This window comes from Coregonus lavaretus, assembly GCF_964263955.1.
Source record: "Coregonus lavaretus genome assembly, chromosome: 19".
Taxonomy (NCBI): Eukaryota; Metazoa; Chordata; class Actinopteri; order Salmoniformes; family Salmonidae; genus Coregonus; species Coregonus lavaretus.
Window position 1 is genome coordinate 13,467,254 of NC_140006.1, and position 108,386 is coordinate 13,575,639.

General features: G+C 43.1%; 8 protein-coding genes and 2 pseudogenes across 10 annotated transcripts; 5 read left to right on the plus strand and 5 right to left on the minus strand.

The window, feature by feature from the left end:
- Positions 1-4,256: 4,256 nt before the first annotated feature.
- Positions 4,257-25,578, plus strand: LOC311146954 (dynein axonemal heavy chain 11-like; annotated as a pseudogene). Its single transcript has 9 exons — positions 4,257-4,280; positions 23,494-23,685; positions 23,826-23,945; positions 24,021-24,262; positions 24,378-24,560; positions 24,671-24,786; positions 24,867-24,979; positions 25,112-25,252; positions 25,329-25,578. The product of its transcript is annotated as a dynein axonemal heavy chain 11-like (transcript).
- Positions 25,579-35,265: 9,687 nt separating this feature from the next.
- LOC311146955 (dynein axonemal heavy chain 11-like) lies at positions 35,266-45,984 on the plus strand (the record flags this gene model as incomplete). The annotated part of the gene is made up of 12 exons (XM_084183568.1): positions 35,266-35,497; positions 35,599-35,726; positions 35,947-36,084; positions 36,179-36,268; positions 43,895-44,086; positions 44,227-44,346; positions 44,422-44,664; positions 44,782-44,964; positions 45,075-45,190; positions 45,273-45,385; positions 45,518-45,658; positions 45,735-45,984. The coding sequence occupies 12 exons, from the start codon at positions 35,266-35,268 to the stop codon at positions 45,980-45,982; spliced, it is 1,944 nt and encodes a 647-aa protein (XP_084039694.1). The 3' UTR covers positions 45,983-45,984.
- LOC311146738 (cyclin-dependent kinase 5 activator 1-like) lies at positions 37,717-38,670 on the minus strand (the record flags this gene model as incomplete). Its single annotated transcript, XM_084183301.1, has 1 exon — positions 37,717-38,670. The coding sequence occupies one exon, from the start codon at positions 38,668-38,670 to the stop codon at positions 37,723-37,725; it is 948 nt and encodes a 315-aa protein (XP_084039427.1). The 3' UTR covers positions 37,717-37,722.
- A 2,003-nt stretch (positions 45,985-47,987) lies between the features above and the next one.
- LOC311146956 (dynein axonemal heavy chain 11-like) lies at positions 47,988-58,741 on the plus strand (the record flags this gene model as incomplete). The annotated part of the gene is made up of 12 exons (XM_084183569.1): positions 47,988-48,219; positions 48,321-48,448; positions 48,661-48,798; positions 48,893-48,982; positions 56,607-56,798; positions 56,939-57,058; positions 57,134-57,376; positions 57,494-57,676; positions 57,787-57,899; positions 57,983-58,095; positions 58,228-58,368; positions 58,445-58,741. The coding sequence occupies 12 exons, from the start codon at positions 47,988-47,990 to the stop codon at positions 58,690-58,692; spliced, it is 1,941 nt and encodes a 646-aa protein (XP_084039695.1). The 3' UTR covers positions 58,693-58,741.
- On the minus strand, positions 50,429-51,384 carry LOC311146462 (cyclin-dependent kinase 5 activator 1-like; the record flags this gene model as incomplete). The annotated part of the gene is made up of 1 exon (XM_084182968.1): positions 50,429-51,384. One exon carries the CDS (start codon positions 51,382-51,384, stop codon positions 50,437-50,439), a length of 948 nt encoding a protein of 315 aa, XP_084039094.1. The 3' UTR covers positions 50,429-50,436.
- A 2,013-nt stretch (positions 58,742-60,754) lies between the features above and the next one.
- Positions 60,755-93,018, plus strand: LOC311146957 (dynein axonemal heavy chain 11-like; the record flags this gene model as incomplete). Its single annotated transcript, XM_084183570.1, has 13 exons — positions 60,755-60,986; positions 81,962-82,089; positions 82,330-82,467; positions 82,562-82,651; positions 90,579-90,770; positions 90,911-91,030; positions 91,106-91,175; positions 91,544-91,653; positions 91,771-91,953; positions 92,064-92,179; positions 92,260-92,372; positions 92,505-92,645; positions 92,722-93,018. 13 exons carry the CDS (start codon positions 60,755-60,757, stop codon positions 92,967-92,969), a joined length of 1,881 nt encoding a protein of 626 aa, XP_084039696.1. The 3' UTR covers positions 92,970-93,018.
- LOC311146739 (cyclin-dependent kinase 5 activator 1-like) lies at positions 63,197-64,148 on the minus strand (the record flags this gene model as incomplete). The annotated part of the gene is made up of 1 exon (XM_084183302.1): positions 63,197-64,148. One exon carries the CDS (start codon positions 64,146-64,148, stop codon positions 63,201-63,203), a length of 948 nt encoding a protein of 315 aa, XP_084039428.1. The 3' UTR covers positions 63,197-63,200.
- On the minus strand, positions 84,102-85,065 carry LOC311146572 (cyclin-dependent kinase 5 activator 1-like; the record flags this gene model as incomplete). The annotated part of the gene is made up of 1 exon (XM_084183090.1): positions 84,102-85,065. One exon carries the CDS (start codon positions 85,063-85,065, stop codon positions 84,106-84,108), a length of 960 nt encoding a protein of 319 aa, XP_084039216.1. The 3' UTR covers positions 84,102-84,105.
- A 2,159-nt stretch (positions 93,019-95,177) lies between the features above and the next one.
- LOC311146958 (dynein axonemal heavy chain 11-like) lies at positions 95,178-106,642 on the plus strand (annotated as a pseudogene). The gene is made up of 13 exons: positions 95,178-95,407; positions 95,486-95,615; positions 95,852-95,989; positions 96,084-96,173; positions 104,206-104,397; positions 104,530-104,649; positions 104,725-104,785; positions 105,170-105,279; positions 105,395-105,577; positions 105,688-105,803; positions 105,884-105,996; positions 106,129-106,269; positions 106,346-106,642. The product of its transcript is annotated as a dynein axonemal heavy chain 11-like (transcript).
- LOC311146463 (cyclin-dependent kinase 5 activator 1-like) lies at positions 97,628-98,587 on the minus strand (the record flags this gene model as incomplete). The annotated part of the gene is made up of 1 exon (XM_084182969.1): positions 97,628-98,587. One exon carries the CDS (start codon positions 98,585-98,587, stop codon positions 97,628-97,630), a length of 960 nt encoding a protein of 319 aa, XP_084039095.1.
- Positions 106,643-108,386: the final 1,744 nt, after the last annotated feature.

Here is a 108,386-nt window from a genome sequence, read left to right on the forward strand (position 1 = left end):
AAAAAAATTATACAGATGAGTGACCAAATCAGCTAAATCCATTTGACTGTGATCCTGGCTCAGTTGACATGCCGGTAAGTGAAATCTAATAGCTGATCGAGCTGTCATGTGACCGAATGCTGCAGACAACGCATTCGCGGGTCACTATGGTGGAATATTGGTTCCTGACTCAAAGGGAATACTGTGCCGTCTCCCTCCGAGCATTAAAACTCATGGTCCTGTTTCAGTGCCCTCGTCTGCATTAAAAACCAATATCGATCCAGGTTGGTGGGGGGGGGGGGGTCATGCCATGGATCATTTAGTTATTCGATTTTGAATTTTAGGACCCCTTTTTGGTTATAACAAATATATATATAAAAATATTGTATAAAATATTGAATTTGGCCTTTACTACTATAGCCCATAGAAACACATTGAATAAGACATTCATAAATGGCAAAAAATACAGTCAAAAAAGAAATAATAAGGAAGTCCTATATCTAGGAGATATAAGGAAACTCAGGAAATATATATATTGTATATATCTATTTGTACACATATTTAACCCCTTTTTTTGGGTAGGCACAAAACTACCTCCATACTTCCGTTCATGTTTTTAAACCGGTACCAGTTACCTTCAGACGAGTCCCGTGACACTTGTGGGGGTCTTAGAGCAAAACGAGGGGTCCTATTAGTTCATAGGCCAAACCGTTCAGACGCTACAGACGTTTTCGTGAGAAGACCGATTCCAAAACCCTTCTATGGATTATATGTCTATGGCCACAACACAACAAACTGTATATTAGGCAACCGGTAACTGCCAAAATAAAGGAAACACTTGAGTAAACGAGGGATACAAAGTTGATGTTATGGTGTGTGGGGTGCATTTTCCTGGCATGGTTTAGGTCCACTTGTAGAATCTATGCCAAGGCGCATTGAAGCTGTTCTATCAGCTCGTGGTGGCCCAACACCTTTTTAAGACACTTTATGTTGGCGTTTTCTTTATTTGGGCAGTTACCTGTATGTACTTGTGATAAATGTCATCCACAAGTATTTATTATTTTAGAAACTATTGATCCTCTGTGGCTAAATTATGCTTTCTGGTGTATTTATTTTTTTACCTATTGGGCCCAGCCCGACTCACACAATTACCCAGTCACATTGATTTATTATGCAGTTTATTTTTTATATTTTTTATGAATCAGCCGGTAAACCCCTGCATTAATCCGGCCCTGCCCATAATGTGAACGGGCAAAAATGGCAAGATCCTTCTCAAATTGAACAGTAATCTGTGCCGCTCGGTCATGTTGTCAACAAGGCAGCACGGTGAACCTTCCGGAAAATCACATGGCTACGTTTATTTCATTGGAACGACAGGTGTGTGCGCAGTGGTGTAGGCTGATTGGTGGTGGTGCATCCTATCATGCAGAAGTTATGTAGCCACCAAGCAATGGTGACAACAATGCCTGCCATGGTGGTTTCCCAGTTGCTTTGAGTGATCAAAATCATAGTTTAAGAACACTTTTAAAGCCTCAAAGGATATGATGATCCAACTCTCAAAACAAGTCCTTTTTGGCTAGCCATAGCAGTCAACTACACTGAACAAAAATATAAAAGCAACATGTAAAGTGTTGGTCCCATGTTTCATGAGCTAAAATAAAAAATCCCAGACATTTTCCATTGCACAAAAGCTTATTTCTCTCAAATTTTGTGCACAAGTTTGTTTACATCCCGGTTAGTGAGCATTTCTCCATCCACCTGACAGGTGTGGCATATCAAGAAGCTGATTAAACAGCATGATCATTACACAGGTGCACCTTGTGCTGGGGACAATAAAAGGCCACTCTAAAATGTGCAGTTTTGTCACACAACACAATGCCACAGAGGTCTGAAGTTTTCAGGGAGTGTGCAATTGGCATACTGACTGCAGGAATGTCCACCAGAACTGTTGCCAGAGAATTGAATGTTCATTGCGCTACCATAAGCCGCCTACAACGTCGTTTTGGAGAATTTTGCAGTACGTCTAACCGGCCTCACAATCGCAGACCATGTGTAACCACGGCAGGGCAGGACCTCCACATCCGGCTTCTTCACCTGAGGGATCGTCTGAAACCAGCCACCCGGACAGCTGATGAAACTGAGGAGTATTTCTATCTGTAATAAAGCCCTTTAGTGGGGAACAACTCATTCTGATTGGCTGGGCCTGGCTACCCAAGGCCCACCCATGGCTGCACCTCTGCCCAGTCATGTGAAATCCACAGAATAGGGCCTAATGAGTATATTTCAATTGACTGATTTCCTTACATTAACTGTAATTCAGTAAAATCTTTGAAATTGTTGCATGTTGCATTTATATTTTTGTTCAGTATAGCTAGCTAGATAGCTGATTAGCTTTCTAGCACATTCACACTAATTTGCTTGTAAACAATTAACAAGCTAGTTAGCTACCACATATAACAGACTAAAAACCACTTGAGGGCAAATAAATCAGATTTGACCGTTAAGACACAAGTCGCATACTAGTAGCCAGGAATCAGATTTGTATCTGATTTCAAACCAAAGGTGGTTTGAAATGTGGCTTGAAGTATCCGATTCCATGTGCTTTTTGGGTGTTCAGACTGCAGGAAGAAAAACAGATTTGAATCAGATATGCAAAAACATTGGATATGGTCACTTCAAACTGCCAATGAGAACAAGGTGGTGGTCAACAGGTTTTTTATGACTACAGATGGATGAGTAGTAGCTATAGTGCCACGTTCAGATGCTAGTCGGAACTAGGAAACTCGGAATGTCCGACATGCTAATTGGTTGAACGCGTTACCTGTATAACTACAACCAGTTAGCAAGTTGGACATTTCTGAGTTTCCTAGTTCCGACTAGCACGTGAAAGCGCCATTCACAGAACCCCGAAGAAAGCAGATAATCATGAACAAGCAGATATAATGGCAGCTAGCTGGACGAATCATAACGTCTGTGGGATGAATCCCCACCCACTTGTTCGTGTTACAAAACATTGAACATGGATGTTTGTCACACGTACTCGAGACACAACCTCAAGGCAGAGGGATCCCGTTCAATAATCACTTTTGATGTATGTTAGGCTGCTATTACAGTTTGTTTATCGTTAGCAGTATGTGCTATGGATCCCACAGTAGCTCCAATGCAAAACGAAACTGAGACAGAGTAAATTGCCTAACTCAGGTGGTTATGTCACTATCCTTCCAGACTGTCTGTAGCCTACTGCTTTCATAGTATTTTAAATATTAGTATTACATCACTTTTAAAATGGTCTGTATCTAATGTGCATGTTAAAACAACTTTTGTTATAATGGTGGCTGGCAAAGTATGACATTGAGACTAGGTTACAAAACAAAATGTAGGCATTTATCTGTCTGTGTTAATTGAAACACAGTACAGCAGTGACGCTGTGTGGGGGAGCCAGTAACCGTGAGTACAGCACTTTTGCATCATGTGTCCCTGCGACCCTTGCTCTCGAGGACCCAAGGCATTCTTGTGGTCCTCTGTAGCTCAGCTGGTAGAGCACGGCGCTTGTAACGCCAAGGTAGTGGGTTCGATCCCCGGGACCACCCATACACAAAAATGTATGCACGCATGACTGTAAGTCGCTTTGGATAAAAGCGTCTGCGAAATGGCATATTATTATTCTGCCTTACAAGGGATCTCAGCTGCACCGTTTACCGGTGGGACCACGTGAAATACAATCCTGACGCTCTGTATTAACATTTACCAGTGGCGACCCATCATCCATCATTTTTCTGGGGGTGTTGCCTTTTTTGCATGTTATTTTGGCATTAATACGTGTCACATATCAGTTTGCAAACAATGTAAAAAAAATATCATTGAGTTAATAAAGCCACATACAAACATGTCCTCTTTTTTGCTTTCTTGAGCAAGGCAGCTCCAAAATGCAGGCATTTCAGCCTAGCTCAGTGCTTTCTGTGGTGGTGGGGCAGCCAACGGAAAATACAGAGCGTAGGAGTTAGTAATGTTTTCTAGTTGCGCCGTGATTGGCTCAGTGTTCTGTCACTCATATGGAAACTACGTCACCGCAAAATCTACGGATAGAGCTCAAAAATTCAAGCCCCTTGGGTGCTGCCATAGATTTACATTAGAAGTGCCCATCCAAGAAGGCTCAAGGTCATTGGCCACAGATAAAATGACGTCAAATCACGTTATGTCTACCGTAGCTTTGATTGGACTGATCATGTCAACATCATACTTTCAAAATCTTAGCTAGCAAGCTAGAAGTCATCATCATGACTCACATCGACCATCTACTGGTAAATCCTTTTCAATCCATGTCATATGAAGAGAAATTACAATGAGTGGTTTGGAAGGAATCAGTGGCTAACTGCAAGTGTTGCAAAGCAATCACTAGCCTGTTATTCACTGGAGTGGGTGTGTGGTCCAAATCTGGGTTTAAGGGTCTCTTTTCCAATCTTAAAAGGATAAACATTCACATGCAACACCATGGGCCAGAAAATGTTGAATACAGCACGAGTGAATGAGTTGTTTACATCTTTCTTTATTTAACCTCTTAAGGATCGGACCCTTTCTTTCAATTTTCGCCTAAAATGACATACCCAAATCTAACTGCCTGAAGCAAGGATATGCATATTCTTGATACCATTTGAAAGGAAACCCTTTGAAGTTTGTGGAAATGCGAAATTAATGTAGGAGAATATAACACATTAGATCTGGTAAAAGATAATACAAACCAAAAAACATAATAATATTTTTTCATAATCTTTAAAATGCAAGAGAAAGGCCACAATATAATATTGCAGTTCAGGCGCAATTTAGATTTAGGCCACTAGATGGCAGCAGTGTGTGTACAAAGTTTAAGATTGATTCAGTGAAGCATTGCAGTACTGGACTAAAGTCTGCCCAAATGTCCCGAATTGGTCAATTGATACATTTTCAAGTACATAACTGTAGAGAACATACAAAAATGATATGGTAATACAAAATGTAAATTTACACACTCCCAGGAATGTCATACATGATGGATCATTAGCTTATACACCAACTTTCACACATCTAGATGGCCGGGCGGGGTGGGTGTGGAGCCAGAGACAGCAGGAGTTCAAACTGTAGAACCCAGTTCCTACATTTGAATATAAAAAATGATTTTATCAAACAAAACTGTGCTACATTTTATCTCTGGAACTCTTAGGATGACAAATCAGAGCAAGATTACTGAATGTAAGTACATTATTTACCTTCAGAGGTGAATGTATCAAACCAGTTGCCGTGATACGTTTTTTGTTGTTGTGCTGTAAATTGGACAGTGCACCCGTACAGAACGTACAAAAACGTACAGGCGGGAAAGTAGCATCCATTTGCTATTGGAGCGCATATTGATGACATGTCTTTTTCTCTTGCCCCTGATCCTGTCCAATTCTAAATTGAAACTAATTTGAAACTAGTTTTGATTTCTAAGACATTCTAAGGTTTGTATCATTCACAACTAAAGTTGTCAAATAACTCAAAATCTAGTTTATAGGACCTGTTTCAAATGATCACTTTTACGCTCAACATAGCCACTTCATATGCACACTCTTGCTCCGGAATGAGAAAAATATCCTTTCTATTTTATTCAGCTAACTTCCATTACATTGAACAAAAATATAAACGCAACATGTAAAGTGTTAGTCCCATGTTTCATGAAAGGAAATAAAAGATCCCAGAAATGTTACATATGCACAAAAAGCATATTTCTCTCAAAAGTATTGCACACATTTGTTTACATCCCTGTTAGTGAGCATTTCTCCTTTGCCAAGATAACCTGACAGGTGTGGCATATCAAGAAGCTGATTAAACAGCATGATCATTACACAGGTGCACCTTGTGCTGGGGACAATAAAAGGCCTCTCTAAAATGTGCAGTTTTGTCACACAACATAATGCCACAGTTTTAAGGGAGCGAGAAATATGCATGTTGACTGCAGGAACATCCACCAGAGCTGTTGCCAGATAATTTAATGTTCATTTCTCCACGATAAGACGCCTTCAAAATCGTTTTAGAGAATTTGTCAGTACATCCAACCAACCTCACAACCGCAGACCACGTGTAACCACGCCAGCCCAGGACCTTCACATCCGGCTTCTTCACCTGCAGGATCATCTGAGACCAGCCACCCGGACCACTGTTTAAACTGTGGGTTTGCACAACCAAATATTTCTGCACAAACTGCCAGAAACTGTCTCAGGGAAGCTCATCTGTGTGCTTATCGTCCTCACCATGTCACGACTTCCTCCGAAGCTGCCACCTCTCCTTGTTCGGGCAGGCTTCGGCGTCCGTCTTCACCGGCCTTCTAGCCACTGCCGCTCCTCATCTCATCATTCCATTTGTTTTGTCTTGTTTATTACACACACCTGGTTCATATCCCCTCATCAGTACCTGTATAAGTGTTCCCTCTGCCCCTTGTCTTTGTGTGTGATTGTTTATTGTGGAGTATAGTGAAGCTCGGTGGAGCTCCGTGTATTTTGTATTTCCGGGATATTTCCCCGTGTGCCTTGCATTTTCCAGTGTGCCTGTTTTGCGCACTAGAGTGTTTTTGACGCATTTCTGCGTTACTCTGTATTTGCGGAATAAAGCCTGTTATTCTGTGATTTACCCTCCTGCGCCTGACTCCTTCGACATTACCTCATCACAGAATCACACGCCAGACATGGAGTCAGCAGGAGAGGAGCACATGCCTGGAGTCGTGGCACGGGTCCGGGAGCATTCGACGATGGAAGCTCTATGGACAATTCATTCGACCTCATGGCTTTTGCTCTGACATGCACTGTCAATTGTGGAATCTTACATAGACGGGTGTGTGCCTTTCCAAATCATGTCCAATCAATTGAATTTACCACAGGTGGACTCCAATCAAGTTGTAGAAACATCTCAAGGATAATCAATGGAAACAGGATTTCGAGGCTCATAGCAAAGGGTCTGAATACTTATGTCAATAAGGTATTTCTGTTATTTTGTTAAACTAAATTTGCAAATATTTCTATAAACCTGTATTCGCTTTGTCATTATGGGTTATTGTGTGTAGATTGCTGAGGATATTTTATTTATTTAATCATTTTAGAATAAGGTTGTAACGTAACAAAATGTGGAAAAAGTCAAGGGATCTGAATACTTTCCGAAGGCACTGTATATATATATTTTTTGTTGCATGTTATTTTGGCATTAAAACGTGTCATATATCAGTTTGCAAACAATGTAATTTTTTTTATCTTTGAGTTAATAAAGCCACATACAAACATGGTCTCTTTAAGACAGTTCCAAAATGCAGGTGTTTCAGCCTAGCTCAGTGCTTTCTGTGGTGGTGGGGCAGCCAGCGGAAAATACGGAGCGTAGGGGTTGGTAATGTTCTCTAGTTGTGCCGTGATTGGCTCAGTGTCCTGTCACTCATGGGGACACTACGCTCGAAGATTCAAGGCCCTTGGGTGTTGCCATAAAGTTACATTAGAAGTGCCCATCCAAGAAGTCTCAAGGTCATTGGCCACAGATACAATTATGTCAAATCATGTTATATCTACCATAGCTTTGATTGGACTGATCATGTCAACGTCATACCTTCAAAATCTTAGCTAGCAAGCCAGACAAGCAGTCATCATCATGAATGAAGTTGACAATCTACTGGCAAATCCTTTGCAATCCTTGTCATATGAAGAGAAATTATAGATAAAATGTATCGGTGCTCATCGGCCATTGGACATAAACATTGGAAGTTGGAAATCGCAAATTCAACAATGAGTGGTTTGCAAAGGAATCAGTGGCTAACTGCAATCTTTGCAAAGCAATCACCAACCGGCTATTCAGTGGAGTGGGTGTGTGGTCCAAGTCTGGGTTTAAGGGTCTCTTTTCCAAGCTTAAAAGGATCAACATTCACATGCAGCATCATGGTTCCGAAAAGGTTGAATACAGCACGAGTGAATTAGTTGTTTACATATTTGTTAATTTACCGTAAAACTGTTTTTATTCAGTGTGGACTGGCTCCCTGTTTGAAAGGGGAAACTGTTTTGACGCACCGCCGGTGAGCACCGGAGTTATTATGTCTGCTCGAGGACAGGGAATAAGACAGCTGGCCATTTCAACACAGGGCAAAACGCAGGACAGAGGAGGGGGTTGATTTGGATCAAATTAGTTAGGTAAAAGAGGTGTGTTATGCATTGTAGTGAGTTTTCTATAGTGTCAAATGCTCAACAACAAAGGCTAAGATAATGTTGGCACAAGCATGTAAAGACAATAACGGAGCTATAATGGTTTGTTTAGGCTATTATTAGCCTGAAAGGTTGAATACATTGGCCATGCTGTCAATCCAGCATGACTTCTGCCGCGTTAAAAACAACTGGAAACTTGGAATCGGGAAATCTCAGACTTCAATGAGTTCAAGACAACTGGGAACTCGGAAAAGAACGAGCTCCGACTGGGAAAATAAGTTTTGAACGGCCATCCAACTCGGAATTCCAAGTCAGGAACTAGGGCCTCTTTCTAGAGCTCCAACCCTAAAACCACTGACGTCATGATACAACCTTGTTCTTTTCAGAGTACCCAGTTGTCGTGAAAGCACCATAAATCCAGAGAATGCCAGACTTTGATGACAAAGTTTGATGTCAAAATTTGCCCACAAGAAGGACCGCTGTACCATCTTCCTATTCAAGTGAGCACAGCACAACAAGGTGAGTCCAAATATGTATTGTATGCTGCTGCATATAGGATGTAATATGCCAGGGAGATATGTATGCTGTAGCTAAGAAAGTAATACTAAGTGTATGTTGTGTAGTAAGCTGTTAGTAGCCCATATGCCTCACCCTAATAATTTGGTCCCTTTCCGCCTCATAACATAGCCTACTGTTCTGACTTGGTGGTGCACATGTAGCCAATAGCCTGTTTTAGAGAAAAATTATCATTGAATATTGTAAGAGCTTTCATTGTCTGCTTATATGCCCCCTTTATTTATCCTACGGTTCTGACTTGGTGTACAGGGAGAATACTGTAAGAAAGGCCAATGTTCTGAATTCTGTCGCTGTACATTCCAAAAGTGCTGAACAAAAAGTTATGTTGGCTACGTCCGTCCTACCTCGCTCATGAATGTCTTAATCGAAATTACGGATTGCCTCTTATCTGCTCGTCGTCCCCTTATGCCATAGTTTGTACATCTCAATTGTCAGTAGAAACCAAATTTGTTTAAGCAAGTCAGCCATATCAGCTACAGTACCAGTCAAAAGTTTGGACACACCTACTCATTCCAGGGTTTTTCTATATTATTTTTTACTATTTTCTACATTGCAGAATAATAGTGAAGACATCAAAACTATGAAATAACACATATGGAATCATGTAGTAACCAAAAAAGTTTTCAACAAATGAAAATATATTTGAGATTTGAGATTCTTCAAATAGCCACCCTTTGCACTGATGACAGCTTTGCACACTCTAGGCATTCTCTCAACCAGCTTCATGAGGTAGTCACCTGGAATGCATTTCAATTAACAGGTGTGCCTTCATAAAAGTTAATTTGTGGAATGTATTATCTTAATGCATTTGAGCCAATCAGTTGTGTTGTGACAAGATGGGGGGGGGGGGGGGGGGGGTATACAGAAGATAGCCCTATTTGGTAAAAGACCAAGTCCATATTATGGCAAGAACAACTCAAATAAGCAAAGAGAGACGACAGTCCATCATTACTTTAAGACATGAAGGTCAGTCAATACAGAACATTTCAAGAACTTTGAACGTTTCTTCAAGTGCTATGAGCTATGATGAAACTGGCTCTCATGAGGACCGCCACAGGAATGGAAGACCCAGAGTTACCTCTGCTGCAGAGGATAAGTTCATTAGAGTTACCAGCCTCAGAAATTGCAGCCCAAATAAATGCTTCACAGAGTTCAAGGAACAGACACATCTCAACATCAACTGTTCAGAGGGGACTGTGTGAATCAGGCCTTCATGGTCGAATTGCTGCAAAGAAACCATTAATAAAGGACACCAATAATAATAAGAGACCTGCTTTGGCCAAGAAACATGAGCAATGGACATTAGACCGGTGGAAATTTGTCCTTTGGTCTGGAGTCCAAATTGGAGATTTTTGGTTCCAACAGCAGTGGCTTTGTGAGACGCGGTGTGGCTGAACGGATGATTTCACACCGTAAAGCATGGAGGTGCAGGTGTTATGGTGTGGGGGTGCTTTGCTGGTGACACTGTCTGTGATTTATTTAGAATTCAAGGCATACTTAACCAGCATGGCTACCACAGCATTCTAAAGCGATACGCCATCCCATCTGGTTTGGGCTTATTGGGACTATCATTTGTTTTTCAACAGGACAATGAGCCAACACACCTACAGGCTGTTTAAGGGCTATTTTACCAAGAAGGAGAGTGATGGAGTGCTGCATCAGATGACCTGGCCTCCACAATCCCATGACCTCAACCCAATTGAGATGGTTTGGGATGAGTCGGACCCCAGAGTGAAGGAAAAGCAGCTAACAAGTGCTCAGCATATGTGGGAACTCCTTCAAGACTGTTGGAAAAGCATTACAGGTGAAGCTGGTTGAGAGAATGTCAAGAGTGTGCAAAGCTGTCATCAAGGCATCATAATTGTCCAAGATGGCGTAGTAGTGCGGTCGTGTTGTTTGTTGTGTGTCCGTGTAAATAGCCAGTTTTTTGTATTTTTTTGTATTTTTCGTACATATTTCCCTATCACACTTTTCATCCTTCTACTAAATATACTTTCCTGCAACCCGCCTCACTCAATGTGGAACGGATTATATTATTTACTCACCTTTATCTAGAATCTCCAGTTGAAACTAGCTAGACAGCTAACTAGCTACTTGCTATTAGCCACCGTTAGTGGTTTTCACCCAGAACATCGGATTTTCTGCCGGAATAACTGAATCACTGGACCCTAACACCGGATCGCAACTATCTAGCCGCAACCGAATGGATGTTGCTGTAGGCTAATTACCACTGCCCCCGAAGTAAGCACCAGCTAGCCTCGAGCCAGGCCCATATCCTGGCTATCTCCCTCTCTGTCTACCGGACGGGAGTAGCCAGCTAACTAGCTACTTGCTATTAGCCACCGTTAGCGGTTTTTCACCATTGTCCGTGGCCTGCACTACCTACCAGCCAGCTCTAGCCTGGACTATTATCGGCCAGTCTGCACTGTCTGCACAGCGCGTTATCGACCCAAAACATATCGGATTTTCTGCCGGAATCATTAAATCACTGGATCTTTAACACCGGATCATTGCATCTAGCTAGCTGCAACCAAATGGATGTTGTTGTTGGCTAATCAGCCTTGAGCTAGTCTCGAGTCAGGCACATCTCCTAGCTATCTACCTCTCTGTCAACCGGATGGGACCTCCTAGAGTCAACACGGAGCCCCGCCGATCCATCATGACTGGTCTGCCGACGTAATCGTCTGTGGTTTCAACAGGCTTCCCGTTGCGGCGACCACGAAGATCCATCTGCTAGCCCCGGCCCGCTAGCACACGCAAACAACAGCCGTGCTTCCTGTTCGCTGTGCTGTAGCACCAATTCAAACTGCTCTCGGACTCACATATTGCTGTTCACTGGACCTTATGATCACTCAGCTGCACAGCTGATGCCTGCTGGACTGTTACTTTACACGGTACCCTGTCCTGTTTATCTGTTTAGCCTCAGCCCAAACTTTCATCACCATTACCAGTTGTTGTCTTAGCTGTCTCTAATAACACCTGTGATTGCTTTATGCCTCTCTCCCATGTCAATATGCCTTGCCTATTGCTGTTCCAGTTAGTTCTTATTATACAATTTCAATATAAAACCCCAAGTCATTCTCAAACTGCATCAAATAGCTCCTTTGTTCCACCCCACAGACACGCCGAGACCGGCTCAATCGGTGCCTCCAGTGATGCTATCTCTTTCATTGTTACCCAACGCTTAGGTTTACCTCCACTGTACTCATATCCTTCCATATCCTTGTCTGTACATAATGGCCTGAATCTATTCTACAATGCCCGGAAATCTGTCCCCTTTATTCTCTGTACCCAACGCACTAGAAGACCAGTTCTTAAAGCCTTTAGCCGTATCCTTATTCTAGTCCTCCTCTGTTCCTCTGGTGATGTAGAGGCTAACCCAGGCCCTGCAGCCCCCAGTATCACTCCTACTCCCAAGGAGCTATCATTTGTTGACTTCTGTAACCATAAAAGCCTTGGTTACCTGCAATGTTAACATCAGAAGCCTCCTTCCTAAGTTTTAGTTATTCACTTTTTTAAATTATTATTATTATTTTTTCACCTTTATTTAACCAGGTAAACCAGTTGAGAACAAGTTCTCATTTACAACTGCGACCTGGCCAAGATAAAGCAAAGCAGTGCGATAAAAACAACAACACAGAGTTACATATGGGGTAAAACAAAACAAAGTCAAAAATACAACAGAAATACATATAATATACAGTGTGCAAATTTAGCAAGTTATGGAGGTAAGGCAATAAAATAGGCTATAGTGCAAAATAATTACAATTAGTATTAACACTGGAATGATAGATGTGCAAGAGATGATGTGCAAATAGAGATACTGGGGTACAAATGAGCAAAATAAATAACAATATAGGGATGAGGTATTTGGGTGGGCTAATTTCAGATGGGCTGTGTACAGGTGCAGTGATCGGTAAGGTGCTCTGACAACTGATGCTTAAAGTTAGTGAGGGAGATAAGTGTCTCCAGCTTCAGAGATTTTTGCAATTTGTTCCAGTCATTGGCAGCAGAGAACTGGAAGGAATTGCGGCCAAAGGAGGTGTTGGCTTTGGGGATGGCTTTGGTGTTGGCTTTGGGGATGGCTTTGGGCACACTCCGCCAACCCTGATGTTCTAGCAGTGTCTGAATCCTGGCTTAGGAAGGCCACCAAAAATTCAGAAATGTCCATCCCCAACTACAACAATTTCCATCTAGATAGAACTGCCAAAGGGGGTGGAGTTGCAATCTACTGTAGAGAGAGCCTGCAGAGCTCTATCATACTATCCAGGTCTGTGCCCAAACAGTTTGAGCTCCTACTTCTAAAAATCTACCTTTCCAGAAATAAGTCTCTCACTGTTGCCACTTGCTACAGACCCCCCTCAGCCCCCAGCTGTGACCTGGACACCATATGTGAATTGATTGCCCCCCATCTATCCTCAGAGTTCGTACTGCTTGGTGACCTAAACTGGGATATGCTTAACACCCCGGCCATCCTACAATCCAAACTAGATGCCCTCAATCTCACACAAATTATCAAGGAACCTACCAGGTACAACCCTAAATCTGTAAACATGGGCACCCTCATTGATATCATCCTGACTAACTTACCCTCTAAATACACCTCTGCTGTCTTCAACCAGAATCTCAGCGATCACTGCCTTATTGCCTGCGTCCGTAACGGGTCCGTGGTCAAACGACCACCCCTCATCACTGTCAAACGCACCCTAAAACACTTTAGCGAGCAGGCCTTCCTAATTGACCTAACCCAGGTATCCTGGATGGATATCGATCTCATTCCGTCAGTAGAGGATGCCTGGTTGTTCTTTAAAAGTGCTTTCCTCTCAATCTTAAATAAGCATGCCCCATTCAAAAAATTCAGAACTAAGAACAGATATAGCCCCTGGTTCCCCTCAGACTTGCCTGCCCTTGACCAGCACAAAAACATCCTGTGGTGAAATGCATTAGCATCGAATAGCCCCAGCGATATGCAACTTTTCAGGGAAGTTAGGAACCAATATACACAAGCAGTTAGGAAAGCAAAGGCTAGCTTTTTCAAACAGAAATTTGCATCCTGTAGCACTAACTCCAAAAAGTTTTGGGACACTGTAAAGTCCATGGAGAATAACAGCACCTCCTCCCAGCTGCCCACTGCACTGGGGCTAGGAAACACTATCACCACCGATAAATCTACAATAATCGAGAATTTCAACAAGCATTTTGCTACGGCTGGCCATGCTTTCCACCTGGCTACCACTATCCCGGCCACCAGCTCTACACCCCCCCCCCCCCCGCTTCTCCTTCACACAAATTCAGACAGCTGATGTTCTGAAAGAGCTGCAAAATCTGGACCCCTACAAATCATCTGGGCTAGACAATCTGGACCCTTTCTTTCTAAAAATAGCAGCCGAAATTGTTGCAACCCCTATCTATTACTAGCCTGTTCAACCTCTCTTTCGTAACGTCTGAGATCCCCAGAGATTGGAAAGCTGCCGCAGTCATCCCCCTCTTCAAAGGGGGTGACACTCTAGATCCAAAATGTTACAGACCTATATCCATCCTGCCCTGCCTTTCGAAAGTTTTTGAAAGCCAAGTTAACAAACAGATCACCGACCATTTCGAATTCCACCCTACCTTCTCCGCTATGCAATCCAGTTTCCGAGCTGGTCATGGGTGCACCTCAGCCACGCTCAAGGTCCTAAACAATATTATAACCGCGATCCATAACAGACAGTACTGTGCAGCCGTCTTCATCGACCTGGCCAAGGCTTTCGGCTCTGTCAACCACCGCATTCTTATTGGCAGACTAAATAGCCCTGGTTTGACTGCCTCGCCTGGTTCACCAACTACTTCTCAGATAGAGTTCAATGTGTCAAATCGGAGGGCCTGTTGTCTGGACCTATGGCAGTCTCTATGGGAGTGCCACAGGGTTCAATTCTTGGGCAGACTCTTTTCTCTGTGTATATCAATGATGTCGCTCTTGCTGCTGGTGACTCTCAGATCCACCTCTACGCAGACGACACCATTTTGTATACATCTGGCCTTTCATTGGACACTGTGTTAACAAACCTCCAAACGAGCATCAATGCCATACAATACTCCTTCCGTAGCCTCCAACTGCTCTTAAACACTAGTAAAAACACCTCTGTAGCTCAGCTGGTAGAGCACGGCGCTTGTAACGCCAAGGTAGTGGGTTCGATCCCCGGGACCACCCATACACAAAAAAAAATGTATGCACGCATGACTGTAAGTCGCTTTGGATAAAAGCGTCTGCTAAATGGCATATTATTATATATTATTTATTATTAAAACTAAATGTATGCTCTTCAATCGAACGCTGCTGGCACCCGCCCACCCGACTAGAATCACTACTCTCGACGGGTCTGACCTAGAGTATGTGGACAACTACAAATACCTAGGTGTCTGGTTAGACTGTAAACTCTCCTTCCAGACTCACATTAAGCATCTCCAATCCAAAGTTAAATCTAGAATCGGCTTCCTATTTCGCAACAAAGCCTCCTTCACTCATGCTGCCAAACATGCCCTCGTAAAACTGACTATCCTACCGATCCTTGACTTTGGCGATGTCATTTACAAAATAGCCTCCAACACTCTACTCAGCAAATTGGATGTAGTCTATCACAGTGCCATCCGTTTTATACTACCCACCACTGTGACCTGTACGCTCTTGTTGGCTGGTCCTCACTACATATTGGCTCCAGGCCATCTATAAATCACTGCTAGGCAAATCTCCATTTTATCTTAGCTCATTGGTCACCATAGCAACACCCACCCGTAGTATGTGCTCCAGCAGGTATATCTCACATCCCCAAAGCCAACACCTCCTTTGGCCGCCATTCCTTCCAGTTCTCTACTGCCAATGACTGAACAGCAAAAATCTCTGAAGCTGGAGACTCTTATCTCCCTCACTAACTGTAAGCATCAGTTGTCAAAGCACCTTACCTATCGCTGCACCTGTACACAGCCCTTCTGAAATTAGCCCACTCAACTACCTCATCCCCATATTGTTATTTATTTTTCTAATTTGCACCCCAGTATCTCTATTTGCACATAATCTCTTGCACATCTATCATTCCAGTGTTAATACCAATTGTAATTATTTTGCACTATGGCCTATTTATTGCCTTACCTCCATAACCTGCTACATTTGCACACACTGTATATATATTTTCTGGCTATTTTTTAAGGCTATTTTCTTGTAATTGTGTCATTATTATGTACCAGAGGTTAAGACTACAAACCATTGTAGTTGGGCTATTTGTGGGACTTATTGTCTTTTCAAAAGGCATCGGTTCCATGGTACTGACTAAAATCTGTATTTATGAGTGTAATTCAACTGATGCTTGAGCGGATAATACAAAGTATTTGGTTTGGTGTTACTTGTAGCCTACGTAGAAAGGATAGCTACATCTGCTATATTCTGATAATGGAGGAGTGTTGTTTTAAGATGAGCTGTGACTATAATCTTAGTTGATGGCAGGGGAAATAGGATATAGTTTACGACGCATGGAGAAGTGAATGTCTTATGTTCATGAAAAGTGAAGCAAGAGAACTTAGAGAATAATAGGAATATTAAACAAACGCTAGGGATAACGTAGCTTTGTTAGAAGTATTATGGTCATACTATCGTAATAGATAAACTGAACCAAACATGAAGTTACTACGGCAATTTAGGATGGTTAATGTTGTTACGTTCGTTTTTAAACCCTATGATAGAGGTAAATGCAGAACGCTGTTTGAAAATGTGTTATTTGGTCTGCTAGTAATTTTTTTTAGAATTTCCATGTTTTGTCTGCGGGTGTTAGCAACTGGATCTCGCTGAAACGTGAGAAAGCTGTAAGGGACATTATGGGTTAAATTAGGAGTACAGGGATCTGTGGTTGCTGTGGAGAAGGAAGTCATTGGGGGTTGAATGTTATTGGTGTGAAATGGCTAGCTAGTTAGCGGTGAGAGCTAGTGGGGTTTCATTTGATGACGTCACTTGCTCTATGAACTGGAAGTAGTTGCTTTGCAAGGATCGCGGATTTTGTGGAGAGACTGGTAATGGTGTTTCGATGGTAAATGTTGTCGATATGTGTAGAGGGTTCCTGGTTCGAGCCCAGGAAGGGACAGAAAGCAAATCTTTTACATTGATGCTAGTGACCTAGATTACTAGATTAATTGATAAGACTACGTGAAAGGAATTGTTTTACCAGCACATAGCGAATAGTATAACATAGTAATTAAAGTTGCATATCGGTGAATAGTTTTATTTGTTTTGACTATAACTTTACAATAATTTGTAATCTGTTGAGGTAACGTTATATGGAAAGTTAGCGATAGAGAATAATAGATATTGTAGAGGGTTTACAAAGTAAGTAAGTTCATTGGGTGATGAGACATGTTGAATTAATGTTGAATTGAATTGTTTGAAGAAGGTTAAGTAGGTTCATTGGGATGATAGGAAGAACATGTCTAGAAAGTTGAATATGGAACATTATTTGATCATTGGTAATCATTATTATTACATTATACTGTATAGTTTGTTTAAACAACATTGAGTTATGCAGACCGTTCATTAATTCTAAAACAAAAACGATAATCTGTTTATGGTATGTTGAATAATGGGATATCGTTTTTAATATTAGGATGATGGATTAAGTATAATTTTTTTTGCAGGTTCTGGATTTATTAAACAATAGGTTTATATTTTATAACATCAATACAACAGGTTGCGTGGATTAAATTAATAGAAAGGGGTTATAGGTTTATATTAGAAGGTGTGGTGTACTTAATGAAACGTGGTATTATCTAGTGTCTTCTAAGTGGGATTTTTTTTTTCTTCCTAGGATTGATGGAAGTCTCCTATAGTATTATGTTAGGGGTGAACTAGGAGACAAGGTATCAAACAATTTTTAAATCGATGCCGGATAAGATATCTAGTCTTACTTAAGAGGAGTACTGTCACACCCTGGCTCTGGGACTCTATTTGTTGAGCCAGGGTGTGTTCATTCTATGTGTTTATTTTCTATGTTGGGGGTTCTAGTTCTTCATTTTCTATATTTGCCTGAGTGACTCCCAATCAGAGGCAACGAGTTCAGCTGTTGGCTGGTTGTCTCTGATTGGGAGCCATATTTAAACTGTCTGTTTTTCACTTTGTGTTTGTGGGTTTTTGTTCCGTGTTGGTCATTGTTACCAAGGACGTTACGAGTCGTTTGTTGTTTTGTTTCGTGCTTTATTAAATAAAGTAACATGTTCGTTCATCACGCTGCGCATTGGTCTACTTCTCTCCCTGACGATACTGACTTAAAAACCCACCAAAACTGGATCAAGCAGCGTGATGAGGAGAGAGGATGGACTTGGGAGGAGATGAGTGCGAGTCTGGCAAGAGGGATGGAGGCCTTGGCCACGGGTAGGAGTGAAGCCCATACATTTTTTAGGGGGGGGGGCTAACGCCGTGGACGACGGGGCAGCAGGAGGCCGCCAGGTTACGGAAGTCACTGGTCACCAGGGGGAAGGAGGTTGTAGAGGCACGGCGAGAGGTACTGGCGTGTGTTGCCAGTCCGGTCCGGCCTGTTCCTGATCCCCACGTAGGGCCAGTGGTGTGTGCTCCCAGTACGGTCCGGCCTGTTCCTGCCACTCGCACCAAGTCTACGGTGTGCGTCGCCAGCCCAGCCCGGCCTGTCCCTGCTCCACGCACCAAGCCTACGGTGTGCGTCGCCAGCCCAGTCCGGCCTGTCCCTGCTCCACGCACCAAGCCTACGGTGTGCGTCGCCAGCCCAGTCCGGCCTGTCCCTGCTCCACGCACCAAGTCTACGGTGCGCGTCGCCAGCCCGGCCCGGCCTGTTCCTGCCACTCGCACCAAGTATACGGTGCGCGTCGCCAGCCCGGCCCGGCCTGTTCCTGCCACTCGCACCAAGTATACGGTGCGCGTCGCCAGCCTGGTCCAGCCCATTCCTGCCACTCGCACCAAGCCAGGGGTGCGAGTCGTCAGCCTGGTCCAGCCCGTTCCTGCTACTCGCACCAAGCCAGGGGTGCGAGTCGTCAGTCCGGTGAGGCCCGTTCCGGCTCCACGCACCAAGCCAGGGGTGCGCATCGTCAGCCCGGTCCGGCCCGTTGCTGATCCACGCACCAAGCCAGGGGTGCGAGTCGTCAGTCCGGTGAGGCCCGTTGCTGCTCCACGCACCAAGCCAGGGGTGCGCATCGTCAGCCAGGTCCGGTCCTTTCCTGCCTCACGCACCAAGCCAGGGGTGCGAGTCGTCAGTCCGGTGAGGCCCGTTGCTGCTCCACGCACCAAGCCAGGGGTGCGCATCGTCAGCCAGGTCCGGTCCTTTCCTGCCTCACGCACCAAGCCAGGGGTGCGCGTCGTCTGTCCGGCACAACCCGTGCCTGGGTCACCGGTGCCTAACCAGGTACCGGTCAACGGCTCCACTACGGAGTTGAAGCTAACCGCTCCTGCTACGTCCAGTCCAGCTCCAGCCAGCGGGGCCAGACCGGACCAGGGGCGCTATGGGGGGTTTGTTGGAGGGTGGTGGGCAAGCCCGGAGCCAGAACCGCCGCCGAGGAGGAATGCCCACCCAGCCCTCCCCTGTTTTGCTCGTATTGAGGCGCGGTCGCAGTCCGCGCCTTTAGGGGGGGGGTACTGTCACACCCTGGCTCTGGGACTCTATTTGTTGAGCCAGGGTGTGTTCATTCTATGTGTTTATTTTCTATGTTGGGGGTTCTAGTTCTTCATTTTCTATGTTTGCCTGAGTGACTCCCAATCAGAGGCAACGAGTTCAGCTGTTGGCTGGTTGTCTCTGATTGGGAGCCATATTTAAACTGTCTGTTTTTCACTTTGTGTTTGTGGGTTTTTGTTCCGTGTTGGTCATTGTTACCAAGGACGTTACGAGTCGTTTGTTGTTTTGTTTCGTGCTTTATTAAATAAAGTAACATGTTCGTTCATCACGCTGCGCATTGGTCTACTTCTCTCCCTGACGATCGTGACAAGTACATGATTGTATTAGATAATGTATGAAATTTGACATTTAGAGGAAAGTTAGAAACAATAAAAGGGGAAACTGATATTTCCTAGGTTGTTGATACATTAAACGATAATGGATTATTTGATATGGGATCACAAGGAGCAGATTTAGGGGTTCAATAATCATTGTGAGATTTAAAGAGGATATGATCTGAAGGGAACCTTACTGATCACTGCACCTGTACACAGCCCATCTGAAATTAGCCCACCCAACTACCTCATCCCCATATTGTTATTTATTTTGCTAATTTACACCCCAGTATCTCTATTTGCACATTATCTCTTGTACATCTATCATTCCAGTGTTAATACTAATTGTAATTATTTTGCACTATGGCCTATTTATTGCCTTACCTCCATAACTTTCTACATTTGCACACACTGTATATATTTTCTGTAGTATTTTTGACTTTATGTTTTGTTTTACCCCATATGTAACTCTGTGTTGTTGTTTTTATTGCACTGCTTTGTTTTATCTTGGCCAGGTGGCAGTTGTAAATGAGAACTTGTTCTCAACTGGCTTACCTGGTTAAATAAAGGTGAAATTAAAACATTAAAAAATCAGTTGCCTTGATGACAGCTTTGCACACTACTGGCTTCACCTAGAATGCTTTTCCAACAGTCTTGAAGGAGTTCCCACATATGCTGAGCACCTGTTGGCTGCTTTTCCTTCACTCTGTGGTCCGACTCATCCCAAACCATCTCAATTGGGTTGAGGTCGGGGGATTGTGGAGGCAAGGTCATCTGATGCAGCACTCTCATTCGTGGTAAAATAGTCCTTCCACAGGCTGGAGGTGTGTTGGTTCATTGTCCTGTTGAAAAACAAATTATAGTTCCACTAAGCCCAAACCAGATGGGATGGTGTATCGCTGCAGAATGTTGCGGTAGCCATGCTGGTTAAGTGTGCCTTGAATTCTAAATAAATCACAGACAGTGTCACCAGCAAAGCACCCCCACACCATAACACCTCCTCCTACATGCTTTACGGTGGGAAATACACATGCGGAGATCATCCGTTCACCCACACCACGTCTCACAAAGACACGGCAGTTGGAACCATACATCTCCAATTTGGACTCCAGACCAAAGGACACATTTCCATCGGTCTAATGTCCACTGCTCGTGTTTCTTTGCCCAAGCAAGTCTCTTCTAATTATTGGTGTCCTTTAGTAGTGCTTTCTTTGCAGCAAATCGACCACGAAGGCCTGATTCACACAGTCTCCTCTGAACAGTTGATGTTGAGATGTGTCTGTTACTTGAACTCTGTGAAGCATTTATTTGGTCTGCAATTTCTGAGGCTGGTAACTCTATTTAACTTATCCTCTGCAGCAGAGGTAACTCTGGGTCTTCCATTCCTGTGGCAGTCCTCATGAGAGCCAGTTTCATCATAGCACTTGATGGTTTTTGCGACTGCACTTGAAGAAACTTTCAAAGTTGTTGAAGTTTTCCGTATTGACTGACCTTCATGTCTTAAAGTAATGATGGACTGTCATTTCTCTTTGATTATTTGAGCTGTTCTTGCCATAATATGGACTTGGTCTTTTATCAAATAGGGCTATCTTCTGTTTACCACCCCTACCTTGTCACAACACAACTGATTGGCTCAAACACATTAAGAAGGGAAGAAATTCCACAAATTAACTTTTAAGAAGGCACAGCTGTTAATTGAAATGCATTCCAGATGACTACCCCATGAAGCTGATTGAGAGAATGCCAAGAGTGTGCAAAGCTGTCAAGGCAAAGGGTGGTTTCTTTGAAGAATCTCAAAAAAAACAAATCAAAATATATTATATAACACTTTTTTGGTTACTACATGATTCCATATGTGTTATTTCATAGTTTTGATGTCTTCACTATTATTCTACAATGTAGAAAATAGTAAAAATAAAGAAAAACCCTGGAATGAGTAGGTGTGTCCAAACTTTTGACTGGAACTGTGTATATATATATCATGGTATATCCTTGTGTGCAAGAATGTCTTAAGAATCGAAATACTTACAACAGTTGATCCAATTCTAGCCTAAACTCGGTTTGAATATTCAAGTACCTCCCCATCCCTAACTGCTGTCCTAATACAGTTGAAGTCGGAAGTTTACATACACCTTGGCCAAATACATTTAAACTAAGTTTTTCACAATTCCTGACATTTAATCCTAGTAAAAATTCCCTGTTTTAGGTCAGTTAGGATCACCACTTTATTTTAAGAATGTCAGAATAATTGTAGAGAGAATGATTTATTTCAGCTTTTATTTCTTTCATCACATTCCCAGTGGGTCAGAAGTTTACATACACTCAATTAGTATTTGGTAGCATTGCCTTTAAATTGTTTAATTTGGGTCAAACATTTCGGGTAGCCTTCCACATGCTTCCCACAATAAGTTGGGTGAATTTTGGCCCATTCCTCCTGACAGAGCTGGTGTAACTGAGTCAGATTTGTAGGCCTCCTTGCTCGCACACGCTTTTTCAGTTCTGCCCACACATTTTCTATAGGATTGATGTCAGGACTTTGTGATGGCCACTCCAATACCTTGACTTTGTTGTCCTTAAGCCATTTTGCCACAACTTTGTAAGTACGCTTGGGGTCATTGTCCATTTGGAAGACTCATTTGTGACCAAGCTTTAACTTCCTGACTGATGTCTTGAGATGTTGCTTCAATATATCCACATAATTTTCCTTCCTCATGATGCCATCTATTTTGTGAAGTGCACCAGTCCCTCCTGCAGCAAAGCACCCCCACAGCATGATGCTGCCACCTCCGTGCTTCACGGTTGGGATGGTGTTCTTCGGCTTGCAAGGTCCCCCTTTTTCCTCCAAACATAACGATGGTCATTATGGCCAAACAGTTCTATTTTTGTTTCATCAGACCAGAGGACATTTCTCAAAAAGTACAATCTTTGTCCCCATGTGCATTTGCAAACCATAGTCTGGGTTTTTTATGGCGGTTTTGGAGCAGTGGCTTCTTCCTTGCTGCGCGGCCTTTAAGGTTATGTCGATATAGGACTCGTTTTACTGTGGATATAGATACTTTTGTACCTGTTTCCTCCAGCATCTTCACAAGGTCCTTTGCTGTTGTTCTGGGATTGATTTGCACTTTTTGCACCAAAGTACATTCATCTCTAGGAGACAAAACGCGTCTTCTTCCTAAGCGGTATGACAGCTGCGTGGTCCCATGGTGTTTATACTTGCGTACTATTGTTTGTACAGATGAACGTGGCACCTTTAGGCATTTGGAAATTGCTCCCAAGGATGAACCAGACTTGTGGAGGTCTATAATTTTTATTCTGAGGTCTTGGCTGATTTCCTTTGATTTTCCCACGATGTCAAGCAAAGAGGCACTGAGTTTGAAGGTAGGCCTTGAAATACATCAACAGGTACACCTCCAATTGACTCAAATGATGTCAATTAGCCTATCAGAAGCTTCTAAAGCCATGACATCATTTTCTGGAATTTTCCAAGCTGTTTAAAGGCACAGTCAACTTAGTATATGTAAACTTCTGACCCACTGGAATTGTGATACAGTGAATTATAAGTGAAATAATCTGTCTGTAAACAATTGTTGGAAAAATTACTTGTGTCATGCACATTGTTAAAAGGAAATGGGAGTGGTTGAAAAACTAGTTTTAATGTCTCCAACCTAAGTGTATGTAAACTTCCGACTTCAACTGTATATTGTCAATATCTCACAAACTCCTTCCACAACCACCCTCGCTCTCTCTCTCTCGCTCTCTCTCTCTCTGTCTATCTCTCTGTAGGACATATTGGATCAGTGCAGTAGAGAGCAGGAGTTTAAGACCATCCTGTTCTCTCTGTGTTATTTTCATGCCTGTGTGGCTGAGAGGCGTAAGTTCGGTCCTCAGGGTTGGAACAGGAAATACCCCTTTAACACTGGAGACCTCACCATCTCTGTCAACGTGCTCTGCAACTACCTGGAGGCCAACTCACAGGTCACTGTTTACCGTGTTATAGTGATCAGGATGGTGATGATCATGACTGTATTGATGATTGATGATGTTTATATTGATGATGATGATGAGTCATTGTTCATGTATTTTGTGTGTGCGTGTGTGTGCTTGCGCATGTTTAGGTGCCGTGGGAGGACTTGCGCTATCTGTTTGGAGAGATCATGTATGGAGGTCACATCACAGACGACTGGGACAGAAGACTCTGTAGAACCTACCTGGAGGAATATATGCAGCCCAACCAGGTGTGTGTGTGTGTTACGATTGTGATGATAGTGTTAAAAATAAACCTACACCCTTTCCATCCTGTTTCCCACCAGTTTGACAGGAAGTTGGCTCTGGCTCCGGGCTTGTGGTTCCCTCCAACCTGGACTACCAGGGTTACCATGATTACGTAGATTAGATGCTGCCCCACGAGAGCCCGGTGCATTATGGACTACACCCCAACGCAGAGATAGAGTTTCTGACGGTGACCTCTGATAACCTCTTCCACACACTGCTGGAGCTGCAGTCACCTGATTCTGTGATGGGAGAGGAGGCTTCACAGACCGTAGAGGAGAAGGTGTGTGTGAGAGACACACACACACACACACCAGGCATATTCATAACAGACACACTCATAGCAGACACACACATACAGCGGACCCACACACACTCATCCCTCATCCTCCCTGCAGGTGAAGACCATCCTAGATGAGGTGTTGGAGAAGCTTCCAGAAGAGTACAACATGTCAGACATCACGTCTAAGACTACTGAGAGATCACCATACATCCTGGTCTGCTTCCAGGAGTGTGAACGTATGAACACGCTCATCGACGAGATACGACGCTCACTCAAGGAGCTGGACCTGGGGCTGAAGGTGGGTTAGGGGCTAGGGGTCAGCTGGGAAATTAGACTAGGACTGATAGATGACATAAGGGTGAATTGGTAGTTGTCTCTCATAACAGTGATGTTTTTTTCTCCTTCCAGGGTGAGCTGGCTATCTCCTCAGAGATGGAGCAGATCCAGTCAGCTCTGTTCTTTGATAACGTCCCAGACACCTGGACCAAACTGGCCTACCCCTCCACTTACAGCCTGGCCCAGTGGTGAGTCACTGTGTGTACTCTCCCACTGTCCCGACGTGTACTTAAGATGATGTGTTGCTATGTGTGTGTGTGTTTATCAGGTATAATGACGTGTTGCTGCGCTGTAGAGAGCTGGACAGCTGGACACAGGACCTGGCTCTGCCCACCGTCGTCTGGCTGTCTGGACTCTTTAACCCACAGTCCTTCTTAACAGGTAACATACACGCACATCCCCCTACACACTTACAAACAACATACCCAACCGACTTATGTTGTAACTGTCAGTTGCCTCTTGGTATTCTCTGTTCAGTGGAATGATTTGCTCAACTACCCTCTCTCCCTCCAGCGGTGATGCAGTCTCTGGCTCGTAAGAATGAGTGGCCGTTAGATAAGATGAACCTGACTGTGGATGTGACTAAGAAATTTAAGGAAGAGTTCAACCAGCCTGCCAGAGAGGGAGCATACGTATACGGACTATACATGGAAGGTATACACTCCTCTCCTTCTCATGAACACATACATCCTAGTTCATTTATCTTCATTTTTCCCTCTTTGTCCCATAGGTGCAAGATGGGACACTCAGGGTGGGGTGATCACTGAGGCTCGTCTGAAGGAGTTAACCCCCTCCATGCCAGTCATCTCAGTCCGAGCCGTACCTAACGACAGACAGGAGACGCGTAACATCTATGAGTGTCCCCTGTACAAGACCAAGCTGAGAGGAACCACTTATGTCTGGACCTTCAGCCTCAAGACCAGAGAGAGACCAGCCAAGTGGGTACTGGCTGGGGTGGCACTGCTGCTCAGTGTGTGAGCTGTCAGGGTAGGAACTCTGCTTGTGAGATAAATGAGGTGAAGGTGGAGAAGGATGAGGGGCCTGATGCTCTACAATACTGTTGGTTAAAAATTGCTTTTTTGAGGTTGGAAAGAGGCAAGGTAGTTTTTTCTTTAGTTATTCGTAGGGTGTGTACTTTCTGCATTATGTTGCTAAGTGTGAGAAAAGTTATTTTATGTAAAATACGCATGTTTTACTACATATCCCTCAAACCAGGTTTCATGCTGCTATTGAAATGTAAAAGGAATTTGTATAGTACTGTTTTAGCACCTGAAAGCTATATGAAAATGTATAAAGCTATATTAAGTTTTTTCATATGAATTAGTATGAATATATCTGTATTTTTCTGAATGTATTGAAAAACAATACAGTACAAGCTGCAAAATAGTTTCACACATTTGATCACAGTAAGAACCCATTACTTCAAAGCTTATTATTTTTAACAAATCAACTGTATCGTCTAACAAGTGTACAAATCTAAAAGCAGAAAACATTGGATGGTACTATAGTATCTGAAGATTATGCCTTTGTTAAATGTTTTTCATGAAGAAATGGAATGTTGGTTGTGTTAGTAGCAAGAGGGAATGTTTTGGGTGTAACGCCACATCCAGCAGACCGGAAGTGTCTTGGAGACTGGGGATTGGCCAGAAGAGGTCAGTTTCATTGTTTATAAATAAGGGGGTTAGGCGAGGAAGACGTCAGAACGGCCATAGCAATCTGGGGAGCCGTTCTCCGGACATCGCGGGTCTGTACCTATGCTGTAAACTCGTGATTTTAATAAAAGCCTCTCACACGATGCAGCATAACGGACTCTGTGTTGACAGCAATAATTGCCACCATTCATCATATACGACATAATGGCGCCCAACGTGGGGCTGGGTTTGCGTCTCTTCTGTGTTTCAGTCAACCGACAGGCTAACTCTCTCTGAAGCATGGCCGAAAAAAGGGTGAGTGTTCTTACCGCTTCGGAGTTGGTTAGATTGGATATGACTTGTGTACACTGAAGAGATGTTCCATTATGACCTGGCCTCGGTGGCGTTGTTGCTGGTCGACTGGAGTCTGCTAAAATGTTATTTCATTGGTAACTATAGACAATGATAATTTAGAGTGATAAGGTTATATTTCATTGGTAACTATGGGCAATGATGAGGTTATTTCATTGGTAACGTTGGGCAATGATGAGGTTATTTCATTGGTAACTATGGGCAATGATGAGGTTATTTCATTGGTAACGTTGGGCAATGATGAGGTTATTTCATTGGTAACTATGGGCAATGATGAGGTTAGTTCATTGGTAACGTTGGGCAATGATGAGGTTATTTCATTGGTAACTATGGGCAATGATAAGGTTATATTTCATTGGTAACTATGGGCAATGACAAATTTAGAGCAAAAGGCACGGTATAAGTGTATATTTCATTGGTAACGGGTGACAATGGTTGGTAAATTCAGATATGCGCATTCTTTAGGGCATTGCAGGTTTAGATAAGCCCTCGTGACGAACGGGGCGACCACCAGGGTGGGCCAAAATCCTGGAAATGCATTAGGAGTTTCCAGGTCAGTCTGGGACTGGGGTTGGTGGGACATTTCTTGGGGATGGCTTACTCAACTTCTGTTCGACGGGATAGTTGCATTGGGGGGGATCGCTCACTGAAATAGCCATACCCACGGCAGAATAAATTTAGGACAAACGAAACAGTACTCAATTAAAGACGCAATGCGGGTTTGTTACATGTTGTAGGCCGCAGTTGGCTAAAGGCTAATGTCGGCTAAATGGGAGTGTGTTCCATGCTACATGGTACATCGTGGCTAAGGCTAAGGCTAATTGTGTTGTGTGCTACATGCTAACGTATCCTTAGAGATTCCATTGCGATGGATTAAAGTCTCTTAAATTTGTCTCTGTGTTTAAGTCAGGTTATATGTTTTGTGAGCGCTGTTAAATGTTGTTTGACTATAAGGGGAAAAGGGAAGTTACAGCTGGGCTGTTATTCTGTCTGTTTGGGGAGAGAGAATAGAAAATCTTCCTTCCACGGTGAGAAGGGATTTTTGAATGGTTGTGCGCATGCGTTTAATTTTGCGATACTACCCTACAGAAAGGGGGAGTTTATGACACGAGATTAGGACACGTGTTGATTTTACGGGGCTAAAAACTACGAAATGAGGTTGGGCTAAGCCTACAAAACAAAATGGTGGGGTACAGGTCATAGGTCCCATTTGGCGTTACCCTGCAAGGGAAAATAGACAGAGGAGAAATTCTAACACGATGATTCTAGTTTAAACTGCGGCTGGTTAAAGATGAAACTTGTTTTGTGACCTATTGAATTTATAAATTAGATATATGGTAGCGGATTATAATAAATTGAATTAAATAATTAAATAACGGATTAAAATAAAATAAATGTTTTTGAGCGATCTATTTAGTTCTGAGTTTAGTCTTGGAGTGAATAATGTAGAACGAACAAATATTGAATGGTTGGAAATACTCAGTGATTGCATTAACTGCTGAAATCTTGTCTGTTTCTATGTTTTTTGAAATATGAGAGGAACATGGAACGAGAGGAGAGAGAGAGAAGGGGCTAACGTGTGCGTCACGTGACAAGGTGTGACGAGGCAGACGAGAGGATCAGATCAGGCTAGTACACAAAATCATCCTAACAAAATATGTGATGTTATGACGGTTTCACATAGGCTTGGCAAATACTATTTCATTAAAAATTGCATTTTGGATGCTCTGTGTATCACTGGGGTTTGATGGGAGTTGTAGTATTGAAGGGTTAGAGGCTTTGTTAAAATAAAATAAAAAATCTCTTTGTTTTTGGGATTGCTTTGAAGTTGACTAATTTACTTGCATTTGATGGGTTGTGGTAATGTAGTCAACACTAATTGATAAATTAGTGACATAGGATATAGGAATAAAAATTGGTTTTAATTATTCATGATTTTTAATTGGTTTATTTGGAGTTTATTTGGATTTATTTGGAGTTGTTTAGGTTATATTAATAATTAGAGGGGGGGAAGCCTTAGGCTATACAGTCTAAAATAAGCTAATTTAGAAAAACTAATGGCAGATGTTAGTACACCTTTCTCACATACGGATTCAGCAGAAAGACACCCACCTTATGAGAAGGAAGCTTTCAGTGATCATCCAGCAGGGTGATTATGGCATCAGAGATGAAGACGAATACAAGCAGAAACGACGATGAAGATGGATCAAAACTCCAGAAGGAAGAAAAACCGAGATGTCTGGGAACTTAAAGAAGATGAGGATGATGAAGATGAGAGTGATTGAGAGAGGTCATTCATGGGTGGATATGACTCTGTGATCAGAAGGAAGTTGGCAAGAGAGAAACGAAGAAGGATATGCGAGATTTGATCTCTGATGGAAGTTGAAGATGAAGAAAGCGATGAAGATTTGGAGATTAAAGGTGCTTTATTTTCAAGAGGAGTTTGTCCTACAAGGACTGGCACAGAAGAACAGTAAGAAGATGATGGAAGATGATATTTCGAGGACAGAACTTAGAACTAAGGTTGAAGAATACTGATATGTCAACGACGAGAAGGAACAGGACCAAGAAAACATGCTGAGAAAATAATCCCAAGAGTTGGAGAAGGAGAAAATAAGTTTTGGTTATGAAGAATCAGAATGAACCAAATCAACAATCACGGTTACAGCTTCAACTGAACAATATCAAATGCAATTGTACCAGCCAAGGGGGGGTACCAGATGTTCCATATCCACAATCAGTTTCTGGACAGACACAGAATGAGAGGAAGAGGATGAGAAGACTTAGGAGGAGGAAGATTTCGGCTACACTTCCAGCAACTCTCAGACTTTACCTGGGATGGAAATGCGCCAGGAGAAAACAACAGAGAAAGATGAAGGAGCAAGTGAAGATCACCTGTTCTAGAAGAGATGAAGGGGGGTGTCAGCTGAGAGCACCGATTAGAGAAGAAGAGAAAATAGCTAACTATTGAAGTAAAAACAACCGACCAGAGGACTATGAGAAATAATGGTGAATAGTGTAAAAACGTATCTGTGTTCAGCCTAAAGAGGTTAAACATCTCACTAATTGATAACGAATTAGGATAGGGATTTGAGGTAGTAAAACAGTTAATTACTCTTAAAGTACTAATATTAGAAGATACTGTTATTGCAGTGTTGGGAAGAGAATTGAATTGTACAATAAGATGTACACTAGACGACTGTCAGACAGTCTGTCTGAAAAGTTAAAAGGGGTGACTGTTTATTCTGGGTTACATTCTTACACTAAGAGATTTCAGGCTAGGCTAAAAGGTGTTTAGTCGTTTTGCCAAGTCTGTGTGTAATGAGTCAGAAGCAGGTGGGGAACTTTCCCAATCACATAGTCTAAACATTTGGTGGTAAGGGATTTTGTGAAAATCAGGGGAAAAGGTTTTAAATGTTATGAGAGAAAAGATTAGATTAAAATAAGTTAGGGGTAGGCTAGGTTGAAGGGAATCTAAGACAGTAAGCTAAGTTTCAAAGTTAGTAGTGAGAGAGAGAGAACAGTAGTGAAGGACATTTTAAAGTTTAGTGGGAAGATATGGTAGGAGTTTAGATCTGTTAGGAGCCGATGCATTGATAAGAGAAGCTTGAGGGTGATTGAGTATCTATAGTTACAGTTCCCAGCAGGAAGATCAAGGTAATTATAGGTGTATTTGGTGTAATCAAAAGTTTGAAAGTCAGGGATTTAGAGAAAGGACTGAGATTTGGGGAAAAAGTGACACTAGTGGTGATAGAGGGAAGTACAAGTAAAGAGTTCAAAGTCTTAGGGGAAAACTGGGGGAAAATTAGGAGTAACTAAGGACATCAACACGTGAGTCTAGTAAAACAACAGTGAGAAGCAATTTAACTCTTTCAACATTGATAGTTATTAAAGTCATAAAAATATCGCATTTGATTATAAGGGAACCAATACAGCACCAATGTTAGGGAAAAATACTTATTAGGGTTTAGGATGGGGACGTTTCTCCCATATGGAGAGATAATTATGGAGAATAAGTATTGTTATCAGGACCAGGAGTAGAAGCTGTTGCACCTAGTCAAAGGAGGGATAGTTTGTACAACGATATGAAGTGGAAGAGGTTAGGAGTGACTGTTCACTTATTTGGCGTAAGGTTACAGAGAAAGGTCAGGGAGAATATATGTGTACTTATTTAGGGCAAGCATTAGAATTTGTTCCGGTTCAGAATTATTGGTTAAAGGGCTATGTAATTCATAAAGGAACGCTTATAATGGAAGAGTTGAGGTCTGTTGTAGCCTCCACAGTCATTGAGGGAGTTCAGGAGGAGTAGAACTGAATGGACAGTAGTCACTCCAACAGTAGATAATACACCGAGGATAATGGGAACCTTTGCACTAGAAGTAATTAGGGTTGATACAGCAACTAAGTCAACTACTTTAATGGTAACTTTGGAAGGGATTAATGATACGATGTAGGGAGTATGGCATCGACAACAACTGTTCTGAAATTAAAGGGGGTTAGCAAGAAGGACTCAGGGGTTTATGTTACGGATGGAGAGTGCTGTCAATGATAGTACGAATAGGGTTAAAATAGGAGAACAGAGATAGTAGAGAGAATATAGATTCATCATGGAGATACAGGATGAGGTCTTTGATTTTGATGACAGACAGGGAGAGGTATCTGATCAGTACCGCTCGTTCTTCTGTTGTGGAAATTAGAGATATATTAACTCATTCTGTAAGATCAGTGAGGAATCTTGAAGGTCCATGTCTGTTGAGGATTCCAGCACCGGACATGTTAGACGGTCGCGCGGCCTCTATCAGGTGTGGTTCAGTCTTATGATTTGTCATAACTGTGGTATCAGCAACAGTCATTGACAGATAGAATAATGTCGTTGTCAGAACAGTGGTTTAAGCCTAGGGTTAGGTGGAATTGGGTTAAGTGAATTAATATGGGAATTGTTAAATGGGAAAGGAAAAGCAGGTAACAACAGAATCCTGAAGTATTCAGGTGAAACATTGAGGGCTAAAAGTTGTTTTATTCTAATAAAACATATGAGGTAAGGGGTGTGTTTATGGGAAGATCAGATTGGGATGTTATATGATAACTTTGGATAAGCATGACCTTAAGGGTAGTAATGAGAAATATGTTACTTTTTAGGTAGCAGGTAGTAAGAAAAGCAGGACTTTGATGGTTAAACGATTAGCTTTTGACTGACAATGTGACTATGGAGAATTTTAGAGATATTTGGTGGGTTTGTGATGATAAAATATATATTCTTACATTATGAATGGACAGGATTTGGTTACATGTCAACGTTGAAGCTTCCATATGAGGCTTTTACTATTAAAAGAGGAGTAGCACCGAACACAGATCAATTTGAAACTAGAGTTCAAAATAGGATGAAAAGCGACATGTCATAGGCTTCAAGCCTATCATTGAAGAATAAGTCTAAGGGAGAAGGGGGGACTTTATTCATGGTATGGTGTAACATTTGGGAAGATCATATTGATAAATATTAGTTATACTTTGAGTCCAGATAGTTCAGATAATATTGGGGTTATAGAGGCATTGAAGGAAATAAGGGATGCATTTGGAAGACTTGGTTGCAAGATCAATTAGGCCAGTAGGGGCAGTGATGGGTCAGATTTTAGTTTCAGCTTTGATAACACTGTGTGATGTTTGTAATTGGTTACTGATCTTTGAGAAAGCTATGATATTGAGATAGGTTGGAGAATGATGCCTGGAGACAACACTCAGATGCCGGTGTTGACTGTTCCTGATCTGGAGGAAGATGGATGGACTACTGATGGATAAATATCATTTTTTATGAGTTGATTATTTAAAAAAAAAAAAAAAATCAATATTGTGGTGATGTTGGTATGATTTATGAATCAAAGGGGGGAATAGGTTTATGTGATTCATACATCATTTATATATCATTTTTTTAAAATTCTTAGGTGAAATTGAGGTTTAATTTGAAAGTGGTTGTTTTGCAAAAGATACTGTTTGGTCTTTTCTTTTCATTCCAGAGGCATTTGGGAGAACATGTGGAGATTGGAATATTCAAACAAAGACAATATGAAGGGACAATATGACTGGAGGAGATGAAACAAGGAGGGTGTGGCTGATTCCATCATCAACAATCCATTGGAAGTCAAGACTACGGGGAGATGAAGTGTAGTGGACTACATTCCAGTGTTTGCAATGAAATATAGACATGTGTAATACATAATTGTGTAATAGTCTCAGGGATTAATTTTTGTAGAATGATGTTTGATGTTATTGAATACATGGGAGGATCCTAGATGTTTTTGTTTATTTCGTGAATGTTTAGGGACAGAGAGGCTAGGAAGGGAGAGTTCCACTTGTACGGTCCTATGGGTTGACCAGCCGTACAATGGATGTTATTGGATAGGATTTTGTTTGCAGGGGCTTACATGTGTATTTAATTGCATCATAGTTTCAAATGTATGTACATGGTTTATGAGGTTATCTGGAGTACCGACGGTGGTTGCCTGGGGCAGAGGGACCGTGAGAGAATTTTACTGTCTTGATTGATATGGATGGATGGCTGCCAGACAGTTTTTCGCTCTTACACTCCATAGAGATTTCTTCATATTTCATAGTAATGTATTCACACTTCATAAAGATAGTAATGTATTCACACTTCATATGTCATAGTAATGTATTCCCACTTCATAAACAGGTATTTCATAGAAAGGTATTTACACTCTAGAGGAGAATGGTTTTGGTTTAATGTTAAAGATACTCAATAAGATAAATTGTTACTAGTCATAATCCTATTCTGTTTGTTTTCGAGACGTTTAGTTTGTCTCGAAAGGGGGGAATATAGTATCTGAAGATTATGCCTTTGTTAAATGTTTTTCATGAAGAAATGGAATGTTGGTTGTGTTAGTAGCAAGAGGGAATGTTTTGGGTGTAACGCCACATCCAGCAGACCGGAAGTGTCTTGGAGACTGGGGATTGGTCAGAAGAGGTCAGTTTCATTGTTTATAAATAAGGGGGTTAGGCGAGGAAGACGTCAGAACGGCCATAGCAATCTGGGGAGCCGTTCTCCGGACATCGCGGGTCTGTACCTATGCTGTAAACTCGTGATTTTAATAAAAGCCTCTCACACGATGCAGCATAACGGACTCTGTGTTGACAGCAATAATTGCCACCATTCATCATATACGACAGTACCCTTTACCTAGTCCTAGCATCTAAAAAGGAGTGGTGTTCAAGTGCTCTATGGTCTATGTAACACTTGTTAATATGGCACATCAGTTACATGTCACTTTAAAAGCTTCAATAGACTAGGGCCCGGTTTCCCAAAAGCATCCTAAGGCTAAGTTCATTGTTAGAACTTTATGGATGAACTTAGCCTTAGGATGCTTTTGGGAAACCGGGCCCAGAACAACATGACAGTTAGCAGGAGGAAATCCACACTGCTCATAATTCTTCACTATTATCCCCTACAGTCCTCACACACAGGGGCGTGTATACGTTTGGCTTCAATTAAAAAAGAAAATGACATAACAGAAACAAAATAGTGTTTGTGTGTTCTCCTAGTCACTGTCGTCGTCAGACCAGCCCTCGTCCATCATGTTCATGTCCAGCGTCGCGGCGGTGGCGGCCATATTGATTTTGGTTCCCTGTCGTACGCTGCTGGTCTTAGAAGAGTTCTGATTGGATGTTGTCCGCATGCTCACCTGTACCCCCGACCTCACCCCCTGACCTCTGACCCCTAACTCACTCCCATGTTCATATTCATATCCATGTCCCCTATCCTCTCTATCCCCCCAATATCATCCAGAGAGAGCATATCCCCAAACCCAACCATACTCCCCCCACTCAGCTCCCTAAACATTGACTGCATCCTCCCTCCCTCCACACTCCCCCCCTCCACCACCCTCTCCTCCTTCGTTACCTCCCTCCATCCCTCTTGTCTCCCAGTCTCCCCCCATCCCCTCTCCTCCCTCTCTGTCTCCCCATCTACCTCTCCAATCCCACCCTGGAACCCCTTTAGCATGATTTGTAGCCTCCCCCCTTCCCCTAGCTCCAGCCGACCCCCTTCTATCCCTCCCTCCGTCCCCCTCTCCTTCTCTCTCTCCCCCCAGGTTACCTCTATCCCTCCATCCCCATCCGCCTCCCCAAGACTGCTAGAGAAGCCCCTAATCATGGACTGGAACCCACCTATCCCCCTGTCTATCCCTCCCTCCATCCCCCTCTCCCTCTCTCCGTTGCTGAGGGTTCTGATAAGGCAGGATATCTTGGCGCTGTTGGACTCCTGAGACTGAGAACGGAAGAACGACTCCGAGCTGATGCCTGATGCTATGGGGGAGAAGAACTGAAAGAGAGAAAGAGATGGGGGGGGCAGTTGAACACAACCCAGATGTCATCATTAACCACACTATAAATGTGTTGTTACTCTAGGGATGCTGGGCTTTGACACCATACAACATGACTGTTTCTAATATCTAAATCTCAAATAAGGTTGTAAAACAAATAGAAAATGTTTATGAATGAAGCATCATGGTCTTTGAAACCCGGCAAATATGTAGGCTACTCACAGGGGTGACATTGGACCTCTCCATCAATCTCTCCTCCCACAGTCTCAGTCTTCTCTCCCTCTCCTCTTCTCTCCCTCTCCTCTTCTCTCCCTCCATCCCCATCTTTTATATGTCTCTGGCAAATTATAATGACGATCAATCTCCCTCCACATACCCTCCCCTCGCTCTCGCGCACTCTCTTTCTGTCTGTAGGAACTTTGTGAAGGAGAAGTTGGGGGTGAAGTATACAGAGGGGAGGAAGACAGAGTTTGCTAAGTCCTTCAGAGAGAGTGGACCTGCCTCGCCTGTATTCTTCATCCTGTCTCCTGGAGTAGACCCTCTCAAAGACGTGGAGTCACTGGGTAACACTAAGACAACTAATTTTGTAATGTAAAGATCACTGTAAATCTGCATGAATATGACACACACACACACTGATAATATATTGTTTCCATGGTAACAGGCAGGAAGTTGGGGTTCACCATAGACCTGGGGAAACTCCACAATGTGTCTTTGGGTCAGGGTCAGGAGGCTGTGGCTGAGGTCGCCATGGAGATGGCTGCTAAGCAGGGACACTGGGTCATTTTACAGGTATGGCTATCCTGCTATATACTGTACATAAAACATAATTCATTCATTCATCATTGCATCCATCCATCCTTCCATCCATTCATTGTTTCATTAATCAATTTATTAGTTTGTTCGCGCTTACATTTGTTCATCCATCCATCCATTCATCCATTCATCCATTCATCCATTCATCCATTCATCCATTCATCCATTCATTCATTCATTCATTCATCTCTGTCAGAATATCCACCTGGTGGCTCGCTGGCTGGGGTCGTTGGAGAAGCTTCTGGAACGCTGCTGTGAGGGCAGTCACCAGGACTACAGAGTGTTTATGAGTGCTGAGCCTGCCCCCACACCACAGGAGCACATCATCCCTCAGGTACACACACACACACATACACACACATGCATTTATAATAACACGGTGTGTTTTCCTAATTTAAAAGTGTGTTTGTTCTCCTCTCCTCACTCAGGGCATCCTGGAGAATGCCATCAAGATCACCAACGAGCCTCCCACTGGCATGCATGCCAACCTTCATGCTGCTCTGGACAACTTCGACCAGGTACAGGAATGTGTGTATTAATGTCTGTCTGTCCACTGGTGTTAGGGATGGGCAATTGAAATTATTGTTCAAAATAATCTCATCAAATGTTTGATTCACACTTTATAATAATGTCCAGTAATAGATCATTTATAAGGCTATTATAAACAGTTCTCACTATTTACTAATTGCTGTTTCTACATTTGCAAATGTTAGTAAGCTATACATAGTTATTTATAAACTTTCAAATGAATTATTGGATAATTTATTAGATGTTTAATATAGACCCTTATAAAACATTTACTAATCATTAGTAAAGTACAGTGGTGTAAAGTAACTAAGTAAAAATACTTTGAAGTACTACTTTGAGGTATCTGTACTTTACTTGAGTTTTTATATTTTTTACAACTTTTACTTCTACTTGACTACATTCTGAAATAAAATATGTGCTCGTTACATTTCTAATGCTCAGGCAGGACAGCAAAACGGTCAAATTCATGTACTTATTAAGAAAAATGCATCCCTACTGCCTCTGATCTGGTTTGTAAAAGATTGTTGAACTGTGTCCCTGGATTCCCATAAATAAATAAAAATAAAGGCAATTAGCATAATATAAGGAATTTGATATATAGCCTTTGCTTTCACTTTTGATACTTAAGTACATTTAAAACCAGATACTTTTAGACTTTTACTGAAGTAGTATTTTACTGGGTGACTTTCACTTTTACTTGAGTCATTTTCTTTACTTTTACTCAAGTTTTACTGAATTGGGTACTTTTTCCACCACTGGTAAAGTATTATCTCCACCAAGATCTCAAAATGACATGGAAAATATCAATTGTAAAATAATAAGGACACAACACTGGATGTTTAAGAGAATATATATAGCATTTTATTCCAAAACAGTCACACTGTTCGTTCAAGTTCATCAGAACCAATGGTCCTCAAACGAACCCCTGTCCCCCAGAACTGTCCAGTCCTGTGCTTGCTGTGGGGGAACATGGGTGTTCACTTCACAGTCTAAAGCGGCAGGGTTGCAGCTTGTCTGTTCAACCATGATCTGAGCACTAGCCCACTCACACAAGGGTGCCTCCTTCCCTCCCGTGGTAGAAAGTGCACATCTCACACAGTCAGAACAGTAGGCTGGTAGGCTGCAGCCTGTGTGATGTGAGCACTAGCACAGTCACTCGTGTGCCTCCAATCCTCCCGTGGTAGGCAGTGCACACGTCAGACAGTCAGATGGTACAGTAGATAGTAAGCTACAGCCTCAGTCCTCTACACATTCATACCTACCGATTTGTGTTCTCTTTCAAGCCAAATTAACCCTCATATTAACCCTTAAAATCTATAAATCATATTTTCCCATCAAAGCTCACCCTCTACCCATTCCCTGAACCAATCCTCCTCCTTCCCATTTTGAAATGTCAGGCTATAGTAGGCCCCTCCCCTCCCCTGGCCCCTCTACCCTAGGTCCCTCACTGAGTGCTGTACACACCGCTGAGCAGGCGGCTCTTCTTCTCCTCCTTCTGGCTCTCGTTCTTCAGGTCAGCAAACATCTGGGAGAAGAAGTTAGGGTCTGTGTTCATCTGGAGCATCTTACCACTCATCAGCTTGGTGATGGACATGCAGCGGATCCAGAAGGTCTGCCTGCAGGTCTCCACCAGGAAGGGTCTCAGGGGGTAGGAGATCTCGTTGCCCATGTAGGAGCAGGTCATGTAGAGGCAAGTAAGCAGCACGGCATGCAGCTCATGCAAGGTGGCCACCTCGGAGGAGACCGCCTCGCGGCACAGCATGTAGAGGAAGACCACCATGGCCGGGTTGATGCAGCTCTGGTCCTGATAGCGGTTGTCCAGCAGATAACGGTCAACCACCCGCAGCCACAGCTCCGGGTCCATGGAAGACATGTCCTGGATCAGGTAGCAGCGCCGGCACAGGAACTCACCCAGGCAACGCAGCAGCTCGCCGGTTGTAGCGTGGACCATCACCGGCCTCTTGGGCGTGTCGAGGTCCTGGACGATCACCGTCTGGAGCGTGTCGGGGGCCGTGTTGGAGTTGGTCAAGGGGGCCTTCTCGACCGACGAGGCGACGTTGTTGGAGCTGTTGGCGATGGCTGGAGTGCTCTGGTACTGGGTGGACAGCTTGTCACAGGATTGAGACTTCTCCAGGGTGAGGGTGGACAAGTTGGAGGAGGACTGAGACTTCTCCAGGTTCTCGTTACTCAGATGGGCGATGATGTTTTGGTTGGTGTTCTCGTGGGCCTGCATCTTCTTGGAGCCCTTCTTCTTCACAATCCGCCTCCATGGCGAGTAGCGCTTCAGGGTCTTGTCTTTGCCGCTCTTACGGGTCTGGACTTCAAAGAAGTGGCCCACCGTGTCCGGCCCATCTTTGAAGTGGACTGCCTTCTCGCGGAGTGAGATAGACATTGGTCTATAGTGCCTGTGGAAAACAAAATGCTTCAATATTAGCAAAATGAAATGCATGGCATCAGTTCAGTAGGCCTATCTAGCTCAGCTATGGGTGTCTCCCAGATGGCAACCTATTCCCTATATAGTGCACTGCTTTTTACCAAGGCCTATAGGAGTCTGGTCAAAGTAGTGCAATATATAGGAAATAGGGTTCCATGTGGGACATAATCTAAATCAAAGAGTATTAAGCATAGACATTAGGGTTATGTGTTCATAAACATGAGCAATATAACATTTCAAAGCAAAACAAAAATATTACTCACTGATTTCAAGTTGATATGTGAAAAATTGTAAAGATAATTCAATATTTTCTTCGTTAATTGAAAGGTAAAGACGGGTTGTCCAGGTGCTTTGAGTTCAAGGCTGTTATGGTTGTGAACATCGGAATTGTCCAAGGTTCTGAAATCGAGCGTTCTGAAATTGTGTGTCCCTGTCGTAATAAAGAGGCATGTCATAGAGGCGATTTTGTGAAAGATTAAGTTTGATGTTGGCAAAAATAAATAAATAACACAAATAAATAAAGTCAGATTTTCGCCATGATAGAATTTGCCTCATATTTGCTATAGCCTAGCTCAATACGTTGAAAACGAAATAATCTTTGAGTGACTGCTACGCTACAGCGTTATATTTCTGGCCTCAATGGATGAATAACATGTATCTGCGAGTGTTTTGCATGGATCTCAATGGTCTGTCAAATTAAATTGGCACCTCTGTCAGGTGCGCGCTTATCTCGTTCACCACCAGACTCTTCTTCCCCCTAAAGGGTGCGTTAGTCATTTCACTTTAGCAATCTACTCCGATAATGAGCATTTAGCCTAGGGACAAATAGGTGCTCGCCTATAATCGCTATTTGAAGTGGAGAGCATACAGGCCTACTTCTATGTCAGGACTGACTGAAGGACTAGCTTAAAATGCGTTATAGAAGTAGGCTAAATAGCCTTTTCGTGTAAAACGCAACATAAGAACCAGCAGTAGCTCAAATAAAAACGTCTAAAACTACACTCCAAAGTTATAAAAAAAGATATACCGTTCCAGTTAAAGGTTTGGACACACCTACTCATTCAAGGGTTTTTCTACATTGTAGAATAATAGTGAAGACATCAAAACTATGAAATAACACATATGGAATCATGTAGTAACCAAAAAAGTATTAAACACATAAAAATATATTTTATATTTGAGATTCTTCAAACACCGCTCTTGCTGCTGGTGATTCTCAGATCCACCTCTAGGCAGAGGACACCATTTTGTATACATCTGGCCCTTCATTGGACACTGTGTTAACAAACCTCCAAACAAGCTTCAATGCCATACAACACAACTTCCGTAGCCTCCAACTGCTCTTAAACAAAAGTAAAATGAAATGCATGCTCTTCACCCGCCCAAAGTCCCATATACTACCCACCACTGCGACCTGTATGCTCTTGTTGGCTGGTCCACACTACATATTCGTTGGCAAACCCACTGGCTCCAGGCCATCTATAAATCACTTCTAGGCAAATCCCCTCCTTATCTTAGCTTATCCTAATCCCTGAAGCTGGAGACTTATCTACCTTATCTAACTTTAAGCATCAGTTGTCAGACCACCTTACTGATCACTGCACCTGTACACAGCCCTTCTGAAATTAGCCCACCCAACTACCTCATCCCCATATTGTTATTTATTTTGCTAATTTACACCCCAGTATCTCTATTTGCACATTATCTCTTGTACATCTATCATTCCAGTGTTAATACTAATTGTAATTATTTTGCACTATGGCCTATTTATTGCCTTACCTCCATAACTTTCTACATTTGCACACACTGTATATATTTTCTGTAGTATTTTTGACTTTATGTTTTGTTTTACCCCATATGTAACTCTGTGTTGTTGTTTTTATTGCACTGCTTTGCTTTATCTTGGCCAGGTGGCAGTTGTAAATGAGAACTTGTTCTCAACTGGCTTACCTGGTTAAATAAAGGTGAAATTAAAACATTAAAAAATCAGTTGCCTTGATGACAGCTTTGCACACTACTGGCTTCACCTAGAATGCTTTTCCAACAGTCTTGAAGGAGTTCCCACATATGCTGAGCACCTGTTGGCTGCTTTTCCTTCACTCTGTGGTCCGACTCATCCCAAACCATCTCAATTGGGTTGAGGTCGGGGGATTGTGGAGGCAAGGTCATCTGATGCAGCACTCTCATTCGTGGTAAAATAGTCCTTCCACAGGCTGGAGGTGTGTTGGTTCATTGTCCTGTTGAAAAACAAATTATAGTTCCACTAAGCCCAAACCAGATGGGATGGTGTATCGCTGCAGAATGTTGCGGTAGCCATGCTGGTTAAGTGTGCCTTGAATTCTAAATAAATCACAGACAGTGTCACCAGCAAAGCACCCCCACACCATAACACCTCCTCCTACATGCTTTACGGTGGGAAATACACATGCGGAGATCATCCGTTCACCCACACCACGTCTCACAAAGACACGGCAGTTGGAACCATACATCTCCAATTTGGACTCCAGACCAAAGGACACATTTCCATCGGTCTAATGTCCACTGCTCGTGTTTCTTTGCCCAAGCAAGTCTCTTCTAATTATTGGTGTCCTTTAGTAGTGCTTTCTTTGCAGCAAATCGACCACGAAGGCCTGATTCACACAGTCTCCTCTGAACAGTTGATGTTGAGATGTGTCTGTTACTTGAACTCTGTGAAGCATTTATTTGGTCTGCAATTTCTGAGGCTGGTAACTCTATTTAACTTATCCTCTGCAGCAGAGGTAACTCTGGGTCTTCCATTCCTGTGGCAGTCCTCAAGAGAGCCAGTTTCATCATAGCACTTGATGGTTTTTGCGACTGCACTTGAAGAAACTTTCAAAGTTGTTGAAGTTTTCCGTATTGACTGACCTTCATGTCTTAAAGTAATGATGGACTGTCATTTCTCTTTGATTATTTGAGCTGTTCTTGCCATAATATGGACTTGGTCTTTTATCAAATAGGGCTATCTTCTGTATACCACCCCTACCTTGTCACAACACAACTGATTGGCTCAAACACATTAAGAAGGGAAGAAATTCCACAAATTAACTTTTAAGAAGGCACAGCTGTTAATTGAAATGCATTCCAGATGACTACCCCATGAAGCTGATTGAGAGAATGCCAAGAGTGTGCAAAGCTGTCAAGGCAAAGGGTGGTTTCTTTGAAGAATCTCAAATAAACAAATCAAAATATATTTTATAACACTTTTTTGGTTACTACATGATTCCATATGTGTTATTTCATAGTTTTGATGTCTTCACTATTATTCTACAATGTAGAAAATAGTAAAAATAAAGAAAAACCCTGGAATGAGTAGGTGTGTCCAAACCTTTGACTGGAACTGTGTATATATATGGTATATCCTTGTGTGCAAGAATGTGTTAAGAATCGAAATACTTACAACAGTTGATCCAATTCTAGCCTAAGCTCGGTTTGAATATTCAAGTACCTCCCCATCCCTAACTGCTGTCCTAATACAGTTGAAGTCGGAAGTTTACATACACCTTAGCCAAATACATTTAAACTAAGTTTTTCACAATTCCTGACATTTAATCCTAGTAAAAATTCCCTGTTTTAGGTCAGTTAGGATCACCACTTTATTTTAAGAATGTCAGAATAATTGTAGAGAGAATGATTTATTTCAGCTTTTATTTCTTTCATCACATTCCCAGTGGGTCAGAAGTTTACATACACTCAATTAGTATTTGGTAGCATTGCCTTTAAATTGTTTAATTTGGGTCAAACATTTCGGGTAGCCTTCCACATGCTTCCCACAATAAGTTGGGTGAATTTTGGCCCATTCCTCCTGACAGAGCTGGTGTAACTGAGTCAGGTTTGTAGGCCTCCTTGCTCGCACACGCTTTTTCAGTTGTGCCCACACATTTTCTATAGGATTGATGTCAGGGCTTTGTGATGGCCACTCCAATACCTTGACTTTGTTGTCCTTAAGCCATTTTGCCACAACTTTGTAAGTACGCTTGGGGTCATTGTCCATTTGGAAGACTCATTTGTGACCAAACTTTAACTTCCTGACTGATGTCTTGAGATGTTGCTTCAATATATCCACATAATTTTCCTTCCTCATGCATGATGCCATCTATTTTGTGAAGTGCACCAGTCCCTCCTGCAGCAAAGCACCCCCACAGCATGATGCTGCCACCTCCGTGCTTCACGGTTGGGATGGTGTTCTTCGGCTTGCAAGGTCCCCCTTTTTCCTCCAAACATAACGATGGTCATTATGGCCAAACAGTTCTATTTTTGTTTCATCAGACCAGAGGACATTTCTCAAAAAGTACAATCTTTGTCCCCATGTGCAGTTGCAAACCATAGTCTGGGTTTTTTATGGCGGTTTTGGAGCAGTGGCTTCTTCCTTGCTGCGCGGCCTTTAAGGTTATGTCGATATAGGACTCGTTTTACTGTGGATATAGATACTTTTGTACCTGTTTCCTCCAGCATCTTCACAAGGTCCTTTGCTGTTGTTCTGGGATTGATTTGCACTTTTCGCACCAAAGTACATTCATCTCTAGGAGACATAACGCGTCTTCTTCCTGAGCGGTATGACAGCTGCGTGGTCCCATGGTGTTTATACTTGCGTACTATTGTTTGTACAGATGAACGTGGCACCTTTAGGCATTTGGAAATTGCTCCCAAGGATGAACCAGACTTGTGGAGGTCTATAATTTTTATTCTGAGGTCTTGGCTGATTTCCTTTGATTTTCCCACGATGTCAAGCAAATAGGCACTGAGTTTGAAGGTAGGCCTTGAAATACATCAACAGGTACACCTCCAATTGACTCAAATGATGTCAATTAGCCTATCAGAAGCTTCTAAAGCCATGACATCATTTTCTGGAATTTTCCAAGCTGTTTAAAGGCACAGTCAACTTAGTATATGTAAACTTCTGACCCACTGGAATTGTGATACAGTGAATTATAAGTGAAATAATCTGTCTGTAAACAATTGTTGGAAAAATTACTTGTGTCATGCACATTGTTAAAAGGAAATGGGAGTGGTTGAAAAACTAGTTTTAATGTCTCCAACCTAAGTGTATGTAAACTTCCGACTTCAACTGTATATTATCAATATCTCACAAACTCCTTCCACAACCACCCTCGCTCTCTCTCTCTCGCTCTCTCTCTCTATCTCTCTGTCTATCTCTCTGTAGGACATATTGGATCAGTGCAGTAGAGAGCAGGAGTTTAAGACCATCCTGTTCTCTCTGTGTTATTTTCATGCCTGTGTGGCTGAGAGGCGTAAGTTCGGTCCTCAGGGTTGGAACAGGAAATACCCCTTTAACACTGGAGACCTCACCATCTCTGTCAACGTGCTCTGCAACTACCTGGAGGCCAACTCACAGGTCACTGTTTACCGTGTTATAGTGATCAGGATGGTGATGATCATGACTGTATTGATGATTGATGATGTTTATATTGATGATGATGATGAGTCATTGTTCATGTATTTTGTGTGTGCGTGTGTGTGCTTGCGCATGTTTAGGTGCCGTGGGAGGACTTGCGCTATCTGTTTGGAGAGATCATGTATGGAGGTCACATCACAGACGACTGGGACAGAAGATTCTGTAGAACCTACCTGGAGGAATATATGCAGCCCAACCAGGTGTGTGTGTGTGTTACGATTGTGATGAAAGTGTTAACAATAAACCTACACCCTTTCCATCCTGTTTCCCACCAGTTTGACAGGAAGTTGGCTCTGGCTCCGGGCTTTGTGGTTCCCTCCAACCTGGACTACCAGGGTTACCATGGTTATGTAGATGAGATGCTGCCCCACGAGAGCCCGGTGCATTATGGACTACACCCCAACGCAGAGATAGAGTTTCTGACGGTGACCTCTGATAACCTTTTCCACACACTGCTGGAGCTGCAGTCACCTGATTCTGTGATGGGAGAGGGGGCTTCACAGACCGTAGAGGAGAAGGTGTGTGTGAGAGACACACACACACACACACACCAGGCATATTCATAACAGACACACTCATAGCAGACACACACATACAGCGGACCCACACACACTCATCCCTCATCCTCCCTGCAGGTGAAGACCATCCTAGATGAGGTGTTGGAGAAGCTTCCAGAAGAGTACAACATGTCAGACATCACGTCTAAGACTACTGAGAGATCACCATACATCCTGGTCTGCTTCCAGGAGTGTGAACGTATGAACACGCTCATCGACGAGATACGACGCTCACTCAAGGAGCTGGACCTGGGGCTGAAGGTGGGTTAGGGGCTAGGGGTCAGCTGGGAAATTAGACTAGGACTGATAGATGACATAAGGGTGAATTGGTAGTTGTCTCTCATAACAGTGATGTTTTTTTCTCCTTCCAGGGTGAGCTGGCTATCTCCTCAGAGATGGAGCAGATCCAGTCAGCTCTGTTCTTTGATAACGTCCCAGACACCTGGACCAAACTGGCCTACCCCTCCACTTACAGCCTGGCCCAGTGGTGAGTCACTGTGTGTACTCTCCCACTGTCCCAACGTGTACTTAAGATGATTAGTTGCTATGTGTGTGTGTGTGTTTACCAGGTATAATGACGTGTTGCTGCGCTGTAGAGAGCTGGACAGCTGGACACAGGACCTGGCTCTGCCCACCGTCGTCTGGCTGTCTGGACTCTTTAACCCACAGTCCTTCTTAACAGGTAACATACACGAACATCCCCCTACACACTTACAAACAACATACCCAACCGACTTATGTTGTAACTGTCAGTTGCCTCTTGGTATTCTCTATTCAGTGGAATTATTTGCTCAACTACCCTCTCTCCCTCCAGCGGTGATGCAGTCTCTGGCTCGTAAGAATGAGTGGCCGTTAGATAAGATGAACCTGACTGTGGATGTGACTAAGAAATTTAAGGAAGAGTTCAACCAGCCTGCCAGAGAGGGAGCATACGTATACGGACTATACATGGAAGGTATACACTCCTCTCCTTCTCATGAACACATACATCCTAGTTCATTTATCTTCATTTTTCCCTCTTTGTCCCATAGGTGCAAGATGGGACACTCAGGGTGGGGTGATCACTGAGGCTCGTCTGAAGGAGTTAACCCCCTCCATGCCAGTCATCTCAGTCCGAGCCGTACCTAACGACAGACAGGAGACGCGTAACATCTATGAGTGTCCCCTGTACAAGACCAAGCTGAGAGGAACCACTTATGTCTGGACCTTCAGCCTCAAGACCAGAGAGAGACCAGCCAAGTGGGTACTGGCTGGGGTGGCACTGCTGCTCAGTGTGTGAGCTGTCAGGGTAGGAACTCTGCTTGTGAGATAAATGAGGTGAAGGTGGAGAAGGATGAGGGGCCTGATGCTCTACAAGACTGTTGGTTAAAAATGGCTTTTTTGAGGTTGGAAAGAGGCAAGGTAGTTTTTTCTTTAGTTATTCGTAGGGTGTGTATTTTCTGCATTATGTTGCTAAGTGTGAGAAAAGTTATTTTATGTAAAATACGCATGTTTTACTACATATCCCTCAAACCAGGTTTCATGCTGCTATTGAAATGTAAAAGGAATTTGTATAGTACTGTTTTAGCACCTGAAAGCTATATGAAAATGTATAAAGCTATATTAAGTTTTTTCATATGAATTAGTATGAATATATCTGTATTTTTCTGAATGTATTGAAAAACAATACAGTACAAGCTGCAAAATAGTTTCACACATTTGATCACAGTAAGAACCCATTACTTCAAAGCTTATTATTTTTAACAAATCAACTGTATCGTCTAACAAATGTACAAATCTAAAAGCAGAAAACATTGGATGGTACCCTTTACCTAGTCCTAGCATCTAAAAAGGAGTGGTGTTCAAGTGCTCTATGGTCTATGTAACACTTGTTAATATGGCACATCAGTTACATGTCACTTTAAAAGCTTCAATAGACTAGGGCCCGGTTTCCCAAAAGCATCCTAAGGCTAAGTTCATTGTTAGAACTTTATGGATGAACTTAGCCTTAGGATGCTTTTGGGAAACCGGGCCCAGAACAACATGACAGTTAGCAGGAGGAAATCCACACTGCTCATAATTCTTCACTATTATCCCCTACAGTCCTCACACACAGGGGCGTGTATACGTTTGGCTTCAATTAAAAAAGAAAATGACATAACAGAAACAAAATAGTGTTTGTGTGTTCTCCTAGTCACTGTCGTCGTCAGACCAGCCCTCGTCCATCATGTTCATGTCCAGCGTCGCGGCGGTGGCGGCCATATTGATTTTGGTTCCCTGTCGTACGCTGCTGGTCTTAGAAGAGTTCTGATTGGATGTTGTCCGCATGCTCACCTGTACCCCCGACCTCACCCCCTGACCTCTGACCCCTAACTCACTCCCATGTTCATATTCATATCCATGTCCCCTATCCTCTCTATCCCCCCAATATCATCCAGAGAGAGCATATCCCCAAACCCAACCATACTCCCCCCACTCAGCTCCCTAAACATTGACTGCATCCTCCCTCCCTCCACACTCCCCCCCTCCACCACCCTCTCCTCCTTCGTTACCTCCCTCCATCCCTCTTGTCTCCCAGTCTCCCCCCATCCCCTCTCCTCCCTCTCTGTCTCCCCATCTACCTCTCCAATCCCACCCTGGAACCCCTTTAGCATGATTTGTAGCCTCCCCCCTTCCCCTAGCTCCAGCCGACCCCCTTCTATCCCTCCCTCCGTCCCCCTCTCCTTCTCTCTCTCCCCCCAGGTTACCTCTATCCCTCCATCCCCATCCGCCTCCCCAAGACTGCTTGAGAAGCCCCTAATCATGGACTGGAACCCACCTATCCCCCTGTCTATCCCTCCCTCCATCCCCCTCTCCCTCTCTCCGTTGCTGAGGGTTCTGATAAGGCAGGATATCTTGGCGCTGTTGGACTCCTGAGACTGAGAACGGAAGAACGACTCCGAGCTGATGCCTGATGCTATGGGGGAGAAGAACTGAAAGAGAGAAAGAGATGGGGGGGGGCAGTTGAACACAACCCAGATGTCATCATTAACCACACTATAAATGTGTTGTTACTCTAGGGATGCTGGGCTTTGACACCATACAACATGACTGTTTCTAATATCTAAATCTCAAATAAGGTTGTAAAACAAATAGAAAATGTTTATGAATGAAGCATCATGGTCTTTGAAACCCGGCAAATATGTAGGCTACTCACAGGGGTGACATTGGACCTCTCCATCAATCTCTCCTCCCACAGTCTCAGTCTTCTCTCCCTCTCCTCTTCTCTCCCTCTCCTCTTCTCTCCCTCCATCCCCATCTTTTATATGTCTCTGGCAAATTATAATGACGATCAATCTCCCTCCACATACCCTCCCCTCGATCTCGCGCACTCTCTTTCTGTCTGTAGGAACTTTGTGAAGGAGAAGTTGGGGGTGAAGTATACAGAGGGGAGGAAGACAGAGTTTGCTAAGTCCTTCAGAGAGAGTGGACCTGCCTCGCCTGTATTCTTCATCCTGTCTCCTGGAGTAGACCCTCTTAAAGACGTGGAGTCACTGGGTAACACTAAGACAACTAATTTTGTAATGTAAAGATCACTGTAAATCTGCATGAATATGACACACACACACACTGATAATATATTGTTTCCATGGTAACAGGCAGGAAGTTGGGGTTCACCATAGACCTGGGGAAACTCCACAATGTGTCTTTGGGTCAGGGTCAGGAGGCTGTGGCTGAGGTCGCCATGGAGATGGCTGCTAAGCAGGGACACTGGGTCATTTTACAGGTATGGCTATCCTGCTATATACTGTACATAAAACATAATTCATTCATTCATCATTGCATCCATCCATCCTTCCATCCATTCATTGTTTCATTAATCAATTTATTAGTTTGTTCGCGCTTACATTTGTTCATCCATCCATCCATTCATCCATTCATCCATTCATCCATTCATCCATTCATCCATTCATTCATTCATTCATTCATCTCTGTCAGAATATCCACCTGGTGGCTCGCTGGCTGGGGTCGTTGGAGAAGCTTCTGGAACGCTGCTGTGAGGGCAGTCACCAGGACTACAGAGTGTTTATGAGTGCTGAGCCTGCCCCCACACCACAGGAGCACATCATCCCTCAGGTACACACACACACACATACACACACATGCATTTATAATAACACGGTGTGTTTTCCTAATTTAAAAGTGTGTTTGTTCTCCTCTCCTCACTCAGGGCATCCTGGAGAATGCCATCAAGATCACCAACGAGCCTCCCACTGGCATGCATGCCAACCTTCATGCTGCTCTGGACAACTTCGACCAGGTACAGGAATGTGTGTATTAATGTCTGTCTGTCCACTGGTGTTAGGGATGGGCAATTGAAATTATTGTTCAAAATAATCTCATCAAATGTTTGATTCACACTTTATAATAATGTCCAGTAATAGATCATTTATAAGGCTATTATAAACAGTTCTCACTATTTACTAATTGCTGTTTCTACATTTGCAAATGTTAGTAAGCTATACATAGTTATTTATAAACTTTCAAATGAATTATTGGATAATTTATTAGATGTTTAATATAGACCCTTATAAAACATTTACTAATCATTAGTAAAGTACAGTGGTGTAAAGTAACTAAGTAAAAATACTTTGAAGTACTACTTTGAGGTATCTGTACTTTACTTGAGTTTTTATATTTTTTACAACTTTTACTTCTACTTGACTACATTCTGAAATAAAATATGTGCTCGTTACATTTCTAATGCTCAGGCAGGACAGCAAAACGGTCAAATTCATGTACTTATTAAGAAAAATGCATCCCTACTGCCTCTGATCTGGTTTGTAAAAGATTGTTGAACTGTGTCCCTGGATTCCCATAAATAAATAAAAATAAAGGCAATTAGCATAATATAAGGAATTTGATATATAGCCTTTGCTTTCACTTTTGATACTTAAGTACATTTAAAACCAGATACTTTTAGACTTTTACTGAAGTAGTATTTTACTGGGTGACTTTCACTTTTACTTGAGTCATTTTCTTTACTTTTACTCAAGTTTTACTGAATTGGGTACTTTTTCCACCACTGGTAAAGTATTATCTCCACCAAGATCTCAAAATGACATGGAAAATATCAATTGTAAAATAATAAGGACACAACACTGGATGTTTAAGAGAATATATATAGCATTTTATTCCAAAACAGTCACACTGTTCGTTCAAGTTCATCAGAACCAATGGTCCTCAAACGAACCCCTGTCCCCCAGAACTGTCCAGTCCTGTGCTTGCTGTGGGGGAACATGGGTGTTCACTTCACAGTCTAAAGCGGCAGGGTTGCAGCTTGTCTGTTCAACCATGATCTGAGCACTAGCCCACTCACACAAGGGTGCCTCCTTCCCTCCCGTGGTAGAAAGTGCACATCTCACACAGTCAGAACAGTAGGCTGGTAGGCTGCAGCCTGTGTGATGTGAGCACTAGCACAGTCACTCGTGTGCCTCCAATCCTCCCGTGGTAGGCAGTGCACACGTCAGACAGTCAGATGGTACAGTAGATAGTAAGCTACAGCCTCAGTCCTCTACACATTCATACCTACCGATTTGTGTTCTCTTTCAAGCCAAATTAACCCTCATATTAACCCTTAAAATCTATAAATCATATTTTCCCATCAAAGCTCACCCTGTACCCATTCCCTGAACCAATCCTCCTCCCTCCCATTTTGAAATGTCAGGCTATAGTAGGCCCCTCCCCTCCCCTGGCCCCTCTACCCTAGGTCCCTCACTGAGTGCTGTACACACCGCTGAGCAGGCGGCTCTTCTTCTCCTCCTTCTGGCTCTCGTTCTTCAGGTCAGCAAACATCTGGGAGAAGAAGTTAGGGTCTGTGTTCATCTGGAGCATCTTACCACTCATCAGCTTGGTGATGGACATGCAGCGGATCCAGAAGGTCTGCCTGCAGGTCTCCACCAGGAAGGGTCTCAGGGGGTAGGAGATCTCGTTGCCCATGTAGGAGCAGGTCATGTAGAGGCAAGTAAGCAGCACGGCATGCAGCTCATGCAAGGTGGCCACCTCGGAGGAGACCGCCTCGCGGCACAGCATGTAGAGGAAGACCACCATGGCCGGGTTGATGCAGCTCTGGTCCTGATAGCGGTTGTCCAGCAGATAACGGTCAACCACCCGCAGCCACAGCTCCGGGTCCATGGAAGACATGTCCTGGATCAGGTAGCAGCGCCGGCACAGGAACTCACCCAGGCAACGCAGCAGCTCGCCGGTTGTAGCGTGGACCATCACCGGCCTCTTGGGCGTGTCGAGGTCCTGGACGATCACCGTCTGGAGCGTGTCGGGGGCCGTGTTGGAGTTGGTCAAGGGGGCCTTCTCGACCGACGAGGCGACGTTGTTGGAGCTGTTGGCGATGGCTGGAGTGCTCTGGTACTGGGTGGACAGCTTGTCACAGGATTGAGACTTCTCCAGGGTGAGGGTGGACAAGTTGGAGGAGGACTGAGACTTCTCCAGGTTCTCGTTACTCAGATGGGCGATGATGTTTTGGTTGGTGTTCTCGTGGGCCTGCATCTTCTTGGAGCCCTTCTTCTTCACAATCCGCCTCCATGGCGAGTAGCGCTTCAGGGTCTTGTCTTTGCCGCTCTTACGGGTCTGGACTTCAAAGAAGTGGCCCACCGTGTCCGGCCCATCTTTGAAGTGGACTGCCTTCTCGCGGAGTGAGATAGACATTGGTCTATAGTGCCTGTGGAAAACAAAATGCTTCAATATTAGCAAAATGAAATGCATGGCATCAGTTCAGTAGGCCTATCTAGCTCAGCTATGGGTGTCTCCCAGATGGCAACCTATTCCCTATATAGTGCACTGCTTTTTACCAAGGCCTATAGGAGTCTGGTCAAAGTAGTGCAATATATAGGAAATAGGGTTCCATGTGGGACATAATCTAAATCAAAGAGTATTAAGCATAGACATTAGGGTTATGTGTTCATAAACATGAGCAATATAACATTTCAAAGCAAAACAAAAATATTACTCACTGATTTCAAGTTGATATGTGAAAAATTGTAAAGATAATTCAATATTTTCTTCGTTAATTGAAAGGTAAAGACGGGTTGTCCAGGTGCTTTGAGTTCAAGGCTGTTATGGTTGTGAACATCGGAATTGTCCAAGGTTCTGAAATCGAGCGTTCTGAAATTGTGTGTCCCCGTCGTAATAAAGAGGCATGTCATAGAGGCGATTTTGTGAAAGATTAAGTTTGATGTTGGCAAAAATAAATAAATAACACAAATAAATAAAGTCAGATTTTCGCCATGATAGAATTTGCCTCATATTTGCTATAGCCTAGCTCAATACGTTGAAAACGAAATAATCTTTGAGTGACTGCTACGCTACAGCGTTATATTTCTGGCCTCAATGGATGAATAACATGTATCTGCGAGTGTTTTGCATGGATCTCAATGGTCTGTCAAATTAAATTGGCACCTCTGTCAGGTGCGCGCTTATCTCGTTCACCACCAGACTCTTCTTCCCCCTAAAGGGTGCGTTAGTCATTTCACTTTAGCAATCTACTCCGATAATGAGCATTTAGCCTAGGGACAAATAGGTGCTCGCCTATAATCGCTATTTGAAGTGGAGAGCATACAGGCCTACTTCTATGTCAGGACTGACTGAAGGACTAGCTTAAAATGCGTTATAGAAGTAGGCTAAATAGCCTTTTCGTGTAAAACGCAACATAAGAACCAGCAGTAGCTCAAATAAAAACGTCTAAAACTACACTCCAAAGTTATAAAAAAAGATATACCGTTCCAGTTAAAGGTTTGGACACACCTACTCATTCAAGGGTTTTTCTACATTGTAGAATAATAGTAAAGACATCAAAACTATGAAATAACACATATGGAATCATGTAGTAACCAAAAAAGTATTAAACACATAAAAATATATTTTATATTTGAGATTCTTCAAACACCGCTCTTGCTGCTGGTGATTCTCAGATCCACCTCTAGGCAGAGGACACCATTTTGTATACATCTGGCCCTTCATTGGACACTGTGTTAACAAACCTCCAAACAAGCTTCAATGCCATACAACACAACTTCCGTAGCCTCCAACTGCTCTTAAACACAAGTAAAATGAAATGCATGCTCTTCACCCACCCAAAGCCCCATATACTACCCACCACTGCGACCTGTATGCTCTTGTTGGCTGGTCCACACTACATATTCGTTGGCAAACCCACTGGCTCCAGGCCATCTATAAATCACTTCTAGGCAAATCCCCTCCTTATCTTAGCTTATCCTAATCCCTGAAGCTGGAGACACTTATCTAACTTTAAGCATCAGTTGTCAGACCACCTTACTGATCACTGCACCTGTACACAGCCCTTCTGAAATTAGCCCACCCAACTACCTCATCCCCATATTGTTATTTATTTTGCTAATTTACACCCCAGTATATCTATTTGCACATTATCTCTTGTACATCTATCATTCCAGTGTTAATACTAATTGTAATTATTTTGCACTATGGCCTATTTATTGCCTTACCTCCATAACTTTCTACATTTGCACACACTGTATATATTTTCTGTAGTATTTTTGACTTTATGTTTTGTTTTACCCCATATGTAACTCTGTGTTGTTGTTTTTATTGCACTGCTTTGCTTTATCTTGGCCAGGTGGCAGTTGTAAATGAGAACTTGTTCTCAACTGGCTTACCTGGTTAAATAAAGGTGAAATTAAAACATTAAAAAATCAGTTGCCTTGATGACAGCTTTGCACACTACTGGCTTCACCTAGAATGCTTTTCCAACAGTCTTGAAGGAGTTCCCACATATGCTGAGCACCTGTTGGCTGCTTTTCCTTCACTCTGTGGTCCGACTCATCCCAAACCATCTCAATTGGGTTGAGGTCGGGGGATTGTGGAGGCAAGTTCATCTGATGCAGCACTCTCATTCGTGGTAAAATAGTCCTTCCACAGGCTGGAGGTGTGTTGGTTCATTGTCCTGTTGAAAAACAAATTATAGTTCCACTAAGCCCAAACCAGATGGGATGGTGTATCGCTGCAGAATGTTGCGGTAGCCATGCTGGTTAAGTGTGCCTTGAATTCTAAATAAATCACAGACAGTGTCACCAGCAAAGCACCCCCACACCATAACACCTCCTCCTACATGCTTTACGGTGGGAAATACACATGCGGAGATCATCCGTTCACCCACACCACGTCTCACAAAGACACGGCAGTTGGAACCATACATCTCCAATTTGGACTCCAGACCAAAGGACACATTTCCATCGGTCTAATGTCCACTGCTCGTGTTTCTTTGCCCAAGCAAGTCTCTTCTAATTATTGGTGTCCTTTAGTAGTGCTTTCTTTGCAGCAAATCGACCACGAAGGCCTGATTCACACAGTCTCCTCTGAACAGTTGATGTTGAGATGTGTCTGTTACTTGAACTCTGTGAAGCATTTATTTGGTCTGCAATTTCTGAGGCTGGTAACTCTATTTAACTTATCCTCTGCAGCAGAGGTAACTCTGGGTCTTCCATTCCTGTGGCAGTCCTCATGAGAGCCAGTTTCATCATAGCACTTGATGGTTTTTGCGACTGCACTTGAAGAAACTTTCAAAGTTGTTGAAGTTTTCCGTATTGACTGACCTTCATGTCTTAAATTAATGATGGACTGTCATTTCTCTTTGATTATTTGAGCTGTTCTTGCCATAATATGGACTTGGTCTTTTATCAAATAGGGCTATCTTCTGTATACCACCCCTACCTTGTCACAACACAACTGATTGGCTCAAACACATTAAGAAGGGAAGAAATTCCACAAATTAACTTTTAAGAAGGCACAGCTGTTAATTGAAATGCATTCCAGATGACTACCCCATGAAGCTGATTGAGAGAATGCCAAGAGTGTGCAAAGCTGTCAAGGCAAAGGGTGGTTTCTTTGAAGAATCTCAAATAAACAAATCAAAATATATTTTATAACACTTTTTTGGTTACTACATGATTCCATATGTGTTATTTCATAGTTTTGATGTCTTCACTATTATTCTACAATGTAGAAAATAGTAAAAATAAAGAAAAACCCTGGAATGAGTAGGTGTGTCCAAACTTTTGACTGGAACTGTGTATATATATATCATGGTATATCCTTGTGTGCAAGAATGTGTTAAGAATCGAAATACTTACAACAGTTGATCCAATTCTAGCCTAAGCTCGGTTTGAATATTCAAGTACCTCCCCATCCCTAACTGCTGTCCTAATACAGTTGAAGTCGGAAGTTTACATACACCTTAGCCAAATACATTTAAACTAAGTTTTTCACAATTCCTGACATTTAATCCTAGTAAAAATTCCCTGTTTTAGGTCAGTTAGGATCACCACTTTATTTTAAGAATGTCAGAATAATTGTAGAGAGAATGATTTATTTCAGCTTTTATTTCTTTCATCACATTCCCAGTGGGTCAGAAGTTTACATACACTCAATTAGTATTTGGTAGCATTGCCTTTAAATTGTTTAATTTGGGTCAAACATTTCGGGTAGCCTTCCACATGCTTCCCACAATAAGTTGGGTGAATTTTGGCCCATTCCTCCTGACAGAGCTGGTGTAACTGAGTCAGGTTTGTAGGCCTCCTTGCTCGCACACGCTTTTTCAGTTTTGCCCACACATTTTCTATAGGATTGATGTCAGGGCTTTGTGATGGCCACTCCAATACCTTGACTTTGTTGTCCTTAAGCCATTTTGCCACAACTTTGTAAGTACGCTTGGGGTCATTGTCCATTTGGAAGACTCATTTGTGACCAAACTTTAACTTCCTGACTGATGTCTTGAGATGTTGCTTCAATATATCCACATAATTTTCCTTCCTCATGATGCCATCTATTTTGTGAAGTGCACCAGTCCCTCCTGCAGCAAAACACCCCCACAGCATGATGCTGCCACCTCCGTGCTTCACGATTGGGATGGTGTTCTTCGGCTTGCAAGGTCCCCCTTTTTCCTCCAAACATAACGATGGTCATTATGGCCAAACAGTTCTATTTTTGTTTCATCAGACCAGAGGACATTTCTCAAAAAGTACAATCTTTGTCCCCATGTGCAGTTGCAAACCATAGTCTGGGTTTTTTATGGCGGTTTTGGAGCAGTGGCTTCTTCCTTGCTGCGCGGCCTTTAAGGTTATGTCGATATAGGACTCGTTTTACTGTGGATATAGATACTTTTGTACCTGTTTCCTCCAGCATCTTCACAAGGTCCTTTGCTGTTGTTCTGGGATTGATTTGCACTTTTCGCACCAAAGTACATTCATCTCTAGGAGACAAAACGCGTCTTCTTCCTGAGCGGTATGACAGCTGCGTGGTCCCATGGTGTTTATACTTGCGTACTATTGTTTGTACAGATGAACGTGGCACCTTTAGGCATTTGGAAATTGCTCCCAAGGATGAACCAGACTTGTGGAGGTCTATAATTTTTATTCTGAGGTCTTGGCTGATTTCCTTTGATTTTCCCACGATGTCAAGCAAATAGGCACTGAGTTTGAAGGTAGGCCTTGAAATACATCAACAGGTACACCTCCAATTGACTCAAATGATGTCAATTAGCCTATCAGAAGCTTCTAAAGCCATGACATCATTTTCTGGAATTTTCCAAGCTGTTTAAAGGCACAGTCAACTTAGTATATGTAAACTTCTGACCCACTGGAATTGTGATACAGTGAATTATAAGTGAAATAATCTGTCTGTAAACAATTGTTGGAAAAATTACTTGTGTCATGCACATTGTTAAAAGGAAATGGGAGTGGTTGAAAAACTAGTTTTAATGTCTCCAACCTAAGTGTATGTAAACTTCCGACTTCAACTGTATATTATCAATATCTCACAAACTCCTTCCACAACCACCCTCGCTCTCTCTCTCTCGCTCTCTCTCTCTCTCTCTCTCTCTGTCTATCTCTCTGTAGGACATATTGGATCAGTGCAGTAGAGAGCAGGAGTTTAAGACTATCCTGTTCTCTCTGTGTTATTTTCATGCCTGTGTGGCTGAGAGGCGTAAGTTCGGTCCTCAGGGTTGGAACAGGAAATACCCCTTTAACACTGGAGACCTCACCATCTCTGTCAACGTGCTCTGCAACTACCTGGAGGCCAACTCACAGGTCACTGTTTACCGTGTTATAGTGATCAGGATGGTGATGATCATGACTGTATTGATGATTGATGATGTTTATATTGATGATGATGATGAGTCATTGTTCATGTATTTTGTGTGTGCGTGTGTGTGCTTGCGCATGTTTAGGTGCCGTGGGAGGACTTGCGCTATCTGTTTGGAGAGATCATGTATGGAGGTCACATCACAGACGACTGGGACAGAAGACTCTGTAGAACCTACCTGGAGGAATATATGCAGCCCAACCAGGTGTGTGTGTGTGTTACGATTGTGATGATAGTGTTAACAATAAACCTACACCCTTTCCATCCTGTTTCCCACCAGTTTGACAGGAAGTTGGCTCTGGCTCCGGGCTTTGTGGTTCCCTCCAACCTGGACTACCAGGGTTACCATGGTTATGTAGATGAGATGCTGCCCCACGAGAGCCCGGTGCATTATGGACTACACCCCAACGCAGAGATAGAGTTTCTGACGGTGACCTCTGATAACCTTTTCCACACACTGCTGGAGCTGCAGTCACCTGATTCTGTGATGGGAGAGGGGGCTTCACAGACCGTAGAGGAGAAGGTGTGTGTGAGAGACACACACACACACACACACCAGGCATATTCATAACAGACACACTCATAGCAGACACACACATACAGCGGACCCACACACACTCATCCCTCATCCTCCCTGCAGGTGAAGACCATCCTAGACGAGGTGTTGGAGAAGCTTCCAGAAGAGTACAACATGTCAGACATCACGTCTAAGACTGCTGAGAGATCACCATACATCCTGGTCTGCTTCCAGGAGTGTGAACGTATGAACACAATCATCGACGAGATACGACGCTCACTCAAGGAGCTGGACCTGGGGCTGAAGGTGGGTTAGGGGCTAGGGGTCAGTTGGGAAATTAGACTAGGACTGATAGATGACATAAGGGTGAATTGGTAGTTGTCTCTCATAACAGTGATGTTTTTTTCTCCTTCCAGGGTGAGCTGGCTATCTCCTCAGAGATGGAGCAGATCCAGTCAGCTCTGTTCTTTGATAACGTCCCAGACACCTGGACCAAACTGGCCTACCCCTCCACTTACAGCCTGGCCCAGTGGTGAGTCACTGTGTGTACTCTCCCACTGTCCCAACGTGTACTTAAGATGATGTGTTGCTATGTGTGTGTGTGTTTACCAGATATAATGACGTGTTGCTGCGCTGTAGAGAGCTGGACAGCTGGACACAGGACCTGGCTCTGCCCACCGTCGTCTGGCTGTCTGGACTCTTTAACCCACAGTCCTTCTTAACAGGTAACATACACGCACATCCCCCTACACACTTACAAACAACATACCCAACCAACTTATGTTGTAACTGTCAGTTGCCTCTTGGTATTCTCTGTTCAGTGGAATGATTTGCTCAACTACCCTCTCTCCCTCCAGCGGTGATGCAGTCTCTGGCTCGTAAGAATGAGTGGCCGTTAGATAAGATGAACCTGACTGTGGATGTGACTAAGACATTTAAGGAAGAGTTCAACCAGCCTGCCAGAGAGGGAGCATACATATACGGACTATACATGGAAGGTATACACTCCTCTCCTTCTCATGAACACATACATCCTAGTTCATTTATCTTAATTTTCCCCTCTTTGTCCCATAGGTGCAAGATGGGACACTCAGGGTGGGGTGATCACTGAGGCTCGTCTGAAGGAGTTAACCCCCTCCATGCCAGTCATCTCAGTCCGAGCCGTACCTAACGACAGACAGGAGACGCGTAACATCTATGAGTGTCCCCTGTACAAGACCAAGCTGAGAGGAACCACTTATGTCTGGACCTTCAGCCTCAAGACCAGAGAGAGACCAGCCAAGTGGGTACTGGCTGGGGTGGCACTGCTGCTCAGTGTGTGAGCTGTCAGGGTAGGAACTCTGCTTGTGAGAGAAATGAGGTGAAGGTGGAGAAGGATGAGGGGCCTGATGCTCTACAAGACTGTTGGTTAAAAATGGCTTTTTTGAGGTTGGAAAGAGGCAAGGTAGTTTTTTCTTTAGTTATTCGTAGGGTGTGTATTTTCTGCATTATGTTGCTAAGTGTGAGAAAAGTTATTTTATGTAAAATACGCATGTTTTACTACATATCCCTCAAACCAGGTTTCATGCTGCTATTGAAATATAAACGGAATTTGTATAGTACTGTTTTAGCACCTGAAAGCTATATGAAAATGTATAAAGCTATATTAAGTTTTTTCATATGAATTAGTATGAATATATCTGTATTTTTCTGAATGTATTGAAAAACAATACAGTACAAGCTGCAAAATAGTTTCACACATTTGATCACAGTAAGAACCCATTACTTCAAAGCTTATTATTTTTAACAAATCAACTGTATCGTCTAACAAGTGTACAAATCTAAAAGCAGAAAACATTGGATGGTACCCTTTACCTAGTCCTAGCATCTAAAAAGGAGTGGTGTTCAAGTGCTCTATGGTCTATGTAACACTTGTTAATATGGCACATCAGTTACATGTCACTTTAAAAGCTTCAATAGACTAGGGCCCGGTTTCCCAAAAGCATCCGAAGGCTAAGTTCATTGTTAGAACTTTATGGATGAACTTAGCCTTAGGATGCTTTTGGGAAACCGGGCCCAGAACAACATGACAGTTAGCAGGAGGAAATCCACACTGCTCATAATTCTTCACTATTATCCCCTACAGTCCTCACACACAGGGGCGTGTATACGTTTGGCTTCAATTAAAAAAGAAAATGACATAACAGAAACAAAATAGTGTTTGTGTGTTCTCCTAGTCACTGTCGTCGTCAGACCAGCCCAGGTCCATCATGTTCATGTCCAGCGTCGCGGCGGTGGCGGCCATATTGATTTTGGTTCCCTGTCGTACGCTGCAGGTCTTAGAAGAGTTCTGATTGGATGTTGTCCGCATGCTCACCTGTACCCCCGACCTCACCCCCTGACCTCTGACCCCTAACTCACTCCTGACCTTATGACTTATGACCCCAACATTAGCCATGTCACCCCTGACCCCTACCACCCCCATGTTCATATTCATATCCATGTCCCCTATCCTCTCTATCCCCCCAATATCATCCAGAGAGAGCATATCCCCAAACCCAACCATACTCCCCCCACTCAGCTCCCTAAACATTGACTGCATCCTCCCTCCCTCCACACTCCCCCCCTCCACCACCCTCTCCTCCTTCGTTACCACCCTCCATCCCTCTTGTCTCCCAGTCTCCCCCCATCCCCTCTCCTCCCTCTCTGTCTCCCCATCTACCTCTCCAATCCCACCCTGGAACCCCTTTAGCATGATTTGTAGCCGCCCCCCTTCCCCTAGCTCCAGCCGACCCCCTTCTATCCCTCCCTCCGTCCCCCTCTCCTTCTCTCTCTCCCCCCAGGTTACCTCTATCCCTCCATCCCCATCCGCCTCCCCAAGACTGCTTGAGAAGCCCCTAATCATGGACTGGAACCCACCTATCCCCCTGTCTATACCTCCCTCCATCCCCCTCTCCCTCTCTCCGTTGCTGAGGGTTCTGATAAGGCAGGATATCGTGGCGCTGTTGGACTCCTGAGACTGAGAACGGAAGAACGACTCCGAGCTGATGCCTGATGCTATGGGGGAGAAGAACTGAAAGAGAGAAAGAGATGGGGGGGGCAGTTGAACACAACCCAGATGTCATCATTAACCACACTATAAATGTGTTGTTACTCTAGGGATGCTGGGCTTTGACACCATACAACATGACTGTTTCTAATATCTAAATCTCAAATAAGGTTGTAAAACAAATAGAAAATGTTTATGAATGAAGCATCATGGTCTTTGAAACCCGGCAAATATGTAGGCTACTCACAGGGGTGACATTGGACCTCTCCATCAATCTCTCCTCCCACAGTCTCAGTCTTCTCTCCCTCTCCTCTTCTCTCCCTCTCCTCTTCTCTCCCTCCATCCCCATCTTTTATATGTCTCTGGCAAATTATAATGACGATCAATCTCCCTCCACATACCCTCCCCTCGCTCTCGCGCACTCTCTTTCTGTCTGTAGGAACTTTGTGGAGGAGAAGTTGGGGGTGAAGTATACAGAGGGGAGGAAGACAGAGTTTGCTAAGTCCTTCAGAGAGAGTGGACCTGCCTCGCCTGTATTCTTCATCCTGTCTCCTGGAGTAGACCCTCTCAAAGACGTGGAGTCACTGGGTAACACTAAGACAACTAATTTTGTAATGTAAAGATCACTGTAAATCTGCATGAATATGACACACACACACACTGAGAAAATATTGTTTCCATGGTAACAGGCAGGAAGTTGGCGTTCACCATAGACCTGGGGAAACTCCACAATGTGTCTTTGGGTCAGGGTCAGGAGGCTGTGGCTGAGGTTGCCATGGAGATGGCTGCTAAGCAGGGACACTGGGTCATTTTACAGGTATGGCTATCCTGCTATATACTGTACATAAAACATAATTCATTCATTCATCATTGCATCCATCCCATCCTTCCATCCATTCATTGTTTCATTAATCAATTTATTAGTTTGTTTGCGCTTACATTTGTTCATCCATCCATTCATCCATTCATCCATTCATCCATTCATCCATTCATCCATTCATTCATTTATTCCTTCATCTCTGTCAGAATATCCACCTGGTGGCTCGCTGGCTGGGGTCGTTGGAGAAGCTTCTGGAACGCTGCTGTGAGGGCAGTCACCAGGACTACAGAGTGTTTATGAGTGCTGAGCCTGCCCCCACACCACAGGAGCACATCATCCCTCAGGTACACACACACACACATACACACACATGCATTTATAATAACACGGTGTGTTTTCCTAATTTAAAAGTGTGTTTGTTCTCCTCTCCTCACTCAGGGCATCCTGGAGAATGCCATCAAGATCACCAACGAGCCTCCCACTGGCATGCATGCCAACCTTCATGCTGCTCTGGACAACTTCGACCAGGTACAGGAATGTGTGTATTAATGTATGTCTGTCCACTGGTGTTAGGAATGGGCAATTGAAATTATTGTTCAAAATAATCTCATCAAATGTTTGATTCACACTTTATAATAATGTCCAGTAATAGATCATTTATAAGACTATTATAAACAGTTCTCACTATTTACTAATTGCTGTTTCTACATTTGCAAATGTTAGTAAGCTATACATAGTTATTTATAAACTTTCAAATGAATTATTGGATAATTTATTAGATGTTTAATATAGACCCTTATAAAACATTTATTAATCATTAGTAAAGTACAGTGGTGTAAAGTAACTAAGTAAAAATACTTTGAAGTACTACTTTGAGGTATCTGTACTTTACTTGAGTTTTTATATTTTTTACAACTTTTACTTCTACTTGACTACATTCTGAAATAAAATATGTGCTCGTTACATTTCTAATGCTCAGGCAGGACAGCAAAACGGTCAAATTCATGTACTTATTAAGAAAAATGCATCCCTACTGCCTCTGATCTGGTTTGTAAAAGATTGTTGAACTGTGTCCCTGGATTCCCATAAATAAATAAAAATAAAGGCAATTAGCACAATATAAGGAATTTGATATATAGCCTTTGCTTTCACTTTTGATACTTAAGTACATTTAAAACCAGATACTTTTAGACTTTTACTGAAGTAGTATTTTACTGGGTGACTTTCACTTTTACTTGAGTCATTTTCTTTACTTTTACTCAAGTTTTACTGAATTGGGTACTTTTTCCACCACTGGTAAAGTATTATCTCCACCAAGATCTCAAAATGACATGGAAAATATCAATTGTAAAATAATAAGGACACAACACTGGATGTTTAAGAGAATATATATAGCATTTTATTCCAAAACAGTCACACTGTTCGTTCAAGTTCATCAGAACCAATGGTCCTCAAACGAACCCCTGTCCCCCAGAACTGTCCAGTCCTGTGCTTGCTGTGGGGGAACATGGGTGTTCACTTCACAGTCTAAAGCGGCAGGGTTGCAGCTTGTCTGTTCAACCATGATCTGAGCACTAGCCCACTCACACAAGGGTGCCTCCTTCCCTCCCGTGGTAGAAAGTGCACATCTCACACAGTCAGAACAGTAGGCTGGTAGGCTGCAGCCTGTGTGATGTGAGCACTAGCACAGTCACTCGTGTGCCTCCAATCCTCCCGTGGTAGGCAGTGCACACGTCAGACAGTCAGCTGGTACAGTAGATAGTAAGCTACAGCCTCAGTCCTCTACACATTCATACCTACCGATTTGTGTTCTCTTTCAAGCCAAATTAACCCTCATATTAACCCTTAAAATCTATAAATCATATTTTCCCATCAAAGCTCACCCTCTACCCATTCCCTGAACCAATCCTCCTCCCTCCCATTGTGAAATGTCAGGCTATAGTAGGCCCCTCCCCTCCCCTGGCCCCTCTACCCTAGGTCCCTCACTGAGTGCTGTACACACCGCTGAGCAGGCGGCTCTTCTTCTCCTCCTTCTGGCTCTCGTTCTTCAGGTCAGCAAACATCTGGGAGAAGAAGTTAGGGTCTGTGTTCATCTGGAGCATCTTACCACTCATCAGCTTGGTGATGGACATGCAGCGGATCCAGAAGGTCTGCCTGCAGGTCTCCACCAGGAAGGGTCTCAGGGGGTAGGAGATCTCGTTGCCCATGTAGGAGCAGGTCGTGTAGAGGCAAGTAAGCAGCACGGCATGCAGCTCATGCAAGGTGGCCACCTCGGAGGAGACCGCCTCGTGGCACAGCATGTAGAGGAAGACCACCATGGCCGGGTTGATGCAGCTCTGGTTCTGATAGCAGTTGTCCAGCAGATAACGGTCAACCACCCGCAGCCACAGCTCCGGGTCCATGGAAGACATGTCCTGGATCAGGTAGCAGCGCCGGCACAGGAACTCACCCAGGCAGCGCAGCAGCTCGCCGGTTGTAGCGTGGACCATCACCGGCCTCTTGGGCGTGTCGAGGTCCTGGACGATCACCGTCTGGAGCGTGTCGGGGGCCGTGTTGGAGTTGGTCAAGGGGGCCTTCTCGACCGACGAGGCGGCGTTGTTGGAGCTGTTGGCGATGGCTGGAGTGCTCTGGTACTGGGTGGACAGCTTGTCACAGGATTGAGACTTCTCCAGGGTGAGGGTGGACAAGTTGGAGGAGGACTGAGACTTCTCCAGGTTCTCGTTACTCAGATGGGCGATGTTGTTTTGGTTGGTGTTCTCGTGGGGGTGCACCTTCTTGGAGCCCTTCTTCTTCACAATCCGCCTCCATGGCGAGTAGCGCTTCAGGGTCTTGTCTTTGCCGCTCTTACGGGTCTGGACTTCAAAGAAGTGGCCCACTGTGTCCGGCCCATCTTTGAAGTGGACTGCCTTCTCGCGGAGTGAGATAGACATTGGTCTATAGTGCCTGTGGAAAACAAAATGCTTAAATATTAGCAAAATGAAATGCATGGCATCAGTTCAGTAGGCCTATCTAGCTCAGCTATGGGTGTCTCCCAGATGGCAACCTATTCCCTATATAGTGCACTGCTTTTTACCAAGGCCTATAGGAGTCTGGTCAAAGTAGTGCAATATATACGAAATAGGGTTCCATGTGGGACATAATCTAAATCAAAGAGTATTAAGCATAGACATTAGGGTTATGTGTTCATAAACATGAGCAATATAACATTTCAAAGCAAAACAAAAATATTACTCACTGATTTCAAGTTGATATGTGAAAAATTGTAAAGATAATTCAATATTTTCTTCGTTAATTGAACGGTAAAGACGGGTTGTCCAGGTGCTTTGAGTTCAAGGCTGTTATGGTTGTGAACATCGGAATTGTCCAAGGTTCTGAAATCGAGCGTTCTGAAATTGTGTGTCCCCGTCATAATAAAGAAGCATGTCATAGAGGCGATTTTGTGAAAGATTAAGTTTGATGTTGGCAAAAATAAATAAATAAACTAATAAATAAAGTCAGATTTTCGCCATGATAGAATTTGCCTCATATTTGCTATAGCCTAGATCAATACGTTGAAAACGAAATAATCTTTGAGTGACTGCTACGCTACAGCGTTATATTTCTGGCCTCAATGGATGAATAACATGTATCTGCGAGTGTTTTGCATGGATCTCAATGGTCTGTCAAATTAAATTGGCACCTCTGTCAGGTGCGCGCTTATCTCGTTCACCACCAGACTCTTCTTCCCCCTAAAGGGTGCGTTAGTCATTTCACTTTAGCAATCTACTCCGATAATGAGCATTTAGCCTAGGGACAAATAGGTGCTCGCCTATAATCGCTATTTGAAGTGGAGAGCATACAGGCCTACTTCAGGACTGACTGAAGGACTAGCTTAAAATGCGTTATAGAAGTAGGCTAAATAGCCTTTTCGTGTAAAACGCAACACAAGAACCAGCAGTAGCTCAAATAAAAACGTCTAAAACTACACTCCAAAGTTATAAAAAAAGATACAGTGGGGAGAACAATTATTTGATACACTGCCGATTTTGCAGGTTTTCCTACTTACAAAGCATGTAGAGGTCTGTAATTTGTATCATAGGTACACTTCAACTGTGAGAGATGGAATCTAAAACAAAAATCCAGAAAATCACATTGTATGATTTTTAAGTAGTTCATTTGTATTTTTTTGCATGACATAAGCATTTGATCACCTACCAAACAGTAAGAATTCCGGCTCTCACAGACCTGTTAGTTTTTCTTTAAGAAGCCCTCCTGTTCTCCACTCATTACCTGTATTAACTGCACCTGTTTGAACTCGTTACCTGTATAAAAGACACCTGTCCACACACTCAATCAAACAGACTCCAACCTCTCCACAATGGCCAAGACCAGAGAGCTGTGTAAGGACATCAGGGATAAAATTGTAGACCTGCACAAGGCTGGGATGGGCTACAGGACAATAGGCAAGCAGCTTGGTGAGAAGGCAAAAACTGTTGGCGCAATTATTAGAAAATGGAAGAAGTTCAAGATGACGGTCAATCACCCTCGGTCTGGGGCTCCATGCAAGATCTCACCTCGTGGGGAATCAATGATCATGAGGAAGGTGAGGGATCAGCCCAGAACTACACGGCAGGACCTGGTCAATGACCTGAAGAGAGCTGGGACCACAGTCTCAAAGAAAACCATTAGTAACACACTACGCCGTCATGGATTCAAATCCTGCAGCGCACGCAAGGTCCCCCTGCTCAAGCCAGCGCATGTCCAGGCCGTCTGAAGTTTGCCAATGACCATCTGGATGATCCAGAGGAGGAATGGGAGAAGGTCATGTGGTCTGATGAGACAAAAATAGAGCTTTTTGGTCTAAACTCCACTCGCCATGTTTAGAGGAAGAAGAAGGATGAGTACAACTCCAAGAACACCATCCCAACCGTGAAGCATGGAGGTGGAAACATCATTCTTTGGGGATGCTTTTCTGCAAAGGGGACAGGACGACTGCACCGTATTGAGGGGAGGATGGATGGTGCCATGTATCGCAAGATCTTGGCCAACAACCTCCTTCCCTCAGTAAGAGCATTGAAGATGGTTCGTGGCTGGGTCTTCCAGCATGACAACGACCCGAAACACACAGCCAGGGCAACTAAGGAGTGGCTCCGTAAGAAGCATCTCAAGGTCCTGGAGTGGCCTAGCCAGTCTCCAGACCTGAACCCAATAGAAAATCTTTGGAGGGAGCTGAAAGTCCGTATTGCCCAGCGACAGCCCCGGAACCTGAAGGATCTGGAGAAGGTCTGTATGGAGGAGTTGGCCAAAATCCCTGCTACAGTGTGTGCAAACCTGGTCAAGACTTACAGGAAACGTATGATCTCTGTAATTGCAAACAAAGGTTTCTGTACCAAATATTAAGTTCTGCTTTTCTGATGTATCAAATACTTATGTCATGCAATAAAATGCAAATTAATTACTTAAAAATCATACAATGTGATTTTCTGGATTTTTGTTTTAGATTCCGTCTCTCACAGTTGAAGTGTACCTATGATAAAAATTACAGACCTCTACATGCTTTGTAAGTAGGAAAACCTGCAAAATCGGCAGTGTATCAAATACTTGTTCTCCCCACTGTATACCGTACCAGTTAAAGGTTTGGACACACCTACTCATTCAAGGGTTTTTCTACATTGTAGAATAATAGTGAAGACATCAAAACTATGAAATAACACATATGGAATCATGTAGTAACCAAAAAAGTATTAAACACATAAAAATATATTTTATATTTGAGATTCTTCAAACACCGCTCTTGCTGCTGGTGATTCTCAGATCCACCTCTAGGCAGACGACACCATTTTGTATACATCTGGCCCTTCATTGGACACTGTGTTAACAAACCTCCAAACGAGCTTCAATGCCATACAACACAACTTCCATAGCCTCCAACTGCTCTTAAACACAAGTAAAATGAAATGCATGCTCTTCACCCGCCCAAAGTCCCATATACTACCCACCACTGCGACCTGTATGCTCTTGTTGGCTGGTCCACACTACATATTCGTTGGCAAACCCACTGGCTCCAGGCCATCTATAAATCACTTCTAGGCAAATCCCCTCCTTATCTTAGCTTATCCTAATCTCTGAAGCTGGAGACTTATCTAACTTATCTAACTTTAAGCATCAGTTGTCAGACCACCTTACTGATCACTGCACCTGTACACAGCCCTTCTGAAATTAGCCCACCCAACTACCTCATCCCCATATTGTTATTTATTTTGCTAATTTACACCCCAGTATCTCTATTTGCACATTATCTCTTGTACATCTATCATTCCAGTGTTAATACTAATTGTAATTATTTTGCACTATGGCCTATTTATTGCCTTACCTCCATAACTTTCTACATTTGCACACACTGTATATATTTTCTGTAGTATTTTTGACTTTATGTTTTGTTTTACCCCATATGTAACTCTGTGTTGTTGTTTTTATTGCACTGCTTTGCTTTATCTTGGCCAGGTGGCAGTTGTAAATGAGAACTTGTTCTCAACTGGCTTACCTGGTTAAATAAAGGTGAAATTAAAACATTAAAAAATCAGTTGCCTTGATGACAGCTTTGCACACTACTGGCTTCACCTAGAATGCTTTTCCAACAGTCTTGAAGGAGTTCCCACATATGCTGAGCACCTGTTGTCTGCTTTTCCTTCACTCTGTGGTCCGACTCATCCCAAACCATCTCAATTGGGTTGAGGTCGGGGGATTGTGGAGGCAAGTTCATCTGATGCAGCACTCTCATTCGTGGTAAAATAGTCCTTCCACAGGCTGGAGGTGTGTTGGTTCATTGTCCTGTTGAAAAACAAATTATAGTTCCACTAAGCCCAAACCAGATGGGATGGTGTATCGCTGCAGAATGTTGAGGTAGCCATGCTGGTTAAGTGTGCCTTGAATTCTAAATAAATCACAGACAGTGTCACCAGCAAAGCACCCCCACACCATAACACCTCCTCCTACATGCTTTACGGTGGGAAATACACATGCGGAGATCATCCGTTCACCCACACCACGTCTCACAAAGACACGGCAGTTGGAACCATACATCTCCAATTTGGACTCCAGACCAAAGGACACATTTCCATCGGTCTAATGTCCACTGCTCGTGTTTCTTTGCCCAAGCAAGTCTCTTCTAATTATTGGTGTCCTTTAGTAGTGCTTTCTTTGCAGCAAATCGACCACGAAGGCCTGATTCACACAGTCTCCTCTGAACAGTTGATGTTGAGATGTGTCTGTTACTTGAACTATGTGAAGCATTTATTTGGTCTGCAATTTCTGAGGCTGGTAACTCTATTTAACTTATCCTCTGCAGCAGAGGTAACTCTGGGTCTTCCATTCCTGTGGCAGTCCTCATGAGAGCCAGTTTCATCATAGCACTTGATGGTTTTTGCGACTGCACTTGAAGAAACTTTCAAAGTTGTTGAAGTTTTCCGTATTGACTGACCTTCATGTCTTAAAGTAATGATGGACTGCCATTTCTCTTTGATTATTTGAGCTGTTCTTGCCATAATATGGATTTGGTCTTTTATCAAATAGGGCTATCTTCTGTATACCACCCCTACCTTGTCACAACACAACTGATTGGCTCAAACACATTAAGAAGGGAAGAAATTCCACAAATTAACTTTTAAGAAGGCACAGCTGTTAATTGAAATGCATTCCAGATGACTACCCCATGAAGCTGATTGAGAGAATGCCAAGAGTGTGCAAAGCTGTCAAGGCAAAGGGTGGTTTCTTTGAAGAATCTCAAATAAACAAATCAAAATATATTTTATAACACTTTTTTGGTTACTACATGATTCCATATGTGTTATTTCATAGTTTTGATGTCTTCACTATTATTCTACAATGTAGAAAATAGTAAAAATAAAGAAAAACCCTGGAATGAGTAGGTGTGTCCAAACTTTTGACTGGAACTGTGTATATATATATCATGGTATATCCTTGTGTGCAAGAATGTGTTAAGAATAGAAATACTTACAACAGTTGATCCAATTCTAGCCTAAGCTCGGTTTGAATATTCAAGTACCTCCCCATCCCTAACTGCTGTCCTAATACAGTTGAAGTCGGAAGTTTACATACACCTTAGCCAAATACATTTAAACTAAGTTTTTCACAATTCCTGACATTTAATCCTAGTAAAAATTCCCTGTTTTATGTCAGTTAGGATCACCACTTTATTTTAAGAATGTCAGAATAATTGTAGAGAGAATGATTTATTTCAGCTTTTATTTCTTTCATCACATTCCCAGTGGGTCAGAAGTTTACATACACTCAATTAGTATTTGGTAGCATTGCCTTTAAATTGTTTAACTTGGGTCAAACGTTTCGGGTAGCCTTCCACAAGCTTCCCATAATAAGTTGGGTGAATTTTGGCCCATTCCTCCTGACAGAGCTGGTGTAACTGAGTCAGGTTTGTAGGCCTCCTTGCTCGCACACGCTTTTTCAGTTCTGCCCACACATTTTCTATAGGATTGATGTCAGGGCTTTGTGATGGCCACTCCAATACCTTGACTTTGTTGTCCTTAAGCCATTTTGCCACAACTTTGTAAGTACGCTTGGGGTCATTGTCCATTTGGAAGACTCATTTGTGACCAAACTTTAACTTCCTGACTGATGTCTTGAGATGTTGCTTCAATATATCCACATAATTTTCCTTCCTCATGATGCCATCTATTTTGTGAAGTGCACCAGTCCCTCCTGCAGCAAAGCACCCCCACAGCATGATGCTGCCACCTCCGTGCTTCACGGTTGGGATGGTGTTCTTCGGCTTGCAAGGTCCCCCTTTTTCCTCCAAACATAACGATGGTCATTATGGCCAAACAGTTCTATTTTTGTTTCATCAGACCAGAGGACATTTCTCAAAAAGTACAATCTTTGTCCCCATGTGCAGTTGCAAACCATAGTCTGGGTTTTTTATGGCGGTTTTGGAGCAGTGGCTTCTTCCTTGCTGCGCGGCCTTTAAGGTTATGTCGATATAGGACTCGTTTTACTGTGGATATAGATACTGTAGTATCTTAAGAGTCTAAGATTTTGCTGATGTGGCAAAATGATGTAACTCTATTCTACAGTGCTGGAAACATCTGGAAATCATTACTTATGGAAAGATGATATGGGGAGTAAGGTAGAAAAGACCAGGGATTGGTTTTTAGGATCACACCATATTACGTCATCAATTATATAAAATCATGTCTTGAACAATAGAAGGGGAGAATAGCAAATTACTGATTGGCTGTGCTGTCTCACAGATATCTGCAGAATCTGTCAAATTCTGATGCTGGAACCTTTGTTATAATAAACCTTTGAAAACAGAGTACAGTGTCGGCGGATCTTCTTATCACTACAGCATTACCAGCAAAAGCTCGGTCTTGTTTACCACATTTAATGGCGACGAGGTAGTTTTATTTTATTTTTATTCTTTTTGGGGCGTGTTACGTCTTTTCTTTGCATTCCATTCCTGGGCTACAAAGTGACTACCGCTCAAAGAAGCCGGCAAAAAACAAAAAAGGTGAGCTTTTTATCACTAAATCATTGGGCGTTGGTCGTTTTGTGAGTCCAGAGTGTGTGCGTTCAAGATGTACCGTTAAATTACTTATGCGTGCATTTTGCTGGTTCTTTTTTGCTGTGTGATAGGAATTCCGTTCTAAATTTTCTAAATTAGTTTTCGTTGAGAACAACGCAAAAGGTGGGGAGTGTGACAGGACACCGATGTTTTGGCTTGAATAAAAGTGCAAGGAGTGTCCAAGGAAAGACTTAGAGGATAACGTTTGAAATGAGTTAACAGTATACTTTTAGGGCGCCGTTAATTTAAGCAAGCCCTTGAGACCAAGGCATCCATATGATGGCCGTAAAACCTTGGAGAGTTGTTAGATTGACTCTCGGGTCTGTTCTGGGAACAGTGAGTTTGTACGACATATATTAAATTGTATGTTACCTCTTGGAATATGGTTGACGGATTGTATGTCCAATGTGACCTCTCATTTAATGTCGGCAACTTAAGGTAGCAGAAATTTAGCAAAAGGAATATAAAAGAAATAGGAACGGCGATAAGCAAGCTTGCTCTGTATAAATGGATCCTATATGTCTCTGTGTGTGTGTGTGTGTGAGACAGAGAGAATGCTGCTACATGTGTGTACGTGGAGAGGTCTCTGATTACTTCCAGATGTGTGTCGACTAAGGCACTGACTACAGGAGCTATACTCTTTTGTAAGGAAATATGTTAGTTAAGGTCAAACCTTATGATTCTCTATAGAAGGAGAATGTTCATTAACTATTAGAATAGCATGACCCTACAGGGAGGACTTTTTAAAAGTGTATAGAGATGTTTTGTAATTGATAACAGCATAACTATCAATCTGCAAACTAGGATAAGTGGAAGATAACATAACTTGGAAGTGGGATTTGTGTTCTGTGTGTTTCGTGTTTGTTTGTGTGTTCTGTAGAGTCTTGTTATTGTCTATGGGAGGAGAGACCGGAGCAACAGCGGGTCTGTTTATAGATCCTTACACTCTGAAATCACATTGGTGACTGAACTGCGCACGCGTAGGATTTATGACTTTAGCCACTCCCCTGCACTGAACTGATTGGGAGAGTCCACTTCAGTGCAGCCAAAAAAGAAAACGGGAGGGGGAATTTTGCACACAAGTGAAATCTTCTTTTGAATTAACTATTGCTTGACTGTAAAACTGTTTGGTTGATAATCGGTTGAGTTGGTGAATGAGAGATATATTGACGGATTAAAAATAATAATAATAAAATAAATGAATACAATAAAATGTTATTGAGCTATTTATAATATTCCTGAGTTAAGCTGTTTGCTTATTTCTTAGCGTGAATGTGAAAAGAAAATATATATATATATAAATAATGATGAACTAAATTCTTGCTTGTCCTTTTGTCCTTCTGTCATACGAGAGACGAGAAGGAGGAGACAGAGAGAGAGAGAGAGAGGAGGGGCTGACATCAACTGACATCAGAGACGGCAACCCAGTCCAAATCAAGGCCAGTGCTGTTATTATTCACAAATCTACTTTCCCTTACAGGATATAATTGATACATTGTGTTTACATAGAATATTTCATGTTGTGACCATTTCGCAAGAGCTTGGCAACAGACTGATGAATTTATGTAATTGATAATTGCACATTACAGTTTCCGTGAATGACTTGTTTTGATTAGAGTTGTCTTGGAAATCCAGCATTAACATTATTCTGTAAAATTAAAGTAATTAGGTACTTATTAAGTAATTGGGTCGTGAGTGCTCTAGTGTTGCTGGATTACAGATCTTTTATTTTTGGATTGCTCTGAAGTTGACTACTTTCCTTTACTCTTCCTCATCGGATGTGGTAAGATTGCCACTAATCAATCATTTGGTAAAATAAAATTCACAGAATAAGTATTTGATTGACTGATTGGTGATTGATTGATTGACTTGATTGGATTAGTTAATTGATTCATTGATTTGATTAAGTTAGTTGATTGATTTATTGATTTGATTTGTTGATTGATTATTTGTTGATTAATAATTGATTGATTGATTGGATTGATTGATTGATTGATTTGGTTAATTTATTGATTGCTTGTTTAATTGATCAGATTGATTGATTGGCTAAATTTGTTGATGGATCGGATTGATTGATTGATTTGTAATTCGTTGATTGATTTGATTGATTGATTTGATTGGTTGATTGGTTGATTGATTTGATTAATTGATTGATTGATTTCATTAGTAATTGATTGATTTGATTGATTAGTAATTCATTGATTGATTTGATTGATTAGTTGATTGATTTGATTGATTGATTTGATTGGTTGATTGGTTGATTGATTTCATTAATTGATTGATTGATTGATTAGTAATTCATTGATTGATTTGATTAATTGTTTGGTTGAATTTATTGATTGATTGATTGATTGAATTGGTTGATTGATGTATTGATTTGAATTGGTTAATTGATTGATTGGATTAATTGATTAATTATTTTTTAATAAAAAAAAAAAAAAAAAAAAAAGGAGGGAAACTAGAGGGAAACACATAACATAGTCATTACAATGGGGAAAAAGGACACCAAAACTACAAAAGCAATTACTCCTCTTCATGTAGTACAGAATAGTAATCCTCTAGTTAATGGTATAGCAAAATTATCTGAAAAATGGAATAAACGTTGGCCTGACATTGAACAACCATGGCCATTGGAAGGCACACTTAATCCAGACGTCATCAAGATAATGCAAGTGCTTGTATCCACGTATAAGGCAGATCAAAAGAAGGGGAAGAAAGGAAAACTTCGTAAAGAAAAAAGACAAAGAGAGCTGGGTGTTCTTAAGCTTTTTGAAAATGAAGGACAAAAACTGATAAAAGACACAAAAGATAAGAGAGACAGAGGTGCAGAGAAAATGGCAAAAGAGGTGAAGGTGACAGAAAAACTGATTGCAGAAGTCAATACACCTTTCTCATATATGGATTCAGCAAAAACACCCCCACCTTATGAGAAAGAAGCCAAGTTTAAGGACGTTTATCCTCAGCTTCCAGTGATCATTCAGGAAGGTGACTATTGCATCAGAGATGAAGATGAACAAATAATAGAGAGGGGACAAGCAGAAACGACCATAAAGATGAATCCAAACTCCAAAAGCAGGAACAAAACGAGATGTCTGGAAACTAAGGGTAGAGTGAGGTCAAGGAGGATGGAACTTGATGATGATGATGATGATGATGATCAGAGTGATTCAGAAGAGATCATGGGTGGATATGACCCTGTCATCAGACAGAGGTTGGCCAGAGCGGAAAGAAGGGGTGATGGAAGTTGGAAGAAGAAGAATACAAGCGATTCAAGCCCTGATGAAAATGAAGATGGAGACAGCGATGAAGATTTGGAGACTAAAGGTGCTTCATGTTCAAGAGGATTTTATCCTCCAATGACTAACACAGAAGAAATAGAAAGAGATATAGACCGATGCGTATCATACCTGTATAAGGCCAATAACTTAGAAGAAGTAAAAGAACTGGAAGAACAACTCAAGAAGCTGAAGACAAAGGAGAAGAAGCTGCTGAGGAAAGAATCCCAAGAATCTGAGAAGAGATATACATTGAGGCCAAGGAAAGATGGCACTAGTAAGAAAATTATGCCGGTGATCATTCGAGGACAAAACCTAGAATATAAGCCTTTGCAGAACACCGATATGTCAGATATACTTGAGAAGCTGCCTACTCTTCAAGATGGAGCATATCCTTGGATTTCAAAGTTGGAAGAAATTACGGTGGGAACACAGTCTGCCATAGGAGACATTAAGAGACTTTTGGCTAATCTCCTTGGAATTCCAGGTATGGAAGAAATTTTTCAGAGAGCTGGACTTCATAGATACGTGGGAACTGCTGTGAATGATCCTGAATTGTTGGCTGCAAGCAGGAATCGGCTGTGGAGAGCACTGAAAGATACGTTTCCAACAAATGTGCATCCTGACAACATTCTGATTGACCCACTAGGACAACAAGAAAATCCGAGAGCCTACGTGTCAAGAGTTCATCAAGTGTGGAGAAATATTACCGGAAATGATCCAGATGTGAGTCAAATTGAGCAGTCAATCTTGAGAGCTAAACTACAGATGGGACTGCCCTTACCGGTAAGGAGCAAACTGGCAGAAGTGGTTGGACTTGGGAGCATGACAAAAGGTGTCTATACAGATCATATAGCCCATCAAGTGGATCTGTACCGGAAAAAGGAACACAACCAGAAAGAACAGGACCAAGAAACTCTCAGAAAACTCAATCAAATACAACTGGAGAAGAAGAAGGAGAAGAGAAGCTTTGGTTATGCAGAATCAGTGTGAACCAAATCAACAATTACTGCTACAGCTTCAACTGAACAAGGTCAAATGCAACTGTACCAGCCACAACTAGTGGTACAAGTTGTTTCATATCCATAGATAGTTTCTGGAAAGAAAGAATTTCAGAGGAAGATACAGGAGCAAGTGAAGATCACCTGTCCTCCAGGTGAACCCTATAAGGAGCAAGGACTCTAGAGGTGCCTAGAAGATCCGAAAGGAGTTTTCAGTTGGTAGCACCAGTTAGGGGAAAAGATCCAACAAATGAAGTGAAAATAAACAATGGACTATGGGAAGTGATGATGGATAGCAGAAAGGCTTTTATCTGTGTTCAGCCTGAAGAGGTTACACATCTCACTATGTCAAATCAACTAAATTAGGAGAAGGATTTGGAGGAGTGAAGATCACGATTTCTGAAAATGATGATTTTGCCTCAAGGACAAGGAGAGTCATAAGCTGTATGGAAGATAAATGAATCTATTTGAAGTGTGAAGATGAATTGAGAATCTATGGAAGAAGAGATGTTGAAAAAGTTCAAGAATGTTTGAGATATTAAAGTAGGACTGATATTGGATTTGTGAAATCAGCTCAATTGAGGTGAAAGTTGAGGAGGCAGACCTCCTTGGAAGAATCAGTATCCATTGAAAGATGAAGCAATCCAAGGGATTGAACCAGAAATTTAAGGACTTTCGAAAGCAAGTGTTTTGAAGACAATAGAAAAATCGTTAGAGTAGCAATCAAATATTGTTTTGGAGAAACCATGATGATTTAGTAAGCTATGGGTTAGTTTATGTTGTAAAGGGGAGATTAGGATAAAAATCACAAAGGAGTATGGTTTTTGGGAACCATATTTTCTTGAATAGATTGACTATGTCATAGGCAGGTGCACAATCTGTCTGAAAAATAATGTGTGACTGTTATTCTTGGTTACATTCATATACCAAGAGGTGCATAAGATGTTCAACTAAGTTAAAATATGCTCAGTCGGTTGCAAAGTTCTTGTGTAAAGAAGTCATAAGCAGGTGGGAATTTCCCGATTTAATATCCTCAGAAAATGGGAAAGAGTTTTGTGAATAAATCAGTGAAATGGATTTTTGAAAAATTAGAGAAAAATAAAAATTTGAAAAAGTCAGACTAAAATGTTATGAAAACTAGGGTTGAAATAACTCTAGGAAATTAGGAATATCTGATTGTGGGACGATTATATTATTGTGATGAATCAAAGGGGGGAAATGGAATGTCATTCATTTTATATCGAATTTTATATATCAATTTTAGTTGACATTGATGTTTTAATTTGCATGTGTTGTTTTGCAAAAGATACTGTTTGGTATTTTCTTTTCTTCCAGAAGCATATGGGGGAATATGTAGAGGGACTCAAATACTCAAACATGGACAATATGAATGGACTGGAGGAAGTGGAACAAGGAAGGAGTGGAAATGTTCCGATTCCATCATCAACGTCGCATTGAAAGACGACACTGTGGAGGGGATGAAGTGTAGTGGACTATATTCCAGTGTTATATTCTTTCTGTATTAATTTTTGAACAATTATGTTTTCTGTGTTGGGTACATGTGGGGACCTCAGATGTTTTTGTTTATTTCGTTGAAGTTTAGGGATATGGGGTCTAGGCAAGGAAAGAGAGAATCCACAGGAGGGTCCGATGGGTCGACCAGCCTGAATGTGGACATTTTGATTGTATTTTGTTTGCTGGGGTTTTCATATGTATTCAATTGCATCATAGCTTAAAATGTATTCATGAAGATGTGTGAATTGATCTGGAGTACTTAGGTGGTCGCCTAGGGCAGAGGGGCCGTGAGAGAATTTTCCTGTCTTGACTGACTGATGGATATTTGGAATGAAAGCTGCCAGACAGGTTTTTCGCTCTTACACTCCATGACAATTCATTTACACTCCATGACAATTCATTTACACTCCATGACAATTCATTTACACTCCATGACAATTTATTTACACTCCATAATAATGTATTTACACTACATACAAAAATGTGTCTATATAAACATGTGTTTAATCTCCATTAATTTTGGTTTATTGTTAAAGTTACTCAAGAGCAAGAATTGTTGTTTGTCATAATCCTATTCTTTTTGTTTTCGAGACTTAATTAGTCTCGAAGGGGGGAAATATGTAGTATCTTAAGAGTCTAAGATTTTGCTGATGTGGCAAAATGATGTAACTCTATTCTACAGTGCTGGAAACATCTGGAAATCATTACTTATGGAAAGATGATATGGGGAGTAAGGTAGAAAAGACCAGGGATTGGTTTTTAGGATCACACCATATTACGTCATAAATTATATAAAATCATGTCTTGAACAATAGAAGGGGAGAATAGCAAATTACTGATTGGCTGTGCTGTCTCACAGATATCTGCAGAATCTGTCAAATTCTAATGCTGGAACCTTTGTTATAATAAACCTTTGAAAACAGAGTACAGTGTCGGCGGATCTTCTTATCACTACAGCATTACCAGCAAAAGCTCGGTCTTGTTTACCACAATACTTTTGTACCTGTTTCCTCCAGCATCTTCACAAGGTCCTTTGCTGTTGTTCTGGGATTGATTTGCACTTTTTGCACCAAAGTACATTCATCTCTAGGAGACAAAACGCGTCTTCTTCCTGAGCGGTATGACAGCTGCGTGGTCCCATGGTGTTTATACTTGCGTACTATTGTTTGTACAGATTAACGTGGCACCTTTAGGCATTTGGAAATTGCTCCCAAGGATGAACCAGACTTGTGGAGGTCTATAATTTTTATTCTGAGGTCTTGGCTGATTTCCTTTGATTTTCCCACGATTTCAAGCAAAGAGGCACTGAGTTTGAAGGTAGGCCTTGAAATACATCAACAGGTACACCTCCAATTGACTCAAATGATGTCAATTAGCCTATCAGAAGCTTCTAAAGCCATGACATCATTTTCTGGAATTTTCCAAGCTGTTTAAAGGCACAGTCAACTTAGTATATGTAAACTTCTGACCCACTGGAATTGTGATACAGTGAATTATAAGTGAAATAATCTGTCTGTAAACAATTGTTGGAAAAATTACTTGTGTCATGCACATATTAGAAGTCCTAACCGACTTGCCAAAACTATAGTTTGTTAAAAGGAAATGGGAGTGGTTGAAAAACTAGTTTTAATGTCTCCAACCTAAGTGTATGTAAACTTCCGACTTCAACTGTATATTATCAATATCTCACAAACTCCTTCCACAACCACCCTCGCGCTCTCTCTCTCGCTCTCTCTCTCTCTGTCTATGTCTCTGTAGGACATATTGGATCAGTGCAGTAGAGAGCAGGCGTTTAAGACCATCCTGTTCTCTCTGTGTTATTTTCATGCCTGTGTGGCTGAGAGGCGTATGTTCGGTCCTCAGGGTTGGAACAGGAAATACCCCTTTAACACTGGAGACCTCACCATCTCTGTCAACGTGCTCTGCAACTACCTGGAGGCCATCTCACAGGTAACTGTTTACCGTGTTATAGTGATCAGGATGGTGATGATCATGACTGTATTGATGATTGATGATGTTTATATTGATGATGATGATGAGTCATTGTTCATGTATTTTGTGTGTGCGTGTGTGTGCTTGCGCATGTTTAGGTGCCGTGGGAGGACTTGCGCTATCTGTTTGGAGAGATCATGTATGGAGGTCACATCAGAGACGACTGGGACAGAAGACTCTGTAGAACCTACCTGGAGGAATATATGCAGCCCAACCAGGTGTGTGTGTGTGTTACGATTGTGATGATAGTGTTAAAAATAAACCTACACCCTTTCCATCCTGTTTCCCACCAGTTTGACAGGAAGTTGGCTCTGGCTCCGGGCTTTGTGGTTCCCTCCAGCCTGGACTACCAGGGTTACCATGGTTACGTAGATGAGATGCTGCCCCACGAGAGCCCGGTGCATTATGGACTACACCCCAACGCAGAGATAGAGTTTCTGACGGTGACCTCTGATAACCTCTTCCACACACAGCTGGAGCTGCAGTCCCCTGATTCTGTGTTGGGAGAGGGGGCTTCACAGACCGTAGAGGAGAAGGTGTGTGTGAGAGACACACACACACACACACACCAGGCATATTCATAACAGACACACTCATAGCAGACACACACATACAGCGGACCCACACACACTCATCCCTCATCCTCCCTGCAGGTGAAGACCATCCTAGACGAGGTGTTGGAGAAGCTTCCAGAAGAGTACAACATGTCAGACATCACGTCTAAGACTGCTGAGAGATCACCATACATCCTCGTCTGCTTCCAGGAGTGTGAACGTATGAACACGGTCATCTACGAGATACGACGCTCACTCAAAGAGCTGGACCTGGGGCTGAAGGTGGGTTAGGGGCTAGGGGTCAGCTGGGAAATTAGACTAGGACTGATAGATGACATAAGGGTGAATTGGTAGTTGTCTCTCATAACAGTGATGTTTTTTTCTCCTTCAAGGGTGAGCTGGCTATCTCCTCAGAGATGGAGCAGATCCAGTCAGCTCTGTTCTTTGATAACGTCCCAGACACCTGGACCAAACTGGCCTACCCCTCCACTTACAGCCTGGCCCAGTGGTGAGTCACTGTGTGTACTCTCCCACTGTCCCAACGTGTACTTAAGATGATGTGTTGCTATGTGTGTGTGTGTGTTTACCAGGTATAATGACGTGTTGCTGCGCTGTAGAGAGCTGGACAGCTGGACACAGGACCTGGCTCTGCCCACCGTCGTCTGGCTGTCTGGACTCTTTAACCCACAGTCCTTCTTAACAGGTAACATACACGCACATCCCCCTACACACTTACAAACAACATACCCAACCAACTTATGTTGTAACTGTCAGTTGCCTCTTGGTATTCTCTGTTCAGTGGAATGATTTGCTCAACTACCCTCTCTCCCTCCAGCGGTGATGCAGTCTCTGGCTCGTAAGAATGAGTGGCCATTAGATAAGATGAACCTGACTGTGGATGTGACTAAGAAATTTAAGGAAGAGTTCAACCAGCCTGCCAGAGAGGGAGCATACGTATACGGACTGTACATGCAAGGTATACACTCCTCTCCTTCTCATGAACACATACATCCTAGTTCATTTATCTTCATTTTTCCCTCTTTGTCCCATAGGTGCAAGATGGGACACTCAGGGTGGGGTGATCACTGAGGCTCGTCTGAAGGAGTTAACCCCCTCCATGCCAGTCATCTCAGTCCGAGCCGTACCTAACGACAGACAGGAGACGCGTAACATCTATGAGTGTCCCCTGTACAAGACCAAGCTGAGAGGAACCACTTATGTCTGGACCTTCAGCCTCAAGACCAGAGAGAGACCAGCCAAGTGGGTACTGGCTGGGGTGGCACTGCTGCTCAGTGTGTGAGCTGTCAGGGTAGGAACTCTGCTTGTGAGAGAAATGAGGTGAAGGTGGAGAAGGATGAGGGGCCTGATGCTCTACAAGACTGTTGGTTAAAAAGGGCTTTTTTGAGGTTGGAAAGAGGCAAGGTAGTTTTTTCTTTAGTTATTCGTAGGGTGTGTATTTTCTGCATTATGTTGCTAAGTGTGAGAAAAGTTATTTTATGTAAAATACGCATGTTTTACTACATATCCCTCAAACCAGGTTTCATGCTGCTATTGAAATATAAAAGGAATTTGTATAGTACTGTTTTAGCACCTGAAAGCTATATGAAAATGTATAAAGCTATATTAAGGTTTTTTTATATGAATTAGTATGAATATATCTGTATTTTTCTGAATTTATTGAAAAACAATACAGTACAAGCTGCAAAATAGTTTCACACATTTGATCACAGTAAGAACCCATTACTTCAAAGCTTATTATTTTTAACAAATCAACTGTATCGTCTAACAAGTGTACAAATCTAAAAGCAGAAAACATTGGATGGTACCCTTTACCTAGTCCTAGCATCTAAAAAGGAGTGGTGTTCAAGTGCTCTATGGTCTATGTAACACTTGTTAATATGGCACATCAGTTACATGTCACTTTAAAAGCTTCAATAGACTAGGGCCCGGTTTCCCAAAAGCATCATAAGGCTAAGTTCATTGTTAGAACTTTATGGATGAACTTAGCCTTAGGATGCTTTTGGGAAACCGGGCCCAGAACAACATGACAGTTAGCAGGAGGAAATCCACACTGCTCATAATTCTTCACTATTATCCCCTACAGTCCTCACACACAGGGGCGTGTATACGTTTTGCTTCAATTAAAAAAGAAAATGACATAACAGAAACAAAATAGTGTTTGTGTGTTCTCCTAGTCACTGTCGTCGTCAGACCAGCCCAGGTCCATCATGTTCATGTCCAGCGTCGCGGCGGTGGCGGCCATATTGATTTTGGTTCCCTGTCGTACGCTGTAGGTCTTAGAAGAGTTCTGATTGGATGTTGTCCGCATGCTCACCTGTACCCCCGACCTCACCCCCTGACCTCTGACCCCTAACTCACTCCTGACCTTATGACTTATGACCCCAACATTAGCCATGTCACCCCTGACCCCTGCCACGCCCATGTTCATATTCATATCCATGTCCCCTATCCTCTCTATCCCCCCAATATCATCCAGAGAGAGCATATCCCCAAACCCAACCATACTCCCCCCACTCAGCTCCTTAAACATTGACTGCAGCCTCCCTCCCTCCACCACCACCCTCTCCTCCTTCGTTACCTCCCTCCATCCCTCTTGTCTCCCAGTCTCCCCCCATCCCCTCTCCTCCCTCTCTGTCTCCCCATCTACCTCTCCAATCCCACCCTGGAACCCCTTTAGCATGATTTGTATAATAATAATAATATAATATGCCATTTAGCAGACGCTTTTATCCAAAGCGACTTACAGTCGTGCGTGCATACATTTTTTTTGTGTATGGGTGGTCCCGGGGATCGAACCCATGGTAACAGGCAGGAAGTTGGGGTTCACCATAGACCTGGGGAAACTCCACAATGTGTCTTTGGGTCAGGGTCAGGAGGCTGTGGCTGAGGTCGCCATGGAGATGGCTGCTAAGGAGGGACACTGGGTCATTTTACAGGTATGGCTATCCTGCTATATACTGTACATAAAACATAATTCATTCATTCATCATTGCATCCATCCATCCTTCCATCCATTCATTGTTTCATTAATCAATTTATTAGTTTGTTCGCACTTACATTTGTTCATCCATCCATCCATTCATCCATTCATCCATTCATCCATTCATTCATTCATTCATTCATTCATTCATTTATTCATTCATTCATTCATTCATTCATTCATTCATCTCTGTCAGAATATCCACCTGGTGGCTCGCTGGCTGGGGTCGTTGGAGAAGCTTCTGGAACGCTGCTGTGAGGGCAGTCACCAGGACTACAGAGTGTTTATGAGTGCTGAGCCTGCCCCCACACCACAGGAGCACATCATCCCTCAGGTACACACACACACACATACACACACATGCATTTATAATAACACGGTGTGTTTTCCTAATTTAAAAGTGTGTTTGTTCTCCTCTCCTCACTCAGGGCATCCTGGAGAATGCCATCAAGATCACCAACGAGCCTCCCACTGGCATGCATGCCAACCTTCATGCTGCTCTGGACAACTTCGACCAGGTACAGGAATGTGTGTATTAATGTCTGTCTGTCCACTGGTGTTAGGGATGGGCAATTGAAATTATTGTTCAAAATAATCTCATCAAATGTTTGATTCACACTTTATAATAATGTCCAGTAATAGATCATTTATAAGGCTATTACAAACAGTTCTCACTATTTACTAATTGCTGTTTCTACATTTGCAAATGTTAGTAAGCTATACATAGTTATTTATAAACTTTCAAATGAATTATTGGATAATTTATTAGATGTTTAATATAGACCCTTATAAAACATTTACTAATCATTAGTAAAGTACAGTGGTGTAAAGTAACTAAGTAAAAATACTTTGAAGTACTACTTTGAGGTATCTGTACTTTACTTGAGTTTTTATATTTTTTACAACTTTTACTTCTACTTGACTTCATTCTGAAATAAAATATGTGCTCGTTACATTTCTAATGCTCAGGCAGGACAGCAAAACGGTCAAATTCATGTACTTATTAAGAAAAATGCATCCCTACTGCCTCTGATCTGGTTTGTAAAAGATTGTTGAACTGTGTCCCTGGATTCCCATGAATAAATAAAAATAAAGGCAATTAGCATAATATAAGGAATTTGATATATAGCCTTTGCTTTCACTTTTGATACTTAAGTACATTTAAAACCAGATAATTTTAGACTTTTACTGAAGTAGTATTTTACTGGGTGACTTTCACTTTTACTTGAGTCATTTTCTTTACTTTTACTCAAGTTTTACTGAATTGGGTACTTTTTCCACCACTGGTAAAGTATTATCTCCACCAAGATCTCAAAATGACATGGAAAATATCAATTGTAAAATAATAAGGACAAAACACTGGATGTTTAAGAGAATATATATAGCATTTTATTCCAAAACAGTCACACTGTTCGTTCAAGTTCATCAGAACCAATGGTCCTCAAACGAACCCCTGTCCCCCAGAACTGTCCAGTCCTGTGCTTGCTGTGGGGGAACATGGGTGTTCACTTCACAGTCTAAAGCGGCAGGGTTGCAGCTTGTCTGTTCAACCATGATCTGAGCACTAGCCCACTCACACAAGGGTGCCTCCTTCCCTCCCGTGGTAGAAAGTGCACATCTCACACAGTCAGAACAGTAGGCTGGTAGGCTGCAGCCTGTGTGATGTGAGCACTAGCACAGTCACTCGTGTGCCTCCAATCCTCCCGTGGTAGGCAGTGCACACGTCAGACAGTCAGCTGGTACAGTAGATAGTAAGCTACAGCCTCAGTCCTCTACACATTCATACCTACCGATTTGTGTTCTCTTTCAAGCCAAATTAACCCTCATATTAACCCTTAAAATCTATAAATCATATTTTCCCATCAAAGCTCACCCTCTACCCATTCCCTGAACCAATCCTCCTCCCTCCCATTGTGAAATGTCAGGCTATAGTAGGCCCCTCCCCTCCCCTGGCCCCTCTACCCTAGGTCCCTCACTGAGTGCTGTACACACCGCTGAGCAGGCGGCTCTTCTTCTCCTCCTTCTGGCTCTCGTTCTTCAGGTCAGCAAACATCTGGGAGAAGAAGTTAGGGTCTGTGTTCATCTGGAGCATCTTACCACTCATCAGCTTGGTGATGGACATGCAGCGGATCCAGAAGGTCTGCCTGCAGGTCTCCACCAGGAAGGGTCTCAGGGGGTAGGAGATCTCGTTGCCCACGTAGGAGCAGGTCGTGTAGAGGCAGGTAAGCAGCACGGCTTGCAGCTCATGCAAGGTGGCCACCTCGGAGGAGACCGCCTCGCGGCACAGCATGTAGAGGAAGACCACCATGGCCGGGTTGATGCAGCTCTGTTTCTGATAGCAGTTGTCCAGCAGATAACGGTCAACCACCCGCAGCCACAGCTCCGGGTCCATGGAAGACATGTCCTGGATCAGGTAGCAGCGCCGGCACAGGAACTCACCCAGGCAGCGCAGCAGCTCGCCGGTTGTAGCGTGGACCATCACCAGCCTCTTGGGCGTGTCGAGGTCCTGGACGATCACCGTCTGGGGCGTGTCGGGGGCCGTGTTGGAGTTGGTCAAAGGGGCCTTCTCGACCGACGAGGCGGCGTTGTTGGAGCTGTTGGCGATGGCTGGAGTGCTCTGGTACTGGGTGGACAGCTTGTCACAGGATTGAGACTTCTCCAGGGTGAGGGTGGACAAGTTGGAGGAGGACTGAGACTTCTCCAGGTTCTCGTTACTCAGATGGGCGATGTTGTTTTGGTTGGTGTTCTCGTAGGCCTGCACCTTCTTGGAGCCTTTCTTCTTCACAATCCACCTCCATGGCGAGTAGCGCTTCAGGGTCTTGTCTTTGCCGCTCTTACGGGTCTGGACTTCAAAGAAGTGGCCCACCGTGTCCGGCCCATCTTTGAAGTGGACTGCCTTCTCGCGGAGTAAGATAGACATTGCGGATCCCATGGTCAATAGTGCCTGTGGAAAACAAAATGCTTCAATATTAGCAAAATGAAATGCATGGCATCAGTTCAGTAGGCCTATCTAGCTCAGCTCTGGGTGTCTCCCAGATGGCAACCTATTCCCTATATAGTGCACTGCTTTTTACCAAGGCCTATAGGAGTCTGGTCAAAGTAGTGCAATATATAGGAAATAGGGTTCCATGTGGGACATAATCTAAATCAAAGAGTATTAAGCATAGACATTAGGGTTATGTGTTCATAAACATGAGCAATATAACATTTCAAAGCAAAACAAAAATATTACTCACTGATTTCAAGTTGATATGTGAAAAATTGTAAAGATAATTCAATATTTTCTTCGTTAATTGAAAGGTAAAGACGGGTTGTCCAGGTGCTTTGAGTTCAAGGCTGTTATGGTTGTGAACATCGGAATTGTCCAAGGTTCTGAAATCGAGCGTTCTGAAATTGTGTGTCCCCGTCGTAATAAAGAGGCATGTCATAGAGGCGATTTTGTGAAAGATTAAGTTTGATGTTGGCAAAAATAAATAAATAACACAAATAAATAAAGTCAGATTTTCGCCATGATAAAATTTGCCTCATATTTGCTATAGCCTAGCTCAATACGTTGAAAACGAAATAATCTTTGAGTGACTGCTACGCTACAGCGTTATATTTCTGGCCTCAATGGATGAATAACATGTATCTGCGAGTGTTTTGCATGGATCTCAATGGTCTGTCAAATTAAATGGGCACCTCTGTCAGGTGCGCGCTTATCTCGTTCACCACCAGACTCTTCTTCCCCCTAAAGGGTGCGTTAGTCATTTCACTTTAGCAATCTACTCCGATAATGAGCATTTAGCCTAGGGACAAATAGGTGCTCGCCTATAATCGCTATTTGAAGTGGGGGGCATACAGGCCTACTTCTATGTCAGGACTGACTGAAGGACTAGCTTAAAATGCGTTATAGAAGTAGGCTAAATAGCCTTTTCGTGTAAAACGCAACATAAGAACCAGCAGTAGCTCAAATAAAAACGTCTAAAACTACACTCCAAAGTTATAAAAAAAGATATACCGTACCAGTTAAAGGTTTGGACACACCTACTCATTCAAGGGTTTTTCTACATTGTAGAATAAAAGTGAAGACATCAAAACTATGAAATAACACATATGGAATCATGTAGTAACCAAAAAAGTATTAAACACATAAAAATATATTTTATATTTGAGATTCTTCAAACACCGCTCTTGCTGCTGGTGATTCTCAGATCCACCTCTAGGCAGACGACACCATTTTGTATACATCTGGCCCTTCATTGGACACTGTGTTAACAAACCTCCAAACGAGCTTCAATGCCATACAACACAACTTCCGTAGCCTCCAACTGCTCTTAAACAAAAGTAAAATGAAATGCATGCTCTTCACCCGCCCAAAGTCCCATATACTACCCACCACTGCGACCTGTATGCTCTTGTTGGCTGGTCCACACTACATATTCGTTGCCAAACCCACTGGCTCCAGGCCATCTATAAATCACTTCTAGGCAAATCCCCTCCTTATCTTAGCTTATCCTAATCTCTGAAGCTGGAGACACTTATCTAACTTCAAGCATCAGTTGTCAGACCACCTTACTGATCACTGCACCTGTACACAGCCCATCTGAAATTAGCCCACCCAACTACCTCATCCCCATATTGTTATTTATTTTGCTAATTTACACCCCAGTATCTCTATTTGCACATTATCTCTTGTACATCTATCATTCCAGTGTTAATACTAATTGTAATTATTTTGCACTATGGCCTATTTATTGCCTTACCTCCATAACTTTCTACATTTGCACACACTGTATATATTTTCTGTAGTATTTTTGACTTTATGTTTTGTTTTACCCCATATGTAACTCTGTGTTGTTGTTTTTATTGCACTGCTTTGCTTCATCTTGGCCAGGTGGCAGTTGTAAATGAGAACTTGTTCTCAACTGGCTTACCTGGTTAAATAAAGGTGAAATTAAAACATTAAAAAATCAGTTGCCTTGATGACAGCTTTGCACACTACTGGCTTCACCTAGAATGCTTTTCCAACAGTCTTGAAGGAGTTCCCACATATGCTGAGCACCTGTTGGCTGCTTTTCCTTCACTCTGTGGTCCGACTCATCCCAAACCATCTCAATTGGGTTGAGGTCGGGGGATTGTGGAGGCAAGGTCATCTGATGCAGCACTCTCATTCGTGGTAAAATAGTCCTTCCACAGGCTGGAGGTGTGTTGGTTCATTGTCCTGTTGAAAAACAAATTATAGTTCCACTAAGCCCAAACCAGATGGGATGGTGTATCGCTGCAGAATGTTGCGGTAGCCATGCTGGTTAAGTGTGCCTTGAATTCTAAATAAATCACAGACAGTGTCACCAGCAAAGCACCCCCACACCATAACACCTCCTCCTACATGCTTACGGTGGGAAATACACATGCGGAGATCATCCGTTCACCCACACCACGTCTCACAAAGACACGGCAGTTGGAACCATACATCTCCAATTTGGACTCCAGACCAAAGGACAAATTTCCATCGGTCTAATGTCCACTGCTCGTGTTTCTTTGCCCAAGCAAGTCTCTATTAATTATTGGTGTCCTTTAGTAGTGGTTTCTTTGCAGCAAATCGACCACGAAGGCCTGATTCACACAGTCTCCTCTGAACAGTTGATGTTGAGATGTGTCTGTTACTTGAACTCTGTGAAGCATTTATTTGGTCTGCAATTTCTGAGGCTGGTAACTCTATTTAAACATATCCTCTGCAGCAGAGGTAACTCTGGGTCTTCCATTCCTGTGGCAGTCCTCATGAGAGCCAGTTTCATCATAGCACTTGATGGTTTTTGCGACTGCACTTGAAGAAACTTTCAAAGTTGTTGAAGTTTTCCGTATTGACTGACCTTCATGTCTGAAAGTAATGATGGACTGTCATTTCTCTTTGATTATTTGAGCTGTTCTTGCCATAATATGGACTTGGTCTTTTATCAAATAGGGCTATCTTACATTTTAGTCATTTAGCAGACGCTCTTATCCAGAGTGACTTACAACCCTGGCGTTGCAAACGCCACGCTCTATCAACTGAGCTACATCCCTGCCGGCCATTCTCTCTCCTACCCTGGATGACGCTGGGCCAATTGTGCGCCGCCCAAGAGTCTCCCGGTCGCGGCCGGCTGCGACAGAGCCTGGATTCGAACCAGGATCTCTAGTGGCACAGTTAGCACTGCGATGCAGTGCCTTAGACCACTGCGCCACTCAGGAGTACATCTTCTGTATACCACCCCTACCTTGTCACAACACAACTGATTGGCTCAAACACATTAAGAAGGGAAGAAATTCCACAAATTAACTTTTAAGAAGGCACATCTGTTAATTGAAATGCATTCCAGATGACTACCCCATGACGCTGATTGAGAGAATGCCAAGAGTGTGCAAAGCTGTCAAGGCAAAGGGTGGTTTCTTTGAAGAATCTCAAATAAACAAATCAAAATATATTTTATAACACTTTTTTGGTTACTACATGATTCCATATGTGTTATTTCATAGTTTTGATGTCTTCACTATTATTCTACAATGTAGAAAATAGTAAAAATAAAGAAAAACCCTGGAATGAGTAGGTGTGTCCAAACTTTTGACTGGAAATGTGTATATATATATCATGGTATATCCTTGTGTGCAAGAATGTCTTAAGAATCAAAATACTTACAACAGTTGATCCAATTCTAGCCTAAGCTCGGTTTGAATATTCAAGTACCTCCCCATCCCTAACTGCTGTCCTAATACAGTTGAAGTCGGAAGTTTACATACACCTTAGCCAAATACATTTAAACTAAGTTTTTCACAATTCCTGACATTTAATCCTAGTAAGAATTCCCTGTTTTAGGTCAGTTAGGATCACCACTTTATTTTAAGAATGTCAGAATAATTGTAGAGAGAATGATTTATTTCAGCTTTTATTTATTTCATCACATTCCCAGTGGGTCAGAAGTTTACATACACTCAATTAGTATTTGGTAGCATTGCCTTTAAATTGTTTAATTTGGGTCAAACATTTCGGGTAGCCTTCCACATGCTTCCCACAATAAGTTGGGTAAATTTTGGCCCATTCCTCCTGACAGAGCTGGTGTAACTGAGTCAGGTTTGTAGGCCTCCTTGCTCGCACACGCTTTTTCAGTTCTGCCCACACATTTTCTATAGGATTGATGTCAGGGCTTTGTGATGGCCACTCCAATACCTTGACTTTGTTGTCCTTAAGCCATTTTGCCACAACTTTGTAAGTACGCTTGGGGTCATTGTCCATTTGGAAGACTCATTTGTGACCAAACTTTAACTTCCTGACTGATGTCTTGAGATGTTGCTTCAATATATCCACATAATTTTCCTTCCTCATGATGCCATCTATTTTGTGAAGTGCACCAGTCCCTCCTGCAGCAAAGCACCCCCACAGCATGATGCTGCCACCTCCGTGCTTCACGGTTGGGATGGTGTTCTTCGGCTTGCAAGGTCCCCCTTTTTCCTGCAAACATATCGATGGTCATTATGGCCAAACAGTTCTATTTTTGTTTCATCAGACCAGAGGACATTTCTCAAAAAGTACAATCTTTGTCCCCATGTGCAGTTACAAACCATAGTCTGGGTTTTTTATGGCGGTTTTGGAGCAGTGGCTTCTTCCTTGCTGCGCGGCCTTTAAGGTTATGTCGATATAGGACTCGTTTTACTGTGGATATAGATACTTTTGTACCTGTTTCCTCCAGCATCTTCACAAGGTCCTTTGCTGTTGTTCTGGGATTGATCTGCACTTTTCGCACCAAAGTACATTCATCTCTAGGAGACAAAACGCGTCTTCTTCCTGAGCGGTATGACAGCTGCGTGGTCCCATGGTGTTTATACTTGCATACTATTGTTTGTACAGATGAACGTGGCACCTTTAGGCATTTGGAAATTGCTCCCAAGGATGAACCAGACTTGTAGAGGTCTATAATTTTTATTCTGAGGTCTTGGCTGATTTCCTTTGATTTTCCCACGATGTCAAGCAAAGAGGCACTGAGTTTGAAGGTAGGCCTTGAAATACATCAACAGGTACACCTCCAATTGACTCAAATGATGTCAATTAGCCTATCAGAAGCTTCTAAAGCCATGACATCATTTTCTGGAATTTTCCAAGCTGTTTAAAGGCACAGTCAACTTAGTATATGTAAACTTCTGACCCACTGGAATTGTGATACAGTGAATTATAAGTGAAATAATCTGTCTGTAAACAATTGTTGGAAAAATTACTTGTGTCATGCACATATTAGAAGTCCTAACCGACTTGCCAAAACTATAGTTTGTTAAAAGGAAATGGGAGTGGTTGAAAAACTAGTTTGAATGTCTCCAACCTAAGTGTATGTAAACTTCCGACTTCAACTGTATATTATCAATATCTCACAAACTCCTTCCACAACCACCCTCGCTCTCTCTCTCTCGCTCTCTCTCTCTCTGTCTATGTCTCTGTAGGACATATTGGATCAGTGCAGTAGAGAGCAGGAGTTTAAGACCATCCTGTTCTCTCTGTGTTATTTTCATGCCTGTGTGGCTGAGAGGCGTAAGTTCGGTCCTCAGGGTTGGAACAGGAAATACCCCTTTAACACTGGAGACCTCACCATCTCTGTCAACGTGCTCTGCAACTACCTGGAGGCCAACTCACAGGTCACTGTTTACCGTGTTATAGTGATCAGGATGGTGATGATCATGACTGTATTGATGATTGATGATGTTTATATTGATGATGATGATGAGTCATTGATCATGTATTTTGTGTGTGCGTGTGTGTGCTTGCGCATGTTTAGGTGCCGTGGGAGGACTTGCGCTATCTGTTTGGAGAGATCATGTATGGAGGTCACATCACAGACGACTGGGACAGAAGACTCTGTAGAACCTACCTGGAGGAATATATGCAGCCCAACCAGGTGTGTGTGTATGTTACGATTGTGATGATAGTGTTAAAAATAAACCTACACCCTTTCCATCCTGTTTCCCACCAGTTTGACAGGAAGTTGGCTCTGGCTCCGGGCTTTGTGGTTCCCTCCAACCTGGACTACCAGGGTTACCATGGTTATTACATTTAAGTCATTTAGCAGACGCTCTTATCCAGAGCGACTTACAGTTAGTGAATACATTATTTTTTTTATACTGGCCCCCCATGGGAATTGAACCCACAACCCTGGCGTTGCAAACGCCATGCTCTATCAACTGAGCTACATCCCTGCCGGCCATTCCCTCCCCTACCCTGGACCAATTGTGCGCCGCCCATGAGTCTCCCGGTCGCGGCCGGCTGCGACAGAGCCTGGATTCGAACCAGGATCTCTAGTGGCACAGTTAGCACTGCGATGCAGTGCCTTAGACCACTGCGCCACTCAGGAGATGAGATGAGATGCTGCCCCACGAGAGCCCGGTGCATTATGGACTACACCCCAACGCAGATATAGAGTTTCTGACGGTGACCTCTGATAACCTCTTCCACACACTGCTGGAGCTGCAGTCACCTGATTCTGTGATGGGAGAGGGGGCTTCACAGACCGTAGAGGAGAAGGTGTGTGTGAGAGACACACACACACACACACACCAGGCATATTCATAACAGACACACTCATAGCAGACACACACATACAGCGGACCCACACACACTCATCCCTCATCCTCCCTGCAGGTGAAGACCATCCTAGACGAGGTGTTGGAGAAGCTTCCAGAAGAGTACAACATGTCAGACATCACGTCTAAGACTGCTGAGAGATCACCATACATCCTGGTCTGCTTCCAGGAGTGTGAACGTATGAACACGCTCATCTACGAGATACAACGCTCACTCAAAGAGCTGGACCTGGGGCTGAAGGTGGGTTAGGGGCTAGGGGTCAGCTGGGAAATTAGACTAGGACTGATAGATGACATAAGGGTGAATTGGTAGTTGTCTCTCATAACAGTGATGTTTTTTTCTCCTTCCAGGGTGAGCTGGCTATCTCCTCAGAGATGGAGCAGATCCAGTCAGCTCTGTTCTTTGATAACGTCCCAGACACCTGGACCAAACTGGCCTACCCCTCCACTTACAGCCTGGCCCAGTGGTGAGTCACTGTGTGTACTCTCCCACTGTCCCAACGTGCACTTAAGATGATGTGTTGTTATGTGTGTGTGTGTTTACCAGGTATAATGACGTGTTGCTGCGCTGTAGAGAGCTGGACAGCTGGACACAGGACCTGGCTCTGCCCACCGTCGTCTGGCTGTCTGGACTCTTTAACCCACAGTCCTTCTTAACAGGTAACATACACGCACATCCCCCTACACACTTACAAACAACATACCCAACCGACTTATGTTGTAACTGTCAGTTGCCTCTTGGTATTCTCTGTTCAGTGGAATGATTTGCTCAACTACCCTCTCTCCCTCCAGCGGTGATGCAGTCTCTGGCTCGTAAGAATGAGTGGCCGTTAGATAAGATGAACCTGACTGTGGATGTGACTAAGAAATTTAAGGAAGAGTTCAACCAGCCTGCCAGAGAGGGAGCATACGTATACGGACTATACATGGAAGGTATACACTCCTCTCCTTCTCATGAACACATACATCCTAGTTCATTTATCTTCATTTTTCCCTCTTTGTCCCATAGGTGCAAGATGGGACACTCAGGGTGGGGTGATCACTGAGGCTCGTCTGAAGGAGTTAACCCCCTCCATGCCAGTCATCTCAGTCCGAGCCGTACCTAACGACAGACAGGAGACGCGTAACATCTATGAGTGTCCCCTGTACAAGACCAAGCTGAGAGGAACCACTTATGTCTGGACCTTCAGCCTCAAGACCAGAGAGAGACCAGCCAAGTGGGTACTGGCTGGGGTGGCACTGCTGCTCAGTGTGTGAGCTGTCAGGGTAGGAACTCTGCTTGTGAGAGAAATGAGGTGAAGGTGGAGAAGGATGAGGGGCCTGATGCTCTACAAGACTGTTGGTTAAAAGGGGCTTTTTTGAGGGTGGAAAGAGGCAAGTTAGTTTTTTCTTTAGTTATTCGTAGGGTGTGTATTTTCTGCATTATGTTGCTAAGTGTGAGAAAAGTTATTTTATGTAAAATACGCATGTTTTACTACATATCCCTCAAACCAGGTTTCATGCTGCTATTGAAATATAAAAGGAATTTGTATAGTACTGTTTTAGCACCTGAAAGCTATATGAAAATGTATAAAGCTATTTTAAGTTTTTTTTATATGAATTAGTATGAATATATCTGTATTTTTCTGAATTTATTGAAAAACAATACAGTACAAGTTGCAAAATAGTTTCACACATTTGATCACAGTAAGAACCCATTACTTCAAAGCTTATTATTTTTAACAAATCAACTGTATCGTCTAACAAGTGTACAAATCTAAAAGCAGAAAACATTGGATGGTACCCTTTACCTAGTCCTAGCATCTAAAAAGGAGTGGTGTTCAAGTGCTCTATGGTCTATGTAACACTTGTTAATATGGCACATCAGTTACATGTCACTTTAAAAGCTTCAATAGACTAAGGCCCGGTTTCCCAAAAGCATCCTAAGGCTAAGTTCATTGTTAGAACTTTATGGATGAACTTAGCCTTAGGATGCTTTTGGGAAACCGGGCCCAGAACAACATGACTGTTAGCAGGAGGAAATCCACACTGCTCATAATTCTTCACTATTATCCCCTACAGTCCTCACACACAGGGGCGTGTATACGTTTGGCTTCAATTAAAAAAGAAAATGACATAACAGAAACAAAATAGTGTTTGTGTGTTCTCCTAGTCACTGTCGTCGTCAGACCAGCCCAGGTCCATCATGTTCATGTCCAGCGTTGCGGCGGTGGCGGCCATATTGATTTTGGTTCCCTGTCGTACGCTGCAGGTCTTAGAAGAGTTCTGATTGGATGTTGTCCGCATGCTCACCTGTACCCCCGACCTCACCCCCTGACCTCTGACCCCTAACTCACTCCTGACCTTATGACTTATGACCCCAACATTAGCCATGTCACCCCTGACCCGCCCATGTTCATATTCATATCCATGTCCCCTATCCTCTCTATCCCCCCAATATCATCCAGAGAGAGCATATCCCCAAACCCAACCATACTCCCCCCACTCAGCTCCTTAAACATTGACTGCAGCCTCCCTCCCTCCACCACCACCACCACCACCACCCTCTCCTCCTTCGTTACCTCCCTCCATCCCTCTTGTCTCCCAGTCTCCCCCCATCCCCTCTCCTCCCTCTCTGTCTCCCCATCTACCTCTCCAATCCCACCCTGGAACCCCTTTAGCATGATTTGTATAATAATAATAATATAATATGCCATTTAGCAGACGCTTTTATCCAAAGCGACTTACAGTCGTGCGTGCATACATTTTTTTTGTGTATGGGTGGTCCCGGGGATCGAACCCACTACCTTGGCGTTACAAGCGCCGTGCTCTACCAGCTGAGCTAGCTGAGCCTCCCCCTTCCCCTAGCTCCAGCCGACCCCCTTCTATCCCTCCCTCCGTCCCCCTCTCCTTCTCTCTCTCCCCCCAGGTTACCTCTATCCCTCCATCCCCATCCGCCTCCCCAAGACTGCTTGAGAAGCCCCTAATCATGGACTGGAACCCACCTATCCCCCTGTCTATCCCTCCCTCCATCCCCCTCTCTCAGTTGCTGAGGGTTCTGATAAGGCAGGATATCTTGGCGCTGTTGGACTCCTGAGACTGAGAACGGAAGAACGACTCCGAGCTGATGCCTGATGCTATGGGGGAGAAGAACTGAAAGAGAGAAAGAGATGGGGGGGGGCAGTTGAACACAACCCAGATGTCATCATTAACCACACTATAAATGTGTTGTTACTCTAGGGATGCTGGGCTTTGACACCATACAACATGACTGTTTCTAATATCTAAATCTCAAATAAGGTTGTAAAACAAATAGAAAATGTTTATGAATGAAGCATCATGGTCTTTGAAACCCGGCAAATATGTAGGCTACTCACAGGGGTGACATTGGACCTCTCCATCAATCTCTCCTCCCACAGTCTCAGTCTTCTCTCCCTCTCCTCTTCTCTCCCTCTCCTCTTCTCTCCCTCCATCCCCATCTTTTATATGTCTCTGGCAAATTATAATGACGATCAATCTCCCTCCACATACCCTCCCCTCGCTCTCGCGCACTCTCTTTCTGTCTGTAGGAACTTTGTGGAGGAGAAGTTGGGGGTGAAGTATACAGAGGGGAGGAAGACAGAGTTTGCTAAGTCCTTCAGAGAGAGTAGACCTGCCTCGCCTGTATTCTTCATCCTGTCTCCTGGAGTAGACCCTCTCAAAGACGTGGAGTCACTGTAATGTAAAGATCACTGTAAATCTGCATGAATATGACACACACACACACACTGAGAATATATTGTTTCCATGGTAACAGGCAGGAAGTTGGGGTTCACCATAGACCTGGGGAAACTCCACAATGTGTCTTTGGGTCAGGGTCAGGAGGCTGTGGCTGAGGTCGCCATGGAGATGGCTGCTAAGGAGGGACACTGGGTCATTTTACAGGTATGGCTATCCTGCTATATACTGTACATAAAACATAATTCATTCATTCATCATTGCATCCATCCTTCCATCCATTCATTGTTTCATTAATCAATTTATTAGTTTGTTCGCGCTTACATTTGTTCATCCATCCATCCATTCATCCATTCATTCATTCATTCATTCATTCATTCATTCATTCATTCATTCATTCATTCATTCATTCATTCATTCATTCATTCATTCATCTCTGTCAGAATATCCACCTGGTGGCTCGCTGGCTGGGGTCGTTGGAGAAGCTTCTGGAACGCTGCTGTGAGGGCAGTCACCAGGACTACAGGGTGTTTATGAGTGCTGAGCCTGCCCCCACACCACAGGAGCACATCATCCCTCAGGTACACACACACACACATACACACACATGCATTTATAATAACACGGTGTGTTTTCCTAATTTAAAAGTGTGTTTGTTCTCCTCTCCTCACTCAGGGCATCCTGGAGAATGCCATCAAGATCACCAACGAGCCTCCCACTGGCATGCATGCCAACCTTCATGCTGCTCTGGACAACTTCGACCAGGTACAGGAATGTGTGTATTAATGTATGTCTGTCCACTGGTGTTAGGGATGGGCAATTGAAATTATTGTTCAAAATAATCTCATCAAATGTTTGATTCACACTTTATAATAATGTCCAGTAATAGATCATTTATAAGGCTATTATAAACAGTTCTCACTATTTACTAATTGCTGTTTCTACATTTGCAAATGTTAGTAAGCTATACATAGTTATTTATAAACTTTCAAATGAATTATTGGATAATTTATTAGATGTTTAATATAGACCCTTATAAAACATTTACTAATCATTAGTAAAGTACAGTGGTGTAAAGTAACTAAGTAAAAATACTTTGAAGTACTACTTTGAGGTATCTGTACTTTACTTGAGTTTTTATATTTTTTACAACTTTTACTTCTACTTGACTACATTCTGAAATAAAATATGTGCTCGTTACATTTCTAATGCTCAGGCAGGACAGCAAAACGGTCAAATTCATGTACTTATTAAGAAAAATGCATCCCTACTGCCTCTGATCTGGTTTGTAAAAGATTGTTAAACTGTGTCCCTGGATTCCCATAAATAAATAAAAAGAAAGGCAATTAGCATAATATAAGGAATTTGATATATAGCCTTTGCTTTCACTTTTGATACTTAAGTACATTTAAAACCAGATACTTTTAGACTTTTACTGAAGTAGTATTTTACTGGGTGACTTTCACTTTTACTTGAGTCATTTTCTTTACTTTTACTCAAGTTTTACTGAATTGGGTACTTTTTCCACCACTGGTAAAGTATTATCTCCACCAAGATCTCAAAATGACATGGAAAATATCAATTGTAAAATAATAAGGACACAACACTGGATGTTTAAGAGAATATATATAGCATTTTATTCCAAAACAGTCACACTGTTCGTTCAAGTTCATCAGAACCAATGGTCCTCAAACGAACCCCTGTCCCCCAGAACTGTCCAGTCCTGTGCTTGCTGTGGGGGAACATGGGTGTTCACTTCACAGTCTAAAGCGGCAGGGTTGCAGCTTGTCTGTTCAACCATGATCTGAGCACTAGCCCACTCACACAAGGGTGCCTCCTTCCCTCCCGTGGTAGAAAGTGCACATCTCACACAGTCAGAACAGTAGGCTGGTAGGCTGCAGCCTGTGTGATGTGAGCACTAGCACAGTCACTCGTGTGCCTCCAATCCTCCCGTGATAGGCAGTGCACACGTCAGACAGTCAGCTGGTACAGTAGATAGTAAGCTACAGCCTCAGTCCTCTACACATTCATACCTACCGATTTGTGTTCTCTTTCAAGCCAAATTAACCCTCATATTAACCCTTAAAATCTATAAATCATATTTTCCCATCAAAGCTCACCCTCTACCCATTCCCTGAACCAATCCTCCTCCCTCCCATTTTGAAATGTCAGGCTATAGTAGGCCCCTCCCCTCCCCTGGCCCCTCTACCCTAGGTCCCTCACTGAGTGCTGTACACACCGCTCAGCAGGCGGCTCTTCTTCTCCTCCTTCTGGCTCTCGTTCTTCAGGTCAGCAAACATCTGGGAGAAGAAGTTAGGGTCTGTGTTCATCTGGAGCATCTTACCACTCATCAGCTTGGTGATGGACATGCAGCGGATCCAGAAGGTCTGCCTGCAGGTCTCCACCAGGAAGGGTCCCAGGGGGTAGGAGATCTGGTTGCCAATGTAGGAGCAGGTCGTGTAGAGGCAGGTAAGCAGCACGGCTTGCAGCTCATGCAAGGTGGCCACCTCGGAGGAGACCGCCTCGCGGCACAGCATGTAGAGGAAGACCACCATGGCCGGGTTGATGCAGCTCTGGTTCTGATAGCAGTTGTCCAGCAGATAACGGTCAACCACCCGCAGCCTCAGCTCCGGGTCCATGGAAGACATGTCCTGGATCAGGTAGCAGCGCCGGCACAGGAACTCACCCAGGCAGCGCAGCAGCTCGCCGGTTGTAGCATGGACCATCACCAGCCTCTTGGGCGTGTCGAGGTCCTGGACGATCACCGTCTGGGGCGTGTCGGGGGCCGTGTTGGAGTTGGTCAAGGGGGCCTTCTCGACCGACGAGGCGGCGTTGTTGGAGCTGTTGGCGATGGCTGGAGTGCTCTGGTACTGGGTGGACAGCTTGTCACAGGATTGAGACTTCTCCAGGGTGAGGGTGGACAAGTTGGAGGAGGATTGAGACTTCTCCAGGTTCTCGTTACTCAGATGGGCGATGTTGTTTTGGTTGGTGTTCTCGTGGGCCTGCACCTTCTTGGAGCCTTTCTTCTTCACAATCCACCTACATGGCGAGTAGCGCTTCAGGGTCTTGTCTTTGCCGCTCTTACGGGTCTGGACTTCAAAGAAGTGGCCCACCGTGTCCGGCCCATCTTTGAAGTGGACTGCCTTCTCGCGGAGTGAGATAGACATTGCGGATCCCATGGTCAATAGTGCCTGTGGAAAACAAAATGCTTCAATATTAGCAAAATGAAATGCATGGCATCAGTTCAGTAGGCCTATCTAGCTCAGCTATGGGTGTCTCCCAGATGGCAACCTATTCCCTATATAGTGCACTGCTTTTTACCAAGGCCTATAGGAGTCTGGTCAAAGTAGTGCAATATATAGGAAATAGGGTTCCATGTGGGACATAATCTAAATCAAAGAGTATTAAGCATAGACATTAGGGTTATGTGTTCATAAACATGAGCAATATAACATTTCAAAGCAAAACAAAAATATTACTCACTGATTTCAAGTTGATATGTGAAAAATTGTAAAGATAATTCAATATTTTCTTCGTTAATTGAAAGGTAAAGACGGGTTGTCCAGGTGCTTTGAGATCAAGGCTGTTATGGTTGTGAACATCGGAATTGTCCAAGGTTCTGAAATCGAGCGTTCTGAAATTGTGTGTCCCCGTCGTAATAAAGAAGCATGTCATAGAGGCGATTTTGTGAAAGATTAAGTTTGATGTTGGCAAAAATAAATAAATAAACAAATAAATAAAGTCAGATTTTCGCCATGATAGAATTTGCCTCATATTTGCTATAGCCTAGCTCAATACGTTGAAAACGAAATAATCTTTGAGTGACTGCTACGCTACAGCGTTATATTTCTGGCCTCAATGGATGAATAACATGTATCTGCGAGTGTTTTGCATGGATCTCAATGGTCTGTCAAATTAAATGGGCACCTCTGTCAGGTGCGCGCTTATCTCGTTCACCACCAGACTCTTCTTCCGCCTAAAGGGTGCGTTAGTCATTTCACTTTAGCAATCTACTCCGATAATGAGCATTTAGCCTAGGGACAAATAGGTGCTCGCCTATAATCGCTATTTGAAGTGGAGAGCATACAGGCCTACTTCTATGTCAGGACTGACTGAAGGACTAGCTTAAAATGCGTTATAGAAGTAGGCTAAATAGCCTTTTCGTGTAAAACGCAACATAAGAACCAGCAGTAGCTCAAATAAAAACGTCTAAAACTACACTCCAAAGTTATAAAAAAAGATATACCGTACCAGTTAAAGGTTTGGACACACCTACTCATTCAAGGGTTTTTCTACATTGTAGAATAATAGTGAAGACATCAAAATTGTCTTTGTTAAATGTTTTTCATGAAGAAATGGAAGGTTGATTATTGCTATCGAGAGGGAAGGTTTTAGCGTGACGTCACATATGACAGACAGGAAGTGGGTTGTAAGATACGGGGATTGAACAGTAGAGGGAGCCATTCAACTCTTGGAAGGCTATATAAAGGGGAGACTGGTGATTGGCCAGAGGAGGGAGTTTCATTGTTTATAAATAAGGGGGTTAGGGGAGGAAGACGTTAGAGCAGCCCCTAGAATGGGAGGACACTGTTCTCCAGACCTCGCGAGTCTGTTACTCATGCTGAAGCTTGTGGTCTGAATAAACCTTATGATCAACGTTCAGTATGAGCAGACTCCTTTTGTTGACAGCAATAATGACCACCATTCATCATATACGACATAACCAAAAAAGTATTAAACACATAAAAATATATTTTATATTTGAGATTCTTCAAACACCGCTCTTGCTGCTGGTGATTCTCAGATCCACCTCTAGGCAGACGACACCATTTTGTATACATCTGGCCCTTCATTGGACACTGTGTTAACAAACCTCCAAACGAGCTTCAATGCCATACAACACAACTTCCGTAGCCTCCAACTGCTCTTAAACACAAGTAAAATGAAATGCATGCTCTTCACCCACCCAAAGCCCCATATACTACCCACCACTGCGACCTGTATGCTCTTGTTGGCTGGTCCACACTACATATTCGTTGGCAAACCCACTGGCTCCAGGCCATCTATAAATCACTTCTAGGCAAATCCCCTCCTTATCTTATCTTATCCTAATCTCTGAAGCTGGAGACTTATCTAACTTATCTAACTTTAAGCATCAGTTGTCAGACCACCTTACTGATCACTGCACCTGTACACAGCCCATCTGAAATTACCCCACCCAACTACCTCATCCCCATATTGTTATTTATTTTGCTAATTTACACCCCAGTATCTCTATTTGCACATTATCTCTTGTACATCTATCATTCCAGTGTTAATACTAATTGTAATTATTTTGCACTATGGCCTATTTATTGCCTTACCTCCATAACTTTCTACATTTGCACACACTGTATATATTTTCTGTAGTATTTTTGACTTTATGTTTTGTTTTACCCCATATGTAACTCTGTGTTGTTGTTTTTATTGCACTGCTTTGTTTTATCTTGGCCAGGTGGCAGTTGTAAATGAGAACTTGTTCTCAACTGGCTTACCTGGTTAAATAAAGGTGAAATTAAAACATTAAAAAATCAGTTGCCTTGATGACAGCTTTGCACACTACTGGCTTCACCTAGAATGCTTTTCCAACAGTCTTGAAGGAGTTCCCACATATGCTGAGCACCTGTTGGCTGCTTTTCCTTCACTCTGTGGTCCGACTCATCCCAAACCATCTCAATTGGGTTGAGGTCGTGGGATTGTGGAGGCAAGGTCATCTGATGCAGCACTCTCATTCGTGGTAAAATAGTCCTTCCACAGGCTGGAGGTGTGTTGGTTCATTGTCCTGTTGAAAAACAAATTATAGTTCCACTAAGCCCAAACCAGATGGGATGGTGTATCGCTGCAGAATGTTGCGGTAGCCATGCTGGTTAAGTGTGCCTTGAATTCTAAATAAATCACAGACAGTGTCACCAGCAAAGCACCCCCACACCATAACACCTCCTCCTACATGCTTTACGGTGGGAAATACACATGCGGAGATCATCCGTTCACCCACACCACGTCTCACAAAGACACGGCAGTTGGAACCATACATCTCCAATTTGGACTCCAGACCAAAGGACACATTTCCATCGGTCTAATGTCCACTGCTCGTGTTTCTTTGCCCAAGCAAGTCTCTTCTAATTATTGGTGTCCTTTAGTAGTGCTTTCTTTGCAGCAAATCGACCACGAAGGCCTGATTCACACAGTCTCCTCTGAACAGTTGATGTTGAGATGTGTCTGTTACTTGAACTCTGTGAAGCATTTATTTGGTCTGCAATTTCTGAGGCTGGTAACTCTATTTAACTTATCCTCTGCAGCAGAGGTAACTCTGGGTCTTCCATTCCTGTGGCAGTCCTCATGAGAGCCAGTTTCATCATAGCACTTGATGGTTTTTGCGACTGCACTTGAAGAAACTTTCAAAGTTGTTGAAGTTTTCCGTATTGACTGACCTTCATGTCTTAAAGTAATGATGGACTGTCATTTCTCTTTGTATTATTTGAGCTGTTCTTGCCATAATATGGACTTGGTCTTTTATCAAATAGGGCTATCTTCTGTATACCACCCCTACCTTGTCACAACACAACTGATTGGCTCAAACACATTAAGAAGGGAAGAAATTCCACAAATTAACTTTTAAGAAGGCACAGCTGTTAATTGAAATGCATTCCAGATGACTACCCCATGAAGCTGATTGAGAGAATGCCAAGAGTGTGCAAAGCTGTCAAGGCAAAGGGTGGTTTCTTTGAAGAATCTCAAATAAACAAATCAAAATATATTTTATAACACTTTTTTGGTCACTACATGATTCCATATGTGTTATTTCATAGTTTTGATGTCTTCACTATTATTCTACAATGTAGAAAATAGTAAAAATAAAGAAAAACCCTGGAATGAGTAGGTGTGTCCAAACTTTTGACTGGAACTGTGTATATATATATCATGGTATATCCTTGTGTGCAAGAATGTGTTAAGAATCGAAATACTTACAGCAGTTGATCCAATTCTAGCCTAAGCTCGGTTTGAATATTCAAGTACCTCCCCATCCCTAACTGCTGTCCTAATACAGTTGAAGTCGGAAGTTTACATACACCTTAGCCAAATACATTTAAACTAAGTTTTTCACAATTCCTGACATTTAATCCTAGTAAAAATTCCCTGTTTTAGGTCAGTTAGGATCACCACTTTATTTTAAGAATGTCAGAATAATTGTAGAGAGAATGATTTATTTCAGCTTTTATTTCTTTCATCACATTCCCAGTGGGTCAGAAGTTTACATACACTCAATTAGTATTTGGTAGCATTGCCTTTAAATTGTTTAATTTGGGTCAAACATTTCGGGTAGCCTTCCACATGCTTCCCACAATAAGTTGGGTGAATTTTGGCCCATTCCTCCTGACAGAGCTGGTGTAACTGAGTCAGGTTTGTAGGCCTCCTTGCTCGCACACGCTTTTTCAGTTCTGCCCACACATTTTCTATAGGATTGATGTCAGGGCTTTGTGATGGCCACTCCAATACCTTGACTTTGTTGTCCTTAAGCCATTTTGCCACAACTTTGTAAGTACGCTTGGGGTCATTGTCCATTTGGAAGACTCATTTGTGACCAAACTTTAACTTCCTGACTGATGTCTTGAGATGTTGCTTCAATATATCCACATAATTTTCCTTCCTCATGATGCCATCTATTTTGTGAAGTGCACCAGTCCCTCCTGCAGCAAAGCACCCCCACAGCATGATGCTGCCACCTCCGTGCTTCACGGTTGGGATGGTGTTCTTCGGCTAGCAAGGTCCCCCTTTTTCCTCCAAACATAACGATGGTCATTATGGCCAAACAGTTCTATTTTTGTTTCATCAGACCAGAGGACATTTCTCAAAAAGTACAATCTTTGTCCCCATGTGCAGTTGCAAACCATAGTCTGGGTTTTTTATGGCGGTTTTGGAGCAGTGGCTTCTTCCTTGCTGCGCGGCCTTTAAGGTTATGTCGATATAGGACTAGTTTTACTGTGGATATAGATACTTTTGTACCTGTTTCCTCCAGCATCTTCACAAGGTCCTTTGCTGTTGTTCTGGGATTGATTTGCACTTTTCGCACCAAAGTACATTCATCTCTAGGAGACAAAACGCGTCTTCTTCCTGAGCGGTATGACAGCTGCGTGGTCCCATGGTGTTTATATTGCATACTATTGTTTGTACAGATGAACGTGGCACCTTTAGGCATTTGGAAATTGCTCCCAAGGATGAACCAGACTTGTGGAGGTCTATAATTTTTATTCTGAGGTCTTGGCTGATTTCCTTTGATTTTCCCACGATGTCAAGCAAAGAGGCACTGAGTTTGAAGGTAGGCCTTGAAATACATCAACAGGTACACCTCCAATTGACTCAAATGATGTCAATTAGCCTATCAGAAGCTTCTAAAGCCATGACATCATTTTCTGGAATTTTCCAAGCTGTTTAAAGGCACAGTCAACTTAGTATATGTAAACTTCTGACCCACTGGAATTGTGATACAGTGAATTATAAGTGAAATAATCTGTCTGTAAACAATTGTTGGAAAAATTACTTGTGTCATGCACATATTAGAAGTCCTAACCGACTTGCCAAAACTATAGTTTGTTAAAAGGAAATGGGAGTGGTTGAAAAACTAGTTTTAATGTCTCCAACCTAAGTGTATGTAAACTTCCGACTTCAACTGTATATTATCAATATCTCACAAACTCCTTCCACAACCACCCTCGCTCTCTCTCTCTCGCTCTCTCTCTCTCTGTCTATGTCTCTGTAGGACATATTGGATCAGTGCAGTAGAGAGCAGGAGTTTAAGACCATCCTGTTCTCTCTGTGTTATTTTCATGCCTGTGTGGCTGAGAGGCGTAAGTTCGGTCCTCAGGGTTGGAACAGGAAATACCCCTTTAACACTGGAGACCTCACCATCTCTGTCAACGTGCTCTGCAACTACCTGGAGGCCAACTCACAGGTCACTGTTTACCGTGTTATAGTGATCAGGATGGTGATGATCATGACTGTATTGATGATTGATGATGTTTATATTGATGATGATGATGAGTCATTGTTCATGTATTTTGTGTGTGCGCTTGCGCATGTTTAGGTGCCGTGGGAGGACTTGCGCTATCTGTTTGGAGAGATCATGTATGGAGGTCACATCACAGACGACTGGGACAGAAGACTCTGTAGAACCTACCTGGAGGAATATATGCAGCCCAACCAGGTGTGTGTGTGTGTTACGATTGTGATGATAGTGTTAAAAATAAACCTACACCCTTTCCATCCTGTTTCCCACCAGTTTGACAGGAAGTTGGCTCTGGCTCCGGGCTTTGTGGTTCCCTCCAACCTGGACTACCATGGTTATTACATTTACATTTTAGTCATTTAGCAGACGCTCTTATCCAGAGCGACTTACAGTTAGTGAATACATAATTTTTTTTATACTGGCCCCCCATGGGAATTGAACCCACAACCCTGGCGTTGCAAACGCCATGCTCTATCAACTGAGCTACATCCCTGCCGGCCATTCCCTCCCCTACCCTGGACGACGCTGGGCCAATTGTGCGCCGCCCATGAGTCTCCCGGTCGCGGCCGGCTGCGACAGAGCCTGGATTCGAACCAGGATCTCTAGTGGCACAGTTAGCACTGCGATGCAGTGCCTTAGACCACTGCGCCACTCAGGAGATGAGATGAGATGCTGCCCCACGAGAGCCCGGTGCATTATGGACTACACCCCAACGCAGAGATAGAGTTTCTGACGGTGACCTCTGATAACCTCTTCCACACACTGCTGGAGCTGCAGTCACCTGATTCTGTGATGGGAGAGGGGGCTTCACAGACCGTAGAGGAGAAGGTGTGTGTGAGAGACACACACACACACACACCAGGCATATTCATAACAGACACACTCATAGCAGACACACACATACAGCGGACCCACACACACTCATCCCTCATCCTCCCTGCAGGTGAAGACCATCCTAGACGAGGTGTTGGAGAAGCTTCCAGAAGAGTACAACATGTCAGACATCACGTCTAAGACTGCTGAGAGATCACCATACATCCTGGTCTGCTTCCAGGAGTGTGAACGTATGAACACGCTCATCTACGAGATACGACGCTCACTCAAAGAGCTGGACCTGGGGCTGAAGGTGGGTTAGGGGCTAGGGGTCAGCTGGGAAATTAGACTAGGACTGATAGATGACATAAGGGTGAATTGGTAGTTGTCTCTCATAACAGTGATGTTTTTTTCTCCTTCAAGGGTGAGCTGGCTATCTCCTCAGAGATGGAGCAGATCCAGTCAGCTCTGTTCTTTGATAACGTCCCAGACACCTGGACCAAACTGGCCTACCCCTCCACTTACAGCCTGGCCCAGTGGTGAGTCACTGTGTGTACTCTCCCACTGTCCCAACGTGTACTTAAGATGATGTGTTGCTATGTGTGTGTGTGCTTATCAGGTATAATGACGTGTTGCTGCGCTGTAGAGAGCTGGACAGCTGGACACAGGACCTGGCTCTGCCCACCGTCGTCTGGCTGTCTGGACTCTTTAACCCACAGTCCTTCTTAACAGGTAACATACACGCACATCCCCCTACACACTTACAAACAACATACCCAACCGACTTATGTTGTAACTCTCAGTTGCCTCTTGGTATTCTCTATTCAGTGGAATTATTTGCTCAACTACCCTCTCTCCCTCCAGCGGTGATGCAGTCTCTGGCTCGTAAGAATGAGTGGCCGTTAGATAAGATGAACCTGACTGTGGATGTGACTAAGAAATTTAAGGAAGAGTTCAACCAGCCTGCCAGAGAGGGAGCATACGTATACGGACTGTACATGGAAGGTATACACTCCTCTCCTTCTCATGAACACATACATCCTAGTTCATTTATCTTCATTTTTCCCTCTTTGTCCCATAGGTGCAAGATGGGACACTCAGGGTGGGGTGATCACTGAGGCTCGTCTGAAGGAGTTAACCCCCTCCATGCCAGTCATCTCAGTCCGAGCCGTACCTAACGACAGACAGGAGACGCGTAACATCTATTAGTGTCCCCTGTACAAGACCAAGCTGAGAGGAACCACTTATGTCTGGACCTTCAGCCTCAAGACCAGAGAGAGACCAGCCAAGTGGGTACTGGCTGGGGTGGCACTGCTGCTCAGTGTGTGAGCTGTCAGGGTAGGAACTCTGCTTGTGAGAGAAATGAGGTGAAGGTGGAGAAGGATGAGGGGCCTGATGCTCTACAAGACTGTTGGTTAAAAATGGCTTTTTTGAGGTTGGAAAGAGGCAAGGTAGTTTTTTCTTTAGTTATTCGTAGGGTGTGTATTTTCTGCATTATGTTGCTAAGTGTGAGAAAAGTTATTTTATGTAAAATACGCATGTTTTACTACATATCCCTCAAACCAGGTTTCATGCTGCTATTGAAATATAAACGGAATTTGTATAGTACTGTTTTAGCACCTGAAAGCTATATGAAAATGTATAAAGCTATATTAAGTTTTTTCATATGAATTAGTATGAATATATCTGTATTTTTCTGAATTTATTGAAAAACAATACAGTACAAGCTGCAAAATAATTTCACACATTTGATCACAGTAAGAACCCATTACTTCAAAGCTTATTATTTTTAACAAATCAACTGTATCGTCTAACAAGTGTACAAATCTAAAAGCAGAAAACATTGGATGGTACCCTTTACCTAGTCCTAGCATCTAAAAAGGAGTGGTGTTCAAGTGCTCTATGGTCTATGTAACACTTGTTAATATGGCACATCAGTTACATGTCACTTTAAAAGCTTCAATAGACTAGGGCCCGGTTTCCCAAAAGCATCCGAAGGCTAAGTTCATTGTTAGAACTTTATGGATGAACTTAGCCTTAGGATGCTTTTGGGAAACCGGGCCCAGAACAACATGACAGTTAGCAGGAGGAAATCCACACTGCTCATAATTCTTCACTATTATCCCCTACAGTCCTCACACACAGGGGCGTGTATACGTTTGGCTTCAATTAAAAAAGAAAATGACATAACAGAAACAAAATAGTGTTTGTGTGTTCTCCTAGTCACTGTCGTCGTCAGACCAGCCCAGGTCCATCATGTTCATGTCCAGCGTCGCGGCGGTGGCGGCCATATTGATTTTGGTTCCCTGTCGTACACTGCAGGTCTTAGAAGAGTTCTGATTGGATGTTGTCCGCATGCTCACCTGTACCCCCGACCTCACCCCCTGACCTCTGACCCCTAACTCACTCCTGACCTTATGACTTATGACCCCAACATTAGCCATGTCACCCCTGACCCCTACCACCCCCATGTTCATATTCATATCCATGTCCCCTATCCTCTCTATCCCCCCAATATCATCCAGAGAGAGCATATCCCCAAACCCAACCATACTCCCCCCACTCAGCTCCCTAAACATTGACTGCATCCTCCCTCCCTCCACACTCCCCCCCTCCACCACCCTCTCCTCCTTCGTTACCTCCCTCCATCCCTCTTGTCTCCCAGTCTCCCCCCATCCCCTCTCCTCCCTCTCTGTCTCCCCATCTACCTCTCCAATCCCACCCTGGAACCCCTTTAGCATGATTTGTAGCCGCCCCCCTTCCCCTAGCTCCAGCCGACCCCCTTCTATTCCTCCCTCCGTCCCCCTCTCCTTCTCTCTCTCCCCCCAGGTTACCTCTATCCCTCCATCCCCATCCGCCTCCCCAAGACTGCTTGAGAAGCCCCTAATCATGGACTGGAACCCACCTATCCCCCTGTCTATACCTCCCTCCATCCCCCTCTCCCTCTCTCCGTTGCTGAGGGTTCTGATAAGGCAGGATATCTTGGCGCTGTTGGACTCCTGAGACTGAGAACGGAAGAACGACTCCGAGCTGATGCCTGATGCTATGGGGGAGAAGAACTGAAAGAGAGAAAGAGATGGGGGGGGCAGTTGAACACAACCCAGATGTCATCATTAACCACA